At 45.9% G+C, this 121,896-nt stretch overlaps 5 protein-coding genes and 3 pseudogenes across 8 annotated transcripts; 3 read left to right on the forward strand and 5 right to left on the reverse strand.

Moving 5' to 3' along the window:
- Positions 1-5,120: 5,120 nt before the first annotated feature.
- Positions 5,121-9,982, reverse strand: LOC136653791 (vomeronasal type-2 receptor 26-like). Its single transcript, XM_066630671.1, has 3 exons — positions 9,728-9,982; positions 7,497-7,623; positions 5,121-6,019 (listed from the first exon to the last, which is right to left on the reverse strand). Exons 1-3 carry the CDS (start codon positions 9,980-9,982, stop codon positions 5,121-5,123), a joined length of 1,281 nt encoding a protein of 426 aa, XP_066486768.1.
- A 5,384-nt stretch (positions 9,983-15,366) lies between these two features.
- On the reverse strand, positions 15,367-21,504 carry LOC136653792 (vomeronasal type-2 receptor 26-like; annotated as a pseudogene).
- On the reverse strand, positions 16,705-16,825 carry LOC136654815 (5S ribosomal RNA; annotated as a pseudogene).
- Positions 21,505-32,095: 10,591 nt separating the features above from the next.
- On the forward strand, positions 32,096-42,510 carry LOC136653794 (uncharacterized). The gene is made up of 5 exons (XM_066630674.1): positions 32,096-32,186; positions 37,551-37,589; positions 39,876-40,172; positions 41,885-42,087; positions 42,463-42,510. The coding sequence occupies exons 1-5, from the start codon at positions 32,156-32,158 to the stop codon at positions 42,508-42,510; spliced, it is 618 nt and encodes a 205-aa protein (XP_066486771.1). The 5' UTR covers positions 32,096-32,155.
- A 9,819-nt stretch (positions 42,511-52,329) lies between these two features.
- Positions 52,330-55,651, forward strand: LOC136653795 (leukotriene B4 receptor 2-like). Its single transcript, XM_066630675.1, has 2 exons — positions 52,330-52,388; positions 54,532-55,651. Exons 1-2 carry the CDS (start codon positions 52,330-52,332, stop codon positions 55,649-55,651), a joined length of 1,179 nt encoding a protein of 392 aa, XP_066486772.1.
- A 9,178-nt stretch (positions 55,652-64,829) lies between these two features.
- Positions 64,830-79,512, forward strand: LTB4R (leukotriene B4 receptor). Of its 3 annotated transcripts, none has more exons than XM_066631411.1 (2): positions 64,830-65,110; positions 74,430-79,512. In XM_066631411.1, the coding sequence occupies exon 2, from the start codon at positions 74,460-74,462 to the stop codon at positions 75,543-75,545; it is 1,086 nt and encodes a 361-aa protein (XP_066487508.1). In that variant the 5' UTR covers positions 64,830-65,110; positions 74,430-74,459; the 3' UTR covers positions 75,546-79,512. The 3 variants fall into 3 exon arrangements, with proteins under 3 accessions (XP_066487508.1, XP_066487510.1, XP_066487509.1); XM_066631413.1 differs by lacking the exon at positions 64,830-65,110 and adding an exon at positions 65,769-65,838; XM_066631412.1 differs by lacking the exon at positions 64,830-65,110 and adding an exon at positions 66,946-67,098.
- Positions 79,076-114,420, reverse strand: ADCY4 (adenylate cyclase 4). 2 transcript variants are annotated; one of them, XM_066631410.1, is made up of 26 exons: positions 114,339-114,420; positions 111,189-111,662; positions 108,994-109,191; positions 107,933-108,094; positions 107,138-107,287; positions 105,613-105,767; positions 105,388-105,499; positions 104,996-105,123; positions 103,889-104,047; positions 101,014-101,146; positions 100,325-100,507; positions 99,246-99,289; positions 98,469-98,555; positions 97,442-97,511; positions 96,366-96,463; positions 94,850-94,934; positions 93,629-93,766; positions 92,424-92,531; positions 90,503-90,687; positions 89,965-90,049; positions 89,087-89,245; positions 88,212-88,358; positions 87,125-87,232; positions 84,307-84,421; positions 81,689-81,813; positions 79,076-81,294 (listed from the first exon to the last, which is right to left on the reverse strand). In XM_066631410.1, exons 2-26 carry the CDS (start codon positions 111,354-111,356, stop codon positions 81,142-81,144), a joined length of 3,255 nt encoding a protein of 1,084 aa, XP_066487507.1. In that variant the 5' UTR covers positions 111,357-111,662; positions 114,339-114,420; the 3' UTR covers positions 79,076-81,141. The 2 variants fall into 2 exon arrangements, with proteins under 2 accessions (XP_066487507.1, XP_066487506.1); XM_066631409.1 differs by having other exon boundaries at positions 88,212-88,361.
- LOC136654908 (5S ribosomal RNA) lies at positions 98,337-98,453 on the reverse strand (annotated as a pseudogene).
- Positions 114,421-121,896: the final 7,476 nt, after the last annotated feature.

The raw sequence follows: 121,896 nt of genomic DNA on the forward strand, positions 1-121,896 counted from the left end.
TGGTAGACTCCTTGCTTAGATTAGTTGTTTCCTAAAACTTGGGTTGTTCTTGACTACTATAAGTATGGCTTCTAGCAAGCTGAATTGTATGAGAAGGAATCTAGCAGTCCTCCCCCAAGACTTAGAACTTTGGTAGTATAATCACTATTATTATTCACCAGTACATGAAGACATATTACAGGTATAATCCACAAATTTTTTTAATATCAATGTGATGAGAAGGGTCCTTTCAATTAAAGGGGAAAAAATCCTTTAATAATAGCCTCGTTAATGCGAGAGAGGGCAGCCAGCTGACAATCCATCAATCATTCTCTCTCCAGGCACTTAGAACAGCTCCACTGCTCAAGCAATTCCCCCCTCCCCCCTGAGTAAGTGCAAGAAAGATAATCACTTTGCATTTGTGAAGGGAGGGGTTGATGGCTTGGAGTGAAACCTTTCTGAGCACCTGGAGAGAGAGTGATAGATGGATTGTCTGCTTAATGACTCTGTCTTACATCACAAAGGTCAGCAAGGCTGTTTTTAAATCACCCAGCAGAGGAACATTGTTTTTTAAATGGATTTGCTTTAATGCGATTTTTGCCATCCAGGTGAGTTATGGGAACAAAACCCTCAGGAATAAGGAGACTCAACTTGCATGTTTTTCAGATATGGATGACTGTCTCCAATGCAGAGAAGATCAGCATCCAAACCACGAACAGAATCTATGCCTCTCAAAAGGCAATAGCTTCTTGTCTTATAAAGAGCCATTGCGGATCAACCTAGCCATTTTAGCACTTTCCTTTTCCTTACTCACGGTCTCGGTGCTAGGAATTTTTATGAAGCATAAAGACACCCCCATCGCCAAAACCAACAAAGAGAACCTCACCTACACTCTTCTCGCCTCCCTCCTTCTTTCCTTCTTGTGTGCTTTGCTGTGCTTTGGAAAACCTGAAGGACTGGTGTGCGTCTTTTGACAAACTGCTTTTGGCATCATCTTCTCAGTAGCTGTTTCTTGTGTGTTGGTCAAAACTATCATTGTGGTTCTTGCTTTCATGACCACCAAGCCAGGGTCCAGCATGAGGAAATGGCTGGGAAATAAATTGGCAGTCCTCATTGTCCTTTCCTGCTCTCTTATTCAGGTCACTCTTTGTACAGTGTGGCTCTCAACTTCTGCAACATTCCCAAATGTTGACATGCACGCAATGACTAAAGAAATTGTACTGCATTGCAATGAAGGTTCACCTCTCATGTTTTACTGTGTCTTGGAATTTATGGGTTTCCTGGCCATAGTCAGCTTCATTGTGGCTTTCCTAGTCCGGGACTTACCTGATACCTTCAATGAAGCCAAGTTCATCACCTTCAGCATGTTGGTTTTTTGCAGCGTTTGGGTGTCCTTTGTGCCAATGTGAGTACCAAGGGGAAATATATGGTGGCTGTCGAGATCTTCTCCATCTTGGCCTCCAGTGCTGGTTTACTGGGCTGCATCTTTTCCCCCAAATGCTATGTCATTCTAATAAGACCTGAGCTGAATGACAGGGAACAGTTAATATGGAGAAAATGTTAAATAATCGAAACATTGCTATATTCCATATTCCATGCCAATTAATAATTTCCATTTTAAGCCATTTGATTTAGAGCCCAACCCTACCCAGCCCCACCATCTAATACTTTTTACTGGAGCACACACTGCATGTTATGGGGGGGGGGGCTTTCAGAAGGCTAGCAAGAGGTAAGTAAAAAATTTACCTCCTGGTAGGCCTCCAAACAGCCAATGGGCCTCCTTGGGACCCCCCCCCCCCCATATGCAGCTGATGTAAATCTGAGGTGTGGAGAGAACTGGGGAGATATGTAGAAAATAGGAGACTTGTGAGTATTCTGAAGCATCACTTGGAAGTGGCGGACCTGGGGAGGAGCAGCGGGGGCAAAAGTCCCGAGTACTATGTTCGCCGCACCGCTGCCACCTGCCCCACCGCTCCTCCTGCCCGTCTGAGCCATTCCACGGGCAGGCATGGCTCCACACAGTGCTCAGAAGGCTTCTCACCCTCTGTGGAATGTTGCATGAGGCTCTGTGAGTCTCTATGAGTATCCTGGGGAGGGGGGGAGGGCATCATGTCACAGACCTGCCCCAGGTGGCAATGACGGCAGGTCTACTACTGTCACTTGGGGGTTACTTCCAAAGACCATCCTAGAGCCTGAGTAGTCAGGGCACAGAACTGGAAACTAACAAGTAGGGGGGTGTTAATTTGGCTAGGCTCTTCCAACACTTCTTGGGTGTAGCTAGTAGAAGATGTATTGGAAATGGCACTCACTTCAATCCTCCAACTCACCTATTTATATTTAGAGCCAGGATGGAGTTACCATCAGATTGGGGTGAGACAGCTCAAAGGACTTCCGATTTGCACAGCAGATTGGAGTTGGAGTTAGAAAGCATCTAACCTTTATTTGCTACATATCATTAATAAAGTGTGGTTCTGCTTCGATCCAAAGCTTGTTTCTCACCACCCAATTTCAAATTTCATTAGCAGTGATGTCATCTTTTGACTGTACTTCCTGAAATGATCATAGGGGATCTTGGGATGAGAAATTTTCTGCTATAGCAATGCCAGCCACAACTTTAAAAGCCAATACCAGCACCTTGGATTGGGCCTGGAACTGAATAGACAGCAAGTATAGCGGCTGGAACAGCGGTCCAGTAGAATCAAACCATCAAGTTCTGGTAACCATGTGGGTAGTATAGAGGGCAATTAATTGTATGCCCAACTCCATACAGTCCAGCTCATCTTCTCAGGTAATAGAAGAAGGCCCTTTTACCCAGATCACCAGATGTCCTCTTTTTCCAGGATATGTCCTCTTTTTTAGCCTCATGTCCTGGAAAAGAACTTAAATACCCTCCTTTTACCCCACACTGCCAATAAACACACAGACACAGACTTGGAATGAAACTGGGCCACTTAATTAATTAATTCATTCAATAAACAGCAGAGCACTGACTAACCCAACTTGATGTGCGGGGATCTAAATTGGGGAAAGACCGTCTAGCTGCCAAACTTCCCCCAAATATCAATGGGCGTACAATCTGATTCCTGGCATCGCTCAGTCCAGGGACTAAGCTTGCCTATCCTCACCAACCCCTGAGGGTCGAGGCAGCTGGAGGGCACAACCCACAACTAAACCCTATGTGGACATTGCCTATTCCAGACAAGGGACTCGCCAGCCAGCCTCCTTCGAGCCGGTCAGGCATCGAGGGAGCGGTTCTGGCTCACCCCTGGTCTTTGCATACCTGCTGTTTATTGAATGAATTAATTAATTACCTTCCTTGTGAGCGGGCAGCACAGAGCCTTCTTGGAATGAATAAATTATACGTAATATAGTTTTAAATTTAAAAACAAGTAATACAGTGTTTAAATTAACCACATGAAGTCCATATACATGAGTGTTTTTTTAGCTTTTATTTGGTCAAGCCCTACATTTTTCCTGAATGTCCTACATTCTGGGGTGCCTTGTCCTCTTTTGCAGTTGTGACATCTGGTCACCCTGCCTTTTCACGTGCTGCCACCCAGGAAGGTGTGAGGGGCAGCAGTGAGAAACTGGGTCTTCTCAGGAGTGGCACCAACTCTATGGCATTCCCTACCTTTCAATTTAAAAACTGCTTCCTCCTTGGAGACTTTTCATCGAGGCCTGAAGGCATCTCTTCTCAAACAAGCCTTCTGAGTCCCAGGTCTTTTCAATAGTTTCTGACTTTTACAGGCTTGGGTTTTTGTTTTGTTTTGTTTTGTTTTTTAAATAAGTTGGCTGCTGCTGCCCTTAAGTTTTATTGTATTAGTGTTTCATTGCTGTTTATGACGTTCTTAATTGTTATGTGTTTTAATGTATTCTGTGTTTTAATAGTGTTTTAATTGTGATTTTATGCCCGTGTATTTTTACATTGAATTTTGTAAGCAGCCTTGGGTCACTTCAGGGATACAATACTGTAAGTAACAATACTGTAAGTAACAATACTGTAAGTAAGTCAGTCAGTCAGTCAGTCAGTCAGTCAGTAAGTCAGTCAGTAAGTGAGTCAGTCAGTAAGTAAGTAAGTGGTGCAATCCTAACCCATTTTCGTGCACTGACATAAGGGTAATGCAACTTCCAGGTAAGGGAACAAACATTGCCATACCTTGAGGAGGCCTCCATAACTACCCCCCAACTGCAGGATGTAGCACATGCCCCACTGGCACAGCTATGCCAGTGCTGGAAAGTGGGTTAGGTTAGTGCCCTTAGTTGCTCTCTTTTGCACCTTTTCCATGTCCTTATGGCACATCTGCGACACTCAGGAGCCTGCACAACTTGTGCCAACTCAGAGCACTGAACGGATTGCGCTCTAAGACTGTAGTTGCTACAGTATTAATTTATTACATATTCTGATGTTTGACAGCTTCAATCCTTGATGTTTCCCCATTTTGTTCTGAGTTACGTTGACTTATTTTTTAGAATGTCAAGCACAGTACAAATGCATAAATAAATAAGTGCTAGTTTTGCTGGGATAAGAGGTAGATGAGTACAGTATCAACATTAATTTGCAAAAAAAAAATCAGCAAATCTTTATAAATGAGTATCATGACATCAGGCAATGCAACCATTTTGTAAAAGTTGCTGGGACTAAGGCAAGGATAGAGGCGATTGCACCCAGGGTAAAGCTCAGAGCAATATTCCTTTTTATTTAGCTTGATAGTTATTTCTAAGCAGTTCCCTGCAATTAAAAAAAAATGTTTCTGAGATAAACTCACAATATGCATAAGCAGAAAATACAGTTTTAAAAAAGTAAAGAAAAAGAAACAACGCCCTCCACATGCTCCCACGTACACAACCTCAAAATGAAGGACGTTAGAACTCCAATACAAAAGACTTCCTGGCATGTATTGGCCTTAAGTGTGCATCAAAAAAATTAATCATTATTCAACTATCAGAAGCCAGAAGAGGTAGAGCTACATTAACAAGGGAGAGGTTATTGCCCAGTCTGAGCACCACAGCAAAGATCTGGTCATCTTTGCTTGGCAACTGAGTGTCACCAAGGTCTTGGAGTCAGATTGCCTCCCTCAAAGAACTCATCAGCTGGATCTGGGCTAACTTGAGCTTGATCCGCTGCTTCAGCTTGTCTGGGGCTAATGCTTATTCCTCAATTGCACTTTGTCATTCAGTTCAGGCCTCAGCACGATAATGTAACATTTGGGGAAGAAGATACAACTCAGTAACCCAGCACTGGAGGACAAGATGGAGAAGATCTCCACAGCCACCATGTATTTTCCTTTGGTGCTCAGGTAGGTTGGCACAAAGGACAACCAAACACTGCAAAAGACCAGCATGCTGAAGGTGATGAACTTGGCTTCATTGAAACTGTCTGGCAATTTCCTGACTAGAAAAGCCACACTGAAGCTGACAGAGGCCAGGAAACCCAAAAAAGTCAAGACAGTGTAAAACATGGTAACTGACCCTTCATTGCATTCCAGTATAATTTCTTTAGTCATTGAGTGCACGTCAAAGTTTGGGAATGGGGGAGCGGTGGCCAGCCATATAGTACAAATGACAATTTGAATTAAGGAACAGGAAAGGACAATGGTGGTTGCCAATTTGTTCCCCACCCATTTCCTCATCCTGGACCCTGGTTTGGTGGTCATGAAAGCTAGGACCACAATGATGGTTTTGGCCAACATGCAGGAAAGAGCCACAGAGAAGATGATGGCAGAAGCAGGTTGTCGGAGGAGACATGTCCACTTCTCAGGTCGGCCAATGAAGAGCAAAGTACAAAGGAAGGAAAGGAAAAGGGAGACGAGAAGAGTGTAGCTGAGATTCTGGTTGTTGGCTTTGACAATGGGAGTGTCCTGGTGTTTCATGAAGATCTCAAGCACCAAAGCAGTGACAAAGGAAAGGGATAGAGCAAAAATCACCAAAGTGATCCCTAAAGGTTCTTCATAAGTCAAGAAGGCTATATCTTTGGGAATGCAAGTATCAAGGTCCTTGTTTGGATATTGATCTTCTGGACACGGAAAACAGTCGTTCATGTCTGAAAAAGAAAATGCTGCTTTCTACACCTGGTAGTGTTAGACGTGGCACTATGTCAAGCAAGTCTTACTATTGCAAAATCCTTAAGAGGGCTAGTAGGTGGAAATCCAGAATACATTTTTGGATCCCATACTCAGGATAAGACATGAGTAGCCTGCAATGTAAGAATCCAGTGAATGACTGAAGCACAGTTTACATCATGGAAGGTGACAAAGAACAGGGAGGAGACTCTCAGCATCTGTAGGCTGATCCAGGGTAGTCGTGGTTAGCACACCACTCCATTCTTGCTCCCATCTTTGCCCTGTTTGGACTTGCTGCTGAGTGGGGAAAAGCCTTGGTAGAATGTAACTGCTGCCACCAGCCCAGGCGATCAGACCCTAGTGACCAGGCAGAGGGTCTAGGCCAGCGGCGGACCTCCCCAGTCTTGCGCCCTGGGGCAAAGGTCTGAGATGGTGCCCCCATGTGAAAATGTTCCCCCCCATTCACCTGCACATGCCCAATCTTGTCTGTTCTTGGAAGCTAAGCAGGGTCATGCCTGGTTAGTACTTGGATGGGAGACCTTCTGGGAATACTGGGTGCTGTAGGATTATACCATAGTCTTTCAAGACTGAAGGTTGCCATCCATTTCACCTAAGGTTCACAGAGCCTCATGCGACCACAGGCCACATCAGCGAAACTTCCTGTAGCTTCCCTGAGACTTTAAACTGTGCTTCTGTTTTTCCAGAAGCACAGTTTCCGACCCTGTCAGGAGCCTCAGAGAGGCTTCTGTGGGGTCCTAAAGGCTTGTGCCTGGGACGTTTGCCCCATCATCCCTAATGGGAGGTCCACTACTGGTCTGGGCTAAACCTCCGTCCCAGAAAAGTACTGAACCAGTTGCAGGGTAAGGAGACAAGACAATTCACTGTACTTCCCTTACTAGCGACCAGACAGATCAAGGGAAAATGTAACGTTTTACTGAAAAGAGTAAACAAAAGGATTGAACAAAATAGCAAAAGAACAAGTCAAATTGCAAATAAAGTTGGGATGCATGGAGTTAATTGTTAAACTGATATGGGGTGAAGTTACCACTAGTGGTCAGCAAGTGGCACTCCAGATACCAGTCTGCTGCCATCTGGAAAGGAATTGTAACTTGACAAGGCCAAATGAACATAATTTCTTAATGTGTTGGTAGAATTTTCAGGTCTGATTTGTCTGCCATCCAAACAGCATCTCCAGCCCTTATCACTGACACCCTGTGAGTCTCTGCTTCTCTTGGAGGCTCCCAGTGTTGGTTCTCCAGCAGCAGAAACAAAGTCCACTTTTCCATGGGCTGAGGGTTTTAACATTTGCTGATAAGGATGTCATTGTGATTGGAGGAGGGAGCCCACCTGCTATCTGTTTTCCCCTTCTGTAGAGTATTAGGGGAAAAACTCTGATGATAAGCATATTCTTGGAGACAATGGATTTATTTGCAAAATGCTATTCCAGGCCGTTTTTACCTGTTTGATTTGAAATCTTCCCTTCTGGACACCGGTGACAGTCATAGCAGAAGAATGGCCTCCCTTCCTTTTTCATCCTACTGTAACCAGAACAGCAGTTGTCATTGCACATTGAAGTGGGCTGAGTCTGTGCACAATTGAAAGAGGAGAACAATTTACTAATCAGAAAATCTGTCCTGGGAGTTTGTATCTGACTGTGAATAGTTGATGGCCGTAAAAGAGTTTCTTCTGATTACTTGAAATGCAAAGAGTTCTGAGCTCTATCCCTGCAATCTTTCATCTGTAAGATAAATGCCTCAAGCAAATTTATCCAACACTTCAAAATTTACTGCATTTTTTTTCCCCTCTTGAAACACAATAAAGTGTATTTTTCCATAGTGTTCTCTGTTGTTGTCTGAGATCAGTGCTGGGTGCTGTCAGGGGCGTCACACCAATGCCTTTCCACCCAGCCAATTTCCTTCCTGCAGTGGATGCAGGGAGAAGAGAGAAGGCTGAATCTGAACCCTTGGCAGGGTCTGGGGGAGCAAGATCTTTGAGAAGACTTGATTTATGTCATAGCCTGGGTGCACTAGTGTCCTTTTCGCTATGGGGTCACTGGGGTTGGCATCACCCAGTGCAGGAGGCCAGAGTGTCACCCCCATGATGGACCTCCTCCCATGCAGTAGGCGGGGCAACACCCCAGGTGGTGGGTGTGGTGATGTGCCATAGCTCCACCCCACTGGTTTTTTGGCTATAGCTTTTGATAGAATAGAGAAATTTCAATGTGTTTTGTTTATTGCATTCTTCATGAAATTAAGCATTAAATGATGTATGACCGTCTCTCTCATCTGATGAGATGATCTCATGATCTCTCATCTGAGAGAAGGAAAACTCTGATCCCAAACCTCCACTGCCTTGTGGCTACATCCAGTTTTGGAAAAGGCTTCAGGAGTCAACCTCGAGGCAAAATCCGGAGCCGGAGTCCCTGAGGCAGTTCATGGCTGAACACAGTCACGTTCTGGCAACTCCTGCGACGCCGCTGGAACCAACCGTATTGGCCTCTGCCTTTCCATTGGACCATTTCAGCGACGTGGAGAGGGGGGATTTGCTGCATGGGTAACAGCCTATCCTCCATACCCACTTTACCCAGGCTTCGCGCACTGGAGAGGACACTCTGTTCCAGAACCACCATTCAGAGCGTGGCACCATGGTCTTCCGAGACTGAAGGATGCCAACAACTGGATGTATGACATGATGGTGTGACTCTAAAAACTCATAATTTTAAAAATTATGTCCAGTAGTGGTGTAACCCCCCTGTGTGTGTTACAGTTTGGCCTGCAACCCCTAGCGATACCACTGCCCTTATGTGAGATTCAGAGCTCTTACGGGAAGAAGAAGGGACTTTTAGCACCTGTGCTGGTTGCAAACAATTGAACAGGTATTATGGGGAGATTCACCAAGGAGAGAAAATTACCAGCTGGGTCCTTGAAGTGCTCGTTCCATCAGCAGATATTGAGCATAGGTTTGGGCCCTGAATTAATTCTATCCCTGAACAATAATGTTTGGAAATTGGTGAGATGTCTTGATATGTCCTGAAACGGGAATGAATACTACCTGGCTGAATTTCTTGGGCCATTCAATGTTATCTTCATGAATTGTAAGCACTTGATCTGTGGGAGTCATTTTTCCAATTTTGACTCTGAGAAATGACTCATTTGGGAATGTGACCCAATTGATAATATCAAACCCAGCTACTAAGTCTCCATTTTGGTCAAAGGAAATCACTTCTCCAACACTGTTGTTAAACGAGACAGTTCTTAGAAAGTGGTGGACCTAAGATTAAAAAAGAAAGGCATTCATCAATTGCAATGCAGCCCTGAGGTAAGGGAACAAATGTCACCTTAGCTTGAGGAGGCCTCTGTGACTGCTCCACCACCGCATCAGGATACGGCACATGCTCCCTTGGCACTGCTGAATCAGCCCTGGAAAGTTGGGTAGAGCTGGGCCTGTATTGTTTTCATATTGCCCATACAACAACCCTGTATTGCAATGGAGGCTGAGAGGTTTGCCTAAGGCCTCCTAGAGAGTCCATGGCAGAGGTGAGACTATAACCAGGCCTGATTTGTATTTAAGACTCTTAGCCACTCTGCTACAGAAGTAGACTGATAGAGTGAGCTCTCCGGCAATAACTTTGTGAAGGTGTTACCTTCCAGAGCTGGGGTGTCATATGTTTTTTTTCTCCTTCCATCCACCATTGCTCTGTGCTTGAATTTGGAGAAGCGCATGGTATGCAAAGCATGTGCCACAACGTAGACAGCATTGTAGATGCCATAGCTGGGGCTCGTCATCTTCATTTCAAAAATGGACTCTGGAAGGGCCTCCAGCTTCTCTTCTCCAGTACAGATTGTCTCCTTGTCGATCCTTGGGTTGGAGAAGCGGTATCTAAATATCTGTTCCCAGAAAGACTGGATAAAGCCATCTCCTTTTATTGACAGTGGATTTCTCATCCGTATGAATCTGTGGAATCCTAACACTTCCTTTGAGTGGGCTGCAAATGATATCATGCCATGGAGGAAGTCGATGCCCCAAGTTCTTTGAATTGACACTGATGTGAAATCTATGGGGGCGGCTGCAATCCATACTTTTGCCTGCATAGGGAGATATTCTGAATATTGAAGTGCTATTCTTAAAAGGATCATCGTTTGAGCTTCTCCCTGTAAGACCAATGCTTTAGCTGTGCTTCCCATGACAACTTTGAGCATTTCATATCCATGATCCATGAGTCCATCAAAGTCATTGTAAAAGTTCACGATCAAGAGTCTTTCTGTGAAATCAAAGCAGATGCCTTTCTTGGAAAACAGGGGGAGCAGGATGTTAATAAACTTCTGCCCATTCTCATCGTCCTGATCGATCACCCCAATCCATGTCCACCTGAAATGAAGCAGTAACTGGAGAATCCCCTTATATTGCTGGACTTCATTGGAGAACACTCGGAGGAAGAAAATCGTTTTGCCTTTGTCTTTCATCACTGGAGCAGAAGCGTATGTGATCTAAAAATATATGTTTTGTTTCTAAATATATGTTTTATTTCCATAATGAAATATATGGCACACTTGTCCAAATGTTTGACCAATGGCCTTATTTTACAAAGAAACGGGCAGCTCAATTCTAACCTTTCCTGGTGCCCAGCCTTACAGCGGTGCTGAAATAGCCATCGCTGTTTCCTGTAGGGCTATGGAAGGTACCAAAAGTCTTTGGGAACATTGATTCCCTTAATTCATGTCAAGTCCTGGTGGCCCTGATGGGTCTACCTGGATCTGCGTGAGCCCTTGAGCTGGTGCAGAACTAAGGATACCCACATAGCGTTCTGCAGCATGGGAGGGATAGGATTCGGCTGTAGCCTCTGCCACTATCCCTGCCCCCTCCCGAATCTGATCCTCTCCCTGTTCTGCCCTCCCTCTTCCCTGTTCTGTCACCCTCTCCACATTCCCTCAGTGTTCCCCACCCTGAAAAGCCAGCCACTGGGAGGAATACTCACTGCCTGGTGCTCCTTCAACATATTTTTCTGCCGATACACTTCTGTACTGCAGCGAGTCATGGACTCTTCGCTCACAACAGGAGAGGAAACTGAACACTTTCCACATGCGCTGCCTCCGACGCATTCTCAGCATCACCTGGCAGGGCAAAGTTCCAAACAACACAGTCCTGGAACGTGCTGGAATCCCTAGCATGTATGCACTGCTGAAACAGAGACGCCTGCGTTGGCTCGGTCATGTCGCGAGAATGAATGATGGCCGGATCCCAAAGGATCTCCTCTATGGAGAACTCATGCAAGGAAAGCGCCCTACAGGTAGACCACAGCTGCAATACAAGGACATCTGCAAGAGGGATCTGAAGGCCTTAGGGATGGACCTCAACAAGTGGGAAACCCTGGCCTCTGAGCGGCCCGCTTGGAGGCAGGCTGTGCAGCATGGCCTTTCCCAGTTTGAAGAGACACTTGGCCAACAGTCTGAGGCTAAGAGGCAAAGAAGGAAGGCCCATAGCCAGGAAGACAGACCAGGGACAGACTGCACTTGCTCCCAGTGTGGAAGGGATTGTCACTCCCGAATTGGCCTTTTCAGCCACACTAGACGCTGTTCCAGAACCACCTTTCAGAGCGCGATACCATAGTCTTTCGAGACTGAAGGTTGCCAACTGACTGACTCTCCTCCATCAATGGAGAGTATGGCACTTTTACGACATCCAGTGCTGGTGGGGGGGGGGGGCTAGAGCAGCTGTGGTGCACTGCTTAGGATCAGGCCCTAAAACCCTCAATCTCTTCAAATCACATTTTACTCACTGTATCTTTGTACATGCATGCATGTGTGTATTGGTGCACTTGTGAAATTAAAATGCTTATCCCCAAACACTGAGTTCCCAGTCATATCGCAGTGAGTATTTATGAATCAAGAGAAGTCACCATCCCCTCTGTTTCTGTGACTTGTGCAGGTATTCCTAAGATGCAGTCTTAGACCCCAAATCCTATCCCATTTTCCAGTGCCAATGCAATTGTGCCAATGGGGCATGCACTGCATCTTGTGGTGGTAGGCAACAGTCACAGAGTCCTCCTTAAGGTATGGGAACATTTGTTCCCTTAGTTTGGGTTTGCATTGTGTCTTCACTGGTGCTGGAAAATTGGATAGGATTGGGCCCGTAATAAATATGTCATTCCATAGGATTTTATACCATGCATGATCAAACTGCAGAATTTGATATGCAGTGGTATGCAATAGTTCTATGTCTATGTCTGTGTCATTTCCCATAGGGGGAATTATTGAACTGTGTACAGAATCCCTTGCATTTTGCATTGGTTAGTCCCAGGAAATTTACTACTTGATTTTGGCTGCAATTCTCTTGAACACAATAGGACTTACTTCTGAATAGATATGCATAGGATGGTCTAAATCAGTGGTTCCCAAACTTGAGGAGCTCACAGACCACTGAGGCAAAATTGACCACCACAGACCACTGAGGAATTATCATGAACCACACTACCTTCCCTGTCCACAAAAAAATAGAATTAAATTTGTAATAATTAGAGAATATTTATTAGAGGTTTATTAGATTTATTATTTACAGTGAAGATTTCTGGATTTCTAGTTATTTGACTTATCCGTAAACCGCTTTGTGAACTTTTTGTTGAAAAGCGGTATATAAATACTGATGATGATGGTGATGATGATGATGGATTGTTGCTTTTGTTGTTGACCATGGCTGCAGGTGGTCCGTTCTCTGCTCTCTCTGGTGGTTCCTGGGGAAGCATCTCCCAAGAGAGTGCCCCCCATGGACTACTAGAGATGGTGGAGAATGGATTATCCACAGCTGCAGCTGACACTTCATTGATAGCTTGTCTGTTCTCCACCATCTCTGGTAGTCTGAGGGGCAGTGCTCGCTCAGTGAAATGCTTTTGTGATCTCGTGGACTACTTCTCAGGGTCTCACAGACCATCTGTGGTTCCTGGACCACAGGTTGGGAACCAGTGGTCTAAATGGACTCTGGAACTAGAATTATTCTCTACATTAACATGGCCTCGAAGAATACGGAGATGCTCTGCATTATTATGCAAATAGCAGAAAATATTGTAAAAGCAACTCCTGTGAATAACGTCATTTCACAAGTCTAAATGGACTATAAGAATTCTTGGTCAGAACTTGACCTTTAAGCAAACTTGCAATGCATAAAAGATGTGCCTCTTTATTTGCAGTTGTGCCACCTTATAACTCGAAGTCACAAAAGCTAGTCTAATCAACAAAAGAAGGGTAAACAGCACGTAAGGATGCTGCATGCATGCATATAGTTCACCTGCGGGATCTTGTAGGTGCATAAGGTATTCGCCATGTGGAGTCCTATCTCAGACTCAGGTCCCCCAAAGACAGCTACCAGATTACTCTGACCATCACATTTGTAGTTTGGGACTAATTTTCCCCTTGTGGAGAGAAGTTCCATTGACACACGATTGATCCAATCCGCACTGTTCTGGCTGTTATAGATATCAAAGCCCAGACTGACATTGGGCAAGATATGAGAATTTTCATTTATCTCCTTTACTGCAAACTCCAAAGCCAGAATGTTCTGGTAGTTCTGAAACATCATCCTGGAGGGGGGAAAAGTTACATGGTGCATCACAGTGGACTTCTTCCAGAAACTGGCATTTGTTGCATTTCAATTCCAAAGATAAAAGTGAAGTTGAGTGCATTAAATATGGGCTCCTTCACATAGAGCTGGTCTTTTGAACTCTCTGAAGAAGAGCCAAATACCAGGACCATTTCTTAAGCTGCTGTTTTGGAGATGCACATACCAATGTGCAACATTTGATGAGTGTGAAAGGGCACATTTTGACCCGGCCTAAGCAAAACACATAATATGGCACTTTGGTCATTAGATGGTGCAGCCCAGGAATGCAGAACAAGTGAATCTATTTATGGGATGTTGAGCTGGGACGGATCTGCTGTTCTTCATGCACTTGAATCAATTCCAAGGGGGCAGGATTTCCATTAGGGATATTCATCTATGAATGCAACCTAACTTACCGTGCAGTTCTGTGCATGGCTACTCAGAGGTAAGTCCTATGTGTTTAATGGGGCTTTATTGCAGCAAAGGGAGTACAGGATTGCACCCTAAATTTACTCAACCTCCTCCTCCAAGCAGTAGTAGTATCTTACCGATAATAGTAGTTACACTACTGTTACTGTAGTAACTACAGTTACTGTTGTTCTTATAATTTTGTTACGTTATAAACATTCACCTACAGTTCCTCTTTGGGAACTTTCTAGCACCTCAATGAGTCATTCAAGTAGGTAGTCATACTCGCCCTTTTGTGGCAATATTTATTGTCTGACCATCTTCTTCTACTCCAACTGATCAGTAATGCCTCCCCCCCCCAAAAAAAAAAAAAAAAAAAACTTGACTATAAACCAGTTGATCAGACTGTGAAACTCACATTTTCAGGAGTGAGGAATTCAGGAGCTCAGGTGACCTCCTGCAGGACCCAATCACACCTGTAAAATCTGGTTCATGTCTACAGGCTATACAAAAATGGGAGGCATATCCCAATTTGTGCAGTTACCCATGGCTGATATCTGAAACACTTGATGTTTTACAGGGCTCACCTGCTCACCTTAATGCAGGTGTGGGTTGAGGACTAAGACCTGGAAACAGATGAGTAAGCAGGGTGGGGTTTGAACCCAGTTAGTCACATCAGGGTTTTTGTTTTATATGCTGCTTGCATTTTAGCATCACCAACATTTATCTGCTTCCGGAAATGGGCTCAAAGGGGAGGGGGAGGGGCTGCTTGCATGCCACGGTGAGGCTCCCTGCAAAACTTAGTGCTTTGCACCCACCTGTTCCTCTGTTTGGCAATCCGCAGCCCACTCAGGGCTTTGCACCCCCTCTAGCTACGCTACCGTCCCTCCTTGTTCTGCATCAAACCGCTGACCTGTGCTATTGTCTGCTACACTGGCTCTCAGCATATGAAATATGCATATGAAATACTTTCCCCTTTTGCTCGTACTAACACATTAAAAAGTAACAACATAGTATGCTACAATTAAAATCAAACATATTCATTTTTTAAAATTGCCGTATATTCTGTAGAGTACAAAACAAGGACAACGTCAAATTTGATAACTCTCGGCAATGGAAATTAAACTACAGATAATGTAAAAAGAGATTTTGCTGTGCTCATGTATACTTTAAGGAATCCAGTGAAAGCAACACAGGGAGTAGTCTTAACATGAAGCAAGCTTCTGAATGATATTGCTTGTAATTTTAACTGTACTCTTGTGTTTAACAAATCATAACCTGTCCTATAATTGTAAACCAAAATCCGTAGACGCAGCAATGCTGCTGCGATCTATCTCTTCATAGCATTGGCCCTTCCCAGAAGAAGGTTCTTAGTGAAATTCCAATACTCATATCTTTGGATCATCTTCTGCGGAAGTTCACACTGGACATTTCCTTCACTTTAATCTCCTGATTAGCTGTTCTCTACTGTTCAGCTCAGGTCTCAGCACAATTATATAGCATTTGGGGAAAAGGATGCAACCCAATAAACCTGCACTGGAGGCTAAGATGGAGAAGATCTCTATTGCTATTGTGTGTTTCCCTATTGTGCTCAGGTAGGTTGGCACAAAGGACAGCCACACACTGCAAAAGACCAACATGCTGAAGGTGATCAGATTGGCTTCATTGAAACTATCTGGTAACTTCCTAGCTAGGAAAGCCACAGTGAAGCTGACAGTGGCCAGGAAACCCATAAAACCCAGTGCACAATAAAAAATACCACTTGAACCTTCATTACAGATCAGTATAATTTCTTTGGTCATTGAATGCATGTCAAAATCTGGGAATGGGGGAGACGTTGCCATGCAAAAACCACAAATAGTGATTTGAATCAAGGAACTGGAAAGAACAATGACATAGGCTAGTCAGTTCCCCACCCATGTCCTCATCTTGGATCCTGGCCTGGTAGCCATGAAAGCTAGAACCACAGTGGCGGTTTTGGCCAACACACAAGAAACCGCGACTGAGAAGATGATGCCAAAAGCAGTTTGTTGAATGAGGCAAGACACCTCTTTGGGTCTTCCAATGAAAAGCAAAGCAGAAAGGAAGCAGAGCAGGAGGGCGATGAGGAGAATGTAGGTGAGGCCCCTGTTGTTGGCTTTGACGATGGGAGTGTCCTGGTTCTTCAGAAAGGTTCCCAGCACCAAAGCTGTGATGAAGGAGAAGAAAAAAGTCAAAGTGGTGAAACCGATCCCCAGAGGTTCTTCATAAGACAAGAAGCTAATAACTTTTGGAATGCATAACGTGTTGTCTTTATTTGGATAATGGTCTTCTGGGCATTGAAAACAGTCATCCATGTCTGAAGTGAAGAGAAAAATTGTGGTTTCAGTTCTTCACACACAAGTAAACCATTTTCTCCAGATTATTTCTTGAAAGTCTTTAAGGCTGCAATCCTATACACAGTGTCCTGGGAGTAAGGCCCACTGGATACAGTGGGACTAAGCATGTATAGGATTTCAGCCTTATAACTCAATCCTATTGCCCGCACTGCAGAGGCACCAAAATGGCACAGAGTAAGAGGTAAGGCTCAGTCCCCAAGCAGCCACTTCCTACTAATGTTCAGTTAGTCTCCTCTCTGTAGCCTGGTTGGTCTGGTTGGCAACCTTCAGTCTCGAAAGACTATGGTATAAGCCTACAGCACCTGGTATTCCCAGGCGGTCTCCCATCCAAGTACTAACCAGGCCTGACTTTGCTTAGCTTCTGAGTTCAGATGAGATCGGGCACATGCAGGGTAACAGTTGCTTGCAGGCTGGTTGCCTGCACATCTCATTCTGATGTCCCTCTCATATTGTTCAGGTAAGCTGTTGCTTTACAATTTAACTGACTGTGGACTGGCCCTATAAGCTTCCTGGGAAGTACCGTCCACAAAGAGGAATTCTACCTTCTTTAACAGAAGGGAATGCTGCTTCTGAGAAGTTTCATATGTGAGCATCATCTAAAAAACAAAGCAAATGGGGGCCGTTGCTCCAGATATTTATTCATATTTAAGTGTATGTAGAGGTAGTCCATCAACATGCAATTAATAAGGTGTTGGGTTTTTTTTAGCCTGGTGACAGCCTTGATCACAACTGTTTCATGTCATCCCTTACCCTTCTGGTCTGAAATCTTCCCTTCTGGACATGGAAGGCAGTCGTAGCAGCAAAATGGCTTCCCTTCCTTCTTGGTCTTGCTGTATCCTGGACCACAGTTGTCATTACAAAGAGATGAAGGCACTGCCTATTCAGAAGGGAAGGACAAGACTGTTGAACTTTCAGCAAGCAGAACTTCCCTGTTGAAATTGGTGCCTGCTGCTGGTCTATATTCATGCCATAGGTCTGTTGATATGGCACAGGGGGGTTGGGGAGGCAGTCAAAAAGTCTTATTAAGCAAGAGACCATTGGCGCCTTCAATAACATGATGAAATATATTTGAGTCTTCCAATTATATCAGCATTCCCTATGATAGCAAATTCAGGCTTTGTGTGTCAATTGAATTATAGTCAACACAAAGACATTTCAAGTTTCTGGGTACTAATTGAACTCCAGAGGTTTGCAGAAGATAGGAACCGTCAAAAACAGGGCAGAGCAGCGATCCAGTATGGTCTATCACAATGCCACAAGATTTCAGTTAAGGGGTTTTCCCAACCCTGTGACCTGAGATCTGTTCAACTATATAGTTGGGGGACTGATCCAACCATTTCAGTACTGCTGAGGTGGCCTATCCAATGTCATTAAGAAGGAATGCACTTGTCATTCTGTGGAAGACCTACATGGAGTCTCCACTTCATGATTCACACATACACTTGTCCTATGATTGCACATTCATTCAGAACTGGAAGCCTCCCCAGCCTACCTTAAATTAACACTTACCTGGTTAAACCTTCTAGGCCATGTGATGGAATCCCCATGAATGGTCAGTGTTTTTTCTGAAGGAGCCTGGGGATCCATCTTTCCAACTCTCACTTTGAGAAATGACTGGTTTGGAAAAGTGACCCAGTTCATCACATCAAATCCAGCAACCAGCTCTCCATTCTGATCAAAGAAAATGTTGTCCCCAGCACTGTTGTTAAAAGAAATTCTTCCCAGATACCTGTGGATCTAAATTGAAAAAAGAGGAAACATGAGCTATGAAATTTGCTCACATGACTCATTGGGATGGAGTCACTGTACTCCCGTTCATTGGTTTGGCTTCAGCTCAGCAGTTAAGGAAGTTAGGGCACAATCCAGACAACGACATGGGCTGGGGCAAGTCCCTTTCACCGGCCCAGGAGGGTCGCAAACGTGCCATAAAGCATGTTTTTACCTCCTCGGGAGTAAGCCGCACTGGTGCACAGAGGTGCGCCGGCACATGGAGGCTGAATTCAGCGAACCTTGTGTTGGTCTGGCTGGGCCGATGAAAGGCTCTGGGGTGGGCGGGGAGGAGGTGGGGAGGAGGTGGAAGGGAAGTGTTCCTGGGTGGGGGGAGGGTGGGTGGTGGGCGGCCCCGGGGACAGGCAGTGGGTGGGAGGCGGGGATGGAATCGGGCAATTATGGCAGATTCCTGGGGAGTTTGCAGTGGCTTGAAGCGGCTCCGCTGTAATCTGACTTGTTCCACCACAGGAGGTGGCGCAAGTCCAAAGAAACCCAAAGGGGCAGGGGTTATGGGGAAAGGTTTTCCCTTGCCTCTGGCTGAGTCACTTTGGGCCCCTATCCTGTGCTGGATACAGCACACGCCTCTTAGCTTTCCTGTTCCAGCGCAAGGTAGGATTGCGCCCTTAGCTGCTGAGGACAGATAAGTGAGATCAGGGGTACTTCAGAGAGTCTGGAGATCAAGCATGATGACCCTATTCAAGGATGGTGTGTCCTTCCTGTTCTGAGATTAAACTACCTCTTCTTCCCTCCTGGGCTTTAATCTTGGCTCCTGGCTGCTCCATCATCATCTAGGCACCTCCACCTATATGTACATTGTGATTATTCAGATGTGGACCATAGTCTTGGAGACATTGTAATTAGCCCTTTGTCACATGACATCTCATATACACTCAAAAATGTTTTCTCTGGTTGCAAAACATAAGTTTTGGAGTTGCCACATCTTCACTTTTCAGTTTGTGGAATTTACTCTGAGAAAAAGGTTTCCGTTATTTACAAAGGGAACATTTGGTCTAAGGAAGACCTAAGAGGGATTATCGTGATTCCAGCTTTGGTGTTAAAACCTCCTATCTGCATGATAGTCTCAGTTAAAATCATGTCTAGATAGACCAAAGAATGAAACCACGTTTGTGGAAGAAAAGAAAGATATCAATCAGGGGTGCCCAAACCCCGGCCCTGGGGCCACTTGTGGCCCTCAAGGCCTCTCTATGTGGCCCTCAGGGAGCCCCTAGCCTCCAATGAGCCTCTGGCCCTCCGGAGATTTGTTGGAGCCCGCACTGGCGTGATGCAACTTCTCTCAGTGTGAGGGCAACTGTTTGGCCTCTAGAGTGAGCTGTGGGATGAGGGCTCCCTCCACTGCTTGTTGTTTCACGTCTGTGATGCAGTAGCAGCAGCAAAGGAAAGGCCAACCTTGCTTTGTGCAAGGCCTTTTATAGGCCTTGAGGTATTGCAAGACCTTCATTCATTCATGTAAGTTCATCGTTAATATATTCATTTATGTAAATTTATTCAAATTTGAAATGTAAATTAATTCCAACATGGTGTCAGAGAGATGATGTGGCCCTCCTGCCAAAAACTTTGGACACCCCTGATAAAAACAAACAAAAATAGAACAACCTAAAAGCCCAGCTGTGAAGACAGAGTGGGCACTTTGGGTGCCCACGGGTGTGTTGCGTTGGGTCCCATCAATGTGCTCTGAACATTACCTGAAACAAATGTTGCTTCTTAAGCTGCCATCTGCCTCCATGTGCTTTGGTTGTGTATTGAGAGTGGGATGAACACAGGGCATGCAAGGCGTGTGCCACAGCATAGACGGCATTGTAGATGCTGTAGCTTTGGCCAGTCATGCTAATGACAAAGACGGTTCCGGGAAGAGTCTCCAGTTTCTCTTCCCCAGAGCAGACATCCATCAAATTCCTGTCTACTTCAGATGTAGCAAATGAACAGTTAAATGCTTTTTCCCAGAATTCTTTGATAAAACCATCTTCATTTTTCGAGTTAGGGTTTCTGACTTGAAGAAATTCCTGGAATCCTAATACCTTATTTGAGTGGACTGCAAAGGACAGAGCACCATTCAGTGTTTGTGTATCCCATTTTCTTTGAAAGCTGAGTGATACAAGGTCAGCCTGGGCTGTCATAATCCAGACTTTCCCACTAGGTTTTTTTTCTGTCAATATTGTCATACGCAACACCCATCTCAGGATGATGGTAAATTGAATCTCACCATAGTAGACTACGACATTTGCTTCATTGCCCATGATGAAATCATGGATTTCATTTACCCGATCTGTCACATCACCAATGTCACTGACAAAAGTCATTGCAGGGAGTCTTTCAACAAAAGCAAAACAGATACCATGTTGAGGAAACATTGGAAGCACAGTCTGCACAAATCTTTCTCCATTTTCATCATCTCCAGCAAGGACCCCAATCCACATCCACCTGAAGTGCAGCAGCAATTGGAGAAGACCCAGGTATTGATGGGATTCACTTGGGACTGTCTGGTAAAAATTAAGGGTTTGGGTTTTCTCTTTCATGATAGGAGCAGAACCGTATATCAGCTGATCATAGAAAAAGGGGGAGAGGAAACAGATGAAAAGAGATAGATGTTTACATTATATTCCCTTAGATCAGGGGTGCCCAAACCTGACCTGGGGGCCACTTGCAGCCCTTAGGGGCTCTCAATTAGGCCCTCAGGGAGCCCCCAGTCTCCAATAAGCCTCTGGCCCTCCATAAAATAAAAGCTCATGTACTTCATGAGAATTAGAGTTCCACCTCTAATATATTCATTTACGTAAATGTATTCAAATTTTAAATTGTAAATTAATTCTTTATTTCCCGGCCCCCGACACAGTGTCAGAGAGATGATGTGGCCCTCCTGCCAAAATGTTTGGACAACCTTGCCTTAGATCTAGAACGTCTTAGTGGGACTACTTAGAAATGAAGATCAAAAGCATGCCATAAAATTTTCAAACAATTTCTGTGCTATGGTAGCAATTTGGATTGCCTCCACACCCCCCCCCCCCCACTACCAAATACTGGAGAAAGGCAAGGGTATATAATACATCTAAGTGGCTGGTGGAATTTTAGGCAGATAGATAATAAAAGCTCATGTACTTCATGAGAATTTGAGATAGAAGTAACCAAAAGCTATACTATATTGTGCACAGCATCCCTACCTGTGGAATCTTATAGAGGCTTAGGATGTCAGCCATGTGGAGGGAGGTTTCATAGCTCAGCCCCCCAACAACAGCAATCAGGTTGCTCTGGGTGCCACACTTGTAGTTTGGGATAGCTGTGTCTCTTCTAGTAAGAAGATCCATTGTGTTCCAAACGGTCTACTTTGCATTGAAATGGCTGTCATTAATCCAAAACCCCAGGGTGACATTGGGAAGGAGACTGGGATCTTCACTGACCTCCTTCACAGCAAATGCCAAGGCCAGGACATGCTGGTAATTTTTGGTCAGCACCCTGAAATTAGAGTTGCATGAATCACAGCACTTCAGATTTGCCAACGCCTCTCAGTTAGATATATAATTTCTCATCTTCTCCCAGGACATGATTTCCCCTCCTACAACTCTACCACCTTCAGCTAACTGAAAATCTCCAAATCCCTTGAAGGTCTTATGTTCCCTTGAACATCTTCACCCACTCATTTTCTTTGTTCCCCTGTCCATAGAACTTCCCTATAAACATGAATTTGGTGCCTCCCTCCCTTATTTCAAACATTTCCTCATATCCTATCTTTTCTACATGTCTTGGCTTTATCCCTTAATCCACATTCACAACTGTAACCAAGTTTGAAATACATGCTATGACATTTATCCATCATTCCCTCTGTCCCACCCCTTTCACTGAGCAATGCCCACCTCCCAGCAGAGAAGAGTATGGAAGAGAGAAGTTCCAATGGCCAATTTGGTTGTTCCAATATGGAAGAGAGAAGTTCCAATGGCCAATTTGGTTGTGGTCTGCTTTCACGACAACCTGCTGATTTGAAGCCTGAGCAACCAAACTTTGCTCAGTTTGCTTTGTCTGTCTCCAAACTCTAAGCAGTGTGGGAAATATTTATGATGTGGTATCATTCACGTTCCCCCCCCCCCCCACACACACACACACACATGTTTTGTTGTGGTCACTGGAATGCCACTGGAGCATTGAAATGGAGCAGATCTCATCATTGCAATTGAAATAATTGCAGGGTGACATAATTGGAGACGGAACTTCTTCTTTTGACGCTGAAAAAGGAAAATATTATGGGCGCAGCTTGGCGGTCTCTACTTCTGGGTAGGAACAGAAAGAGGCATTTGGTGCTTTCCACAAGTGGTTGGCAAAGGTGGGGCAGAAGCTATCCCAAAAACAGAGCTTGGTATTCAAGTAGCTATTAAAGTATATGTTCGGAGGATCCCCAATCTCAATAAATGCACTTCTTATAAGAAGTAGTTTATTTATTATTTAAGGTCAATGGAAGTCCTGGCCCTTATCAAATTAGCAACTGAGAGCAAGGATAGGAAAGCTAAAACTAAGGAGAGATTCCACTAATTCAGATCCATTTCAGATTTTATTTAGACATACAGCCTAGAATTTGTCTTGTATTCATTCATTCAGCTGCCTTGGGTCCCTTTGGGGAGAAAGGCGGGGTATAAATCAAGTAAATAAAATAGATAAATTTATTTATTTTTAACATTTTTACACAGCCCATCCTCCAAGTTCAAGGTAGTGCACATAGTTCCTTCCCTCCTTTTGTCCTCACAACAACCCTGCAAGGTAGAGAGAGTGACTGCAAGGTAGAGAGAGCTTCACAACTGAGTGGGTATTTGAACCTGGATTTCCCAGGTCTAGGTTCAACTTCTGAACTACTATACAATCCTGGCTCTCCAGGGTGGCATTGCAACACAGAAACCATAGGCTGCTTCAGCCTGGCACATCTCATCATTGGCTCTTCCTAGAAGAAGGCATTTAAACTGAAGTGCATGGACAGACCCTTGGATCACCATGGAACATTTTGTTCACTTTAGTCTCTTGATTGTTCCTGCCTGTTCAGCTCAGGCCACAACAGAATAATATAGCATTTGGGGGAAAAGATGCAAATCAGTAAACCAGCACTAGAGGCTAAGATGGAGAAGATCTCTATTGCTATTGTGTGTTTCCCTCTTGTGCTCAGGTAGGTTGGCACAAAGGACAGCCACACACTGCAGAAGACCAACATGCTGAAGGTGATCAGCTTGGCTTCATTGAAAGTGTCAGGTAACTTCCTGGCTAGGAAGGCAACAGTGAAGCTGACAGTGGCCAGAAAACCCATAAAAACCAGCACATAATAAAACATGCCACTTGATCCTTCATTACAGATCAGTATAATCTCTTCAGTCATTGAATGCATGTCAAAATCTGGAAATGGGGGAGAAGTTGCCATCCACACAGTACAAATAGCAGTTTGAATCAGAGAGCAGGACAGAACAATGACATAGGTTAGTCGGTACCCCATCCATTTCCTCATCTTGGATGCAGGCTTGGTAGCCATGAAAGCGAGAACCACTGTGGCAGTTTTGGCCAAAACACAAGAAACCGCAACTGAGAAGATGATGCCAAAAGCAGTTTGTAGAATGAGGCAAGACACCTTTTTGGGTCTTCCAATGAAAAGCAAAGCAGAAAGGAAGCAGAGCAGGACGGCGATGAGGAGAATGTAGGTGAGGCCCCTGTTGTTGGCTTTGACGATGGGAGTGTCCTGGTTCTTCAGAAAGGTTCCCAGCACCAAAGCTGTGATGAAGGAGAAGAAAAGAGCCAAGATGGCCAATCTGATCCCCAAAGGTTCTTCATAGGACAAGAAGCTTATAACTTTTGGAATACATAGTTCTTTGCCTTTATTTGGATAATGGTTTTTTTGGCATTGAAAACAGTCATCCATGTCTGAAATAAAAGATTGTGACATCAGTCCATTGCATTTAAGATATCTTTTTTCTGACTTATTTCTTGAACCGCCTTTTGAAAATGTAAATATGACCAATCACTAAGAGGTCATGATGCAGAGGGTCACACAGAACCTCACCTAATTCTCCAACTCATCTAAATTTCCCCCAGAAGATACGAAGTGGCGGAATACAGGCGTACTCTCCTACTTATGAAGGTTCCATTCCGGAACACCCCGTTGAGATCCAAAACTGCGAATCTGAGCAAACGCCCATCCCCATGGCCTAGACCCCCTGGAGGCAAGGAGACCCCACCTCCAGAGGGGTTTCTGAGCCCAGCTGAGGCCACGGATGTCCACCCGCAGCCTTGGTGGGCCTCAGAATGTCTGTTTTCAGCTCGCTCCACAAGCTGCCACAGAGGCTGGATGCAGCCTTAGTGCTCCCCATGTGCTCCAGAAGGGGTGGTCGTAGAGAAAAAAGTGAGGGGGAGTTTAAAAAAAGAGAGCAGAGGCTAAAAACTTTGGAGTCTTTACAGACAGCTAGCAAGGAGGAACCATGATACTGACAAGGGCAAGAATTTGTGCTTGACTTTTTTGGGGAACTGTGTAGCTCCATGGAGTAGCCACTTTCTGTCTGAGTCAGTGGTGTAGCTAGAGGGGGTGCAAAGCACTAAGTTTTGCAGGGAGCCTCAGTGTTGTGTACAAGCTGCCCCTCCCCTTTGGAGCCAGGCATTCCACCTCCATTTTACTCCCCCTGCCTGGAATGGCTCCGAAGGAAAGGGGCTGCTTGCGTACCATGCTGAGGCTCCCTGCAAAACTTAGTGCTTTGCACCCTCTCTAGCTACGCCACTGGTCTAGGTACTTGCTTGCTCCCTTCACGCCTTCTCAGCATGCATATTTACAAATAAATGTACCACATAAAGCCTCTGATGCTCTCCCCTCCCAAGAAAATAGGCCTTGGTCACCCCTGAATGTTCCTATTATTCCTTTCAAAATTTTGTAAATAAAAATACATTGGCTAAGTGAAACCACTGCCTGATCCTTAACACGTTGCTGAAGATTTTTTCTTCTTCCATGTGCTGAGTTCATTTAGTAGCTCCCTGAAAAACTTAGTGCTTTGCACCCCCTCTATCTATGCCATTGGTTGGCAGCCATATGACATGGCCACTTTGTAGAAACTGGAAGGGTCTGTACTTGACCTGGAGCTCTAGCATGGTTGGAATACAGTCAAAGTAATGATCTGGGTTTCTTTGAAATTTAAGCTGGTTTAATCCCACAGTCGTTCTGTTTGTACTTATTATAGAACTGCTGCAATCCCAGCACAGTCAGCAGCATTTGTTCTCTGGATAGGCAGAAGGAGAAGCTAGTTCACTTGCGCAGGGTGCAAACACTAACCACATTTTTTTAAAGAAAAAAGAAAAAAACCCAAACATCCCCAAGCAGGGACAAGCAGCAGAGAAACAGAAACTGTTTTATTCATCTGCTATTTTTAACTATTTTTACCCTCCCTTTCCTCCAGTTTGCTGAGGGCAGTATGCAAAGTCCTCCCTTATTTTCTCTCCACAACAGTCTTGTGGGCTGGGCTGAGAGTGACTGGCCCGAGATCACACAGGATTTGAATTCAAGGCTCTCCACTCCTAGTTTTCCATATGAACTGCTAATCATGACAGACCATTGCCTCTCCAGGTCTAGAGTGCTGCAGGGAATATCCTAAACTGAGCACAGGGAGATAGCTAAATGCAAACAGAATTCAAACGTGGTGGTGTTATCTAATCTCCCTTCTCTTTGTCCTTGTCCTTGTTTATGACTAGGAAGAAGACGCTATTGCCTGATCAGGTTTTCATGTGCCTTCTGTGGTGATGCTAGCATGAACATGTTTGGGGCACTGGGTGCATGTGGCCAGGTGAGCATGTACCAGGCCAGTGTTGTGACCTTTGAACTGGGTGGATGGAAGGAGGCCTCAGATCCCACAGGCTTCAAAAGAGGCCACAACTGTGGTCTGTCAGAGCAACCATGCACCCGCCCTGCTCGCCAAGCTGGCTGACTTGTCTTTCTTTTGTTTCTTGGAAAATCCCATGGACAGCTGCCCATTGCTTGCACAGCACAGTCAAGCATTTAAACAAAAGCCACATTGTGGGAGATTCCTGACTTGCCCCAAGCCAAGTCATTAGTGCTAGGGGGGGAAAAAAGGTGCCCAACCCTGATGTCCTCACCAAATCCACGCCTAGGTCTAAGCAAGAGGTCAATGTTAATGGAAGCTCTGACCTTCAGAGCAAATCAAGAGTCTGTTGCTGGATCCTCAGCAGGGTGAACCCAAGAGAGGCATCCATCTCAAGCCAGGGCCGAGCAATCTGGGCCCATGAAACCATGAAAGAAAAGTTCTTGAAGAGGTCACCCAATGAAAATTCCTGTGCTTCCTGCTTAGAATTTAGGGCAGCAGTCTCCAGTTGTGTGCCATCAAAGGCTTCCCTGACATGGATGACACCATGTCACACCGCTGTTCACCTCCATTTCTCCTCCTGTTCATCCACTTCTGGCCTCCAGCAAGCTTTGTACCCAGATTTCCAGGCAGAAGCGGCTGGATGCGAGACGGAATGGGGGCAAATGGAGGCGCTTTATCAAGTCTCCCCCACGGAATGGTAAGCACTGGTCATGTGGGGAGACAGCTTTGGAAGGGAGCTGGATCTGGCCCACAGGCCGGGGTCTGGAGGGCCCTGATTTACGGTATAAAAAGCTGAATTGCAAAGCTCTTGTGTTCTTCACGAGTGCATTGGTCCCAAAACTAAAGGAACTGGCCCCTGAATGGCATGCACCTTCCTCCCTCACGTGTTCCAGTTCCATCTCTGACATTCAACTGACATCTCAACTTGGGAAAGCATTGATTATGAAACCACAATGACCTCCAAACAACCCATGACTTCATTTAGCCTAGTCACAATGATGCTGTGAACCAAGAGCTCTCACTAAATTCTAGCCAACGTAATGCCATTTTAACATCAGTTCTGACTCTGGTTCTAAAATGATTGTTAGCAAGAAGCTGTGAGCCACCCTTGAACCAGTGCCTGGCTCTCTAGTGCCTTAGTCCTGGAAGACCAGACAGAGCTGGTCTGCATTATCTCGCTAAAGCAACAGCTAATAGGAGGGTAAAGGGGGTGTTTGAGTGTGGCAGGGATGGAATTTTACTGGGCCCTTTGTCTATGCTTGTCTGTGTTTGAAATGAGTATACAAAGCCAGCTATATCTAGCTACACTTGCACATGATCTGAGGCCACTGGCCTCCTGGCAGCCTTGCTTGGTACCAGCAATAAACAAGCCGTTTTCTGCTATACCTTCCCTCAGAGTGTTAAACTGAGATCAAGCACTCCGGGTAACAAACCTCATGCTGCCTTTGTAGGTTCAAAAGCAACAACAACCTTGTGAAGCCATTGAGGTTGAAACAGAGCATGACTGCCCCAAGGTCAACCAACAGACTTCACAGCCACTCAGATGTGGATCTGAACTTTGAGACTTTCTGCCCAGTGCACTCTTCCCCTCTTTTTTAGTACTCTCACTAGATTTGCACTTATACATACTGCACATACTAAGACCATTCCTATTTTTTCATACCAAGATTTTTAAAATATAAGGTGGAGGATTGATGGTGGGAAAAAAGGGACAGGGTCTGACCTAGGTGCCTTTAAACGGGATTGGACAGACTGATGGAGGAAAAGTTCATGATAGACATATGCAAAAACTGGGTTTTAGAGGTAGCCTATCTCAGAATGCCAGACGCAAGGGGGTAGCACCAGGATGTAGGTCTCTTCTTCTTGTATGGTATGAGGAATCTGGTTGCCCACTGTGAGATACAGGAAACTGAACCTTGCCCTGATCCAGCAGGGCTCTTCTTATGTTCTGGAGATAAAAGCTACCTCCCATTTTACCGAAAGGGTACACCTCCCCTCTGCTTTGAGCTCCGGAGGCAGAGAAGGGGATGAGTTTGCCTCAGAAGATGTTACAGGAGGTAGGATCAAATTCATCATCATTAACATTTGTTAGGCATAGACATAAATACAAGTAAGCAAACAAAGAACAGAAATGGCCTGCCCATGACAAAGGGGTCTCCACAGCTCATATATTAACAGCTGTATGAAGAACAGCAGATTTACCTTTGCATCTCTGCAACGTAAAGATAATCAGCAAATTGAGTAATAATTGACTTAACAGAAGTAGAAAGAAGGAATGCAAAGTTGCATCATTGTGGGTCGATCCACCTTTTGGTGTACCTTCGCACTTAATTAACTTGTGAACTGGGCTCCAGTGCCAGTAAAGATTTCAATCTCTAGATAATTTATTCATATGGGGACAAGAAATTGCTTCCCCCAGAATTATTCATAATGGCACATTATTCGACATGCTACCATACTGTCATCCTCCAGAAAAGCCTTTGCCTTTTGATCAAGTCAGGAGGTACACTTAACACGACATCCCTCACGTTTTGAGGGCTTAATAGATGTTATGCACAGGTCTTAGAAGTGAACTGATTGGGATGGCAAAGCCAACCTCAGTAAAAGGGGTAGATGGTCACTATCTAAATCAAAGAATACTTGAAGGCTTTCCACCCAGGGAAGTACATCATTGCAGACCTAGATGTAATAAATAGTGCTACACCTTGCTCATACCATAAAAGTAAATTCCCCTGGGTGATCCCCAGGCATGGCCCCATTCAGAATACTGGGGTTGAATCTTTTAGTCATAGCTAGCAGTCGAGAACCAGCAAAGCTTGCTTTGCACTTCTTAGAAAGACGTGGAAAGTGCAAGTTAATTTGTTTGTCGCCCTGGACATGCATGTCGGCATTCTCTTTTGAGGGATGTCGATTTGAGCCAGTACAGGTGTTAGAATCTGCCCCAAAAGAACCTTATCTGCCAGATTATCTAAGATTAAATCTTCAACATACTGTTCCAAGTCAGCCCAAGTCTTATTAACACAGACGTTTGTTTGTTGGGGAGTGAGATAAATATTGACCGCCTAGACTATTTGAGCACCTAATTCAAAGCAAACAGCCATGGCTTGACTGCCCAAAGGATGTATCCCTTTGCATCTAATGCATAAAGAAGTGGAGACCAAGATACCCAAACCCCCTTCAGCCTCCCTAACCCTGCCCCTGGGATTGCCCCATTGCTGAAGGAATGGTAACCATCAACACTAAGTTCATTGGCTGTCCAAGTTTCCTGGAGCTGGATTATATCATAATTCCGGTGGAAAAAGGAAGAATCCTGACTTTTGCAACAGGACCAGCCTGCAATATTCCAGGATGCATTTTCCAAAGGTTGCCCTAAATTCAATTCAGACTTTTTTTTGTGCAGTCATACTGAACCTGCTTCTCCCTGCTATTGATTAGTGCTATTTTCTTCAATCATCATAGAATGTTCAGGGTCATCCGACGAAACAATCACATTGGACCTTAATGCTCTTCTGTTGAGTATAACAGTTGGAACCAACTGGCGTTGAGGCCCCTCCACAGAGGACAGTCCCTTTTTCTTTAGGGTCTCCTTTGACAGACTGTAAACAGAAGAACTGGAAGCAGGCAGGTGAACATTGGCGGTAGATGACTGTTTGATACCTTTAGGGGAGAAAACCAATGATACCGGTCGTGTGGTCATAGTCTCATGTTCTTCAGGAGATAGGGAACCAAAAGAAGACAGAAGTTTAGCATCCATCTCATCTTCTGTCAGGCCAGGTTTAAAGTCAGTCTTATCAATTTCATCATTAGAAATTAGGGGGTATGGCTTAATCGGAGTAGCAGGAGGGTTTAAGGGTTTTGCATTAGTCAGCTCTGTTTGCAAAGATGAATCTAATAGTGCAGATTGATCTAATAGACTTCGTAGGGCTCCAGATTTCTCATTTGAAGTCCACATCAGATCTTCTGTTATCTCCTTATGGCCCTTTTCTTTTCTCTTGAAATTTGGAAGAGCAAGCTTCTGTAATGAGGAATCATAGAAGTGTTGTTGTAGCCTGATCCCAAAGCCAATTAACTCAGGAACCTGCGCAAAAAGCAATCTTGGAACACTATTCGTGTGAAAATAAAGGAGAAAACAGTCCTGGCTTCCCACACTGGGCAGCCTTTCCAGCTCTTGGAGATCTATCACTGAAGGAGCCTTCCTGAGGAGAAATGCCAGATGTTATCTAGCCCTCCATTTGGTGGACCAATCAATGTGTCTCCCATAAAGGGGGAGATATTGATAGCTAGGCTCTTTGTATCATAAATGAGAGCAACAGAATCTATCCCAGAAGTTGTCTGTAAGATATTACCATCTGGCTGCACATTGGGAGTAACCCTTCTGTTTGTAGATCTGTTCTCCCTATCACACGCCAAAGGTTTCAACAAGTTGTCTGGCTGAATGTTTTTATCCTTCTCCTGGAGCAAGTCTGTAATTCACTCAAGCTGACTAGTTATTACTTGAAGTATCTCAGCCACAAGGAAAGTCTGATGTATTAAAAAATCAATGTCCTTATTTTCTCTGGGTTTATTAATGCTCTTCGAGCTTGATAAGCCACTAGCCACCTGGGTAACTTTAGGGGAAGTTTGCCCTAAAGAGCAGACGAAGATTGTAGCCAGCCACAAACTCTTATCACTATTTTCCCGTGTTGAGGTCATTTTGGTTTTTTCTATTCCTCTGTGCTATTCTTACTAGACAGCACCTGGCAGCAGATGAAAGAAACTTCTTCTGCTCTTGTTAAAGAGGAAAATAATATTAAAAAGGCCTTATTGCTCTCGGAGCTCCTCACGCACCCTCATGCCTGGGCTACTGCCTAACCTGGATCAAATTTTGGATTTCCTCTCCTAGTAGGCCCAGAAGTGCCCACCTTTTGGGGTGTTCTCCTGCATGCTTTAGGGGAAGCACTCTCCAAGACCTTCAGAGGATGGAGCACGGCTGGGGAAGAGGCACTCTCCATGTGAGATGCAAGACAAATGCATTACATGCTCTCTTTTACGGTGTATCTTTTTTTCTGCTGTGCTTCTACAAATTACAGTGAATATGGGTCCTAAACAGAAAGAGGTGGGAAAAAGAATCATGGGGAAAAGTGTGGAAAAACATACAAAATGTAAGCACGTTACTCATAGTTTGCAACTAAAATGTGAGGTGCTAAACCTCATTATGTGATCCTAGAACTTCTGAAACATTTTCATGGTCATCTCTAAAACTTTACTGATGTTGCATAATGTTGCTATAATGTTGATATTAATTGATATTTATTCTATTTTATTATGCCACACAACTTTCTCCTTGGTGTGGTGTTGGCAACCTTCAGTCTCGAAAGACTATGGTATCGCACTCTGAATGGTGGTTCTGGCACAGCGTCTAGTTTGGCTGAAAAGGCTGATTCGGGAATGACAATCCCTTCCACACTGGGAGCAAGTGCAGTCTGTCCCCGGTCTGTCTCCCTGGCTGTGGGCCTTCCTTCTTTGCCTCTTTGCCTCAGTCTGTTGGCCAAGTGTCTCTTCAAACTGGGAAAGGCCATGCTGCACAGCCTGCCTCCAAGCGGGCCGCTCAGAGGCCAAGGTTTAGGCATTTAGGGTGACTTTGGGAAGACTTTGGAATGAGTTAGACTTTTTCTAACTGAAATTAATGTAATAATTGTACTAATCATCCAGATTTTCACTATAAGGACTGTTCTTAGGAATGGATTAGGTACATATAAAGAGGGAAAGATGTACACTAATCATGACTCCATACTGGATCTACAGTATCCTGTCTCCGAAATCTCTCTGCTATTCTAAAGAAATGCCATCAAAAAACTGTACTCCGAACTTCTTTGTGTGTTGGGGATTACATCACAAACCAGCCAGTGGACACCCAAGCTGCTGACTCATTAATCTGGTTAATGGATTTCCACTTTCTGTTTTTAGAAGCCAGGCCCCTTGAACCTGTGACTGCTTTCCTCTCATCAGTACTACTTCCCCACATGACTCTAGTGTGAATAGGAACTTGAATAGGTCTCATGTGAAACACACTGAAACTTGGAGAGGAAGACTGACTTTAAAACATCAGATTGCCAGAGCTGGGAGCCACCGGAGAAAGCTTCCACTCAGAATGGATGTGACCTTCCTGGGCCCCATTGTCAGTAAGTTCCTTTCAAATGCCTCTTCTCTTTCCCCAACCTTTCCTCTTCCTCCATCCTCTCTCCCCTGAGTTTTATTAGGGTTGGCACCAACATTTTAAAAGAAAGGGGAAAAAGCCACTGGAGAATGTTCAAAGGAAGCTGGAACATCAGAACCAGGGGACATCCACTACAACTGGGTACCAGGAGAGCTAGAACAGACAAAAGTAAATATTTCTTTATCCAGCATGTAATTAATCTGTGGAACTCCTTGCCACAGGATGTGGTGATGGTGTCTGCCCCAGATGCCTTTGAGAGGGAATTGGTCAGATTGATGGAGGGGAAGTTCATAATAAGTTACAAACCATGATGGGTATATGCTACCCCCTGGTTTTAGAAGTAGGCAACCTCAGAATGCCAGGTGCAAAGGAGTGGCAACAGGATAAAGGTGTCTTGTCTTGAGTGCTCCCTGAGGCATTTGGTGGGCCACTGTGAGATACAGGGAGCTTGACTAGATGGGCCTTTGGCCCGATCCAGCAGGGCTCTTCTTATGTTCTTAAGCCGAATGAGTGTCAACGTGAAGTTTCACAGGTGAGGTACACATCGTATTTATCACAGTTATCCTCACTTTCATCTTGCTGTATTTTAAAGCTGGAGAAATCAAATGAATATAAGAATTGTCTTAGTGGATCCGACCAATGTCTGGAGTGTTCTATGGTCTCAATGCCAGGAGAATTCAGTGTCCTGTTCTTTAGTCCCAGACCATAGTTTCTTTCCATTTCATTGCTTTAGCAGCTATGCTGAAGCTAAGGAGGGATGGTTCTTACCCATGCCCAGTTGAGAAGGATCTCCACAACTATCATTTAATGGCGGGGCCATAGCAGTAGGTCCCAGTGTCAATCCCGGGCATCTCCAGGCAGGGCAGGCAGAGACCCTCATCTGAAACCCTCAAGGGCTGTTGCATTTCCATCTAGGCCAGCGATTTTCAGCTGGTGTACTGTGGCACATTGGTGTGCCATGAAAGGTTCGCAGTTGTGCCATGGGAGTTTGGAGCACAGTGGTGGAAACTCTTCTGGGTTCTCTGGCTCTGTTTTTAGGGCAAGAATCTGCACTACATAAGAACATAAGAACAGCCCCACTGGATCAGGCCATAGGCCCATCTAGTCCAGCTTCCTGTATCTCACAGCGGCCCACCAAATGCCCCAAGGAGCACACCAGATAACAAGAGACCTGCATCCTGCTGCCCTCCCTTGCATTGGCATTCTGACATAACCCATTTCTAAAATCAGGAGGTTGCGCATACACACCATGGCTTGTACCCTGTAATGGATTTTTCCTCCAGAAACTTGTCCAATCCCCTTTTAAAGGCGTCCAGGCCAGTCGCCATCACCACACCTTGTGGCAAAGAGTTCCACAGACCAACCACATGCTGAGTAAAGAAATATTTTCTTTTGTCTGTCCTAACCCTCCCAACACTCAATTTTAGTGGATGTCCCCTGGTTCTGGTGTTATGTGAGAGTGTAAAGAGCATCTCCCTATCCACTCTGTCCATCCCCTGCATAATTTTGTATGTCTCAATCATGTCCCCCCTCAGGCATCTCTTTTCTAGGCTAAAGAGGCCCAAACGCCGTAGCCTTTCCTCATAGGGAAGGTGCCCCAGCCCCGAAATCATCTTAGTCGCTCGTAATGTAAATGTAATGGCTCGTAAAGTAATGGATTGTTTGGGCATCTTCCTCCACCAGATCTGTGAGTAGCCCTAGAAACAGAGCCAGATAACCTGGAAGAATCTCCTGGAAGCCAGAAGTGAAGAAGTATAGAATCCTTTATTGGCATGTGAAACAAACAAATCTACAAACCGTATACATTTGGTCAGCCAGGAAGCAAATCGACTTCTCGATTGTGAAGTTCAGTGAGCTGATACAGGAAAGTTGCCACAGTATCGGTTATTTCCACAGATTATTCAGTTAGGAGGTAGCGTATTGTTGCCACATCAGTAAATCCTCCTCTTATTCTCAGTATAGAGTCCAGATATCTCTGACGGATCTCGATGTAAAGGGGACAATAAAGAATGGAGTGGACAATGGTCTCCATACATCCCAGCCCACGAGGGCATCGCCTTTCGGCATGAGCTATCTTGTGAAATTTCCCAAATAGAATGGCAGATGGGAGCACATTAAGGGCGCAGTCCTAACCAACTTTCCAGCACTGACATAGCTGTGCCAATGTGGCGTGCACTGCATCCTGAAGTGGGGAGGTAGTCAAGGAGGCCTCCTCAAGGTAAGGGCATGTTTGTTACCTTACCTTGGGACTGCATTGCAGCTAGCTCAGTGCTGGAAAGGTGGTTAGGATTGTGCCCTAAATCTAGCAAGGGATAAGGCTCTCCTTTTTGATAACTGAGCAGCGAATATAGGTGTATGAGGCTACTTGACCATGCAATATAGGAATCTTCAGACTTAACGGGGAACATGCTCCATTTGCCATGCTGTAAAGATTCTGCCTTTTGATGTAAAAATAAACCTGTGTTTGATGCACCAAAATGCCTCTTGATATGGAAGTGAGCTGAGACATTTAAAAGATAGCCCGATCAAGTTAATTTTCTTTTCCAAAACAGTTACAACAAAGGGCCGATTAGATTCAAGGAACATCAGATAGAGCAAGCTTTGAGGGTCATAGTTGTAATATATGCACAGCCAATATTTGATAGCCATATGGTTTCTAGCAATGACTGACCCATTCCTAGGCAAAAAGCTGCATAAGCTGCATACTGTAGATGCTCATGTATAGTGCATGAAATTTTTGCCAAGTAATCAAGCTCAAATTATCACTTCACCTTATCTCCAGGTCTATCAGAGGGCAAAGCCTTTCAACTCTGAACAGTTTTGCTTCTCAAGCGGCAGGCACCAAGTTTCTCAAGCAGACAGGCAGACAGCAGGCAGGCAGGGCAGAGATCCTTTCTACGGCAACTGGAAAATTCCAGCCAAAGTTAACCTTTTAATCTCCTTCCTTCTGCTGCAGCCTGGTTCTGCTTGGCAAATGCTTGCAAAGCAGGTCTGTTTTTGGAAACACCAGGATGGGGCCCTCCTTCCCAGGGTACAATTCAGTGCGCCCTTACTTAAGAATAACACCCATGGAAAACAGTGGGTCTGCTTCTGAGTAAAAAGTGTTGCAAATATATGCAGCTCCATCTCTCTGCTGTGAATTGAATTGCACACTCCCAGTTATGTGTTATGGGTTGTATGTTGTACGTAGAGCTTCTGGCTTAACACACCAGACACCTTAAAGGTGGATTTGATTAATGGTTCAACCTTTTTCACTTGCATATCCCTTGGCAGCCCATTTCCATAAACTGTATCCTTCCTATTAGCAAAATGTTTGTAATTAATAATACAAGCCCTCATCTCCCCCAGATGAAAACCCAGACTTCATGTATTTATTACAGTGTTTTCTCTTTTCATCTGTTTGAAGAAGACTCTGCCTTTGCACTGTTTTGCACCAGAAGTGTGCTGAGAAATTCTGGCTGATTGATCACTTTCCATATTATGTTTCAGCTTTTTTACTGTGCTGGGTTTCAATCACTGGTGCATAGATGAATTGATGACCAAAAACTAGCTATTGGTGGGGCTTTCACAGTCAACTAGCTACCTTCCTTCCTGCCTTGCTGGCCCTGCAAAGCATTCTGGAGCACGACCTGCCTTTTTCTGCCATTATTTCATTCTTTTTCAAGTACCCCTACAGATCCTGTTGAGTGTCGCTGGGAGTACTTGAATACCAGGTTAGGAACCACTGTTTTACTGGTGTGTTGTTTACAGATGATAATGTTTACAAAAAGGTGGTGAAGACCAGAATTTTAAAAAGAATAAAAATGTATCTTATGATCTTTTATTATGTTTTTAATAAATTAGAGACTACAGTTCTCAGGTAACAAATAGTGGTGGGTTATTTTTCAGGATCTGGCCTCAGGTAAAATCAGACAAAACTATAGTCAGACACCCCCTAAGTTTAACCCCTGACTTATCCAAGGGTCATAGAAAATTCAGTGATTGTTGGCTCAAAACCTGCCCTCGGCTTATCTGTGGGGTCGACTTATAGGCGGGTGTCTGCTGTAGTTCGGTAGGCCCAAGATTTTTTGCAGAAATTTACCTTGGACAGACTCCAGGACATTGTTTAAAGCCCCAATCCAAAGAGGAATTCCATAAAATAATTGGGGAATCACCTTAGCATTAAAGGTCTTAAGGCTGCTGGCATATAATGGTTACCTCTGAAAAAGAAAAAACGAGCGATGGACTGAGAGGTAACGTTAGCTTATTAATTGCCATTTTCTGGTGAATAGCCCAGGAGAGATTATAATGTAAATTTAGACCAAGTTATTTAAACTGCTTAACTTGTTCTAATTAGTGTCCTTAGACTTGTCAAAATTCAACTGTAAATGGTTTTCTGACAAGTACTCCAAACACTTTTTGAAAAGGCGTTTTAAACCCAAACGGGTCCAGGACGTTATTACAGCATCATCTGCATATAAGAGGATCAGTACCTGAGTGGATCCTAATCTGGGAAGGTATGCCCATCCACCTCAGTCAGAAAGGGAGCCAAATCATTAATAAATAGAGTAATGCTGCAATCCTAACCACACTTTCCTGAGAGGAAGACTCATTGAACAAAATAGAACATACTTCTGAGTAGACCTGGTTAGGACTCTACCCTAAATACACCTTTGTTTGGCACAATTTTCTTTGTGAGGTTCCCCGCAGAAGTACATTTTATCTGACAGGTGGTGCTTTGATTGAGCCTCCTTACAAAGAATAGCAGTCTCTTGTCCATTCGTCGCTTTTCTAATTTACTCCAGAGTATCTCCCTATCTATAGAATCAAAGGCTGCTTTTAAATCTAGAAAGGCTGTATACAACTTAATCCTTGCCTTCCTAATATATTTCTCAATTATGAAAGGACAGTACAGTGGTCCAGGGTAGTTCTACCCTGTGAAGCCAGAAGTGATGTCACAAGAGGCAAAGATCACAGAGAAGACCATAGAGGTCAGTGTGCCATGAGAAGAAAAAGGTTGAAAATTGTTGGTTTGGTCACTGCCTGGATACACTCAGCATAAGGAAGCTCCAGCTCTTCAGCCCCTTGTTTGCTGAATGTCCATTCATTAAGGCTGCAATCTATGCACACTTACATGAGAGTAAGTTCCATTAACTCATCAGGTTTTACTTCTGAGCAGAAATGCCAGGGTTGCACTGTCAGGCTGCAATCATATGCACACTTTGCTGGGAGTAAGCCCCAATAAACACAGTGGGGCTGACTTCTGAGTAAACATGCATAGGATTGCACTGTCAGTCCATCAGATGCACAGTCTTCGTTTACAGTCTTTTTGTTTCTTCCTCTCTTCCAGTCTTGCTCCATGTTGCAGCCCAGTGGGCGTCATCTGCAGGTAATGGTCAATCTTCTTCCCAGTAAGAGTTTGATTTGCAATGAAAAACTCTGGTCTCTTTTGTTCAGCTGTTTCGAGGTTCAAAATCACAGTTAGGAAAGCACTGCCCCAGACTGGGCAGAATCCCCCCTTAGTCACACTGGGTATCCATGGACTTTCTATCTTTCAGCCTAGTCTACTTTGCAGAGTTGTGGTGAGGATAAAATCACAGGGAACGTGCATGTCAGGGGCAGTGGCATAGCTAGAGGGGGTGCAAAGCACTAAGTTTTGCAGGGGAGCCTCATTGCAGTGTGCAATTGGCCCCTCCCCTCAGAGCCATTCTGGGTGGGGGGAGCAAAATGGAGGCGAATGCCTGGCTCTAAAGGAGAGGGGGAGGAGCTGTTTGTACACTGCAGTGAGGCTCCCTGCAAAACCTAGTGCTTTGCACCCCCTCTAGCTATGCCACTGGTCAAGGGAAGGGTATTCTATTGGAAAAATATAATTCCAGTTTTAGCAAGCAAATTCAACTTGGGGGTTAGAGTTCCATTTAGTTGGTTCTCATCTAATTGGTTTCATCTCTTTTTCAGTGTGTTTCTGGCCTCTCTGGAATCAGGGGGCAAATGTAATTTTACACATTATGTGGAAGAAGGTGAAAGTTTGAGTTAGATGGATTTGGTATAAAACAAACACATCAAGAAGAAGCATCAAATTTTTCTCCCTGATGAGCTAGCTTACTATCTGCAGGGGGTTCTCCTGTTCTTCTGTGCAGCACCACACAGCCCTTCTCACTTGCAATACAGTTCAGAATCAAACCGTCTCATTCTTTCAGTTCATTCCGAATCTTGTTCTACCCATATAGACCGAAGAGGAGGTGGTAGAATCTGGGGTGGTGGAGTTCACTGTACCACTGCAGGTGAGAAGTGCCATTTTTGAAAACTTCCCTATGTACACACACAAACACACAACAGAACTCCCTGCAAGTGTCTTTAAAAATAAAATAAAAAATTATCACAGTATAGATGCAAGGTTCTAACAGTTTGTTGCCTGTTCTGCTAGATGTTTTGTTTTTTTACTTGCAAGGAGAGTTCAAAAATCATAACTTACATCTTCTTTTTGAAAGGGTACAGCCCATCCTCCAACCTAGAACATTACCATTTCATTTTGGCGGATGTGGTCCTCATTCAAGCTCCATGAGTCTGAGAACCAGGGCTGTGCAATAGTTAAGATGTGGGTACGGTTAGACAGTTGCTAACTGGCAGGAATGAGATTTTAACAACTAAGGGCCCAATCCTATCCAACTTTCAAGCCCTGGTGTAGCCATGCCAATGGGGTTTGTGCTGTATCCAGTGGTGGGAGGGTAGTTAGAGAGGCCTCCACAAGGTAAGGGAACTTTTGTTCTCTCGCCTAGGGGCTGCATTGTAGCTGCACTGGGGCTGAAATGTTGGATAGGATTGGCCCTCACATGGCAAAGTATCTTTATTGTATTTATACAAGAATTGTCTCAAGAAGTTGAGTCTCATTAATGCATAAGGGCACTTTTCTGTTTAACACCCTGGTTTTACTGTTTATGCCACTAAAGGTTTTTGACTTGACTTGTTAAGATGTGGGACTGGAGAGATTTGAGTTCAAATTTCCACCGAGCAATGAAACTCATTGGGTAACCCTGTGGCCAGTTGCTTCCTCCCATCATAACATTACCCACAAATGCTTCATATTCTGTAGATTAAAATGGGGGGGGGGGGTTTGGTATGCTGACCTTAACTCCTTGGAGGTGGGAGTGGGGTGGAATAAGTGCCAGATTGCAAAGTGAGGTGGAGCAAAACTCCCAAGACATCCTTAACCTGCCCCTCTAATGGTGTACAGGACACTGCCACAGGACCTGGTTTGGTGGTACCTCCAGAATTGGCCTGAAGTCTCAAGGAGTTGACATCAGTCTCCAGGTGACTAATGCAAGCTGTTCTGGAGATTTTAACAGAGCCCCTTATGACATAATGACATGATGCCATATTGGGGCAGGGAGGGGGACTTCAGGAATAACTTCAGTCAAATTTGACAACACCACCTCCGATGGGTGTGAACCCCGACCTGGTCAGCACTTGATGCCAGCTTTGAATAGGATATAAATGTAACCTATAAAGATTTTGCCTAATGAGTAGAGTGGCTTTGGATGGTCAAGAACCTACTGAACTGAGGTTCCAAATCTCAGGGCCATTTTGAATCTGGACTATGTTCTCTTATTCACACCCCACCCTTTAAACCCCACAAATGTCCTAGTCACCAACACAGACCTCTCTATTTTCATTCCAGATTCTCTGCATGCCCCCATACTCTCAGTGCACCACGGGCACCCCACATATTTTGAAGGAGAGAGGGTAGAACTTATATGCTCAGCTCCACCAAACAGAACGGCAGAAGGATACAGATTCTTCAACCAGCGTGGGTGGCAGATCTTGGAAACAGCCCCCAATGTTTATCAACAGGGCAAGCTGGCTTTTAATGTTCAAATGGACAGCATTGGAAATTACACCTGTGTATACTGGATGGGGAGAGGAGGCATGGATGTCACATCTGCGCAAAGCAACATCATCTCCCTACAAGTAAAGGGTAAGTTTACATTTCCAAGGGTATCAGGGCCCATGACAACATGCAAGGATCTGTGTGACCACCCCATGCACATTACTGCTTACTAGATTTCCACTGACCTAAATTTGATGGAGGTTAGATGGACTGTGGTGAAGAGCAAGGACCTTCATGGATGTAGCCCCACAGTCCCAGAATGTGTGTATTTCTACATATCAGGAAAACTTGCAAATGCATATATCCAAGATCCCTGAAAGATGCTTATAGATCAGTGTTTCTCAAATGGGTCAGGATCCACTAAGTGGGTCGCAAGTCAATTTCAAATGGGTCCCCATTCATTTCTATATTTTATTTTTAATATATTAGACTTGATGCTCCCATGGTATGTGACTGCATTTGGAGAAATGCTATAGACCTGTACTTTTAACAAGCTACTATGTATATTCTTTTAACAATAATAGTCAATGGGATTTACTCCTGGGTAAGTGTGGGTAGGATTGTAGCCTAGGATTGTTCAATATGTTCTTGCTCGATGATGTCACTTCTGGTCATGACATGACTTCCGGTGGGTCCTGAGAAATTCTTGTTCTAAAAAGTGGGTCCCAGTATGTATGTATGTATGTATGTATGTATGTATGTATGTATGTATGTATAGATAGATAGATAGATAGATAGATAGATAGATAGATAGATAGATAGATAGATAGATAGATAGATAGATAGATGCTCACAAAGAACTCTTGTAATTAGTATCCACATGAAGTTAAACATAAGCTGATTTGTTTTCAGTATATTTCTATGGCACAAAAAATAAATACTCATCATTTAATATGGGAGGGTGGGGGAATTCCAGGCACCCACGTATAAATGTGTTGGCTAAGACTTTTTTATTCTGCTATCAGCAGCAAATATTGGGGAGTCTTGTGATGACGCAAGGCTCTTTGTTGTTTTTGTTGCTCCAGACTAACACAGCTACTACCCTGAAAGTAAGAACCAGCTACAGTACTTTCTCTTTCGAAAAGAAATTATACTAAATTGTCAACAGGGGGGAATGAAACAGCAAAGTGGGTCCAGCTCAGAAGTGCTGATGTCCACTAGGGGGCGGCAAAGACCAGTCCCTGCTGTTCTTTATTGAACTGTTTCCTGGCAAGCTTTGAAGATTTCAAATGCCTTTTGTCATACTCTGCAATTTCTACCTATACATGAAGTTGGAAAGATGCATTTCCCCCATTTTTGTACATACATGCACATGCACAGGTGGAAGAATGACCTGCAAGCCTATCCACACTTATCTAGAAGCATGCCTTATTGGCTATAAAGGGACTTACTTCTGAGCAGTGGCGTCACTAAGGTTTGCTTCACTCGGTACGGAAGGCCAGCATGTCAACCCTGTGATGGACCTCCTCCCATGCAGTGAGCTGAGCAGTGGATGTGATGATGTACCATTGCCCTACCCCACTGGTTTTTTGGCTATAACTTTTGATTGAACAGAGATATTTCCACGTGGTTCAATTCATTGTGTTCTGCATGAAATCACACACTGATTGATACAGAACATGATGGTATTATTCGAAATGTCAAGATTTTAATTGGGTGAGTAGTGGTGTCACCCCCCCATGTGTGCCACCCAGTGTGGCCTGCACCCCATTTGCAACACCACTGCTTCTGTGCATAGAATTGGATTACACTGTTGGGGGGGGGGGAGAGTCCTGACCTGGGACATTTCTCTTTTGCAGAGGCTCCTGCAGCCCCACTTCTCTCTCTGGATCCCAGCCTGGATGCATACAACCTGGAAGACACCGTCAGCCTTATCTGTTCAGCTCCGCCTGAAACACAGAAAATAAAAGAATTCCAATATTATGGTGACAGACAGACCATCTCGGTTGTGGCTTCATCTCCCATCTCCATGCACAATCTGAGCCTCAAGGAACCAAGTCATGTAGGGCCGTTCAGATGCGCATATGTGCTGAAACATCCTGGGCGGTATATTGTTTCAAGAAAGAGTAATCTTGTCCTCATTACTGTGACTGTTGGTAAGTTTTGTGTTGCATAACCTGTGGAACATTCCTTCCTTCCTTCCTTCCTTCCTTCCTTGCTTCCTTCATATTCTGCAGCCATTCTTTCACATTTGGGATAGTTTTCTCCATTTGTATTCTGCTTTTCTCTCCGAATGGCTAACTTGAAAAGAAACTTTAGGCACCTCCAGAAAATCACTAAAGAGGGAACAGTTCGTAAACTGAGAGGGAGTTCCATAAGGTCGGTGCTACTACTGAGAAGGCCCTGTTTTTTGCCATCGCCCCTCCTGCCTCCATAGGTGACTGTACCTGAGAGAGATCTCCTTACAGTCTCCTGGGTGTACTAACCACGGAAAAGTAAATTCTTGATTCTCATCAGTGTGTGTTAGTGAAAACAGGGACAGATCTAACTAGATTGGCAACCCAATCCTATCCACACTTTCCTGGGAGTAAGACCCATTGACTGTAATGGAACTGACTTCTGAGTAGACATGCACAGGATTGGGTTGTGAATACCCTAATTTTTTCCCCAAGAATTCTTACTTTTCTCCATTACTCTCCAGCCATTAATTCCACCACATATGAAAGAAAGTGCTTTGATTATTTTTCTGGCATTCTTCAGCAATTATCACAAGCATGTATCAAATAAATGTCAAAGGTTTCAGCATTCCGGCATGCTGCTTCCCATGGTAGTTCAACCAATGTCTCTAGGAAGCACGGAAATTGAACTTGAAAGAAAGAACTTGCATCCCTTACTATTGCTCTCCGACAATTGGTATTCCGTGGCATAACTGCTCCTGTACATGGAGGATCCATGAAACTTTTGTCTCTAATAATCAGTACACTTCTCCTCCTCTATGAGTGTGACTAATCAAAGCTATCATCAAAGATATTGGCCGACACCAGGCAGCAGAGAATTCTACTGCACGAACCTAATCCAAGGGTGGCTACAAGCAAGTTATCGTTCTTTGGGCATTCCTTATCTCACAACATATAATAATAATAATAATAATAATAATAATAATAATAATAATAATAATAATAATAATAATAATATACAGTATTTATATACTGCCTTTCTTGGTCTTTATTCAAGACTTTATTCAAGGCGGTTTACACAGGCAGGCTTATTAAATCCACGCAGGGATTTTTACAAATTGAAAGAAGGTTCTCTCTTTCAAGAACCACCACATTCAAGCTGTTACACTCCGATCTGGTTTAACATTCTGGCCTCCATCCTCCCACGCTCCGAGCAGATGGAACAGCTCAGCTGCAGCTTGCCAGCTGCTTCAAGGTTGCACGGTGCCGGTGGCCTCGAACTGGCGACCTTGTGGATGTTAATCTTCAGGCAAATGGAGGCTCTACCCTCTAGACCAGACCTCCTGCCTCGTGCCTACATTGTTGTAGGACGGAGAGGAGACAAGAACGTTAAGTCACATGGGAAGGTTCTGTAGAAATGACTAATGACCATTGTGTGGGGGGTCAAAGCAGACTCCACAAGCGTGATCACATAATATGCCTTAGCAAAACGAGTGGTAAGTGGTATTTATATTGTATAACCTGTAACTGTTTTCTAGGTGTTGGATGGGCACGTATGTTGGTGGTTGGTGGATCTTTCTTCACCATCAACGGCCTCATTTTCTTGCTCTCCCACTGCTTTTTTTTAAAGGAAAGGTAAGTTAGGTTTTCTGCAGATTTTCCATGCCGTATCTGTCTAGAACAGTGGTTCCCAAACTTTTTAGCAGCAGGACCCACTTTTTAAACAACACTCTGTTGGGACCCACCTAGGTTTACCAGATTTTTAAATAAGGAGATCTAAAAGTAATGTTTATTTATAAGTAATAATAACCAGAAAAAATAATCAGAAAACTGGGCAGCGCACAGTGGCTCTTTTGTCCCCTTCCCCAAAGTAGCCCCTCAATGGGGCTGCCAGATTCTGCAGCACCTCTGGAGCCGGTGCAGAATCAGAGAGGCCTGTGTTGGACTGCACGATCCCACACGGGGCTCAGGATCTGATGGAACCACTGGCCCCACCCTCCTCCTGTCCTGCTCCCTCCCCCGCCATGCCTCTTCCCTGCCCTCCGCCCGCATTTCCTGTGCCTCCCCTGCCCCAGAATGCCTCCTCCTTCCTCACCTTCACTCACCTCTCCGCAGTCAGGTGATCCAGGAAACCGCCAGGTGGCGGAACACAGGCCCAGCACTGGAGTTGGCTCAGCGTTGGGTCAAGCTGGGCTAGTTCCGGCTTTGGGCCCAGGGTAAGATCTCACAAACATGCCTTACAACACATTTGTGACAGTGTGTACTGGCAGTGAGCCAGTGCACACTGTTCAAAATCGGACCCTAAGACATATAAAATTATGTATGGGGTGGATAGAGGGAAGTTATTTTCTCTCTTGCACAATGCTTGAACCAGGGGACTTCAAAATTGAGTGTCAGGAGAGTTAGAACAGACAAAATAAAAATATTTGTTTTTAAATTTTTTCATATTAAACTGTGGAACTCCTTGCCACAGGATGTGGTGATGGCACCTGGCCTAGATGCCCTTAAGAGGGGATTTAACAGATCTAAGGAGGAAAAGTCCATCACAGGTTACAAGCCATGGTGACTACATGCAACCTCTGGGTTTTAGAAGTAGCCAGATGCAAGAGAGTGGCACCGGGATGCAGGTGTCTTGTGTGCTACCTGCGGTATCTGGTGGGTCACAGTGAGATACAGGAAGCCGGAGTAGATGGGTCTTTGGTCTGATCCAGCAGGGTTCTTCTTAAGTTTGGAGCCCTTCTCAGCTGATTCTTCCATTCTGCCCGGTTCACTCAAAACTGAGATTGTGTTTGCAGTACATGCCACCAGCTGCAGCTGAATGGAGGCATTTTGCAGTAGCCTTATCTCTTTTTTCCTACTATTTTCGTAGCTTTAAGATAGCATCGTTTCACAGCTTATGATGTCAATGTGTGCTGATCTGTAGAGATAAGGCAAATTATCCCCCAGGCTGACATAGCCTCTTTCTAAGGGGCATCCTGGGGCCACGCAAAGGGACTTGGAGTGTTAGTGGGTCTCAACCCCTGCCCTGAAAATTGTGCTTCTCCACCTCAAAAATGAAGCACAATCAAAGGGGGTTTTGCTCCCTCTTCCCGCCCCAGATCCCCCTCCCCCCAAATCAGCCAGCACATCTTAATGAAGTGCTTTTGGCCCAGTTCTATAAGCATTTCTGGCTCAGCTTGATGTTTTTCTATCATGCGGTATTTGCCTGCAAGTGTTGGCATTGGAAAACATTCCACAGCCATCAACCAGATAGTTGCCGATTCCACCCAAAATGGGATCTGGTACCAATTTTGGAGAATCTGCTTGACTTGGATCATTGCCATTGTGCTGGCAGGGCTGGCCCAAGCCCTCCGCCTGAACAGGCAGGCCAAATGTTGCCCTCCTTCCCTGATGGTGTGCCACTCTGCACTCTCCAATGTTCTAGCTCAGCTCTCTCCTCCCCTCCACATTTCCTCTCTGTCTCCTTACTTCTCCAATTCAGGGAATGGAAGAACAGTGAAGGCAAGTGAGGGGACACAGATGGGCACCCCCCATGAGTCCGCTGTCTGAGGCAACAGCCTCAGTTGGCCTCATGAATGGGCCAGCCATGTGGGATGGGATGGTCTTTAATCTGTTGCTGCTGCCTTTCCAATCTCTTTTCCAGAAATCGGAAATAATTACCACCTCTCCAGAGTCCTTGCCCTCTTCCTTGTCTGTTTCTTTGCATCCAGGGTGTGATCTCCCGATTGATTCGTTCACCAGCCTATATATTCACCAGCTTCCTCAATATATTCGTTCACCAGCTTCCTCAATAGGCCATGCAGAAAGGGGGGTGGGGACCTCAAATGGTTCGCAATAAGAAAGATAAAGTATTCTGGCACATGAATGATTCATTAAAATTCTTAAAATTCTGACTATGTCTTGATAGGCATCCTCAGATCATGGACTAGAAGAAACACGTTGTAGAGATACTCTGCTACTTGGAGGGAGAGGTTGGACTTGATGGCTTTGTATTCTGAACCGTTCTGAGAAGCAACAGAAGCTCAGCTACATTTTCGTCTCCCCCACAAGTTGGGACAGAATTGATTTGTGACGCCCAGAACTTTCCGTTTCATAGTCATCCAAGAGATATCTCTTAGAGAGAGAGATGGGGGGGGCTGAGAGAGAGGGGGGCTGTCAGATCCTGGCATCCTCAAGCAGGACAGAAAAAAACACCTGGAGAACTGTTGCCAGTCTGTGTCGACAATACTGAGCAGATGGACCTTTGGCCAGACTCAGTAGTGTGTTGTTCCGGTCTTACACTTAACATGACTCACTAATGGTTGCAGCTATTTTTCTTCACTGCATCCTGCACAATGACTATGCAAAAAACCAACTTGGAGCTGTGCTTTGTCATTAAAATTAATCAAGTAAAGCGTAGCCAATGAAAGAGGCTTTCTGATGTGGAAAATGGGAAAATGCTCCAAGAATGGGCAGCACACTCCCTCTTTATAGACTTATGAGTCCATACATGTCTGTTCCTGGATGCCATGGGCGATCTAACACTGCTACCCACATGTGCGCACGTGACAGAGGATTCTCCAATCTCCACAGCTTCCTGTTTGGGTCTGTTCTCATACCTGTTGTCCAAGGTGCCACTGCGAATCTACCCCCCCCCCCACACACACACACAAACCAAGGCTAGTCCGTGACCTCCTACTGTAACAAGATAATGGGCTGGCCACCATCACCAGGCAGAGGCAGAATTCATATTCTGGGTTTCAGCAGAGAGGTATAAAAGTGAAACCAGCACTGTCCATCCATGGTGGCAGCTCCATAAGCAACCGAAGCCGAGAATCATTTCATCATCCACACACCAACGGATATGTGTGAGTCGCTTAGCATCTCAGTCTCCAGCAGCTTAAACTTCCACCCCCCACCCCCCATGGAAGATTCAGTAGTAGCTATCCTTCCAAGATACAGAAATATCTTGAGAGGATACTCCCAAGGTACTTGGTTCTTGCTTTAAATAAAATAACACACAAACACGCACACACATGCTTGTCAGGGCTGGATCTAAGTCCATTTTTCTCAATGTTTGTCCTCCGCCGTACCACTTCACATGGTCTACCTATTTGAAGGACCACTGGAAGTAACTGGTAATGGCATAACCACCAGTTTCTTCTGGGTTGGAGAGCCACATGCGACACATCAAACACCAGTAAGAGACTCGGGGTGGACGGGAGGGCTTTTTCAAACAGGGAAAAGCATGCTTGGAAGGTCTGCCCACTGAGCCAAGCCTCCTACTGCCATTTGTTGCGTCATGCTTCTGATCCTGATGCTGGGCAGCAGGTGTCCAGAGGTCCTGCAAGTACCACCAGACACCACCTCAAGTATCACTGGCGGTACCCAAACCACTGGTTGAGAAACACTGCTTTAAGCCAATTGGACCAATTGCTCCCAATTGGGCCACATGCCTGAGGGCTGCCCCCACCCCGGCTAGGGTAATCCAGTCTTGTATGCAATTTTATATTAACTCATTTCTGCCTAGTCCACAGGTGTACACATATCGCTGTTGTGTATATGCAACATTGGGCAGAAATTACTTAAAATGTGATTAGCTCCATTTGGTTCATTAACTCATATGCAGTTTTTTAAGTGCACATTTTGATTGCTCTCCATTCTACCGCAGGGATATCTCATCTACGATAAGTTTTATTTATATCTCTGAGATACTACTGACCTTGGCTGTGAGACTTAGGCCCCACAAAAAAATGTCTTCTATTGGCTCACACAGCTTCTAATGCCAGCCCTGACACTTGTAAGTATCTTGTTGTTGGCATCCTTCAGTCTCGGAAGACTATGGTGTCACGCTCTGAATGGTGGTTCTGGAACAGAGTGTCCTCTCCAGTGCGCAAAGCCTGGTAAAGCAGGTATGGAGGATAGGCTGTTACCCATGCAGCAAATCCCCCCTCTCCACGTCGCTGGAATGGTCCAATGGAAAGGCAGAGGCCAATACGGTTGGTTCCAGCGGCGTCACAGGAGTTGCCAGAACGTAACTGTGTTCAGCCATGAAGTGCCTCAGGGACTCTGGCTCTGGATTTTGCCTCAAGGTTGACTCCTGAAGCCTTTTCCATAACTGGATGTAGCCACAAGGCAGTGGAGGTTTGGGATCAGAGTTTTCCTTCTCTCAGATGAGCTGCCTTCCCAGGCTGACGAGTCCCATCTACCCGGTGGCTGTTTAGTCGCCTCTTATGACAGGGACAGCCAAACTGAGGGCCTATTCTTATCCCCAGCCCCCACTTGTAAGTAATCACTGGGAAACAAAATGGTCCGTTCTCACTCGCTCCCCACTGCCTTGGGATCTTCGCCCACCCACTTTGAAGGTGGGCTGTCGTTCCCTCACACTGGTTTAACAGAGTGCCAGTAACTTCAATGGGTTATGATGGGCTGTATTTCAGTGAAGAGGCCAGTGGTGTCATGAGGGGAGTGCGGGGGGTGCAGGTCGCACTGGGTGTCTTACTTGGGGGGGTGACACCACTCCTGGTCAAAATTTTTAAAATCTTGGTATTTTCGAATAATACCGTCACATATATAACATTTGATGCGTAAATTTCATGCAGAATGCAATAAAAAACAGTTGAAATATCTCTATCAAAAATTATAGCTAAAAAAAACCAGTGCCACTGCCCAAGGCATTGCCCTGCCCATTGCATGAGAGGTGGTCCATCATGGGAGTGACACACTGGCCTCCTGGGCCGGGTGATGCAAAAAGCCCAGTGACACCACTGGAAGAGTCAGGTAAGCACTCACCATGCACAGAATCCCGACTGTTGCAGAAATACCTTTGCTATCTCCGTGATTTTCAACCAGCGTATTGCAGCACTTAAGTGTTCCATGAAGGGGTCACAGGTGCGCCATGGCGGTTTGGGGCACAGCGGTTGGAAATTGCTGAAAAGCTCTTCCAGGCTCTGTGGTTGTGTTTCCGGGGCAGCTCTCCTTACGGAGTTAGCAGTGGAAGGGGGAACAGGCAATTCCGGTGGTGGGAAGGGGACAGGAGCTGATGGTGGAAGGGGGGCAGTTGCCCTAGAAACAGAGCTGCAGGACCCCGAAGAGTCTCCCGAAAGCTGGAAGTGATATTGCAAGAGGTGAAGACCATAAAGACTGTAGAGGTTAATGTGTTGTGTGGAGAAAAACACTGAAAATTACTTCCCTCTGTTGTAAGCAACAAGCACAAGTGAACATAAGAACAGCCCCACTGGATCAGGCCATAGGCCCATCTAGTCCAGCTTCCTGTATCTCACAGCAGCCCACCAAATGCCCCAAGGAGCACACCAGATAACAAGAGACCTGCAAGGCTTCCTGGGAATTGTAGTTAAGAACATAAGAACAGCCCCACTGGATCAGGCCATAGGCCCATCTCGTCCAGCTTCCTGTATCTCACAGCAGCCCACCAAATGCCCCAAGGAGCACACCAGATAACAAGAGACCTGCAAGGCTTCCTGGGAATTGTAGTTAAGAACATAAGAACAGCCCCACTGGATCAGGCCATAGGCCCACCTCGTCCAGCTTCCTGTATCTCACAGCGGCCCACCAAATGCCCCAGGGAGCACATCAGATAACAAGAGGCCTGCAATGACTCCTGGGAATTGTAGTTTAAGAACATAAGAACAGCCCCACTGGATCAGGCCATAGGCCCATCTAGTCCAGCTTCCTGTATCTCACAGCGGCCCACCAAACGCCCCAGGGAGCACACCAGATAAAAACTAGTTTCCAAGATAAACAGGGCTTGTCCAGGATTTGAACCTAGGACCTCTCACACCCTAAGTGAGAATCATACCCCTAGACCAATGAGCCTGCTGCTTAAAGCTATTGAAGCTGATGCATATTTCTGAGTCATGATGTATGTGATCTTCCCTTTTCTGATCACCGGGCTCCAAGAAACGGAATGAGCTGTTGTTTCTAGAGAGCCAGAAGAGAGAGCAGAGCAGTCCCTTCCATGGAATGGAATAGAGGGAGGAGGAAACTGAGTGTCTGCTTGATTTAAATTGTCATCCAGAAAGCACCGTGTAAATGGGTGCAGGTGAATGGATGTACCTTTCCCATAGGAGAGGCATTGGACTACCTGACTTTCATCCAGCCACTTGACTCCAAGTATTTTGCAGCTTTGATCTCTGAAGTATTGACCAGCTGGCTTCTTGATGAGCCAGGAACAGAGGCCAACAGTTGGGACCAGCTGTGTCCCAGCACTGATCATACAATGATGATAAAGCAGAAAAGCTTCCCTGTCTCGGTGCCTTACAGTCATGCATTCAATTGCACTATTGCAACATTGCATAAGGGATGGGGCAGGGTCTGGTCAATCGGGGTCAGGCTGTGGGAGGCAACATGCCCCTTCAAACGAAGGCTTGTTTGTTGTATCATGCTGGAAAGTTGTGTCATTGAGTAGGACAGTTCTTTTAGTTCTTTCTTCTTTCACATGAGCTAAGGGGGCAAAATGGGTAAGCTGAAGGTCAGACGGAACTCATGAAAGCTGCGTCTTGTTGCCCAGACTGTAGCTCCTCCCCCCCAAAAAACAGTGCCAATCTGAGAACCTTATCCACAAGGGTACACCTTTCCATGTGAATGTAAACATTTCAATAGAGCTGCAATCTGTGTACATTGCACACCAACATTGCACATCGGAATGAGTGTGCCCAGGTTCAGACAAACAGCAATGGTTCCCAGGTGTGCATATTTCTATACAGTTTGACGTGTGAACAGCCCTATTGGGATAAGGGTCTATCACGGTTCTTCTCAACATTTGTCCTCTGCTGTGCCACTTCACCAATCTGAAGCACCACTGGAAGTAACTGATGATGACATCATCGCTGGTTACTTTTGGGTTGGGAGGCCAGATGCAATGCAACAAACACCAGTAAGAGGCTGAGAGTGGATGGGAGGGCTCTTTGGAGCACAGAAAAGCTGATTTGGAGCCTGCTGTTGTTTACTGTGTTGCATTCCTGGTCTTGCAGCCAGGCGCCAGGTGTCCAGGGGTCCTGTGAGTACCACCAGACACCACTTCAAGTACCACTGGTGGTACCCATATCACTGGCTGAGAAACACTGGTCTATCAGGAAGTGGGATCAGGAAAGGGAGACTGTTCCTAAAGAAGCAGATGCCATTGGTGCATATGAGATGACAACTGTGCCACTACTTAGCCACTGTGGAGGGCTTAAGAAATCTAGGGATGTGCCCCATTACCCAGTGTTTACTGCACGGTTTCTGCACGGTTTACTGCACGGTGTTTACTGCACAGTTGGCTTGGTCATATTGTGAGAATGGATGATGGCCGGATCCCAAACGATCTCCTCTATGGAGAACTCGTGCAAGGAAAGCGCCCTACAGGTAGACCACAGCTGCGATACAAGGACATCTGCAAGAGGGATCTGAAGGCCTTAGGAGTGGACCTCAACAGGTGGGAAACCCTGGCCTCTGAGCGGCCCGCTTGGAGGCAGGCTGTGCAACATGGCCTTTCCCAGTTTGAAGAGACACTTGGCCAACAGTCTGAGGCTAAGAGGCAAAGAAGGAAGGCCCATAGCCAGGGAGACAGACCAGGGACAGACTGCACTTGCTCCCAGTGTGGAAGGGATTGTCACTCCCGAATTGGCCTTTTCAGCCACACTAGACGCTGTGCCAGAACCACCATCCAGAGCGCGATACCATAGTCTTCCGAGACTGAAGGTTGCCAACAACTGCACGGTTTCCTTTCTTGAGGGATACAGTGAGGATTGTGGGTTTTTTTGTCTTTCCTTGAGGCCTGTTGGGTCGTGTTATCAACCCTCAGCATGAGAGTCTTGTGGTCTAGCCTCTTCCCTTCCCAGCAAGGCTGATGCTGATTTCTATGAATGAAGGCTGAAGGCAAGAGGGGAAGGATGACAGCTGTGCTAGGAGATGAGAGGAGCAACACACAGAGAGAGATGCCTGGGTGTGCCTTTCCTTCCCTAGCAAGTCCGAGCTTGGAGGCTGAGTGAAGGAGCCGAGGGGGGTGTGCCCGAACCAGCCAGCCTGACACTCCCTGCTCTTCCATTACTCAACCTCATTCCAGCTTCCAGTCTGGACGTGCAAAGAAGCAGCCGGAGCAGCACCACGAGGGATACAGTTCATTTCCCAAGGAAAGCAATGAGAGGATGGAGCGAGCCATGACAAGAGACATGACGCCTTCTCTGAGCCCGTACAACTCTCCCATGTAAGTCATTTTGGGACCCAAGGGGTGATTGGAATGGGCCAGATCTGGCAGAGACTGGGATCATGCTGGTCAATCACTTTAGCAAATTCCATGCAAAGGATGATTCAGAAAGGGTCCTAAAATGAACTGCCGGAGATACAAACCTCTGGCACAGCTTCATCTGAACGGCTGTGTGGAGCAGCAGTTTTCAGCCAGTGCACCACGGCACACTGTTGCGCTATGAATGGTCTACAGGTGTGCTGTGGGAGTTTGAAGGAGGGTCATTTATTCGTAGGGCCATTGGGGGATGTGAGCCCCTGGCCAACTGTGCGGTGTGCCTCGTCGACTGTCCAAAAACTGACGATGTGCCTTGATAGTTTTAAAGACTTGTCAGTGTGCCATGAGATGAAAAAAAAAGTTGAAAATTACTCGTGTATAGTTTTGAGATGGGGTCTCAGAAAGGGAGAACCGGGGGGGGCTGGACCATCTTCAACACAAAGGAAGGTCAAAGTTTATAAGACTGCAGTCCTAGACACACTTTCCTGGGAGTGAGCCCCATTGAACACAGTGTGACTTACTTCTAAGTAGACCTGCATAAGATTGCACTGTGAGTCTTTTTCATTTCAGAGAGAGAGAGAGAGAGAGAGAGAGAGAGAGAGAGAGAGAGAGCAAAGAAAAGATGACCACAGAATGACTTGATGGAGGTCTAGAAAGTGGATGGAGAGAGGTTTGACTCCCTCTCCCTCCTAATACTACAACGAGGAATCACTCTGTGAAAATTCTTCTTAAGATCCATAATTCATGCATAATCCGAGTGTGGAATTTGCTGCCCACAGTGGTTGTGTTTCAAGCTTAATGGCTTGCTTGCTAAGATGATGAGAGGAATCCTTTCAGGAGGCTCCATCTATTAAGACTGATTAGCCTTCAAGGTGACATGGGTCATGTCCCATGTACAGAGGCAATTACCAGTGGCATAGCTAGAGGGGGTGCAAAGCACTAAGCTTTGCAGGGAGCCTTAACCGCAACATGCAAGCAGCCCCTCCCCCTCTCCTTCGGATGCCTCCACTTTGCTTCCCTGCCCGGAATGGCTCTGAAGGGGCCACTTGCATGGCCCAATGAGGCTCCCTGAAAAACTTAGTGCTTTGCACCCCCTCTAGATATGCCACTGGCAATTACACCAACAAATTGCAGCAAAGGGAAGCAGCCACAGACAAAAGCTGTTCCCTTTGCATCCTATTTGTGGGCATCCGATTGGTTTCTGCGTGACCATGATGGAAAGCAGGGGGCAGGACCAAGCTGCCTCTGGTGCTCCAGCAGGGCTCTCCTTGTGTGACCAAAGTGACAGAGCAGTTCTGCGTAGAAGGGGACTGGCTGTGTTGTCAGTTGCTCAGGGCAAGGCAAATTAGTCGCATCTATTAGGACACTGTTGGGATGGAAAAGAGTTGGCAAGAGAGAGACACAAGGAATCTTTCTCATCTCCTCTCCAATAAACCCATGCCCTGCTTGTGGAATTTCCCAGGCAATTACTTAGAAGATCTTCCTCCCCTTCTTCTGTTGGCTCACATGAGAACATAAGAACAGCCCCACTGGATCAGGCCATAGGCCCATCTAGTCCAGCTTCCTGTATCTCACAGCGGCCCACCAAATGCCCCAGGGAGCACACTGGAATGTCACAATCTAAGCCTCTTGGGGCAGGGACCTGACTCTTTGTTGTGACTCTCTATAGGACCTTATGCACTGACCATCGTCATTATCTACTACTACTACTACTACTACTACTACTACTACAAATAAAAATATTTGCATATTGCTTTTCCACAAGAAGGCCCACCAACTGGTTTTCAGAGCAAAATAGACAAGTAAAGAACTATGAATGCTAACAATTCACCATCTATGTATATGACTCCTTATAGCCAGACATGAAGCAACAAGAAGCAGGTCTCTGCCCCCAGGAGCTTGCAAATAATGGGACGGATGGATAGTGGCCAGGGCAAGATCTCAGTGTTAACAGAATCCATTCTAATTTATTCCAGTCAGAAAACTGAGGGGGGGGGGGAGAGAGAGAGAGAGAGAGAGAGAGAGAGAGAGAGAGAGAGAGAGAGAGTTTGTCTGTAGATAGATTTTCAGTGCTGTTTCTCTCAAAGTTCTCCCTCCTTCCTAACAGAGAGGCACCAGCAGCTCTAGCCGTCACCATCAACAACTGTACACACACCTCGGGAAATAACACCCTCTTGAGCTCCGACACCTCCATCATGGCTGGGATTGTCTTTCTGCTCCTGTCTGCCCTCATAGGACTTCCTGGGAACCTCTTCGTCATTTATAGCATCCTGTGGAAAATGAAGCCAAGTCGCCGCTCCGTCACTTGCCTTCTGGTGGTGAACCTGGCGGTGGCGGATGCAGTCGTACTGCTTCTCACGCCCTTCTTCATCATCTTCCTCACTTTCAAGAACTGGGTGTTTGGGTGGGTTGTTTGCAAAGGGGTGTACTACCTCTGCTGCATCAATATGTTTGCCAGCATTTTCATCATCACCCTCATGAGTGTGGACCGGTGCTTCGCCGTCAACAAGCCCTACCTCTCTCAAGCCATTCGCAAGAAGCATTTGGTGCTTAAGATTTTGACAGGGATTTGGCTGGCAGCCATTTTGTTATCCATCCCGGCCTTCCGCTTCCGTGAAGTGGTGAAGCATCCCTCCGATCTGTATTCCATCTGCGAACCTTGCCATCCCAGGCCAGGCTGGGCCATCTTCCACTTCACCTTGGAAACGGTGGTGGCCTTTGTGATACCATTTACAGTCATTGTTGGGTGTTATTCGGCTATCTTGATACGCCTCAGAGGGGTGAGGAGGCGACAAGGGGCTCGGACTGAAAAGCTCATCGTCGCCATTGTGGTTTGCTTTGCGGTCCTCTGGGTGCCCTATCATATCATCAATGTGCTCCAGGTGGCTTCAAACATAGCCTCAGGACCAGTGGCAGAGAAACTGGGCCACGCCTGGAAGAAAGGACGGGCGGGAGCTACAGCCTTGGCCTTCCTCAGCAGCAGCATCAACCCTGTACTTTATGTCTTTGCTGCTGGGAACCTCATCAAGAGCTCAGGAATGAACTTCATTGCCCAGTTCTTTGAGGGGGCATCTGATGGGCTCGGCCGGAGGTCTCAGTCCCAGAAAAACTTGGCAAGGGACTTGGTGGTGGTGGCAGGAGGTGCCATAAGTGTGGAGCAGGAGCCTCTGGGCGATTGTGATGGAGTTGGCAAGGGCACAGAGGACACTCAGGGTGATGGTTTGTGAGAGCCTCCCACATCGGCTAAACTGAATCATAGCTCGGTTTCAACACACAGCACTTTCTGCAAGGCCCTTTCCTCCTTCCAGCTCTTCACATGAACACTTGCAGAAACGTTTAACTCAGCCTCTTAAGAAGGCTTAATGTCAACACTACAGAGTTTAGTTGCTATCATGGGTAGTTCTCATCATGCTGGCCCTTCCACCCCTGACATGTTCAACCACCAGTCCTAGTGCAAATTGTCCAGACTTCAGACTTTGAACTTGAACTTTGAACTTTGAACTTTGAACTTTGAACTCAACAAAATAAACAGGGGTACGCCTTTGAGCATTTATAACATGTCTCCCTCCCTGACTAGGAAAATTAGATGGAAAGGATCGTAAATGGAGAACCCTGCACTTCATATCTCAGAAATTAAGTACAGCTTCCTCTCAAGGAACCCTGAGAATTGTATTATGTATTAACAGAGGAAACCATGCTTCTGTGTGTGTGTGTGTGTGTGTGTGTGTGTGTGTGTGTGTGTGTGTGAGAGAGAGAGAGAGAGAGAGAGAGAGATCAAATTTACAAAGTGACCAACAATTACACTGAACCACAAACTTGTACAAATATTAAATTAGTCATTTCTTATCGATTTTGAGGGGCTGAACACAACAATGAAAAAATTGGCTACAGTTTGTGAGATACCCGCAATAGACAGTTCCGCAGACATGTACTTGTAAATGTCCATGTCCTTGCCACCATCTATGTAGGCGATGAGTTTATTTGCTCCTAAACCAGAGCCAAGAGACAGATTTCATGGTCATTTTCATGTTCAGCTCATCAAAATTAGACAGGATTGGCTATTTTTATTTCAGAGGCAAATTGTGCAGTGTGATCAGAGTTCTTGGGGGAAGCCAGTCAACAGCTGGACAATTCAATTTTTAATGCAGGAAAACTCAAGTGTACAAAAAATTTAAAACAAAAAAAAGGCAAAGGGGGGCTGGTTGAAGGGATGCTTTCAAACTTTCCAGTATAATTAATACTTCCTTTGTCGGCAAACATCTTACACTTCCTTTATATATGTGAGAGAGGAATCATTCCATGCTGTTTGCGCTAAGTGGAATATTTCTTATCTATTTTGTGATAAGCTAGAATGGGTATCTGCAAGTACAGTCAGCAGGACATTCCTTCCCTGAAACAATTCCTTGCAATTGCCCATTTTTGGAAGGGAGAGCACTGCCTCCTAAGTGTAGCAGAGTCGAATAGGGGTGCATAGAGATAAGACATCTATGCATTATTATGTGTAAACGTCCTCCCATTTGCAGTTTAGTAGAGCACTGCTACATGTGAGCAACTACGGTTGGATCTCTCAGGCACTCATAGCCCATAGTTACTTGTGATAGGTTGTTTACAATAAACCAGTCATTTTATATGAATTATGAGACACGTCTATTTGTTCTTGCACCCGTTTCTTCATATTCTTCCTGGTTGGCGTTTTCGAAAGAAGCCAATAAAAGTATTAGATAATCTACATTATTCTGATATATAGGGATTGCATGATACATTCATATACATTAATATAATGTATAATGGAGGGGCAACAAAGAGTGTGATGACCACAATAGCAGCAGTAGCCTCTCTCTCTCTCTCTGTTTCTCTCTTTGACACTGCTGGTCAATCCCTGAGGCCACCTGAGGCATGTTGCATCCCCAGCAGATTGAAAGCGGTCCAGGGGGCAGCTGATTCAGGGTAGTTTCACCCTGAGTCTCCTGCTGCCACTTCTGTCCAATCCACTGCCAATGATTTACTTCCTTCTTGCTTGAGCAGGAAGCAGATCATTTTCCTCCTTACCATATTGCTCATGTCAAACCTGGAAGTCTGGGAATCCTGGTTTTATTTACAGGGACAGTGCAGGCGTTCATAAATAAAACAGCAAGTCTAAAATTGTGTGCCGGGAGAGTTAGAACAGACAAAAGAAAATATTTTTTTTACATTGGTCTTTGGAACTCCTTCCCACAGGATATGTTGATGGCACCTGGCCTAGATGCCTTTAAAAGGGGGATTGGACTGATTTATGGAGGAAAAATCCATCATAGGTTACAAGCCATGATGGCTATGTGCAACCTCCTGGTTTTAGAAGTAGGCTGTCTTTGAACGCCAGTGCAAGGGAGTGGCAACTGGATGCAGCCATCTTGTGGTCTTGTGTGCTCCCTGAGGCATCTGCTGTGCCATTGTGAGATACAGGAAGCAGGACTAGGTGGGCCTTCGGCCTGATGGTCCTAAGTCGCATGTTTCTGGATTGGACAACAGTTCATGTAGAATAGGGAAAGAGTTTGGGGTTTTTCTTGTAGCACAGAGGCAACAGATTTGAGATAGCATCAGGCAACATTCCAGTTTGCTCCACTCCTGAACTCTTGGGAAGCATGTGAAGTAGCAGTCCTTGCTTTCAATGACCCTCCTTATGCTTTAAAACAAACTTCATCTTCTGTTCAAGAAAGTCTTCTACAGAAAATTTCCACTCAGGCCTCTAGGTCTGCAACAACCAAACCATGGTTAAGGCATGGTCTATAGACTCTGGTATAAACCAGCTTCCTGTATTGATTATTTTCCATAGAATCAATGCTATAAGTCACAGTAGCATAGCTAGAGGGGATGCAAATAACTAAGTTTGCATATGCTTGGACTTTCAGAACGCGTTTGACACTGTCCCTCACCAAAGGCTACTGAAAAAATTCCACAGTCAGGGAAATAGAGGACAGGTCCTCTCGTGGATTGAGAACTGGTTGGAGGCCAGGAAGCAGAGAGTGGGTGTCAATGGGCAATTTTCACAATGGAGAGAGGTGAAAAGCGGTGTGCCCCAAGGATCTGTCCTGGGACCGGTGCTTTTCAACCTCTTCATAAATGACCTGGAGACAGGGTTGAGCAGTGAAGTGGCTAAGTTTGCAGACGACACCAAACTTTTCCGAGTGGTAAAGACCAGAAGTGATTGTGAGGAGCTCCAGAAGGATCTCTCCAGACTGGCAGAATGGGCAGCAAAATGGCAGATGCGCTTCAATGTCAGTAAGTGTAAAGTCATGCACATTGGGGCAAAAAATCAAAACTTCACATATAGGCTGATGGGTTCTGAGCTGTCTGTGACAGATCAGGAGAGAGATCTTGGGGTGGTGGTGGACAGGTCGATGAAAGTGTCGACCCAATGTGCGGCGGCAGTGAAGAAGGCCAATTCTATGCTTGGGATCATTAGGAAGGGTATTGAAAACAAAACAGCTAGTATTATAATGCCGTTGTACAAATCTATGGTAAGGCCACACCTGGAATATTATGTCCAGTTCTGGTCACCGCATCTCAAAAAAGACATAGTGGAAATGGAAAAGGTGCAAAAGAGAGCGACTAAGATGATTTCGGGGCTGGGGCACCTTCCTTATGAGGAAAGGCTACGGCGTTTGGGCCTCTTCAGCCTAGAAAAGAGACGCCTGAGGGGGGACATGATTGAGACATACAAAATTATGCAGGGGATGGACAGAGTGGATAGGGAGATGCTCTTTACACTCTCACATAATACCAGAACCAGGAGACATCCACTAAAATTGAGTGTTGGGAGGGTTAAGACAGACAAAAGAAAATATTTCTTTACTCAGCGTGTGGTCGGTCTGTGGAACTTCTTGCCACAGGATGTGGTGCTGGCGTCTAGCCTAGATGCCTTTAAAAGGGGATTGGACAAGTTTCTGGAGGAAAAATTCATTAAGGGGTACAAGCCATGATGTGTATGCGCAACCTCCTGATTTTAGGAATGGGTTAAGTCAGAATGCCAGATGTAGGGGAGGGCACCAGGATGAGGTCTCTTGTTATCTGGTGTGCTCCCTGGGGCATTTGGTGGGCCGCTGTGAGATACAGGAAGCTGGACTAGATGGGCCTATGGCCTGATCCAGTGGGGCTGTTCTTATGTTCTTATGAATGTGCCCTGCAAGCAGCCCCTCCCCCCTTCCCCATCATGTTCAACCGCTTCTGTTTTGCTCTCACTGCCTGGAATGGCTCCAAAAGGGAAGGAGAAGGGCGGCTCGCATGGCGCATTCAGGCACCTACAAAACTTAGTGCTTTGCACCCCTTCTAGCTGCGCCACTGACAAGGAGATTGCGGTGATGTCACACCTTTGTGTGCAGTGAAAGCACACCTGGTGCTTTCACCCAGAATGCCTTGATTTTTTTTTTTTAGAAGAAAGAACTGTTGGCTCTGAACAATCCATCACCATATGCAAACTTGTGATTTGCATCACCCCACATGGTTTATTTCACCAGGTTGAGGATAACCAGTGCGCACACATCATGTAAAAATGCAGACAAGTTGCACAGATGTGCAGGCAAGCCCCCAAGACAGTGGCAATGGGGGACCAATTCCCATTGTCACCATAGCAAGGGGCTCTAGCCAGGAAAGCAGTGTGGGAATAAGATTTGGAAGGCTGGTTGCATCAGCCATTGGCAGGCAGGTGAGCTCAGTACAGCAGACAGGAATCTCACCCCACTGTCCAGGGACAGCCCTCCCATTGCGCAGAAGTGAGATGGCCAACGATGGGTTCCATAACTGGGGGATTCAATTGTCAGGTATTTGCTCTAGGTGAGAGGGCAGGACACCCTCTAGATTTTCCACCCCTCCCTGCTCCCTTCCCCAAAACCAAGAATATACCCCAACTTAAATGCAGTTCTTCACACAGGATTCCTAACAGATCACGTTTGGTGACAGAAATGGAAAAACTTCAAGCTCTGTAATTTTTCCACTAACAGTTTCACGATGCAATCCTACACATGTCTGCTCGGAAGTAAGTCCCGCCAGGTTCAGTGGGAGGGCCTCTCATGTAAATCTGCATAGGGTACAGACTTAGTAGCAGAAACAAAGACCTGACTTCTCTCAGCAGCAAAATCAAACCGATTTGCTGTACAAATCTTTCTCTGCCCCTCAAGAGCCTCATAATGCAGAGTCAGCAGAGAAAGAGGGACAGACTATGGACAGTTGCCCTAAAAACAGAACCTGGAATAGTATCCTGGAAGTGACTCACAAGAGCCAAAGACTATAGAGAAGAAAAACTTGAAAATTGCTGCCCTAGGGAGTCTGAAGCACCACCACACCAGTGATGTGCAATCAGTAGGCAGGGTAGGCAGGGTCTCACCTAACCCAGCAAGTGGAGGGGGGGGGGAGTAAAGAACCCATCAAGTGTTTTTAAAGTACCTTTTGCCTTTCTCAAGTTGCTCCTTTCTGCTCCAGCACACAGTCTGTTTAAAGCAGCACACATACAAACACAGAGGGAGCAAGGTCAGCTGCCAAACAACTTGGTTGCTTGCAAGGGACAAAATAGGCTGGAATGCCTGTGCACCATGGAGAGCTACCTCCATTTGCCCAATAATTAAAAAAAGACAGCGCTTGTGTCATCAGTCTCTGGGGAGGCAGCAGGAAGATTTGCCTCCAGCAGTTTAGGTTGGAATAATGGCTGTAATCCAATTTTTTTAAAAAAGCAGAGCAGCTGGCTAACCAATAAAAAAACTAGTAGGACGCCTGCATCAGCAAGCTCCGGGGAGGCAGCAGGAAGAGTTTTGAAAAATCACCTGCATGAGCCTTTTTGACATAAGTGGAACTGTTTAGTTTAAAACAATAGCAAAACGAAGACGGAAGCAAGTTAGGACTGAAACTTCTGACACTGACAAGAAGGTGTCTGGAGGAAAGGGGAAGAGACACATGGCCATCAGATTTCAGGCTATCACTCTGAAACCTGACTGCAGTATGACTCGTTCAGTTATGCCCAATGAAAAAGAAACAGCAGTTTTGCAGTCGGAGGAAACCGACTGAAATGAACATCTCTGACACTCTAGCCCACCACTCTTCACTCCTGTCCTCCGCACTTCCTCTTCTGCTCCATTCCACTCTTCCTTTTTCAATCCAAGGAGAAGAGAGGGAAGGGCAGTGGAGATGGACAGATGGAGGTGGACAGATTCCCTGCTGTTTCAGGCAGCTTTGTGAACAGGACATCCCAGTTTTCAATATTGGCATTTACTGATAAGATTTTTCCCACTGGGAGCTGAATGCAGCTGGGGGGGCGGTGGATTTAGGGTGGGAAAATGGCATGGGGGGGAAGAGTGAATCCCCTACTCCACCACATCACTACTATTCCAGTCAAAATCAGAATCCCCTGCCACTGCTTTGAAGATAAAAATGAAAATATTGGTTTATCCAATTTATTACTTATTGTATTTAGAATATTTTATATCATTGTACAACAACAACAAAAATGTTCACAAAGCAGAGCAAATCAAATAAGGTTGCAACCCTATGCACACTTTCCTGAGAGTAAGTTCCATTGAAATAAATTTGGCTTACTACTGAATAGACATACATAGGATTGCACTGTAAATGGCTTCCTGACCCACAAGGGCTCACAATCTGAAAAAAAAGGCAGACCACCACCATCAAACAGCCACTGGGAAAGGCACTGTGCTGTGTGAAGAGGGATGTTTACTCTCTGGCTAAATATAAGAGGAGCACCCATTGAAAAAGTGCCTCTGTGCCAGTTAGCATATGGGTTTTGCCCAGTTGTCCTATGGGAAACCAATTTACTGATTTCCTAGTTTGGTTCTCAGGTTCTCTGTAGTGTGGGCGACAATCTCCTTGATGCCAGACGAGATTCCTTTTCAGCATGAAATCCCCTTGGATTACGGCAAGTCTCTCTTGGGGCATAATAACACCCTTCTCTGAAGTGCACTGAAACAGGAAGTGATTCACTTCTGAGTCAGATGTGAGTTGGCACAGCCCCAGCACATCAACAGGGGGTGCTGTGCAACAGCCTGGGGAGCAAACCGGGCTTGCTGCAATGGCAGAAGGATTTCAAGGCTGGGTCACTGTAGGGACAGGATGTTCCAGTCTTGATTGCATCAAGGTCAAAGCGACACAAAGAGGTATTAAATTCACACCACTGAACAACTCAGGTGAGTTCTCCCTTTGTGGAGGCAGAACATCAAAAGGGAATCATGTTCTCGTCTTCATGCCAGGAATGGTGCTTTTCTCAAGCATGCAACTGATAAGGTGACATAAGTTCTGAATAGGAAAAGAAAAAAAGAAAAAACGAAGTTGGCAACATTGTTCAGACACGAGGAACGCCAATTGCATCATTCTCTCCAGCCCACTCATGTGCCTGTTTACATCGACAGTTAAGCCTGGTTGCCCATTGGTTAAACCTGGTTGCGATTCAGTCTGAAGACAAAATAAAACCTACAGTTAAGAGCAGTGGGGTTAGTGGTCAAGTCAGGAATCTGTTTCTGATTAAGCCAGGGCTTAACCCCTGAGCATGCACAGAGTGCTTTTGTCTTGCTCCCGAGGCACCCACGTAGAATTTAAAAGAAACTCCAGGGCAGGCAGCTTAGCTTCAAGGAAGACCTGGATCTGTTTGCTTTTGTGAAAGTTAAGCATTTGGCTAATATCCAACTCAGACAGGGAAAGTGTAGTGAAACCTCAGTCTTGAGCCTTTCAAAACTTATCCCTGAGCTCTCATCTTATTCTTTGATCCCTTTATTGACTCTGCCATAAAATTTAAATTGTGAGATCCTTAGGCCCTCTCCATTTTACTTATGCATACTGATAGCACTACATAAGTCAGCAACAATATAGCATTGGGAAAGTTGGAAAAAAAAGTCTCTTGGGATGCCTAGGAGAGTCCTCTGAAGTTCTTGGGATTGCATTTTTATCAGCAGCGGAAAACAAAATGGGTTTGCCAATCATTAAGGCATGTTGGAGTATAGCATTTCAGTGACATTTCCACTGTGGGTACAGTGAATCAGTGAAGCCACAAGACCTACAGCCCAATCCTATGCGTGTCTACTCAGAAGTAAGTCCCACTGAGCCTGACTCCCAGGAAAGCATGCAAAGGATTGCAGCCCTTGACCATGTTATCCCCCAGTTTGAACTTAGGAAGCAACTGTACTTCCAGTTGTTGCAAAAACCAGATTTGCACACCACTGATTGGCCAACGCTTGCGTCAGCCACATCTCTTTATCAGACCAAGGCTGTACACAGTGTCGAGCCGCTGTCCCTTGGGTCAGGCATACAATCACTGTGTCATTTTTATTATTACTTATTCATTTGATTTATATTCTGCCTTTCTCCGCAATGGGCTCCCAAAGCAACTTTCAAAAGTAGAAGGCTTTTTTGAAAAGTCTTTAGGCCTCACCAGAAGTCTTCTAGAGAAGGAGCAGTTCTTAACGCAAAAGGGAGGGAATTCTATAAGACAGGTGCCACCACTGAGAAGGCCCTTATCCTAGCCTCCCTCTCCCTAAGCTCTCTCAGTGGTGGCACATCCAGAAGGGCCCTCTTAGATGACCGAAAAGGATGGGCTGGATGATATGGATTATATGGCAGGAGATGTTTTCTCAGATCTCCTCCACATCCAAATCAACATCCTCTTATCTGGTGGAAACACCTGGTCACGCACATGTTCTGCCTTGTGAGTTGAAGCTTATGTCCTTTGAGACAGGCCCATGGTTGTAGTGGTGGCCAAGTAATCCTGAGCTGCACCTTCTCCTGGGGCAGCAGCGTGAAGTCCCACAAAACCAGTAGGCAGGGGGATTCCAATGCCAAGTCTGAGATCAGCCCTGTCAGCTCAGGTTGGGAGACTGTTGGGCAGCAAGGTGGACAGTACTCCAGCAGAATTCCAATCCTGTCCCGCCCTTCCATACAAACCTAGTGGATTACCACACAGGGCACTTAGTAAGGGAAATGGATTGCCAATAGACCAGTACAACCCCACCCCCACCCTGGTCCCTGCAGTCATGGCTGCTGTGCTACCCAGAAGCCTGGGCGACGTTGGGAAAGACCCGCACCTCCCATGGCATCCAACCAGGTCTTCATAATGCATGCCCGATCAGCATTGTCATTCTGGATTAAATCCTGAATGAGACAGGTTGTACTATTCACTGACCTGGAGCAACAGTTCCAGACCCAGGAAATTACAGCCAAGGCCATAAGTTGCCAGGGAGTTGGGGGAAGGGCCCGAAAGAGGGACAGTGTCTACCGTGGACCCTCATTCCCCTAGAACCACCTGCCCTGCCCCCACTGCCATGTTTTCCATGGCCTGTCACTAGTGATAACAGCACCCTTCCCCTCCCTGAGCTCCTCAACACAGATAAGCACATCTCTCACTGGCGAGGCCAGCAGCTCTCCAAAAACCAATCTACAGCGCGCCTGCCCAGGTTTTATCTTGACACATACACTTGCATTGCAGCCTGGCATCAGAACATCCACCCCCACAGATTGCAAGATAAAGGAACAAGGGAGGGAAAGGGAAAAGGCTCTAGTCTAAATGCGCAGTCACTGTCACTGACAGAGCTGGCCCCTGAAAGCACTCCGGCATAGTCATCAGACAAGGAGCAAGAAGACCAACACTCCTCACCACTGAGAACATGAGACGACGGCCTGGAGTGGGCTGAAAATCACCAAATGGAGCTGGTGTAGAGGTGGGCTTTTTGTATTTAAAGCAATATGATAGATCAGAAGGTCAAAAGTAGGGCCCAAGAGAGGGGGTATAGGGGGTAAATTGTACCCAGCCCCAGGGTGAAAGGGAGGCATGGGAACCAAAAGAGGGGCCTCAGAAATTTCCTGGGATCTCAGCTGGCTTTGGTGAAAAATGGAGAGCAGGCTCATCTGGAGGCCAGATCTACCAAGCAGGTTGAACTGGGCGCTGCATCATGAACCCCAGTAGACCTGTGCTCCAGAGACCTGTTGCCACCCTCCCTTTGCCCTATTTCTCCCCTCCCCTTCTACCCATCCCTGTCACTACCCTCCTCCAACCCTGTTTGCACTCCTTCCCTCCCCCTTTGGGACGTGTTCCCCCCCCCCAAAAAAAAAAAATTGTATCCCCTGATAAAATTTCTTTCGGAGACCCTGGTCAGAGGGACGACATGATTGGGTCATCATGTCACCCCACAAAAGCTGAGTGTCACTCCCCAGAAAGCCGCAAGTAAGTGCTGCACTGGGTGGCACCCATCCCACTTGTACCAGTCTGTTACTGGCTTGGAAATAGTTAACCATGTTGGCTTATAAAAAAAGAAAGAAACCAAATGGACAGGATGTAGTAGCAGAGGCTAAATACTTGTTAGTACAGGAGCAGGGAAAACAGCTCAGCACACAGCAATGGCCCCCTTCCAAGAAAAGCTCCCAGCTTTGCAGCCTCTCCTATTTCCAGGTCTGTCTGTCTGTATGTGCATGTGTGTGTATTTATATATATGTACTATCCCATCAGTTCCCAAACTGTGGATCAGGACCCACCAGTGGGCTGTGACTTGATTTTTGATGGGTCACAAAACTGACAAGCTGTTAGGAAAATATACTGACAAGGAAAATGTATTGAGCCCTATGGAAACTGAAATGGAGCCGCATGTATGTGTTTACTTGTGAGAAGGCGAATGTAGCTTAGTCCACTTTGAACACAGTGTGACTAGAATGGTCCTGATCAGATAAATGCTGAGCTCAACAAACACTCCAGAAGGTGCCCCCCCCCACTGTAAACAGATAAAAAGAGAGGTGTGAGTGGCTGGTAAAGTGAAACTATTTTTTAGTCTTGTAAAACTTGGTGGGTCCAGATCGAGTGTCTTTAAAAAGTGTGTCGAGGTGCTAAAAAGTTTGGGAACCATTGATCTATCCTGTTTCCAAATACATCTGTATACACCAGGGGTGTCCAAAGTTTTTGGCAGGAGGGCCACATCAGCTCTCTGACACTGTGTCAGGGGCCGGGGAAAAAAAGAATTAATTTACATTTAAAATTTGAATAAATTTACGTACGTTTACACAAATGAATATATTAAAGATGAACTTATATGAATGAATGAGGGTCTTGCAATAGCTCAATGTCTATAAAAGGCGTTGCACAAAGCAAGGCTGGCCTTTCCTTTGCTGCCACTGCTGCATCACAGATGTGAAAGAGCAAGCAGTGAAGGGAGCTCTCAACCCACAGCTCACACGAGAGGTCAAACAGTCACCCTCATGCTGAGAGAAGTTGTGTTGGGCCAGTGTGGGCTTCAACAAATCTCCGGAGGGCCAGAGGCTCATTGGAGACTGGGGGCTCCCTGAGGGCCGCATTGAGAGACCTTGAGGGCCGCAACTGGCCCCCGGGCCGGGGTTTGGGCACCCCTGGTATACACCATTCAGCTCTTCTCGCTTCACACTTTCTAGTCACTTTCTAATCTTCCTCGCTGGTAGTGTTTCTTACGATTCAGTTGCTCAACTCTTCTGAAACTTGTCGGCAGTTCCTCTTGGAGCTCTGTCGAAACTGCTAAAAGGAAAAACAAAAAAAACTCTGAAACATAAAGAAACAAACCACTTCCACCCAGTCGGATCCTTGAAGGGGTGGCGTGACCATGCACACAGGAATCAGTCTTGGTAAACCTCAGGGCACAGACAGCTGGAGAAGTCAGCCCCAGATACAGAGATCTGAAATTCAAAGAAGGTGAGTGAGTGGCTGGACTCTTCCACCATTCAGAGGTGTGGTGGTCTGAGCTAGCAGGGTGGGTCATGCGCTGTGTCTGGCCGAAGGGACATCAGCAAGGCTGGGAAGGAGTTATAGTAAGATTACATTTGAAACAAATCTCAGTTCTAGGTTTTGATCCTGGAAGATATGAAGTGATAACAAGGATGTGACTGGCTCTGCGCTTATGTAAAGTGAGCATTTATTATTAATGCTTTATCTATTATGACATTCACGTGATGTGTTTTCCCAATACCACAACCCTCCGAGGAAGGGATGTGCAGACACAAGCAGTGCATCTTGTCTTAAACAAAACTCCTTCAGCTTTGCTTGAAAATGCTGAGATGTTTCTCTTTGGGCAGAACTCCTGAAATTTCACTTTTTGGAAGTGATGGTGCCCAGCTCTACTCTGAGATAGGTGAGACTAACAGAGAATGATTGGTCACTCAGTGTCACCCATCGAGCTTGGTAACTGAGGAAGGGTTAAACAAATCCTCCATGCTCCTAGTCCAGCACGCTAAATAACCACTATACCACACTGTTCCTCCTGCCTCTAGAAACTGCAGCCTAGTTTAAAACCACATTTGGCACTTCTTCTTTTTTTTAAGGGCACTGGCCTTGACATTCAGGACATTATCTTTTACATGGGAGTGGTTTTTGCTCATTTAGCTCAGATAAGTTGCATGAATTGGATTTAAAATGATTTATCTAATCTAATTAATGTTTATTAGGGTTTGCTAAAAGATAATCCTTTGATGATGGATCAGTTTAGTGTATTAAGTTGTCATAAATCTGGGAATGAGGAAGAGTGTTCAGAAGGGGGGGGTAGAATATTTTGCTTTTGCATGTAGCTTATCATCTCAGAAAAGCTCCCCCCCCCCATCTGTCATGGGGATGTGTTTTCTGCCACAGAGCTTACAATTTGCCATTTAAAAAAAATTCTTGCATTGATTTGAAAAAAATGAAATCAGCTACCCAGTTAATCAAGGCACCTTTCTAGACCATCCAAATATTGTAAATGAATTCATTTCACAGATTAACAGCAGAATCTGACTTGCATCTTTTTTTCATTTCTGAAGTGACATTTCTTTTCCATGGGATCTATTTTCAGGCTGGTCTGTGAAGGACTGCAGTCAGGGCTAGCCTGTGAAGTTGCGGAGCCCATTTGGAACCAATTTGTTTTTGTTGGGGCCCCAGTTTCACAGCCAAGGCCCCAGGTTATATATCTGTAGAATCTTAGAGATATAGATAAAATTTATTACAGACTTTAGATCTCTGTGGTAGAATGGAAAGCCATCAAAATGCGCTTAAAAAGTGCTTGTGAGTTAATGGACAAACTAGATCTAAGCACATTTTAACATAAAATTGCATACATGTAAGCCTACAAGTAAACGAACAAAATGTGTGGATTACCCTTAGAACATAAGAACAGCCCCACTGGATCAGGCCAGAGGCCCATCTAGTCCAGCTTCCTGTATCTCACAGCGGCCCACCAAATACCCCAGGGAGCACACCAGATAACAAGAGACCTCATCCTGGTGCCCTCCCTTGCATCTGGCATTCTGACATAGCCCATTTCTAAAATCAGGAGGTTGCACATACGCATCATGGCTTGTAACCCGTAATGGATTTTTCCTCCAGAAACTTTCCAAACCCCTTTTAAAGGCATCTAGGCCAGATGCCATCATCACATCCTGTGGCAAGGAGTTCCACGACCAACCAACCACTGTAAAGTAAATAGTTACAAAACCACTTGTTTTAGTGACTGTGAAATGATCTATTAATTAATTAATTAATTTTTTACCTTAGTGCATGGCACGGGTCCCAGTTAGGAGCAATGGTCCAATGGGCTGAAAGCTAACCCTGGCGGCAGCCTTACTTTGCTCGTTATCCTGGGAGTCAGTGGTATAGCTAGAGGGGGTGCAAAGTGCTAAGTTTTGCGGGAAGCCTCCATTTTGCTCCCACCACGTGGAATGGCTTCAAAGGGGGGGGGGTGGTCCCCATGGATGCTGTAGTGAGGCTCACTGTAAAATTTAGGGCTTTGCACCCCCTCTACGCCACTGCTGGTTTTAAGCCCCATTGAACACAGTGGGATGTCATTCTTTGTTCCATGGGGCTTCATCCCAACTAACTCTGCATAATGGGGATGTAATCCCCATGCATGCTCAACTGGCAGCAAATCTTGTTGAAATGTGCTGAATTTCCTTCCGACTGAACTCGCCTAGGACGACACTGGAAATATTGCAGCCCTAAATGCTGTTATAATCTTTCAGAGTGAGTGAGAGAGAGGCAAAAAGGATGGACAAAAATGGATGGATTACACTGTTTATATGAATATTTGATGTTTCTTTATTTGGCCTGAAGATTTTAAAAATGCTGTTATTTTTGGCCTAGCATCAATAGCTACAGTACTCCAAAATTTATGCAGTTGTATGCTGGTTGGCAACCTTCAGTCTCAAAAGACTACAGCACCCAGTATTGTATTCCCAAGCGGTCTCCCATCCGAGTACTAACCAGGCCTGACCCTGCTTAGCTTCTGAGATCAGATTGGGCATGTGCAGGGTAACAGTTGCTGCTACATTGTGCATTATAATGCATTAGGCCAATGTTTCACAAACTACATGGTGGATTGTGACCTGATCTCTGGTGGGTCCTGCAGGGCCTCAAGGTGATTAAGGTGATGAAAAGATCAGATAACTAATTGCCTCAAGCCCTGAGGCTATTCAAAAATCAGATACTGTAGCTGCTAATTAACCTGCAAAGAGCTCAGCTCCTGCAGTTTGCAAGCTTGCAGAAATAAGGGGAGATGAATGTTTGAGCGTCCTTTTTTCTGACGTGATATTTTCCAAGTCTGTCAGGGACAGGTAGTGGGGGCAGATGAAGCCTGGGTCACATAACCCAATCCTACGCCTGTCTCCTCAGAAGAAAGTCACATTATAGTCAATGGGGCTTACTCCCAGGTAAGTGTGGATAGATTGGGCCGTGCGTCCCTCAAGCCTCGAGGCTATTCATTAGGGCTGCCTCATTACAAGAAATAGATCTAGATTTTTTGCAAGCAAGTATGTAAAGTAAATGAATAAATAAATAATTACTTGAAAATAAATATTTTGTTCTAGATCACTTTTCTAAAAGCTAGATGGGTCCAGATAGAGTGGCCCCTGCTAACTAGGTAAGAGACACTTTTTTCAAGTGGGTGTTCCTCTTTTGTTTAGCAGGGGGAGAGTAACTGGCCCTCCTCACCCCAGCAGTGTCTTTTCTAGTGGCTGTCTGCTGGTATTCTTTTGTATCTTTTTAGATAGTGAGCCCTTTTGGGACAGGGAGCCACCTGATTTTTCTCTGTAAACTGCTTTGTGAACTTTTCATTGAAAAGCTGTATATAAATACTACTAGCAACAAGAACAATAATATTTTAAAAAGTGGGTCGGTGCTAAAAAGTTTGAGAACCACTGAATTAGGCAATAGGATTAATAAAAACACAAAATTTAGGATAACTAAAAATGTTTTGATGATACAAAAAAAAACCACTTAATATTACTGTTGAAATCAGTGTCTCTGAACCGTATAAGAAACATTAAAAATTCAACATAAAATGTTTTGTGTTACACGGTGTTATCGATCTATTCTTCCACCCAACTGCATTCAACTGTTTTGCTTTTCTCTCTCTCTCTCTCTCCTTCATGATTTTTTCTCTCTCTCAAGGATTAGCCTAATACTGGTGATATAGGCCGCTTTTCAGTAGGAATTGTGACCCACATGGGGCTAATCTTGAGCTTAGGAAACTTTCACTTCCAGCTAGTTGACTCTTGCTGAAATCATGCACCATCCATGGGTCAAAATGGAGAAGCCACATGTCCGCCACTGAGCTTTCTTTCTCTCTTTCACCTGTGGACCAAGTCACACATTACAGAGTTCCATGTAATTTTTCTCTGATCATTTCATATTGGTGAAAAACAACTTCAGCAGGTTACAACCAGGAGCAGAGGAAGGGTGACTGGGGGGGGGGGTGCCCAATCCATAATCCTTCCAGCCATTTTTTCTTTTCAAAATTGCTTTCAAACAATTTTGCAAAGGAAAATTCTGCAAGGGAAAAGGGTTGGGACATATCCTTTACCACTAAGCAGGCTGCAGTTTTGAAAGGAAATTCAGCTAGAGAAATCAAAGTCCTTGAAATCTTCTACTCTCAGTTGTGCTTTTACAAAAAAAAAGAAAAATGAAAATTACACCAAGAACATAAGAAGAGCCCCACTGGATCAGTCCAAAGGCCCATCTGGTCCAGCTTGCTGTGTCTCACAGTGGCCCACCAGATGTCTCAGGGAGCACACAAGACCACAAGAGACCTGCATCCTGGTGTCCTCCCTTGCATCTGGCATTCTGAGGTTACCTACTTCTAAAACCAGGAGGTTGCATCTTGACTTGTAACCTGTGATGGACTTTACCTCTAGAAATCTGTCCAATCCCTTTTTAAAGGCATCCAGGCCAGATGCCATGACCTCATCCTATGGCAAGGAGTTCCACAGATAAATTATACGCTCGGTAAAGAAATATTATCTTTTGTCTAGCCTCCTGACACTAAGTTTTAGTGGATGCCCCTGGTTCTGGTGTTGTGTAAGAGGGAAAAGAACACCCTTTTATCCAGTCTATCCATCCCTTGCATAATTTTGTATGTCTCAGTTGTGTCGCCCTCAGACGCCTAAACTGAGCTCTCTGTCTTGTGTAGTTTACTCTGCAGCATCATTCCTAGACTATCTTCCCCCTCCCCCCCCCACTATCATGCATAAGAGCAGATTAATTGATGCATAATAACAACAGGCAAGAACTTGATTTCTTTAAATGAAGGTTGCAGAGCTAAAAGGAGCCTGAATGTCTTGTCCTCTCCTCTGTAAGCCCGTATTGGGGGGCGGGGCTGGTTGTAGCTTTGCAATAGCAATGGTCAAGACACTCTGCTTGCACTCAAGAGCTCTCATGTCCAGGGATTTAATGTCCCTGGGCTGAGTCATTTTTTAAAAACAGGTTCCAACTTCTAACACCTGGTTCTATTTAAGTGTCAATGAGCTTGAAGTAGGTGGGTGGGGTTTCCTCAGTGTTTTAGCTGCAACCAGGAAACCACACATGAAACAACTCTTTCAGAAAGGGACAACTGATGTGGTAGAAGAGCCACAGAACATGACGCATTGTAACGCTAGAGAAACTGGGATGAGTTGAATAACCCCAACACCAGCCCTAGAAGCAGGTGGCTCAGAAGGAAGAGTTTGCATCTTGCTCTTAAGAGCAGCGCAAGGGGCGGTTCATTCCCCTTGCATTGGCTCTGAGTTCAAATCCAGCCTCAAGTACACAGTGCTGGCAGATGCATGTCCCACTATGCAAGTGTTTGAACACCTTTTGCTGGGCCGTGGAAGGAGAGAGTCGAAACACACTGACCCAATAAGAGCATGTTTGGAACAGCTATAGTGGAAGTCTAAACCCATGTCAAGGGCTGAACTAGATATTGAACAGGAGACAGATACACATTCAGTTGACAGCTTTGTTGTAAGTCTAATGCAACTGGAGCTTTTCTCTCTGATTCATCTGCCCAATAAAAATCCCCCAGCTACTTGACTCCTTGCAGGAAGAAAGATACATGAGCCTGGTATTTTGACCCTGAAGGTTAGTGGTAGAGTTGCAGAAGATCACAGGGTTCAATCCCTGATGACTGGTCAGACTGAGCAGAAAGCAACTTCATCTGTGTGGGGGGGAAAGGGGAAAAAGTACTCAAGCTACTCCCTGAAAATAAACTATTCATGCATCTTAGTTTGGGGGGGGGGGTCCCTTGCATACTTCTCCTTCAGATACACTTCCCTTGTTTCTCCATTGCTAAATTGTTGCCCCACAGTTTGCTTCAGTTGTAAGGAAGTTGCTCCATAGGAGTGCAGTGTATTGTAGCTTGGGAGCCACTGTGCTTTTAGCTAGCACTGGTTATCAGAGGTCACACCGGATTGAGGGGAACAGCCTCTGCCCGGCTAGGATCTCCTTAAGGTAGGTGATCATGATGTTTGTGATACATCCATGTCTCATCCAGGCCAGGCGTGCTGCGGGAGTTTGGGGGAGGGTCATGTATTAGTAGGGCCATTGGGGAATGTGATTCCCCCAGCCAGCAGTGCAATGGGCCTTATCGGTTGTCCAAAAACTGATGATGTGCCTTGACAATTTTAGTGCCTTCTCAATGTTATTTGAGATGCAAATGTTGAAAATGGCTGTTCTAGGACCGAAGAGTCATTGGCCCACAGACCAGTAACACACTTAAGGGTGCATTTTGCTTTGAGGCTTTGCCTTTCCAGGTCATGATTCTCTATCCTAAAGCTCTAAACTAAGGACCCAATCCTATCCAACTTTCCAGCACTGGTGCAGCTGCAATGCAGCCTGGAGGTAAGGGAAAAAATGTTTCCTTACCTTGAGGAGGCTTCTGTGACTGCCACCCCACCAAAGGATGCAGCACATGCCCCATTGGCAGCACTGCACCGGCCCTGGAAAATTGGATAGGATTGGGCCCTAAGACTGCAATCGGAGGTCCACTTTTTGGTGGTAGATACGATTAAACTCAGAAAGGTCCACTTCCACACAGGCATACTTGAGCTCAGGCTGCATGTTTTCTTGGCAAGGGTAAAGCAAAGACTCCACCATCTGCTGATGTCTTCCCCACCTCAGAGGACCTCCAGAACTTCTGATCATGTTCAAACACTTCCAGTCTGGAGGCCAGAGAGCCTCCAGCCACTTCTGGTCATGTCCGGAGGTATTCTGAGAGGGACACAGACCTCCCATGCCTCAGAATACCTCCTGGATGCGACTAGGAGTTATGGACACAAATGAGAAGCAGCTTCCTATCATGAGGTCTTCTGAGAAGGTGGGGTGCCCTGTGCAGTGGGCTACAGACCCAGTGCAGCCCCCAGGTTAAGACATTTGGGTATTGGGTGCTGGACTTCAGCATCTGTGAAATTTGTTATCCTCAGTGGTTTCTGGAACGAACCCTGCATGGATAACGAGGGTTCGCTGTACTCTATTTGTGGATGCACCATAAGCTTGTGTAGGGTCAATAATATTAGTAGTCTTCTTCTCAATCCCTTTCATTTCCAGATGACTTCCTTTGAGTCATCTGGAGCTATTTGCTCCATAGGCACCTTTGATTTTGCTTCTTTTCTTGGCTTGTGGAGAACTGAGGTTGCCTTAGCAAAGGACTAGACCTCCATGGACTGCTGGCAAGTGATTTGGAATTGTAAGACAGAGGAGGACAGAATGCACTAAGTTCTGCTGATGTTCTCTGTCACCTCTTTTCCACACAGTTTCTCCTCCTCCTGACATCCAAGAGGACCATGAATGCTACTAATGAAACCCAGAACACCACACTGGGGTTGCCCCCACTGCCGGGAGCGAAACTAGGCCAAGCCGTGCTCTTGCTGGCCTTCATCCTGGGCTTTCCAGGCAATGCCTTTGTCGTGTGGAGTGCCGCCTGCCGGGTCCGCAAGCGGACGGTCACCTGCCTTCTCATCCTCCATTTGGCCATTGCCGACTTGATGGTGCTGCTCACGGCACCCATTTACTTGCGGTTTCTTAGCGCCGGGCGGTGGGAAATGGGTGATTTTGTCTGCCGAGCTTGCAATTATGTCTGTGGGATCAGCATGTATGCCAGTGTCTTCCTCATCGCCCTCATGAGCCTGGACCGTGGCTTGGCTGTCGTGAAGCCCGTCATCTCGCAGAAGGTCCGCACCAGAAAGATTACACGGCTTCTAGTTTTGGCCATTTGGGTGAGCGGTATTCTCTTGGCCATCCCTGTATTCATCTACCGAAGAGTGTTACGTAAGCAAGGCAGGGACATGTGTGACTTCCACTACCCCATACTACCCCGGGATTTGATGTTCCATAAACTCTTTGAAACCATCACTGGATTTGTTCTGCCATTTGTGGTCATCATCTACAGCTACGGGGCCATCAGTCAGCGGCTGAAGGAGACCCGTTTTCGGCAGAAGCGCCGCACCAGCCGACTCATCAGCCTCATCGTGGTCGCCTTTGCCCTGTTTTGGCTCCCCTACCATGTGGTCAACGTTCTGGACGTGGCTACCTTGTGGAGCGGCTCCCAAAGTGTCAAAATGGCAGCCATGAAAGCCAGACCAACATTGATTGCATTCGCCTTTTTCAGCAGCAGCGTCAACCCCATCCTTTATGCCTTCAGTGGGGGATCCTTCATCCGATCGGCAGGCTTTGGCTTCATGGCCAAGCTCTTTGAAGGAACGGCCTCTGAGATGTCCTCCGTTCGGCCTGGCACCTCTAGGGACCACCAGCGCCATCTGGATGCCAGGTTACAACCCTTGGAGAATGGGAGCTTGACTATGTCTACCAACCCAGACAGTGACAAACCTCAAGAGATGAGAGACCTGACCAGTGCTCTTAAGTCACCTTGAAAAGCTGCCATAGAGCCCGGTGGATTTTGTACTGCCACAATTTCGACAGCAAGCAGAGCTGTTTCATGAGTGTGGCTGTTGTGGTCTCCACTGAGCTTTGGCCAGTTGGCCCTCACCTGAAATAGACAGGCTCCATCTAACTGTATTCTGCAGAGTGCCGAGGAGGTATGCTGTGGAAAGTGCACAACCAGCTTTTACATTTCCTGCTTGATCACCAGCAAACACCTCCCCCCCCCCCACTCTCAGCCTAATGGACAGTTCCCAGGAATTGCTGCAAAGGTCCACAAATGAGAACTGGGGGGAAAAAAAATGTGTCCAAAGAACTATTAGTTACTCTGTGTATCTCAGGGCTGGCACAGGATTCATCAGACCCTGGGGCAAAGCTATGTTTCAGGACTCTGTGTGCATATGTGTGAAATGTACATACACTGCACACCAGTTAGACCTATTTCACTTCCTCCCTTCCCCCTAGCTTGTCATGTATCTCCCCCCCCCCCCCAGCAATGGGAGCTACCTTGGCAGCAGTGACTATGGTGAGAACATGCAGCACCAATTGTGGTGATGGGCAGATGTAGTTCCTTCACCATCACACACTCCTCCCCGCCTTAATCCCAAATTGTAAGCCCTCTGCTTGGGGGCACATTACATTGGCCTCTGTGGAGGGAAGCGAGGAAGACACACCCATACTATTACCTACCCTCCTGAGTAGTAAGCCAATGATACATACAGAGCTAATATCAGATGTATGGAAATGCACTCTGCACAAGCTCAAAGGCACTCTTATTCTACATTCTGTTTTGTACCCAACAGGGAGCGGTGGCTGGCATGAATCAGCACCAATAATGCATTCATGGTGCCTAAATGTTGGTCATTAATATATATCAGGGGTGATGTGAGAGAGACCCAAGTCCCTCAGAGCCCACACAAGATGACCTCTACCCCATAGGGAGCTCCCTTACAATACACAACACTGCCTAAAGTCTCTGTGAGCAACTCCATTTGGAGAACCCGTGGAACTGATAGCAGTGCCTAGAGTTTGATTTGAAAATCTAGAGTAAACTTGTGACTCTAAGCTTTAGGCGGTGCCACAAGATGTGTGACAGTTTCTTATGGGGGCAGACCATCCCATGTAGACTGCTGTTTACAGGAGAAGCTGTTATGTACAGCACCAATTGGCTGAAACCAGTGATGGCACTAACCCATTCCCCTTCCTCCCTTAACGCAGTTTTTCAACATGCAAAAAATTGATTCGGACCCTTTAAAAATTATAGTGAAATAAATATCCTACAATGTTTTAATTAAAAAACAAAGTAAAAAGGCAGGCCACGCCACTGAATCTGTGTTTGATCTATTGGCCAGTATATCAGTCAAACAGGTTGCAAAGGAGGGGGAAGGTAGAGTTGAGTTGCTGAAGAAAGAAAAATGCAGTGACTCCTGCTTTGGTCACAGGATAGCCCATCCATGTGGGTGATTGAGGTGGTCACCTCAGGGAGCTGATTGGCAGAGGGTGCCCACCTCCAGTACTCCTTCTCCTCTTAGTCCCTGGGTTGAAAAAGGAAGGGGGGGGGAGTGGAAGTGTGGAGAAGAGTGGTTGGCTAGAGCCACTTTTCATTGGTAGCCCCAGAGTTCTGGAATGCCCTTCATTTGGTGAAGCTCCAGCAACAGGTAACAGTGTTTTGGTCTACTGTGCCTTAGGAAAACCAGTTTTGTGGATTCAACTAGTTCTGCAAGGCATCTGGACATCATGTTATTGAGATTTTGATCTTAACTGGTTCTGGTTGTATTAACTGACTGTTTTGTGCCTGCATAAAAGATGTTTAAAAGTGGCATTAAAAAAAAATGCCAAACAAAATCAGAATAAACAGATGCTCGATTTCCTGCACCTCAAATGGGCAGTGATCTTGTTGAGGAGCTGAAGGCACTTAAGACCTTTGCAGTTGACGTTGCCCCCTACCTCCATGCAGTGGCTCAGACCCAAACTAAGGGACCCACTTGTGCCTGTTATTTTAATATAACAATAAGCCTGAAACTTGGCAGTAACGTATTATGGCCCAAATCCTAACCAACTTCCCAGCACTGTCATAGCTGTGCCAATGGAGCATGTGCTGCATCCTGCAGTTGGGTTGCAGCCACGGAGGCCTCCTCAAGGTAAGGGAATGGTTGTTCCCTTATCTTGGAGCTGCAATGCCCTTTACTCAGTGCTGGAAAGTTGGTTAGGTTTGCGCCCTTACTGTCTCATCTAGTTTGGCCCCCCAACTGTGACCTACTGAGACCTTAGCTCTCTGAATTGGAATTCTACCCTGCCAAAGTACCCATCACTGAGTGGTGAACAAACAGGTGGTCAGAGTACTGTAGACTACTGCCACATGCTCTACGTGGGGCTGCCCATGAAGACAGTCTGGAAATTGCAGTTAGTACAGAGTGCAGCAGACTGTGTGGTCTCAGGGTCTTGATTGCTTAACTCAGATGTGCCGCTGCTCCTGCGGCTACACTGGCTGCCCATTAGCTTCTGGGCCCAATTCAAGGTGCTTATACTTGCCCCATATGGCCTGGGATCGCGGTATCTGCGGGACCGCCTATTCCCAAAGAATCTGGCCTGCTGTCTTAGATCATCCGAGAGGGTCCTATTGAGCGAGCCATTGCCAGGAGTGAGGGCTGCGGCAGCAAGAAACAGGGCCTTCTCACGTGTGACTATTTTAATGGAACTCACTACCACAGTGGTTCTCACACATTTAGCACCGGGACCCGCCAGGACAGAATGAGAATCTGTTGGGACCCACCAGAAGTGATGTCATGACCAGAAGTGACATCATCAAGCAGGGAAAATTTTTAACTATCTTAGGCTGCAATCCTACCCACACTTACCCAGGAGTAAGTTTCCTTTACTATCCTTGTTAAAATAATATACATAGTAGTTTGTTAAAAGTATAGGTCTATAACATTTCCCCAAATGCAGTCATGTATCATGGTATCACAAGTCTAATATATTAAAAATAAAATATTGAAATGAATGAGGACCCACCTGAAATTGTCTCGCGACCCACCCAGTGGGTCCCGACCCACAGTTTGAGAAACACTGCACTACCAGAACATCTAAAATATGCCCCTTCAGTAGGAAGTTTTCAACAAGGCCTAAAAACATTTTTATTTACATTAACTTTTGGGGGTGGGGTGGGTACGTAAGGGTGGAACACTCCTGGTTGTCTTTTATGTAACCTGTTTTTAAATTGTGTATTGATGTGTTGGTTGTATTTTTTTTTTACCTGTCACCACTTATGGGGTTTTAGAATTATTATACTACTGCTGTGCTGGTTTTAAATGAATTAGATTTTAACTTCTTCTTTTTTTTATCATTCTATGCTGTGTTTTATGAATTACGTTTTGTAAGCCGCCTTGAGCTTTTGGAAAGGCGGGATATAAAAGTTTTTTAAAAATAAAAATCCACATCTAAAGCTACTGCGGAATGGAAGTTCAGAAGCTTACAAGTACTGATGGGGGGGGGAAGAGCAATGACAGAAACACTGAGAAACTTTATTATCTACAAATATATAACACTGTTTATTCCAGCAGAAATTGAAGCACACCATCCCGTGTAGATTCTAAGGAGCCTCTTCCAACTCCTTCTCCTTGCAAGCTTTGCTTGAGGGGCACGTTGGCACAGCTTGATGGGAAATCACTGAGCATCCCTATGGCACTGGGAGGGCATCAGGCCCTGCTAACTGGGCAAAGAGGCATCTTTTAAGGGAGAAGATCTCTTACAGTTAGTGGAGAGAGCAACTGTCCTTCTTCACCCCAGCACAGTCTCTCTTTGACTGGGATATTCTGCAGCTTTTCAGATTGTGAGCCATGGCAGGAGCTGAGGACAATTTATTCAGTTATTTGAGCTCTGTAAACCATGCTGTGAACTTCTTTTTTGGTGTTGTTGTTGAAAAGTTGTATATAAAGATTTGTAATTGTAATAATGGCACCACTCAAGAGGACCTTTGGGACACCTCTGAATCTACATGCTACTCTTATGTTGTTAGAGGGTCATCAGCAAGGATTCTGGACCGCAGTCCCTGATCTGAGTGCAGACCACTTATGGTAACAACAGAGCCAGTAGAATAACTAGAGGGGAGGTAAGCCCCCATTTTGCTCCTACTTTCCAGAATGGCTCCGAAGGTGAGGGCCTTTTGCATGTTTCGGTGAGACTCCCTGCAAAACTCAGTGCTTTGCACCCCCTCCAGCTACACTACTGAACATAAATTTGGTGCATTCCATGCACAGTTCTGGAGTTGCCTGTGGCCTTTAGGAGGCCAAAGTACAATCACAGTAGCTAGCGACAGGCTATGCAGAAGGGTTGGATTGTGGCAATGGCTCACCGGAAGTGGTCTTTTCAGCACGGCTCCCTTTTATATTAAAGTGCCAAGGGTTAAATCGGAGACCTCATGCAGTGGTCTTTCTCTGAACTGGATTTCTTCTTGAATCTGGACTGAACCAGGTGAGAATCCACACTTGGACTCCAAAGGAGCAAACACATGTTACCAAAATTGCTCAGGCACCCTGAATTCATTAAACATGCTTTTATGCCCTTCCTGACCAGCGTGCGCCAGAACAGCAAAAAAACCACAATCAAAGAGGAAGGGGGGGTTGCTCGGGGTGAGGAAGAAGATGGCTTAGAAGGAGACTCAGGAAACAGCGGTTTCTTGCATTGCACACCAAGGCAAGCAGATATCCAGATGGCTGTGATGGGTGCAATCACAAACTCTTTCAGTGTACACTGACAACTCCAATTGTCCTGGCCCTCTTTCACTCTCCCTGCATCTGCCCCCTCCTCTTAAGTAAGCCCATCTCGGCCCACAACACCTCTCCAATACCTAGCACCAGCTCAATCTAGGATTGAAGAACCTAAGGTGCTATGATTGGCCATTGCTTGAGAAGGGATGGGAATGAAGTACCTTTATAAGGCTTCAGGGAACTGTGCTCGGGGCTTGGAGTAGAGGCCCTGCTGAATAAGCAAGCTATGAGTACTGCAGACTGAAACTCCTTAGAGAACTAAAGAGGAACAGCTGAATTTGGGCGCTTCTGTGTAAGGTCGAGTAAAGATCCAGGAAAGTCTGACTGGGGAGTTGTCTCCTTCCCTGTCCGAATCATAGCAAAGTCCTACTGAGTCTCTTCTGATGCCTTTGAAGTGCATGATGGTCCATCAATATCAAGGTCCATCCTTGTGATGGCAACAAACACAGAGGGGCATTGGCCACTGCCTGAACTGGTGGAAGTTTTAGGACCTTTCTTGCAAGGGCAAATCTTACAGAGCTGTGTGACTGAGCTTCCAATAATCTGTTATTTGGGCTGCACCCAATGTGCACCCACAGGATCCCTTCAATCCCCAAGCCTCATTCTGCAGGTAGTTCATTCTGAAAAGAAGAGTCCTTTGGACAGCCCATACACTAAATATGGGGCACAAAGACTTGGATGAAATCCAGTGTTGGAGAAGTCTGGTTACTGCTCCTGCCTCCCACATTCAGCAGCAAAAAGGGCCTGCAGCTGTTTGTAGGGACTTCTAGCCCTGAGGAACCTATCATTTGTCACATCACAGTTCTGTTCTTCCAAAAACTCAGCTCAGCATAGGAGCTTGGGGGCCGGAACGGGCCATGTCCGTACAGACATAGTATGTCCGTAGTTGTCCTTTGCCCTTCACCTTGATCACCCCGCGGAGAGAGCAAGTGTACCCCAGCGTCTCCAAGGCCTTAGCTGTTTCTTCTGTCACCTATGAGGAATTAAAGAGAGAAAAAGTATAGAGGTTGGGTTAGGAACAGGGAGTTCAACACAGCTTTGACAAAAGAAGATGCAGGCCAAATCAAACCAAAGTCCACCAACAATGATCAGCCAAAGATCTGCTTTTGCGAACTATGTAGGTACAGCACAAAGTTGACAACCCCCCCTTGTTTTTCCAGCAAGTGGTATTCCGAGGTATACTGCCCCTGAATATGGAGGTTCCATATAGCCATAATGGCACAACAACATCCCCAATTAGGGTAACACTTAAGGAATTCACTGGGTTTAGCCCCTCTGGATCCAATGGATGAGTTTGGAAATGGAGTACCAGAACATGGCACAGAAATCAGGTCAATCAGGCAGAACATTATGTCTTAAGTCCCCACCTGTATCTTCCCCAGTACTCCTGTGCTCTCCATCCGGCTAGCCACATTCACTGTGTTCCCCCAAATGTCATACTGGGGTTTCTGGGCACCAATGACTCCTGCCACGACTGGTCCATGATTCATACCTGAAAAAAAAGATACCATAGGATTGAGGCACAGGTAGACAGAGTATTAAAGACAGCACACCAATAGTCAATTAATCAGTTGATTAACTGAAGCTATCCTTTGAACTGGACTCTAAGCACACACACCCCCCGCGCACACACACACACCCCTTGGCTGTGACTTAAGCAAAAATTCTTAAACCACCTGCAACTCACAGTGTATAGCAACAGGGGTTTTTGAAATGCCCACCCCATCTCTGAGGCTGTCATTTCAGGTAGTGGATTGGGGAAGGGGCTTGCCTCCACCTTCCTTCTCTTGCTTTCTGGATTCCAAAAGGAAGAAGGGAATTATTGAGGGAAGGGAGTGGTGGACAAGTGCCTTGGAGATCACTCTCTTTCACACTTCCTCCTCCTCTCCATTCACTTTTTCATAGAACCCTAGAGTTGGAGGGTTCCCACAAGGTCATCTAGCCCAACCCCCTGCCTGTAGCAGGAAATCGTCCTAGGGCATCTCCATCAGGTGCCAGTTGAACCTCTCTGCTTGAAGACCTCCAGTGAGGGAGCACCCACCATCTCCCTTGGCCATTAGTTCCACTGCTGAACTGCCAAAAATAATTCCTTAATTTTTCTTACTGAAATCCCAGCAGAGTCAGCTGCTGGCACACTAATGACCATGGAGTCATTTGGCATGTCACTCCAGGGGTTAGGAGGTCTTGGGCCAGACCTGATGTCTTCTGTAGATACCTTAACTCTTAGCTTGCCCTTGCATCACAAACAAGATTGGGCAGCTGAGCTCCACAAGGACAGAACTGCCATGGAGTCTTGATTGCTATTCACACTGGGTACCAAGGCCATTGGACGCTTTCTCAGTTTGGGAGAAAATGGATGAGCTGCAAAGCAGGGCAAGTGCGTATGAAAGAGTAAGAATGTGGAAGAGCACAAGCATATTTCATCAAAGTAGCACAGCTAGAGGGAGGGCAAAGCACTAAGTTTTGCAGGGATCCTCACTGCAGTGTGCAAGTGGCTCCCCCTCCCCTTCAGAGCCATTCTGGATGGGGGGAGCAAAATGGAGGCAAACGCCTGGAACCAAAAGGAAGGGGTAGGGGCCGCTTGTATGTTGCAGTGAGACTCCCTGCAAAACTTAGTGCTTTGCATCCAGTCTAGATAGGCCACTACTTCTTTGGAGGAGGAGGAGAAAAGACTAAGCACACTGAATTTGAGATCATAAAAATTCCCCACCACCTGTGGACACATCAGCAGCCCTGAAAGAAAGCAGAGATGGGCAGGTTATACAGGGCAGCAGCTCAGGGAGGTGCCCAGGGTGAATCACGCTGCATTTTGAAGACTCGGAAAATACAAAATGCACACAACGGAAACCCAGCCTCAAGAGAAGGGGAGAAGATGACATAGAACAAATTGTGTGGGTTTGTCCTGTAAAGGTAAAAATTCTAAGAAAGGACAGAAATAGCATTTTCTAGAGTGCTCACATAGACATTGATAGTATCTCAGTTATCCTGGCAAGAGTCCTTTAAGGAGGTCAGCATAATGAACCTCCCAACCTATTTTGCTAATGGGATACGGCTGAGTGGCTTGTCTAAGATTATCTAAGTGCAAACTAACTGTAATAATAAATAGAGTATCAGAATGACTCCCTGAGCCCAGCATCCATCAAACTTTGCAATTCTTTTCCTTTCATTCACCACCTTACTAATTTTCTGAGAAAGGACACTTGTTTAACACTTGGACACTTTTGGTTCCACGCATTTGCCTCCATTTTGCTCCCCCCATCCGGAATGGCTCTGAAGGGGAGGGGGAGCGATTTGCACACTGCAGTGAGGACACTTGGGCAGGAGGTCTGGTCTAGAGGGTAGAGCCTCCATTTGCCTGAAGATAACATCCACAAGGTCGCCAGTTCGAGGCCACCCGCACTGTGCGACCTTGAAGCAGCTGACAAGCTGAAGCCGAGCTATTCCATCTGCTCTGAGCGTGGGAGGATGGAGGCCAGAATGTGAAACCAGATCAGATAGAAACACCTGAATGTTGTGGTTCTTGAAAGAAAGAACCTTCTTTCATTTGTAAAAATCCCTACGGGGGATTTAAATAAGCCTGCCTATGTAAACCGCCTTGAATAAAGTCTTGAATAAAGACCAAGAAAGGCGGTATATAAATACCTGTATTATTATTATTATCATTTAAATGTAAAACAGAATTGGAGAGGGGAACATTCTTTTGATGTTACAGACACTTGCCAATCAGTGCTGTATGTGGCCTAGTAGCACTGTAAACATTCAGAACTGTTATTTTTTCATTGTTTGACCCTGATAAAGATTACTTACATTCTTGCCAAACACAGGGAGGGAACTGCCAGAGTCCAGAGTCCCTTGCTGCTCTGAAAATATTATGCCCATCTCATAATAGTATGTCCGTCATAAATATGTTGCATCATAAATTAATCGCCAAGATTAAATTTGCATTGGGGACTTCCTAGCTCTCATAGAGTTCAGCCACACTTACCCACACGAAGCTTAAAACTGTTGAAGGAGTGCTTGTTGATAATGTCGAGCTTGGCCACCAAAGCCATGGCAAACTCCACCATGGTGCCCAGGTGGGTGTAGCTCCTCTCGGCATCCTGTAGGGATGACCCACCAAAATGTTCATCAGTATAAATCACCCGAAGGGGAAAACAAGACGAAACAAAGTCACCCCAAGTATTCCCAAAAGTGTAAGCAAAAAGAGGAGGGGAAGAAATGATCTATCTCAACTGAACAGTGAAAGCTACACAAAGAGTCAGTGACGACGTGAAACTACATCAATGGACACAAGGCCACGCCAACTGCAGTGAAAACAGGATACAAAGCTCAGTTGATGTGACCCAAATGTCCAAGTGAATAAATTGTGCAAATTCAAGGGGCAGGGGAGGGAACGACAACTCTAAGCACAATCCCATTCACATCAACAGTAGTCTAGCAAACTTACTGGAAAGAGGGGAGCCAATGACAACGGCAGTGCTGAGCAAATTGCTTCTGGTTTGCATTTATTAAGACAAGCTATTTCTTCAGCATCAATGCGCAAGTGATGCCTTGAGTGGGCAGGTCATAACTCAGTGATAGAGCACACGGTTTACATGTGGACGGTTCCAAGCTCAACCCCAACATCTTCAGAAGGCCTGAAACTCTGGAGAACCACTGTTGATCAGTGCAGACAGTACTGAGTTGGATGGACCAATGGGCTACTCAGTTACCCCACTAACTGGGCAAAAAGTGTGAGAAAGTGGTAGGAGAGCAACCACCCCAGCATGGAGTCTTTTCCAGTGGCTGCTGCTGGTGTCTGTTCTGTAATTTATTTATTTTTTTTAAGATAGTGAGCCGTTTGGGGACAGGGGGCCATTAACTGATTTATTTTGCTACGTAAACTGCTTTGTGAACTACTATAAAGCAGAAAATAAATATTACACCACCCGACACACAGTTTGGTGCCTTAAAAGTTAGTCCTATCCTTGGATATATTTGGAGCACTGATTTCAAAAAATGGCATCAGTTTTCCCCTATCAGCTAACTCATAAAATAACAGCACACAATTATATTTCTGCACATCAGCATCTAAGGTGGGTATGCCGTATCTCCAAAACTAGAGCGGATTTGGCCAAACCAATGTCATTTTTTGGAATCAGCGCCCCAAACATATCTAACTTCCAAAGTACTTAGTACAACATTTTTATGTTGTTTGGCAGTGCTGTTGTTGTTGTTGTTGTTACTAAAAATAGATGGCAGCTTCATCAGATACTTTTCTCTTTCAGCATCAAAGCTTTACAGTGACACAAAGAAACCACAATTTGTTCAATACCGCTCTCCCTTACTTTTGCAGCAGCTGGCCACAACTTATGTGCAGAAGCAGTCAATATCTAAACCAGCAAATGTTGGTACTGAAAACGGAGCACCACACTGATATCTGCAAGGTTTGCAAAGGAAGCTCAGTATGAGCAAGGCTCTCCTCCAACCTCCCAAATTATGTTGAGGAGTGTAAGAGTGTCAGACGTCTGACAGGTGGGCGAGGACTGGGAGATGCTCCACAACCTACACAGTTCCTGTCAAGACCAGGATGTACAGGAACTGCAAAGGTTACGGCATAACGATTGTATCCTGTCAAGATCAGGAAGATTACCTTTCAAATCCAAAAGATTAGACATTACCTCTCACCATCTCCAAGGCAAGGAGAACTTATTCAGCAATAATGCAGATGAACAAAACCTAGCAAAGGAAATGCCAGTCCACCAAGACCCCAATCCTATGGACCGTAAGGCACTTCCGCAACAGCATATACTTCCGTTTTGCTCTAGTGGCCCGGAATGGCTCCGGGGGGGGGCGTTTGCACAGTGTGGGGAGGCTCCCTGCAGAATTTAGTGTTTTGCACCCCCTCTAGCTACACTACTAGGAGGAGGTAATTGTTTGCCTGCCCAAGGTTTCCCCTGATCAAGATCTGGACACACTGTGTGATAGATACTTTGGTTGGATCTGGCCTCCAGAAGCTAGCACAGACCTCCACACCAGCCTAGCCGACTCCCAAGTCAGTGCAAACATGCTTTATAGTACGCTTGCAACACTTGGGGGCCTGCGCAGACGTATCTCCAGGTCAGAACTGTGTTGTAAAGAACGTTGCTAGTTAGAAAGATATGTGGGTTTTATGACAAAGGCCATAACTACTGCCTCCCAAACAGGCTACTCTATCTAGCACAGCAATTTTCAACCAGTGTGCCACGGCACATTAGTGTGCTGCGAATGATAAGCAAGTGTGCTGTGGAGGCTTGGAGAAGGGTTATGTATTAATAGGGGCATTGGGGGATGTGAGCCCCCCACCAGCAGCATAGTGTGCCTTGACAATTTTAGCACCTTGTGAGATGAAAATGGTTGAAAATTTGCTGATTGAGCATATCTTAGCACAGCACAGCTCCATCACGTATCTTGCAGCTCTTAACCAAATTGCATGTAATTTGTGTCATTGGAAATCTCTAGTATTTTTTTTTTTTTTTTGTGGTTTGACACATTAAACCGCATGGCTGCTAGATTGTGGAAACAAAGCAGCTCCTTCCCAGAACAAGAATAACATCTCAACCACAGAATTTGACTGAGAGAACTCCAAACCACATGGCAGGACCCACAGAAGTGGAATCAAGGAAATAGGCCACAATTAGAGGATTCTACAGCCCCAGACAAACCATAGGAAAAGAATGTCAACCCATTGGCACCAGTATCGGTGGACTGGTTGCAAGGATTCAGCCCTCCCAGGGATGATTTGCGAGCCTGAAGAATCATCTCAAAGCAAAAGAAGTTCCCACCTGTTGGCTGTCTTGACCTGCTGCCACATTTAAACCAGTGGCTGCCATGTAGGTGCTGCCGATGGTTTTGATCTTCTCCACTCCGCTAAACTTGGGCTTCAAGAGTAGCTGTTGGAACAGAGAGACAAGACAGTTGCCCGGTTTAGGGGTTGTGAATGTTAGAACAGCCTTCCTGGTTCCAATCAAAGCTTCAGCTGGTCCTGCTTTTTGTCTCCAGTTGTGGTAGCCAGTTACCCTCTGCCCAAAGAGAGAAGCCCCCAGCGTCAGTGATCTGAGATATAATATCTCTGATCAGGTATGTCTCGTTTAATTCTCATGGCTAAATGGAAATTCCTCTATTATTTTGCCTAATCTTTTTTTTTTTTTTTTAAGTACATCGTTCAAAGTAGCAGCCATCACTTTCATAGACTAAGCTAGCTCCCACATCTTTGGCATGCCATCTTCTCATAGGTAGGAAGATGTGTGGGTATACACACCCAGGTGTGTTTTTCCACAAATGAATATTCTAACCTGTCACACACACTCCAATATATTCTGCTATTGTACAATACAAACACACCATGTTTTTGAATGTGTTGTTTGCTTCCCTAGTTCAGTGAGTCCCCAATTTGGGATTTTTGTGAAGACAAAGGGTTAAAGATGCCTCTGCCGTACTTGTGGATGTTGACTTGGATATGGGCCCCCATGGTTAGTATGGATTAAAGGACTAATGATACATTTAATATGACCCATTCTCTGACCCTCATTTTAATGGGCCCCACTGATTTCTGTAAATGGCAGGGGCTTTTCTTGGTGGCCAGAGACCTCTGGAATGCCCTTCACTTGGCTCCCTTGCTGATGTCACTCTAGAAACAGGTAACAATGCTGTTGATCTCCTGTGCCTTCAGGAAACCATTCTTGTGACTTCAACCAGATCCGCTACACATCCGGACATTGTGTGGTTAAGATTTTGATCTTTAACTCATTCTGGCTGACTGTTAACTGACTGTTTTGTGCATGCATAAAAGTTACTGACACGTGACATTTCAAAAAAAAAAAAAATCTGCAAACAAAATTAAAAATAAACCAGATGCTAGAATCTCCGCACCTCGTCAAAGTCGGCAATGATCTCGTTGAGGAGTCGAAGGCACTCAAGGCCCTCGTGGTTGACGTTGGATTCCGAATAGAACTCTTTGAAGTCTGGGATGGAGGCGAAGAGAACACAGGCACACTCATATGACTGGTGATAAAGATCCTGCTGGCAGAGAAAGGGTAGGGAGGCATTATGGGTGCTATACGTGCCCTGAGTCTCCTAAGCTTATAAGCCAGAGTAGTCAGAGTATTGGTCTAGGACGCCTTACCCAGCCGTACAACTCACTGGGCGACCTCTCTCAATATTGCTTACCTCAAAGAGTTGCTGGGAAGATCAAGTGGGGGGGGGGGGAGGTAGAACCTCATATACCAACCTGAGATCCTCATTTGATGGGCATAATGAAAATGTAATGATAAATATTTCACACTATGGATATCCAATTTAGGGGGAAAATAATCCTGCCCATTATTTTAAAAACTTCTAGCTGACTCCTTGTCAGAACTGAGCTGTAGATACTTGCTGAATGGGTGGCAAGTCAGGTGGTCAGGGCAGAGCACAGAACAGGACTCAAAGACTAATCCTATGCTCCACCCCCCCCACCCTCTGCCAATATAGTTCATCAAAAAGGCCTGCACTGCATGCTGCAGGGGGTGGACAGAATGGGAGGCTTGGGAGAGGTAAGGTAAGATATTTCCCCTTGTCTCTGATTAAGCCTCCCAGTCACCAATGGTCTACTCAGACTGGTTCCAGCTCTAGGGCTGGGGCAAATCGAGGGAGAGAAAGGGGGCATGTCGGAAAGTGAGGAGGGGGCTGGAATACTAGCGCAGGTCTCTTCATTGGTGATCTCTTCATCAGAAGAACACAATGTCCAGATAGGCGCCAGGGCTCACCTCATTCCTCCGGTTCTGCCCAATGAACTGCTGAGCTACATCGGCCGGGAGCACGTTCTCCAACAGGACACGGTTGAGGTTCTCCATGGTCTCTATCTCTTCACGTTCTTTCTTGAACTTCTTTTTCCAGAGGAAGTCCAGGCGACAGTAGTACTCATTCTGAAAGAGCAAGGGGAAAAAAGAGTTCAGGTGATTTTGAAGTTTTTTAAAGCACTGTTAAATCAGCAGTTTTCAATGTTTTCCTTCTCATGGCACACTGACTTCTATGGACTTCTCTATGGTCTTCCTCCCTTGTGATTTCACTTCCGGATTCTGAGAGGCTTGTCTGGGTGCTGTGGCTCTGCTTCTAGGGCAACTGCCTGTAGTAACGGATTGTCTGTCCCACTTCCTGTACCAGCTCCTCCTCGTTACTACAGACAATTGCCCTAAAAACAGAGCTGTAGAACCCGGAAGAGCTCTTCAGCTATTTTCAACCACTGTGCATCAAACTCCAGAGGCACACCTGTGAACCCTTCGCGGCACACCAGTTGAAAATGGCTGGTCTATATAGTCCTCACCTAACAGCTCTATCCTACAAAGAAGTAAGTCACAGTGAATTCAGTGGGACTTACCTGCAGCTAAGCATGCACAGGTTGGCATAACAATCTTAAAGGCTGGAAACATGAGAAGGTTTGGAAAGAATCATAACATTGTCCGACAGCCCCTTCTCCCGTGGCAGAGAAGCCCTTAAGGATCAAAGGACCACAGAAAGGCAACCAAAGACAGCAAGATAGTTTCAGATGGCTCAGATGTCAAGATAAAACCTAAGTGAAAAGCTCAGGGCATTCATCACACCATTTCAATTGCAGCTCCACTTGTGGGATCAGAAACGGACCTACCTGCCTGGCCAGAGCCACAAGGGTGAAGAAGAAGAGGAAGAACGAGATGGTCCCCATCATCTTGGGTTCCTTCAGCACCCCAGGCCTTCAGGAGAAATGGATTAAAGAAAAGGAAGTGTCAGTCTTGTGGCATTTCTCATATACTTTGAGTCAAAGGTCTGCAAGAAGCAGTCTCTTCAGGTGGTGTTCACAGAAGCACATGTAGGCAGTCTGAGCTCTTGCTGTAGCTTATAGGGAATTATTCGGGGAAGTGTGCCCTACTTCCATACCATTTCCCAAGAGAACATTCCCCACTTTCCCTACACAAAAAAGGGACTATAGACTGTGAAATTCCAGAGTTCTCTGCACCTCTACATGTTAAGCAGGAAGCTAGTCCTTCATCTGTGAAGGAGTTCCAGGAAGTGAGCAGAACAGGACCACTACTCTGGTTACATGAACAATTCCAGTGAACACAGCAGATGTTTGGGTGTTCCCAGACTCCACTTGGCTTCTGCTTTCACACTGCAAGGGGGTTGTGGATTCCATGAGGGCTGGTTACCTGAGCACTGTCTGGTTGGGATAGAGGTGGGAGACGTAGCAGTCAGAGAGCCACGAGTGGGTGTGAAGGAACAGGACATTGTAGACCACAAGGCAGAGCATCAACATGGTGAGCTTGAGCTCGAAGTTCATGTGGAGAAAGAGGGAGCATGACAGGAACCCCAGGATGCAGCAGTAGATGTAATACTGGAGGAAGAAGAGGGCAGGGCCAGAGGAAGAAGGTGACAGGCTGTTAGAGGGGACAGGCAGGCCCATAGCCAGGATTCTCAAGGTGGGGGGGCAAGCATTTTTTCAGGGGGGGGGCAATTATGTCAAGTATCTATACTGGTGTGCAAAATGAAGGATAAGTATGAAGAAACATCAAAGACCCATAACGAACCCAAATTTCATTAGGAGGATTTTTTTTTAAAGATGCATTCATTATCTGTAAAGCAATCTAACAATGATCTGCATAGAATAAATGCATCTCTGTATGCAATGTAAAATCTATTTGTCTACATAGAAATAACATGCAACTTGTCCTTTCATATTGGACACCAGTGCAATACACAAACTTGCAACTCTGCAAAAGTAAAACATATCACTATGATACCAGTAGTATTTACTTGTATTGAAAGCCTTTCATTTGCTGATGACAAAAGTAAATTTACCTAAAAGCAAGAGGAAAGATATTGAAGTAAAACATAGCAACGCCATGGAACATTCGTTTTTTACATTATTCATTACTTTTAAAAAGCAAGGTACAGAAGATTTGAAACTACCTAGTAGAGCTGAATTCTCCTATCTTTCTGAGAATTGAATCTTCTTAGAACCTTTTCCACACTTAAATTCTTGGTTCTCTGTAGATCAAAAGCTAGGTATACTAAATTAGCCATTCTTGAGTGAGACATTGATAGTCTTTGAGGTCTGTTAATTCGTGTAAGCACTGAGAAGGTCGATTTGAGAAGGTCACAAAAATGGTCCATTCAAAATCTCAGGTGCCATTGCCATGCTTTTCTCTCCCCCCCCCCCATAGAGAAAAGCCCTACCAGACCCAAACAGCAGAAATGGCCCATCCAAAATCTCCTCCCTGCTCACCCCCAAATGATGCCAGAGTCACTCAGCAGCAGCTTCTAGGGTCCTGCAAAGTGCCTGCACAGCCACTCAGCTTCCAAGAAGGTGACTGAAGGCACTGAGCACATTCCCTCCAGGCTTTTTCATGCCCGACTCTCTGGTGTCCTCTGACTATCAGCAGGCCACTATGATTGGCCCCTAAGGTGAGTTACTAAGCAACAGCAGCCTGAGCTAATTGGAGGAGGCTGCCTGCAGGGAGGGGCTGAGCTCTCAAGGAACAGGAGCTAAATTGGAGGACATTCAACCACATTTACATGACAACTGTGGAAAAAATGCCAGGGGGGGGCAAACTGCTGGCTGGGGGGGAACCCCCCTGCCCCCCCAGCTATGGCCCTGGGGACGCTACAAAGGGCACCACCAAGGAACCCAGAACAGCAGGGCCAGCGCTTTAAGCCAATTGGACCAATTGGGTCCTGTGCCTCAGGGGGCCCCACACTAGGGTCAAAATAAGAAATAAAATTAATATTTTTATTAAATCATTTCACAGTCACTAAAACAAGTGGTTTGGTGACTATTTACTCGTCAAAGTCAATCTACACATTCTGTTTGTTTCCTTATACGGCTTCCACGTACACAATTTTATATCAAAATATGATTGGGTCCATTAACTCGCATACATTTTTTAAGCACACATTTTGATTGCTTTCCATACTACCCTAGAGATCTAGAGCCTATAATACATTTTACTGATAGCTCTCAGATTCTAAGACCTTTTGGCTGTGAATCTGGGGCCTTGCCAAAAAATGCTTCCAGTTGGGTCCCGCTGCCCCTAAAACTGCCCCCGAAGAATGGATTAGCCCCATACTTACAGGTACACTGAAGAGGGAGTTAAACCAAATGAGCTCTCGGGTCACGTTCGTGCCCACGGTGGTGGAATTCTGGAACTGAAAACAGCTAGACGTCTCTGGCATGAAGAACTGAGGGACAGCAATAGGAGAGGGTGTGTCAATGGGGACAGAGTAGAGCACTAGAGCTGAGAACCAGTAAGAAGACCCCATTTGGATCCAATGTCCTGCACCTTGATTTCTTCAGTACCTAATGAGTTGCCTTTGGGAAGCCCATCAGCAGGGCATAAAATCAAGGGTTCTCCCATGCTGTTGCTCCTCTATGGGTGTTTAAAGGTACACTCTGTGTGAACATGTTCTATTTACCCAGCCTGGCTAACAGTTGCTGACAAGCTAATCCTTGATCCATTTTTACTGCAAATTCTCTTAAGCCATGTAAGCAAGTGGCCAATGCCATATCTTGTGGCCATGAGTTCCTTTGGTTTGTGCTGTGTGAAGACATGCTCCTTTCTCTCTGCTTTGAATCTACTGCCGGGCAATCCCGTATGCCAGTATTATGAAAAATAATTCCCCATTCGATTCTGTGCTCTGAGGGCCAGGCTATGGACAATCAACAGAATCAAGGTACAGAATATCTTTCCTAGGCTGGGATACTTCCAAATGCAAGATGGAGAAGACTGTCTCTTTGCCTGTTTCCTTGCAGCAGGAAAATGAACCCTCCCTGCAAAGAGAAAAGTAGCCTCTCTAGAATCAACAGTGTCCAGGGAGGGATTTTCATTCTTCATGGAAACATTAAAAGCAGATCTCCTCACCCCATACAACCTGAAGTACAGGTTCCACTAAATCCCTTGAATCTGTGTTCCTGCCAGTACTATAAACTGGCTCTTTTTCTGGGTTAATTAATCCAGAATAGTCACCTCCACCACTGCCCTTCGACTCCATACTCACTTTCACTAGTGTGCATTAGATTCTTCAATGAAAGTCTAGGGGAGGAGATACCTCCTCTCAGTACAATGAGAGTACATGATTCAAGTTTCTGTTTTCTTCTGGGTGATTAAAAAACACCACCACCACCCCAAGAATCCTGGGCTCCCAACTGTCCTGCCCTTCCTCAAGCCTGCCCAGCTACAATCTCTTTCTGGAAAGACCCTGTCTACCCTGGATGACCTGCCCCAACCCAAGAAACCAAAGTCACCTCTCCCCTCCATCTCTTTGTGGCAGTGACATACCAAATTCAGGACAGCCATGGTGAGGACCACAAGGATGGTGGCGATGCCCAGGGAAACTCGTAACCAGGGCTGGGTGCAGACTGTGGCGGAGATGGACGGGACCCAGTATAAGACCTTCGGACCTTTCAGGAAACACTTCTAATGCAGAGGGGTGGAGGCAAAGAAGGAAACAGCATTTTTAAAAGTTTTCGTTCAGAGCCTGAACAGTCACCTCTTGCTGTAGCAGAGGCTGGCATGTGTGTTGGACTACATGACCTCAAGGCCCCTTTGAACCCTTTATGTTTCTGTAATCACTCGAACTACAAGATACAAAGCACAGATTGGACTGCAGGTTGGAGGATCCCACAGTCAGCACTGCAGGTTCTGAGGCACTGCTCTATACAGTACTCCATTTGGAATCCTACAGCACACTGTGATGGCACTAGGTGTGATCACCGCCACCAGTCCTGGAGGCTCAAGGGTTGACCAGAATGTGTGGGCTCTCTGAAGAGCTCTTGACCAGTGCCAGACCTGGCTGATCCCGGATGCCAACCCCGGAGCAATGTTGTCATGGGGGGGGGGTGTTCAGGGGGTGCAAACTGTACTGGGTGACACCATCAGTGGGTGACACCAAAATGGCCATCTTTACAATTTTTGTGCAGTGTTTCAGGGTTCGACCATGTCACCATGTCTTACCCATCTGAGAATATGAAAGAAGTGCCATGAAGGCCAAGAACAGAGGGTGGGCGGAGGGCTTATTGGACCCCATCTTCTGCAAGAATCATCACAGAGGATGGTCCTTCCTCACCTTGAAGGGCACCTGCACAGTGGGGGTGGGGCCAAGGTCAAGTTACCACACTGGGGACACCAACCCTTGTGACACCACTGCCCCAGAGGAACAGAGCTCTTCCCTCACCCATGTGTTTCTTCCTTAAATGACTCCCCCCCCTTTCTGTTGTATTATTGACAAGACCACCAGAGTCCCACCACCAGAAAACAGCTGAGGAGAAACAGAATTTGCTTCCCTCAGCAATACTACCACTTAGTATGGATTCTGACATGTTCCTTTGCTATACCAAGAGCCCCTGCAGTGACAACTTCCCCAGCAGCAAGGACCCAGTCAATGAAGTCTCCATCACCACAGTGCTTTCTCAAAGCTATGTCCCCCAAGCAAAGGAGGTGCAGCACAGCCCTGTGGACTCCTCGACAGAACAGTCCGTAAAGAGACCCAAGGTGACTTACTGCCAAGTGACCAGCAAAGCAGGTCAGCAGGAGGAGAAGAAAGAGGAAGAAGGAAATTCCATAAGAGATCCCCAAAGCTTCTGTCCTGGATGGAAAGAGATAACAAGGCGTCAAACTGGCATGCACGCACATACTTTAGATCTCTTGCATTTTTGCTCGGCTTGTAATCCTGGAGAGGAGCCAGGAGTGATGGAAGGCCTGAGAAACTTCACTTTGTAACTGTCAAGTTCAAAAAAAATAGTCCTTTTTGGTCTGTTGGATCTTGCTCAGGATTATTGCCCATCTCTGGTCGCTGCTGGAGGTTGGCCTGCCTGAAAGCCCCTGAGGGCCTAACTGGCTGATTCTCCCTCTGCAGCAGATAGCAGTCATGAGCTGCCCCACTGTTGCCTTCTCCCACCCTCCCCATCCACAGTTGGGTTTCCTCAGCCCATGTGCAGAGCGCAGGACAGGAGGCTGAAGGGTGCTTCTTCCTCAGCACCCCAGCAGTGCTTAAGAAGTGTCCTTCAATCACTCCATGGGGAGGGGTGTACACACACATGGGTGCACACACATAAGCCCCCCCCCCAAGACCCAGGCATTGGCTCATCCATTTTCAAGCTTTTCTTGACAGTCATGAGGACTAGAACCTTATTGCTCATTTCAATTAAGGTCAGATTTGAATAACGGCTGACTTTCTTTATATTTTTAAGGGGATGACTCTTAATTTATTTTATTTATTTATTTACTTTATTTATACCCCGCCTTTCTCCCCGAAGGGACCAATTATACCTTGCTGCAACCTCTTTTTACCCCATCGTAATTCAATCCAAACCTAAGCATCTTCACTCAGGTGTAAGTATCAAACCAAATGTTGTGTCATGTGTCCACTTAAAACAAACACTGAGCAGTAGCCTGAACCCCCCCCTCCCATGGATTGGGACCACAGCAGGGGGCATGCAGGCTTTAAACCTACCACTACTGTGGGCTCGATTCAGATTAGGAGACCTGCAGTTGCATTTTGCCATGGAAAAAGGCTCCCACTCGCACCGACGTGCAAGAAGTTTATGTATGGCTACACAAATATAGAGAAGGATGCACTCATGCCATCTATCCAAATGCCTTTCCTCATTTCTGCCATCCCATTTGCAAGTGGAAAATGTGATTTGTGGGGGAGGGGCAGACATATTTCAAAAGGTTCAGTTGCAGCTTACCACTTGCTTATAGTGGTTATGCTTTTATTCTTTTAGGATGAAGCAGCAGGACTGTCCTCACTGGAAACCAGTTCCTACTATCTGTTGTGATCCCCTCTGCACTCCCCCTCTCCCAAGAATGCCCGGGAATGATGCTCCAAAGGCCCATTTGCCCAGCCTTGTCTCTTGCCTGCTGCTTCAATCAGGATGCAAGCTTTGCCCCAAGATGCTTCTGCAACATCTCTCGCAGCCTATAGGTTCCCAGCTTGACAGGCAGAGTTCTCCCTCCACTGTGGGACAGTCCCACCTGGTTTAACAGCCACCCTGCCCACCCCAGTCCTCCTTACTTGTAAGCCACAAGGATTTGGATAAGGAAGTTGGAGACAAACACCAGGAAGGTGCAGGCTGTGTAGTAGTTGAAAGACGGGAGCGCTGAGAGTCGGTACTGGAGAGGACAGGGGAGAAATGAAGAATGACCATAAAGGGCAATTGTGAACACAGGCGAAGGGTCATCTCTGTACAACGTCGCTGCCAGAATGTGCATGGATTTTGCTGGCTTGGCCTAGACTGCCTTCACCCTGTGCCATCTGCTCATTCATCACTCACTCTCTCCAATGTGTATTTTCTTTTGTCTTGTATTCCCCCCAAAATGAACATATTAATCCCTGCCATCAAGCAAAATGTCCACAAAGTCTAGCACTTGCCTAGGAAGATGCCTTAGGGAAGCTTCCACACAGGCCAGGAAGATGAAGGCTTCCACTCTTGTTTGTCTCTAGCATCTACTCACATACTACTCCTAAACATGGAGGTGTTATTTCTTTGCTTGCTTATTTGGGGCAGTTCTATACTACTTCACATCAAAAACTCCATTCAGCAAATAGGACTAGCTGCCACAATTTCAATTGTACCCTGAAATTTTTCTTTGATCTGTCTTAGATTCACTGTCACATATTTTGGTAAAGAATCTCAAAAAGCAACTGTGTGAGCTCTACTTAAAGCAATGGACATTCAATTATCACAGGAGGCTGTTCTCCATACCCAACATCTGAGGAGGCACATGAGTCTTTTCAGTGATGATGCTCAGACTGTGGAACTCCATGCCCCAAGAAAACCAACCAAATCTCTCCCATATCTTTTTTTTTTTTTTTAAGAGATGCATGATCAGGTAAGACTGCTCTCTGAAGCTGGTCCTACATTTCAGGCCTTTGGGGGGCAAGATGCAAAATTCAGGCAGGGGAGCAGAGCTCACCAGGCCCAGACAGTGCTTCTCCCAGCCACTGACTCCCAGTCACTCACTTCTCCACTGATTTTTTTTAATGTAGATGCCTCCACCAGGGTAACTCCCCTGACATCTCACTTTCTCATTTTAAAGAGAATATTCTAAATTATTTTTGACCAAAGTATAAGGCCCTCTCCGATTCACCTCCTTCTCAAGGGATTTCTCTTTGAAGTATAATGTGATGCGATTCAAATCTTCGGATTTCTTCCACTGCCTGCAAGGAGAAGAGAACAAGATGAGGAGGTCTTGCTATGTTGATACATTTCCACCTGCTCTCACCTATCGTCCTCCCCTGGATATGTGGAGGCCAACTGGGCTTATAATCCACACATTCACAGCAAAAGAGATCATGTACCTTTCATCCAACCATTAAACCATCATACATTAAAAAGTTCAAACCCATCCCACCCCACCAGCCTACATTTCCCCTCCCGGTGTGCGAAATGTAAGTAGGCCACACTCATTCAACAGCGCTCCACCCTTCTCTTTCTATTCATTTCTTCCCCCTGATCTTTGCCTTACTTCTCTATGGAAGATCAGCTGCAACAAAAGATGAACTCTGTGAATATTTTGTAGAAGAGGAAATGTTGGTGGGTGCAGCTTCTCCCAGCCCTGGAACACGGTGACATGATAAGACGCACCCAGCAAATTCCCTCTTCTGCCCGATGATTTCAGTTATTGGTCCTCCTGGTTTGACTGACCCATTTGCAGGTGGCAAAATGGGATGGAACCTTTTGGCAGATTTCAGGGGGGATTGGGGGGAACCATGGGGGTGTAACCACCAGCAGCATGCCTCTGGGCAGCCATCAGTCATCTTTCATTGCCCAGTAAGTTCCCTGGGAACAGAAAATTGTTCTATGGGGCTGCTGCAAAACAAGTATGGCAGCTCTAAGAGGTGCTTTGCCATCTACTGCATCTAGGCACCCTGTTTTGCCATTCCGCGCCCCTTCCCTTTTCTTCCTCTAGTATTTCCCTGGGCCTCTTCCTGCCTCCTTAAACCAATAACCTGATTGGTTGGTTGGCAACCTTCAGTCTCAAAAGACTACAGCACCTGGTATTCCCAGGCGGTCTCCCATCCAAGTACTAACCAGGCCTGACCCTGCTTAGCTTCCAAGATCAGACAAGATCGGGCATGTGCAAGGTAACAGTTGCTGTCAATCCAAGAACCTACTTTTGGGAGTTTAGCTGTTCCAGAAGTTGGAAGAACTTTTCATCCACACCTTCCAGCTCTTCATCTGGGCTCCTGGGGGCACGACCCCTAAAATACAATTCAGGAGGGGAAAGGAGAAGAGGATAAAAGACCCTGCAGAGCGATGCAAAATGAAGGGCAGAGCTTCAAAGTTTTCAGGAAAGAGGCACCACCAAATAAGCAGCTTAAGGAGGGCGCTTAGCCCAAGGAACATGGCAGGATTCAGATTAAAAGTTATAGTCTGCTGTTCATATTCACAGAATTATAGATTCATAGAGGTGGAGGCAGCGGTATCACTAGGGTTGGTGTCACCCAGAGCGGAGCAAGGGGACGGCAGCAATCGGGACAGGTAAAATGGAGTGGGGAGGGAAACAAATGGAGCAGAGGGATGGCATTAGCAGCTGGAAAAGTCTCTTCCTGATGTGGAACCCAGATCTATCTGCCAGGTAGACCTGGCCTCCTGGTTGGCTGGCCAAGAAATTTCTGGCTCCCCTCCTTTGGTGTTGCCCCCAGATGGTGTCACCCAGTGTGGCCTGCACCCCCCTGACCTCCTATAGTGACACCACTGGGTGGAGGGACCTTCAAGCTCACCAAGTTCAGCACCCTCCCACAGCTCCAACATCTTGATTGACAACTCTCCAGGCTCCGTTTAAAGACCTCCAGAGATGGAGAGTCTTCCACCTTTGGCCATGCTTCCACCCTGTCTTACCATCTTCTCATTCCACCTGCTCCCTTCCTCCAAATGCTACCCAGCCTTACCTTTCCAGGGTTTTCTGCTGGTTCAAAGACCCCAGAGAGATCTCCTGGAAGGAGACAGAAAAAGAGACAGTCACCATTAGAAACACGTTGCTGATATCCCTCAACTATACTCATGTGTCATACAACTGAGCCTGAGCAGAGTTATCAGAGTATTCCTGGTCAAGGCAACTTTAAGAGAAACACACCTCCTGCTAGCATAAGCACCCATTTTATACCAAGCTGATTTATACAGTGTCCAAATGTACTAAATCTAGTCCAAACAGACTTGTGGCAACACTTGAGGGAAGGAATTTGGGGTAGGGTATTTATTTGCATCCTGGACAACTGCGTCCTGGTCAAGTGCATCACAGTCATTGGCATCACGGAACACTCGTGTCTGGGTTTGGTTCTATTTTTTTGGAGCACAGTGGTTGCATCTTTTTAGATTGTGAGCCCTTTTGGGACAGGGAGCCATTAGATATTTGATATTTGATTTTCTCTGTAAACCGCTTTGTGAACTTTTGTTGAAAATGGGTATATAAATACTGTTGTTGTTGTTGTTGTTGTTGTTGTTGTTGTTGTTGTTGGAACATGACTGGAAAACTCTTCCAGATTCTGCAGTTCTGATTCTAGAGCAGATGCCAGAGAAGGAAGAAGGATAATTCATTGCTACAGTCAGTCACCCTAGAAAGAGAGCCACAGAACTTGGAAGAGTGTCCCAGAAGTTGGAAGTGACATCACAAGAGATGAAGAGCACAGAGAAGACTACAGAGGTCAGTGTATACCATGAGTAAAAAAGCATTGAAAATTGCTGTTCTAATCAAAGCTGCCAGGATCATGAACCTGCCCCCTCTGGAATTCAAAGCACTTGCTCCACCACTGAACTATGGCTCTTCCTTTGCTTGGGACTTGTTGGCCCCACAACGAACTGGCCACTACCCAAGTTGGCATTTCACGAAGCCGTCTTGGTCTTCTTGACTTGGAGAGTGCAAAGGCACAGAGGATCTTCTCAATTCTCTGACACATAAAATATCACCGGCAGGACAGACTTGCTAAAGTGGTTGGACAGTCATTGCAAGTTCGCCATCTGCTGGACATACCGAGTGATTGTTCCTGACAAATCCCGCCTGTTCTGCTGGAAGGCTGTCCAGGTGGTTCAAGTTGGCAAAAGGCTTGGCTGCTCCCCAAGACTCCAGGTAGCGGGTCATGCGGACTGAGGCCCTTATCTTGTGGCTCTCACCTGGCACGGGAGAGAGGGTGTCATTGGGGCTTTCTTCTTCTGCCTAAAGATCAAGGAGATCAAATGAGCGATAAACACCAGTCAGCAAAGCTACTTATTTGTACCCCTAAGAACGTAAGAAGAGCTCTGCAGGATCAGGCCAAGAGCCCATCTAGTCCACGTTCCTGTATCTCACCGTGGCCCACCAGATCCTTCGGTACACAAGACAACAAGGTACCTGCATCCTGTTGCCACTCCCTTGCATCTGTCATCTATATGACCCTGTGGTCTATATAGTCATATTGAATCCTGTGCCTGGAGGAGCCCCACACTGGGGCAGTGAGAGGAGTGCCCATAGACGGCTCCAGCATGGAGGTCTCTCCCAGTCCAACCTCAAAATACCAGGGATAAACTCGTGTGCAAAATATCAGCACTCCCAACTGGGTTATGTCCTCTCCCCAGCTGGAGTGAGGACTCTGTGACACATGGATTGCCCCTCTGTGCTACATGCACCGATATGGGTCAGAACTAGTGGCATTCCCTTGAAGAAGCAGTAGGAGCCCCTCTCACCCTCGGATCGATGACTAAGAAGCTTTTGATTTTGTTCTCTCTCAGGTAGAGGTCCCGTTGCAAGCAACACACTTCCTCCACAGCGTAGGCACCACCCAGGTGTGACAAGGTGGCCTCCGTGATATGCACCCTCCTGAAAGGGAAAGGGAAGACCTGTAGTTCTGGAAAGCAACAGAATAGGGCAGCACAGGACACAGCAGAAGTTCTCCACCCATCATTCCCTGTGCAATGCTCTCAGCACATGGGGCATTCCCCAAGTACACAACCAAAGGTCACTCCACACCTACTTTGTCTTTGCCACTGGGAGGCAGCAAAGGCATTTCTACCTAGGCACATACCTCATCTATTCACTAAGCTATATGGTAGGCAACCTTCAGTCTCGAAAGACTATGGTATTGCGCTCTGAAAGGTGGTTCTGGAACAGCGTCTAGTGTGGCTGAAGAGGCCGATTCGGGAGTGACAATCCCTTCCACGCTGGGAGGAAGTGCAGTCTGTCTCTGGTCTGTCTCCCTGGCTATGGGCCTTCCTTCTTTGCCTCTTAGCCTCAGACTGTTGGCCAAGTGTCTCTTCAAACTGGGAAAGGCCATGCTAAGCCATGCAGTAATAGCTGGTCAGTCACTCTCAGAAATGTGCTCATGTCACCTTCTTTCCACCCTCCAAGGAGCAACCCTGATGCATATTCCATTAGGACTCTGCCTTCATTTCTCCCTCTTCATGTTTACTTAAAATTATCAAGGCACCAGTAAAATGTTGCAGTGTTCCTTTAAGACAGGGTTTGTCAACCTGTTCAGGCAAAGGGGCTGGACATTGCCAAGATTTTCAAAGCCTCCAGAAGTGGCTGTGTGAAGCTCAGCAGTTTGCCACAAAATGAACAGGGCATGGCAGGGGCATGGCAGAGCTGCCTGCCCAAGCTTCCAGAATCCCTTAGCTGCTACACCTCTCAAGCTGAGCTCCACGCAGGCTAGGTGGCTTTCAGTGGTGAGTTTGATCTAGCCCGCAGGCCATAGGTTGCTGACACCTGCTTAAGATCAACCAACTTCCATGAGAAGGCCATCCTCAAATCAATGAATGTGGGGTAAAAGATGTAGAAAGCGGTCGTATATGGAGTTCTACCATTGGTTTGTCTAGCTCAGTATTGTTCTGCACCAGGTGGCAACAGCTTTGCAGGACAAGATTCAGATAAGAATTTTTATCTGCATGACCAGGGGATAGGAATTTGGGATTTTCTGCAGGCAAAATGCAGATGCAACCACTGAGCTACAGCCCTTCCTAAAGTCATAAATGGTCACAAACAAAATTTTCCAGGGTTAGTCATGCTCAGATATACATCCCCCTCTATACATTACTGAATAGGAAGATGGAGATCTGGGATCTCATCAGAATGAAAAGGCCTCTGCTCAAACTGCAACAAGTGGTATGGAGTTGTTATGAAGCCAATATTCTGTTCCAAAGTCCACTAAAACTCAGTGCAACACTGAGATGTGGAAAGTGAAATACCATATTTTGCCAGGCACTACTCAACCCAGTCATGTAGTGGTTAGTTTCAAGCAAGAGCTTGTAATGACATCATTTTGTAATGACAACACTAAAAAAAAAAAAAATCAGCTTTACATTTCTTCATTGGAGCGAAATGTTTTGTCCTGCCTTTCTTTTCTCTTTTGAAACTTATCATATTTCATTTAAAGTTCCAACACATTTCATCTCAAACTCTTGGAGCATGTTGCAACAGTTTTAAAACAAATGCATAAAAATTGAAACACGAAATTAAAAAAAAAATCCCAAACAAATATATAAAAGGTACATTTGGTTGCTGTTTTATAACTTTATCCTTATCATTTAACCCTCTATTTTAAAAATTGTTTGTAATGTTTCTTATTCATATGTTTTTAGGGTGGTATACTTATTTTTTAATTGTACACCACCTTCAACATAGGAAAGGCGGTGAATGTGATTGGTCTGTGGAACTCCTTGAAACAGTATGTGGTGATGGCATCTGGCCTGGATGCCTTTAAAAGGGATTGGACAAGTTTCTGGAGGTAAAATCCATTACGTGTTACAAGCCATGATGTGTTTGTGCAACCTCCTGATTTTAGAAATGGGCTATGCCAGAATGCCAGATGCAAGGAAGGGCACCAGGATGCAGGTATCTTGTTATCTGGTGTGCTCCCTGGGGCATTTGGTGGGCTGCTGTGAGATACAGGAAGCTGGACTAGATGGGCCTATGGCCTGATCCAGTGGAGCTGTTCTTACGTTCTTATGTTCTGAATGAATGAATGAATGAAATATGCATATTTGCTTGAAAGTAAACCCCACTGAGTTCAACAGAACTTACTCTCAGGTAAATTTGTCTAGGATTGTAGTTTCACATAACATGAACTACACAGTGCCTCTCATGTCACCCTTGTAAAAGATGATAGCCTTCACTCCTGGTTCTCAGACTTTTTAGCATTGGTGCCCCACTTAAAAAAAATGTTTCACTTTACCAGTAGCTCGTCTCTATGGCTATAATGGTGATTGGGCAGCAGTGGTCCCCCCCAAGTAGCAGGTTGTTTAACCCTTGATGCACAGGGCCTAATCTACCCTATCGGTTTTGCAAACAACCAAAAATTGGGTCGTTGACTCACCGACCCACAGTTTGAGAACCACTGGCTTAAACAGTAACTTATGCCCTTAGGCATATTTCTCAGTTTGCCTCCTGCTGAGCTTGATGCTTCTTCTGAGCTAAAGTACATTTGAAAAAAGTTTTCAGGGTGTAAAGTTTGTTGCAGTTCTTCCCTGCACCACTAGAGGCCAGCATTTAAGCAAGTCCACAAGAAGATGAGCTCCTCCAGGTACCATCTGAGAGCATCCCTGCTCACCATCTTGTTTCTCTCACCCTGGCAGGCCTCCAGCTTCCATGTGATTGGCTAATGTCACGTCGTCAGACCAGACGTCATACTGCCACTTCTGGAGTCCAATGACCCCACACAGGACATCTCCGGAGTGGACCCCCACTCTCATGTTGATGTCCACTCCGGTGGCTTCACGCAGTTTCCTGGGGAGAAATTCAAATCAGTTTAATTAAAATACTCAAATAAGGAGAAAGAGAGAGGGAAAGAGGGAGAAACACTGACAAAGACTAGCATTTCCATAGTGCACTTTTTCAAGTGTGGTAAAATGTTAATTAATTAGTTAATGGAAATATCAAATCAGTAATACTCTAGCAGTACAATCTTATGTGTGTTCATTAAATTCACTGGGAGTGGTTCCCAAATTTATAGCAGTGGTTCCCAAATTTACCACTGCTGCAGCACCCTTCATCCATTGTGCCCAGACGTGGCGGTGCCATTGCACGAAATCTCACGTGATCGCACAAGATTTTGCACCATCTCAGCCTGGTGAGCTGGGAAGAAGAGGCCACACAGCACTCCTGTGAGCACAGTCTTGGCTGCTGTGGCACCCCCACAGGGGCGCTATGCTGTCTTCTTCCCAGCTCACTGGGCTGAGGCTGTGCAAGATTGCAAGAACATGCAAAACATGCAAAACACATGTTGCAAAGACAGAACAAAAAGGAGGGCAATACTGCTGGATCAGTTTGACGTTCAGCATCCTGTTTTCTCTGTGGTCAACCAGAGGAGTTCTTAGAGACCCACAAGAAGGGTGTGAAAAATCTCAAAGCAGGGGATAAGGCACCGCTTTTCAACCAGTGGTACTTCAGAGGAAGCAGGTGGTAGTTGCCTACACCGATGGTGACCACATGGCATTGCCCCCCCGACCTGACCCCATCAGAAATGGAGATGGCTGGGATTGTGGGGCAGCGGCTGGCCCTCTAAGCTGGCAACCATCATCACATCCAGTGGCAGAGAGTTCCATAAATGGATGATGCCTCATGTGAACAGTTTCCTGTCTTTGGTCTGCTGCCCAGTTTTTTCACACAGATGAAAACCAAACTTTCGTGCTCCCCCTTGCCCTCCGTGGCACAAACAGTCTCCCTTCCACTCACCTGATGGCCTGGCACATATCAAGACCCATCTGGATGCAGTTCTGGGCATGGTTGGGCAGTGACACAGGCAGCCCTGAGACACAGTAGTAGCAGTCACCCAAAATCTTGATCCGCATGCACTCATTGTCCTGCAAGGCAACCGTGATTGGTCTGAAATTTTCCTTTTTTCCATGCCAGCATCTCACCTAGACAATACGCTCATTACTTGTTAATGGACTACAGTTGCACTCCTTGGGTACCAGAGTGCAACTTCATATTTCTATGAGGGTACAATTCTAACCAACTTTCCAGCACTGGGGTAAGGGCAATGCAGCTCTGAGGTAAGGAACAAACATTCCAAGGTATGGGGCAGTTTGCTGCCAGGAGGGGGGAGGAGATGCGCACCTACTCACCTTGGCAATCTGGTCAAACTTGCCAAACAGTTCATTGAGCATCAGCACCAGCTCCTTTGGGGAGCACTCACTGGCCAAGAGTGTGAACCCAACAATGTCAGCATATAGGATGCTGCAGGGGGGAGAGAGAGAGAGATGCTGAGCTCCACACCTATGGAGCGGAGTGGGAGGATTCCGGTCTTCTTTCCTGCTTTTACAGGCTGATGGAGCCGAGAAGCAAAGTACCTGACATTTTTGTGGCGCTTGACGTAGAGGTTGTGGAAGTTATTGGCACTTTCGTGCCTCCGCCGGGCCCGGCCCCCATCCCGCAGCCGCTCAATGATCTCAGCCTTCATCTCGAAAGCAAGGTAGGCAGGAAGGATGGAGAGAAGCAAGTGTTCCTAGAATGGTCGGCAAGGTGGGGAGACAAACAAAAAGAGATGACATGTAGCTCCCAGCATTAAACTATCATCATACCAAATTCCAGAAGTACATCAGCCCCATCAGGACCACCATCATCCACATCTTCCTTCCTATGTGACCCAATCAATATCTGAGATCCTCCTCCAGGCTCTCTCCAGTCCACTGACTGCACTGTGAAAGGGTAGTGCAGATGGAACAGCTGTTTCAACCATGACCCTGTGGAATCCTCTCAGGAAGCCCACTGGGCTCCATCCCTATGATCACCTTTCTGTTTGATCAAGATGTGGCTTTGGCGGAAAGACTTTGGAGGGCACCTGAATGTTGGCTGAGATGTTCCTCCACGGCCCGGTTTTTCTTTTAGGTGCTATGACCACAGAGTGATTCTGTTGCATTCTGTTGACTTATATTCTGTATACCATTTTGTACTCTGTCGATTTGAAGTGGCAGCATGTCTCTTTTTAAAACTGTACTGATATTGATAAATATGATTATTTATTTATTATTTATTGATAAATAAATGATAAAACTTTCATTTTATTGTTTTATGAAAAAATATTTTGGGGAAAAAAAACAAAACAGAAAAAAAACAAAACAAAATAAGACTAAAGTCACTCGCTTAATTCCAGGCATCCTCCACACATGTGCAAACACATACCAGTGGATCCACACCAGAGGGGTAGCTAGAGGGGGACTTAGAAACTTAGAAACACTAAGTTTTGCAGGGATCCTTACCACAGTATGCAAGGAGCCCATCCCCCTCCCCTTTGGAGCTGCTAGAGCAAAATTGCTCTGTTTTGCTTCTACTGCCCAGAACGGCTCTGAATAGGAGGGGCTGCTTGCACACTGCAGTGAGGCTCCCTGCAGAACGTAGTGCTTTGCACCCCCTCTAGCTATGGCACTGACACAGACACACAACCCAATTTATTAGTATTGGGTATTTAGCTCAGGCTGCAATCCTATAAACACATTCCTGGGAGTAAGTCCACTGAACACAATGGGACTTACTTCTGAGTAGACATGCATAGGATTGTGCTGTCAGTTTCAGTTGTTTTCCATGTCATGCATTTGAGCCTTTCTTTGTCTATGCAAGCAGGTTGGAGAGTTCTTCTGTGCATATGCTGAGTGTTCAGCATTTATTGCTGGGTCGCGGGAACTAAGGAGTATGAAAGGATAGGAATGCATAGCTTTCTAGGAAGGTTTACGATCTGGCACCTCTCTAACTCATTTTTGCCCAGCCCACAGGTGCACACATTTGGTCCCTGTTGTATATATGCAACATTGGGCAGAAATGGGCAGGTAAAATGGATGGAGGGATGTGTTTCAAGCCCAGGCCTTCTCTTTCACTCACCTGGTGCCGTTTTTCTGACTCCAGCTTGACTCGAGACTGGATGAGGTTGAAGGTCTCATGGAAGGTCTCCTCCAAGGCCACCTCCATCAGGTGCTTGTGGTAGGCACCCACCAAGTTCCCACAGACAAAGATGACCAGATTGGACAAAAGCTGGGAGCAGAGGCAAAAACAGAGCCTGTGAAACAAAGTCAGATCGGAAGGGAGGAAAATACAGTGCCAACAGGTAATGACAAGATGAGACATCACTGTGGGTCCTCAGTGCATCAGCTGGTAAAGGGAAAGCTGTGACACTGCTATTCTAACACATGAATGAATGATAAAAACAGAGCATGATGACTAGAGCAACAAAGAGAGAGGTGGATGGACAGATGGACAACAGGAACTTGGAAAGGACAACTTACAAAATAGACAGACAAGGAGAGGTCAGGAGGGATGGTGAAGCCGATGGATGGATGGATGGATGGATGGATGGATGGATGGATGGATGGATGGATGGATGGATGGATAACAGGAAGAGGAGTGTTGGCAAAATGGATGGATAGATTGACAAGCGTCCATGACAAGGCAGATCGACTAAGCAAAACACAGGAAGGAGGGGACACAAATGGACAGACTGAGAAGACGTATGGCAAGATAGACAGATGGACTGAGGACAGGCGGGATAACTAGAATTAGATCCAAAGGGTGCAAACTGCAAGAAAGGAGATTTCGGCTGGATATCAGGAAAAAATTCTTGATCATAAGGGCAGTTTGGCAGTCCTTGGAAAGGGGTGTGTTAGAAAGGACTAGGCTCACCTGCAGGGCCAGTTCAGCCCGTGAATCTTTCCCCAGCAAGAGATAGACCCCAAGGACTAGAAGGTGGGAGAGTGATGAGACCAAGCCAGCGCCCACAGCCTCTTTCATGCCAACAGGCAACATGGTGTAGACTGTGAAGATAATAAAGAGGAAGAAGGAGACCTAGGAGGAAAGGAAGTGGTATCAGTCATCCTTGTGATGTCCATTCCATTTTAGAGAATATGAATTTGGATTTTGACATTTGATGACTCAATCCGGGCACCAGCATAATGTGAGTTGTGCCAGTGAAGGTTACTTTATAGCAGTCACAAAGCAGCCTCCACCAGTATGTGCTGCCAGGTAGGGAGGCCAGAGGGCCTCAAAATGATGCCCCAGAAGTGATGTCACAACCAGAAGTGTTGTCATCCCCAGGCTAACCTGCCTACTGACTCGTGAGAGTTGACTCATTAACACCTTATTGGTTCCATGCTGTACCATAACAACATCTCATTGGCTCTCAGAACAGTCAGTCTCATAGGTCATCCTGCAGTTGGGGGGCAATCATGGAGGCCTCCTCAGGGTAAGGCAATGTTTGTTCCCTTACCTCGGAGTTGCATTGCCTTTATGTCAGTGCTGGAAAGTTGGTTAGGATTGCGGCTTAAAGCTTGTTGCCCAGTGCAATTGCTACCCCCTGCACTCCTTTAGCTACGCCACTGCTTGGAAGAGGGAGGGTCTTTAAAGCTATTTTTCCACCAATTTGGTATCCACTGATTTTTTTTTTTTTAATCTACTGTAGGTTCCACAATGGAACCCCAGTGGATAACAAGGCACAACCTTAATACAGAAACCTATATGTCAAAGAGAAAGATAGACTAGACTCCTTCTCCTTGACGGACTAACTTTCTACAGGCAGGGAGGGATATTGTTAAAAACATGGAATCAAGTGAATCATACAGAATGCAATTCTTTCTCCTGAATATGTAGATTAGCCTTCAGTGGACTCCCACCAACTCTGATTTCAATGCCTAGATTTCAATGTAGATTTTCTAGGACCAACAGAGTTTGTATCCTTGGCCCCTCACCTGATCCCAAGGACTCACGACTCCACCTGTGAAGACAAAGACGTAGCCCATGGTGAGGAGGCAGGTCCAGATGACAGCAGAGAAGATCCGGGTGCATTGCTGAAAGATGTGCTCAATGCAAGCAAGGACCAAGATGAGGCTGAAGATGACCAGAGCGACAAATAACGTGATCAGGAAGCCCAAGTTGGAGGAGAAATCCTGGGGAAAATGAAAGAAGTCTTGAATTTGTCTTGCTTGCAGCATTGGCCCAAGCATCCCACTATGGAGAGCCCCATGGCTTCATCCTAGGCATCCTTGGACACAGAAGGTCACTTAGTAGCATTTGGCCAAAGGATCTGGAAGCAACCAGTGGTGGAAGGACTCAGCTGGAGATATTTGGATCTACTGTAGCCAACTGCTCCTCATCTATTTATGAACATGCTTAAATTCAGTGTAGGCAGAGGAGTGGAGCAGGTTAAAAAGACCTGTTTCAGGGTCTGCAGGCCAGTCCTGACCAGACAGCCCTCTACCCATAGGGAGCACCCACAGCTGAGTACACGCTTTGGATTGGCATGGCTCCCAGTTCAATCCCTGGTGTTTCCAGATATGGGCTCAGGCAAGGGAAAGATCCTGCCTAGAGTTTGTGGAAGATCTGCTGCCACCCAGAGTAGACTGCCCTGTATACTGGGCAATGAAGGTAGCTTTGTATGCTTAACAGCATAAGAAGGAAACAGGAAGCTCAGGTTCTTCCAAGGAGCAACACACAAGCCAGACATGCACAGTGGTCTCAAATATGCTTGATCACAGTCACATAGCAACAGGGGAGGGGTGCTGTCCACTTCAGGTGCCCGTCATAATGGAGTGCTAACGCAGGCAGCTCCGCTCCGTACTTGTTGGCTGCTAGGACCTATTTTGTTCACACACAGTAAAATATACAGGGCTGCCCATGTCACTTGACTATTGGTTCTTCCTTCATTGAAGGACCAACAGGCAAGCAATGCGGGTAGCCCTGTATATTTGACTGCAATGAAGGAAGGACCAACAGGCAAGTGCTGTGGGCAGCCCATCTCCCAGTAAAAAAATAAATACAGATAGAAAAGCAGCTTGCTCCTTCCTCCTCCATCTGGGGAGGAGGGTTTCATGGGGGGGAGGGTGAAACCCACGCCACATGTCAAATGCTCTAACTAAATCACTGCTTGATCACTACCTTCATGCTTGAAAGCCACAGCCTTCCTCCCCACCTGAGGCTCTGCATAGCCTTCCGAAAAGCACCCTTTCTTATTTTGCCTGATTCTTTGAAACCAGCAGCCATCTTCACCTCTAGGGGTGATGAATGTCACTGGACTTGGAAGAACTGCTTCCATTTGTCTTTCCTAAACCAACTGCCTGTTGGATTCCTTGGAGCAACTCTCAAGGTCTAGGATTATGAGATAGGGAAGAAATTTCCCCACTCCCCATACCATTGGTCAGTTTATAAACCTCTCCAGTGTGTCACCTTCCAATCTCAACTTAAACACACACACACACACACACACACACACACACACACACACACACACACACACAGAGAGAGAGAGAGAGAGAGAGAGAGAGAGAGAGAGAGAGAGAGAGAGAGAGAACACCCTTGGGGGGGAGAGAGAGAGAAAGAGAGAGAGACAACGAGAACCCTTGGAGGAAAGATACTCCCTCCCCAATAAAGAATTATTCTTTCCTTAATGTTTTTTCCACTTCTGTGAGATCTGTTTACAGAGAGACTGACTTGGACTGTATTAAGATTGTTAATCACATTTATCACATTCAGGGGTCAGCAACACATGGCCTGTGGGCCAAATCCAGCCCTCCACCCAAATCATCTAGCCCACAGGGTGCTCACCTTAGCGAATTGACCACACACTGAATCAGGAACGGCAAAGCCACCTGCCCAGACTTGCAGAGTCCCTGTGTGCAATGGCACAGGGACTCCATGAGCCTAGGCAGGCAGCTCTACCATTCCCTGTCCCCGTGCACGGCAAAATGGGCAGGAGACTGCATCTCTGAGGTTGAGCTCTGCGTAGCCACTTCCTGGAGCTTGGCAACCTGGAAGTTGTGAGTTTTCCCATGATGGTGTCATGGCCAAACATCCGGCCCTTTGGCCCAAAAAGGTTGCCAACCTCTGATCTAACCCTTTCTTTCTTATACCATAGACACCCCCTTCCCATTCCCCCAAAAGTGCTTACCCTGCCACTGGCAAAGGAGGTTGCAATGAGTGCCACGCAGACGCCCAAGATAATGACCAAAAGGAGGAGGATCAGGGGATACTGTTGACTCAAGCTGTAATAGGTTTGATAGAAGAGGTCTTCTCGAGGGGTCTCACTAGTTGCCTGGGGACGACGCTGGCAGGGCATGGTTTCCCCCAGCCCCACAGAGTCCCACTTTGAGGTAGATTCTACTCCTTCCCCCAGGAAAAATCAACACTTGTAGGTGATGGAGTAGCAGGCATCCCTTTGCAGAAATCATGTCCCGGCATGGCCACAGGGCCCCATGGTGCAGAACTGTGCGTGTCTACTCATCCCAGCAAGAAGAAAATCCGAGACCAAAATGAACAAGAGGCCTAAACTGCAGGGAATCTGGGTGCAGTGCAATATTCCTAGGAAGGCCCATCAACATCCCGGAAAGTTGGCATCAGTGCAGAATGTTGGGCATGGAAGATCCTGGGCAAGGCAGGGACAAAAGCACAGGGATGAAATGTCACCCTATTTCCTATTTCTTCACCTTCAAATTCAGATTCTGAACATCTCCCTTTCTGGTTTGGCTTAGAAACTGTGAGAACAACTTTGAATGTATGATAAAGGTGATGGTCTTCCCCCCCCCCCTTATCAAAACTTTTTGAAATGTAACAAACATGCAAATCACAAGCCATTATAAAAGACAGAGCCACACCCTGAAACCATATGTGGGGTCTTGTACACCTGCTTGAAACCAATTTCTGTGACAATATATCAACAGCCTACAAATTTATTCAACCCTGTTTGTTGAGTCTTTCTGGCTCTCTCATTTCCATATGGAATTTTCTTTTCTCCATCACTGCTGCTCACCAGAGTTTTTCCAGTTTTTCTCAATGTGCAACATGTTCACGTAGTCAGAATCAGATCCAATACTTAAAGCAACCTTATCAAGCACACCATGACCAAAATTTTGGCAAGCAGTGGTGTTACCCCCCTTGTGTGACACCCAGTGCAGCCTGCACTCCCCCCCACCTCTAGTGACGCCACTGAGCATGAGAAGCTGCCATGCTGAGACAGACCCTTACCTGATTTAGCTCGGCACTCTCAGCACTGACTGGCACTAGCTAGCCAGGTTTTCAGATGGGAAATGTCTTTGCCTTGCTGGGAGATGCCAGGGACTGAACTAAGGGTATTCTGCATCCAAAGCCTATATGCTAATGAGCTACAGCCCATTCCTGGATTGAGCTTTTCACCATGTATAACAGAGACAGTTTCAAGATGGTATTTGATACTGCAGGGATTGAAAAGAATCACCCATATCGGGTTGGGTTTATGTTGGTAGCAGATGTGGCTTCAAAGGCACATGTGTACATATGCTGTGAGGGTCCTTAAAAGATTATTTTGGACTCAAGAGTTGGATGAAATATCTGTGATGATTGGACATAAATTTCCTAATACACCAGAGGGAATATGGATATTATTAATTCTGTCATAAGAAATAGCATATCCTCCCCATAGCGGCTAGAATGCTGTTAGCCTGCTCTGGGAAAGAACTTTTGGTACCAGATGTAAAAAGCTGTTGTCTTTTAAAAAGACATGGTGTTGAAAACTCAAATGAGAAAGGAATGGGGCCATAAAAGAAGCAACAATCACAGACCAGGAAGGAATGGATGGGAAAAAACCCTCTCCTTGTCCATATCACTTGCCAGAAGAACACAAGATGAGCCCAGCTAGAACAGCCCAAACTTCCATCTGGTCCTTTCAAATCCCCCCTCAAACCCTAACCCTTTCCTGAGAAGTTGTGAGCACAGCTCCCCCCCCCCCCCACACACACACCCTCTGTCAATATGCCTATAAGGACACTAATGGAAGTCCATGCATATTCTTGCCTTGTTTAGTCCTGCCTCCTTCTCCCTCTCCCTCTCTTGCCTCCTCTATATTAAATTCAGAATGCAAGCACCTCAGGGCAGAGATCTGTCCTCTTTTATAGTGCAAAGCACTGTACATTATACATTGCTCAAATAAAGGAGGGGGGAAGGATAGAAGGGGCTGGAACCTCAAAACTACAGTTTTAGAAGGCTACAGGAGGGCATGATTTGGCTAAAGCGGGATGAATCAGGGAGTGAGTCTTGCAGATTTCAATCAGGAGCTCCCCATTTTGCCCACCATAATTTGAGCAGTGCATCCACATTCTTCTTCTTCATCATCATCATCATAACTATGAGTAATATTAAAAATTGTCAAAAGGACAGCCCAGCTTGGGAATGAGTATGGAGACAGACAGAGAGCGCAAGCTGATAGGAAATGTGGGAGAAACTAATGTATGGAGAAAAAGAAGAGAGTGATGAGGGGAAGAGGAGAAAAGAAAGTAAAAAAGAAATAGAGGATGGATGGATGGATGGATGTTGGTGTGAGGTTGGTGGAAAGGAATTAAAAGATGTCCCCCAACTTGGAGTATCAGCAACAGATTTGCAACCCTCCCTTCTTTCACAGAACAATTCTACCTGATCCTCACTGACAACCTGGGAAGTAGGTGAGGTGGGGGGTTCCGCAGTTTAGGGATCCGAGACTGACCTACCCCCCCCCAGCCCAGGTTGCTCTGGGGCATCTCCCTGTGCCACACCAGTTCTCGTGGAGAGATGGGACTTGGCAGGTTTAAGCTCTGGGTCACAGTAGAAAAGTGAGTTTGGTGGATGGGGGGGGGGGAGAGATTTCAGGGTTGCTCTCAAAAAGAATAGCAGGTGTTCCCCCCCCTTCATCTCACACAATGGAAATCCATGCCAGTGGCGTAGCTAGAGGGGGGAAAGCAGCTGGGGGGACAAAACACTAAGTTTTGCAGTGCTTTGCCCCCCCCTCTAGCTACGCCACTGCTCCACGCTGCCCAAGCATTGGGACCAATTCAGATCTTGCTGAAAAATCCAAGTCTGCTCTACAGGCAGATCTCTAGACGTGCCCGGCTTTTCTGGGGGGTGCCCCTTGGGACGGTCCTGCCTTTCCTCCCCAGGTGATGGATCTCCACTCCAGCATCTTTTCTAAGCTCCTAGCTGTCGCCTGCAATGGCTTGAGGATCCCATGTCCCATTGGCCATCACATGCCCTCCCCAGGTCCTCAGGCTATTCCCTCTTCCCCAGTTCCCCCCCCCGCCCCTTCTCTGCTTCTCACCTGCCAGTTCCAGCCTCAGAAGGGAGTGCCTGGATAGGATGCCCCCCAGGCTAGTCTCTGGCGCTGCTGCTTCTCTGTTAGTTGCAGGAAGTCTCCCTCCCACAGCCCAGCTCAAGCCCAGCCCAGTCACTGAACTGGAGCGAAAGAGAGCCTGTTGATTTAACACTTTCATCCCCTGGAGCAAGGGAGGCAAGGATTCTTCTGAATACTGCAGAAGACCCTGGGTCAACGGAGGGGGGGGGGAGATCAAGAGACACCCCAGGTGGCAAGCCTGGCCACTTTGAAACTGGATCAGATTAGTAAAGTTACTGCTGGGGAAAGACAGGCAGGCAGAGAGACTGATGGACTACCTAGAAAGTGATGATCAGTGCTGGGGGGGGCACTTCAGATATTTGGGAGGCACAAAGATTTTGTTTGCATGTGGTGTGTGTGTGGGGGGGGGGGGTCTGTTTGGAAGAGGCAGGAAGAATCACAGAAAGATTTGCCTGCAGTGATTTTCAATCTCTTTCATCTCATAGAGCACTAAATGTTTCTGGGCACATCATCAGTCTTCTGATAACTGACAAGGCACACCATGCTGTTGGGAAGGGGGGGGAGGATGGATTACATCCCCACAAATAAATTACTCTCCTCCAAACACCTCTGGCACACCTAGACCATTCATAGCACACCAAGTGAAAATCACTGATTGGAGATATTCAGTGTAATTTTCAGGAACAGTGTGTATTTTGCTACTATTTTATTGTTTAGTATTTAATGCCAGTCTTCCTTCAGGGTAGCACACATGACTCTCTCCCCCACCCCTCTTTCAGCCTCAGAACAAATCTCTCTCAACATTTGGGGTTGTCAAGTTCTATTGTTCATACCACACAAAAAAAACTACACCAATGCTATCAACACCAACCGCGACACAATCCTATGTATGTTTACTGTATACATGAGAGAAGCAAGTCCGATTGTGTTCAATAGTGTTTACTACCAGGTTGGCACAGTCAGGCTTGCAGGGTTAGAGTCATAAATGCACCTTTTTGTTTTTCTTTCCTTTTTTTAAATGTTTGATGCAAGCGAACTTTTACTCTCGGCTTGCACACTCACTCTGTGTGATTTTAGCTATACTGCAACAAACCCTTGGCGTACAAAACCCACAGCTTGGACAGAGAACCAGGAGGTGCTGAGGGTCTGAAATGTGAGAGTTCCTGCTGATGTCCCTGATCATTGCCAACTGTGGAGAGTAATGCTTTTCAGTTAGTTTTACAGAAAGCCCATTGCTTTCTGTAATATATACTGCAGGGAGCTTCAGAAGCAAGCACACAGTACATCCGTTTTCGTCTCAAAGACACATCAGCCCAACATTCAGAAATCTTAAACCAGTTTCCCAGTTGTTCCAATATTGTTTTGTATGGCCCAGTGGTGTTCCAAGGTCATTTGGGACCCCGGGCCCATAAATTTCTGGCACCCACCCCCATGACAAAATTATTTTCTGCCATTGTCATGACATGAAATGGATAACTTTATTGAACTGTGTGTGTATATGTGCTAACTTTATATATTTACAACTTTGTAACTTCATATATAAAATCATACCAATAAACATGCTTTTCTTGTGGGCAGCTGTAGCCAGCACTAGCCAAATTGAGGCTGCAGCCAGGGTCACCCCCAGCGCCATCTTGGGGCAGCCTCTCGGACACTTTCCTACAGCCTGGCACCCAGGGCTGAGCATCCCTCCCAGTCACCCTCTTTGTATGCCACTGGTATGGCCTTTCCACCCCTCAGTAAACTAGCACAGCCCCAGACATGTAGATCTTGAATTGGCCGCCAAACCTTGATCAGTCATTCCAACTCCAGTATTTATTTATTTACTTACTAAATTTATACCCTCCTTATCTCCCTGAAGGGCATTCAAGCAAGGCAGCTATTTGGAACTAAACAGCCTTATCTTCAACAGTGTTGTATGCAGCTTCCTTGCAGGGCTCTTCAAAACAGTTCTGCCTCTCTCACAGCCCCATCCTATTCATGTCTAGCAGATATGACTGTAGTCAATGGGGCTTACTCCCCATTATTGTGCATAGAATTGTAGCCTTAGACTGTAAGAAAGGGCAGGAGGAAGGGTGGATGCTGGGCTGTACTTGAAGGGGCAGTGTATTCACCATGCCTGAATGCAGCTGAAATGTGTGTGAATGACTCACATTCCAGGTACTTGGAAGAGCAATGCTTTTTACATGTGTGACGTCAACCCCCAACAGTTCCAAAAAGTTTTAAGTCAATTTCTCCATCAGGGTACTATGACTCACAACCCTACCACCATCATACAGTGTTTCAGCTGTTCCCAACTTTCCTTCCTAATGGCCCAACAAAGCACTTCTACAGAACCAAAATTACACCCAGACACCCAACCGATGCAAACCCAGTGGTGGAATTTCCAGTGTTCAGGTTTGGGTTCAATACTCTAGTCCTCTTGATCAGTTTGTGTTGGCTTTTAAGGCATCTAGCTGGTCTGCCTGCCCAGTTCCTTCCACTGGAGGAAATCTAAAGGCAGTCCAGGGCGGCTGAGTGGATTTTAGCCACCAGGTCATCCTTCTAGATAGTTTGCATAACCTCACGGAGAGGCCAGAGGAAAGGAAGGGGTAGGTAAGGACATAAAACTTTGAATAAATCAACTCTCTAATGAGACCAGAGGGACACAGCGGCTTCCTGATGGATTTAGAGTCACTAATGAGCTGGACAGCTAATGTCATTTCATGCTTGTCATCCTCACTCGAAACTGTCCTTCAGTTCATTTAGTTGGCCATTAATTCCACAACTGCTGGCCCCTATTTCACCCCCCCCCCCTTCCAATTGCATTCACACAACAACACACAGGATTTAATCTTTCGGAGGAAGTCTGCCAGGTCTCCAGACTGCAAGAGAATCGCCATCTTCTCTTGCAAAGTTGCAATGCTTTTTGCAGCTATCATAAAGGCAGGGTTGCTAACAGATAGGATAATAAATGACAATTGCCTTCATCTTGTGCAATTGACTGTTTGCTTTAGGGGTAGTTCTCAAGCAAAGGGCAAGACTGTGTTGTGTCACCTCAGTTACCTTTAAAAAAAAGAAAGAAAAAACCCTTCACACTGGGTTCCTAAACTGTGGGTCAGGAACCACCAGTGGCTTGCGACCTGATTTTGGGTGGGTCGCAAAAGTGAGAAGCTGATCACCGAAAAGGAAAATGTATTGAGCCCTAGGGAAACTGCAACAGAGCAACACATGTGCATTTACTCATGAGTAGGTGACTTTGCCATGGTCCACTGCAAAGGGGATTGCAAGGCCACCAGAATGGTTCCCATGTGATGGACATGGAGCTCCACAAAGCATCAGGAGGCAATTCCCTCCCCCAACACACAGTGGTAAAGAGAATAAAATCAGAGATTGAAGTGGCTTTAAAGAAACAGATATTGCACAGATCTCCACCCCCAGACTTGCTAAAATGTGCTGGGCTCCAGCTCTGGAATTGAAGAAGTACTAAGGCCCCACCACCATACTTGCTTGGGGCTCCACCATTTTTGGAGGGCTCAGCCTAGTGACAGATGGAAATTCAACAGATTAAGCTTAGCATTAGGATTCTGGTAAGTGGGGGGGGGGGGAAGCTCTGCAAAGTCACTGTTGTACCACCCTCCAGAGCCAACACTGTCTTGAAAAAAAGAATGTGTGGTAGCAGGCTGAGCAATATAACAGAGAAGACCTGAACTCATTCTTGCTGTTAAAGCTTGCTGGATCACCTTAGGCCAGTTACTCTCTCTTACAACTTTGCATGGTTGACCAGGCTGATGGGACATTAAGAAAACCTTTGTGTATGCCACCCTGGGCATCTGGGTGAGAAGTATTTGAATGTGTGGAATCTTCTGCTTATGGTAATTTGCTTTTTAAATCACGTCTAAAACCTTGAGGACTAGAAAGTTGAAACGCCTTCAAAACATTCCCTCATGCATGCATACAGAAAGAAGAGTTAGTGAGGCTTGGCACACACAAGTCCCTTTTCTTGCCCTTGCAGCATTATGGTGTGGTAGTGTTGCCAGCCCTCCAGGACTGGTATGCAGTGGCATAACTAGGAAGGTGCAGGGAGTGTGGGTCGCACCAGGTGATGCACAGAGAGAGAGTGACCCAAATTGCTAAAATCACTGTTTGTAGGAAGAATACTATCATGTTATATACCAGTGGTTCTCACATGTTTCACACCAAGGCCCACTTTTTAGAATGAGAATCTGTCAGGACCCACCTGATGTCATGAGCGGAAGTGACACCATTAAGCAGGAAAATTTTTAACAATCCTAGGCTGCAATCCTACCCGCATTTACCCAGGAGTAAGTCCCATTGACTATCATTGTTAAAAGAATATATATAGTAGCTTGTTAAAAGTAAAGATCGGTAACATTTCCCCAAATGCAATCACATAACATGGTAGCATCAAGTCTAATATATTAAAAATAAAATACTGAAATGAATGGGGGTCCACCTGAAATTGGTTCGCTTTCTAACCTAGTGGGTCCCAACCCACAGTTTGAGAAACATACCATTCAATAAACACTTTACAGCAGAATTCAATGAACAAAACAAGAGGGAAATATCTCCATTCTATCAAAAGTTATAGCCAAAATCAGAAAACAAAAATGCAAATTATCTTATGTAACAAAAAAAGTACATTTCCTTAATTCAGAATGGACCAATGAGACTGATTGTTCAAAGAGCCAATGAGATGTTATTGTGACACAGCATGGAACCAATAAGGCATTAGCAATGTGATGCCCTCAGTGTGGGGTGACCAAAATTGCTAAAATCAGTATGTAGGAATAATACCATCATGTTATATATCATTTGATGCGTAATTTACAGCAGAAATAAATTTAAAAACCATGTTGAAATGTCTATGTTCTACCAAAGGATATAGCCAAAAAACTAGCGGGGGTTGGGTGATGGTATATCACCACTAGGGTGTTGCCCAACCCACTGCATGGGAAGAGGTCCATCATGGGGTTGACATGCTGGTTTCCTGCACCAGGTGATGAAAATCCTACTGACGCTGGTATGCAGTCTCTACAAATAGGTATTGATCGTCAGGTGACGAAATACTACATTCCACGAATGACTTCAGTCATATTCAGCACTGCCGCCCTCTTCTGCAAACCACACAAGCCAGAGCCTTATTATCATTTGCATCTGGCCCCCCTCCTTTGCATTTTTGCACCCTGACAAGGAGGCTTCTAACACCCAACCAGACCGTTTCACAGTTCCTGGCTTGCTCCGGCTCCGCTGACTAAACGAACCCAAAGGATCACCGGCAGCAAAAGTGCTCCCAGTGCAATCTCATACATGCTTGAAAGGAAGTGGCACCAAGGGAGGGGCTGTAACTCAGTGGTAAAGCACCCCATTTGCATGTGGAAGGTTCTAAGTTCAATCCCTAGTTGCATCTCCTGCTAGAGCAGAGAAAAATGTCCAATTGCAAACCCTGAAGAGCCACTGCTGAGCTAGATAGATCAATGGACAGATTTGGTAGGCATCTCCCTACTTTTCACACTGTATTCAGTAGGGTTTACTCCCAGATAAGTATGCACAGGATTTCAGTCAAATCTCCATATGCTTCAGTTGTCCCTGTTTCCCACAATTCCAATGTTTCGTCTCTATTTTTGACACTGATGGGTGCCTTTTAAGCATGTTCCTAGCAAAAGTTGATTGGGTTGAAAATTTTCTTTAGCTCAAGTTCCAGCGTTTAGGATTTCAGTCCCTGGAAGGAGAGTGGATTCATCTGGTCTTTGACCTTTTTCATGCTACAACACCAATATAAATAAATATGAGGCTGGGGACCCACCATCAATCCTGCCCCTCCTAGGATCCAATCCGCCCACTTCTGCCCAAATAGCTGCCTGTCTGTACTCCTGCCCACCCATTTTCCCCTTCCTCTGGAGTCTTCACAACGACCCTGTGAGGGAGCACCCTGAGCAGGACAAGACTTAGAAGCTGTGGGGCAAGACAGTGAGAAGGAGCTGTGCAGGAATATATCAAGACATCCGTTTTGATAAGGCAGTACCAGTATTGGATGGGATCCAAGCCGTCTCTTGCACAGGCATTGAAAGACCGCCACAACCTCCCCAAAAGATTTCGCGACCCCATTGGAGTCGTGCCACACAGACCAAAGAACCTGATTTAGACCACCTGATTTAGAGGATTTTTATACTGCTTTTCTATACAGTGTAGTGGATCTGGTGTTAAACCAAGAGGATCCAGGTTCAAATCCCTGCTCAACCATGAAATGTTCTGGGCCACCTTGGTGACCATCTTTGGGCCTCACAGGGTTGTTGTGAGGACAAAAAATAGGGAGGGAACCATGTACACCACCCAGAGATCCTTGGAGGAAAAGGAGGTATAAAAATGTAGAAAATATGTATGTATACATGAACGAATGAATGAAATCCCATGGCCCACCCCAGCAACCTGGCACTAGCGCTGCTTTTAAAGTCCTATTGTGCTGTTTTTTTGCAGTGGAAAGGTGGGGTGCAAACATCTAAAATAAAGACCCCATGCAGAGCATGGCTGCCATTCCCATCCTTTGGCCGCTGGCTGAAGTCTCCTTTGAACCACTGACAGAGGGACAATTATCAGCGTGTTTTCCTCACATTTATCTTTAACCCAAAGAACAACCCGCCTCTTGACTTTTACAGCAATGGAGGGCAGGGTTATTGGAGAGCAAATGAGCTCAGTGCATAGCTGAGCCTTTGGCCATGAGTCAGAGGGGTCTGGGGGAGAGCACGGACCCCTGGTGAGACCAAAGAAGGCTGGCGCATGCAGGTCCCCTTGTTCCTTCTTTGAAATGTTGGGAAGCAGGCACCTCACTGTCCTACTAGCCATCCCAGCCTTCTCTCCCGTTCCTTTACAGGCACTGCAGGACAGGGAAGGGAAGGGGGAAATGGTGATATTTCCTGCCACTCCTTTTCTTGCTGAATCACAACCAAAGAAAAAGAACAGGCTCTCCAATCTGCAAAGAAGTAGTCAGGAAAAAAAAAGTCAAGCTCTCTGGGGCCAGAAAGCAACTTTTAGGCTTAGTTTCAGCTCTTAGGAAGGGGCGATTACTCAGCAGTGAAGGAAAGATACTTTGCACATGCTCAGAGACACTAAAAAAAGGTTGCTTTGCAAGATCCAGTGCCACCTTGGGCCTTTTATTGCAAAAAGGGGAAAGCAGGAGGAAAATATTAAATCAGCACTCTTGGCTTTTAAAAATACAAGCCTAGAACCGGTGTTTCTCAACCAGTGGTACAGGAACCACCAGTGGTACTTGAGGTGGTGCCTGGTGGTACAAGCAGGACCCTGGGACACCTGCCACTTGGCAGTGAGAGCAGGAGCAAACAGCGTTAGGAGGCTTGGCTCAGCAGGCAGAGCTCAAAAGCATGTCCACCCTGAGCCTGTTACCAGTGTTTGTCATGTAGCACCTGGCCTCCCAATCTAGAACTAGCAGTAACATCATCGCCAGTTACTTCTGTGGTACTTCGAATAAGTGGACCATGTGAAGTGGTACAGTGGAGGACAAATGTTG

The sequence above is a fragment of the Tiliqua scincoides genome, chromosome 5, assembly GCF_035046505.1.
Source record: "Tiliqua scincoides isolate rTilSci1 chromosome 5, rTilSci1.hap2, whole genome shotgun sequence".
Taxonomy (NCBI): Eukaryota; Metazoa; Chordata; class Lepidosauria; order Squamata; family Scincidae; genus Tiliqua; species Tiliqua scincoides.

Bases quoted from the DNA above. Each gene is read 5' to 3' on its own strand.
- LOC136653791 (XM_066630671.1), bottom strand. From the start codon at position 9,982: ATGAGAAATCCACTGTCAATAAAAGGAGATGGCTTTATCCAGTCTTTC. The intron at 7,624-9,727 runs GTGGATGGAAGG...AATTGTGCACAG, and splicing joins AATTCAAGCACAGAGCAATG to ACTCAGCCCACTTCAATGTG. The intron at 6,020-7,496 runs GTAAAAACGGCC...TTTCTTTTTCAG, and splicing joins GAAGATTTCAAATCAAACAG to ACATGAACGACTGTTTTCCG.
- LOC136653794 (XM_066630674.1), top strand. From the start codon at position 32,156: ATGGATGTGACCTTCCTGGGCCCCATTGTCA. The intron at 32,187-37,550 runs GTAAGTTCCTTT...CCTCTCTTCCAG, and splicing joins CTTCCTGGGCCCCATTGTCA to TCTTGCTCCATGTTGCAGCC. The intron at 40,173-41,884 runs GTAAGTTTACAT...TCTCTTTTGCAG, and splicing joins CATCTCCCTACAAGTAAAGG to AGGCTCCTGCAGCCCCACTT.
- LOC136653795 (XM_066630675.1), top strand. From the start codon at position 52,330: ATGGAGCGAGCCATGACAAGAGACATGACGCCTTCTCTGAGCCCGTAC. The intron at 52,389-54,531 runs GTAAGTCATTTT...CCTTCCTAACAG, and splicing joins AGCCCGTACAACTCTCCCAT to AGAGGCACCAGCAGCTCTAG.
- LTB4R (XM_066631411.1), top strand. From the start codon at position 74,460: ATGAATGCTACTAATGAAACCCAGAACACCACACTGGGGTTGCCCCCA.
- ADCY4 (XM_066631409.1), bottom strand. From the start codon at position 111,356: ATGCCCTGCCAGCGTCGTCCCCAGGCAACTAGTGAGACCCCTCGAGAA. The intron at 93,767-94,849 runs GTAAGTCACCTT...CCTCTGCATTAG, and splicing joins GCTTTGCTGGTCACTTGGCA to AAGTGTTTCCTGAAAGGTCC. The intron at 81,295-81,688 runs GTGGGGACTTAA...AATTCCTCATAG, and splicing joins GAGTACTGGGGAAGATACAG to GTGACAGAAGAAACAGCTAA.